The sequence below is a fragment of the Bidens hawaiensis genome, unplaced genomic scaffold, assembly GCF_021521415.1.
Source record: "Bidens hawaiensis isolate Kalapana, Puna unplaced genomic scaffold, B.hawaiensis_p1.1 tig00010569_1, whole genome shotgun sequence".
NCBI lineage: Eukaryota > Viridiplantae > Streptophyta > Magnoliopsida > Asterales > Asteraceae > Bidens > Bidens hawaiensis.
Window position 1 is genome coordinate 201194 of NW_027491807.1, and position 121896 is coordinate 323089.

General features: G+C 35.8%; 9 protein-coding genes and 2 pseudogenes across 11 annotated transcripts; 3 read left to right on the forward strand and 8 right to left on the reverse strand.

The window, feature by feature from the left end:
* Positions 1–25882: 25882 nt before the first annotated feature.
* LOC143535599 (dnaJ protein homolog) lies at positions 25883–29212 on the forward strand (annotated as a pseudogene). Its single transcript, XR_013135736.1, has 7 exons — positions 25883–25972; positions 26068–26266; positions 27582–27745; positions 27838–27985; positions 28072–28348; positions 28425–28623; positions 28716–29212. The product of XR_013135736.1 is annotated as a dnaJ protein homolog (transcript).
* A 3372-nt stretch (positions 29213–32584) lies between these two features.
* LOC143535550 (putative RING-H2 finger protein ATL71) lies at positions 32585–33283 on the reverse strand. The gene has a single exon (XM_077029773.1). The coding sequence runs from the start codon at positions 33206–33208 to the stop codon at positions 32645–32647; it is 564 nt and encodes a 187-aa protein (XP_076885888.1). The 5' UTR covers positions 33209–33283; the 3' UTR covers positions 32585–32644.
* Positions 33284–35659: 2376 nt separating this feature from the next.
* On the reverse strand, positions 35660–38244 carry LOC143535600 (dnaJ protein homolog). The gene is made up of 7 exons (XM_077029811.1): positions 38206–38244; positions 37953–38130; positions 37165–37336; positions 36925–37072; positions 36562–36838; positions 36278–36476; positions 35660–36185 (listed from the first exon to the last, which is right to left on the reverse strand). Exons 2-7 carry the CDS (start codon positions 38100–38102, stop codon positions 35863–35865), a joined length of 1269 nt encoding a protein of 422 aa, XP_076885926.1. The 5' UTR covers positions 38103–38130; positions 38206–38244; the 3' UTR covers positions 35660–35862.
* A 33715-nt stretch (positions 38245–71959) lies between these two features.
* LOC143535602 (uncharacterized protein At5g39865-like) lies at positions 71960–73324 on the forward strand. Its single transcript, XM_077029813.1, has one exon. The coding sequence runs from the start codon at positions 72229–72231 to the stop codon at positions 73207–73209; it is 981 nt and encodes a 326-aa protein (XP_076885928.1). The 5' UTR covers positions 71960–72228; the 3' UTR covers positions 73210–73324.
* Positions 73325–73373: 49 nt separating this feature from the next.
* LOC143535601 (uncharacterized) lies at positions 73374–76341 on the reverse strand. Its single transcript, XM_077029812.1, has 3 exons — positions 76209–76341; positions 75532–76140; positions 73374–74476 (listed from the first exon to the last, which is right to left on the reverse strand). The coding sequence occupies exons 2-3, from the start codon at positions 76126–76128 to the stop codon at positions 73430–73432; spliced, it is 1644 nt and encodes a 547-aa protein (XP_076885927.1). The 5' UTR covers positions 76129–76140; positions 76209–76341; the 3' UTR covers positions 73374–73429.
* A 12403-nt stretch (positions 76342–88744) lies between these two features.
* LOC143535551 (putative myosin-binding protein 5) lies at positions 88745–93211 on the reverse strand. Its single transcript, XM_077029774.1, has 3 exons — positions 92203–93211; positions 90347–91081; positions 88745–88952 (listed from the first exon to the last, which is right to left on the reverse strand). The coding sequence occupies exons 1-3, from the start codon at positions 93056–93058 to the stop codon at positions 88777–88779; spliced, it is 1767 nt and encodes a 588-aa protein (XP_076885889.1). The 5' UTR covers positions 93059–93211; the 3' UTR covers positions 88745–88776.
* Positions 93212–94642: 1431 nt separating this feature from the next.
* LOC143535603 (uncharacterized) lies at positions 94643–100925 on the reverse strand. Its single transcript, XM_077029814.1, has 9 exons — positions 100551–100925; positions 98843–98889; positions 98631–98734; positions 98309–98516; positions 97935–98237; positions 97787–97843; positions 97143–97697; positions 96641–97041; positions 94643–96551 (listed from the first exon to the last, which is right to left on the reverse strand). Exons 1-9 carry the CDS (start codon positions 100819–100821, stop codon positions 94910–94912), a joined length of 3588 nt encoding a protein of 1195 aa, XP_076885929.1. The 5' UTR covers positions 100822–100925; the 3' UTR covers positions 94643–94909.
* Positions 100926–104736: 3811 nt separating this feature from the next.
* On the reverse strand, positions 104737–108706 carry LOC143535552 (calcium-dependent protein kinase 1-like). The gene is made up of 7 exons (XM_077029775.1): positions 107933–108706; positions 106866–107009; positions 106609–106761; positions 105720–105835; positions 105479–105646; positions 105167–105388; positions 104737–104988 (listed from the first exon to the last, which is right to left on the reverse strand). Exons 1-7 carry the CDS (start codon positions 108690–108692, stop codon positions 104869–104871), a joined length of 1683 nt encoding a protein of 560 aa, XP_076885890.1. The 5' UTR covers positions 108693–108706; the 3' UTR covers positions 104737–104868.
* Positions 108707–110911: 2205 nt separating this feature from the next.
* Positions 110912–113904, reverse strand: LOC143535554 (calcium-dependent protein kinase SK5-like). Of its 2 annotated transcripts, XM_077029778.1 has the most exons (4): positions 113461–113904; positions 113049–113143; positions 111362–112378; positions 110912–111280 (listed from the first exon to the last, which is right to left on the reverse strand). In XM_077029778.1, the coding sequence occupies exons 1-3, from the start codon at positions 113585–113587 to the stop codon at positions 112304–112306; spliced, it is 297 nt and encodes a 98-aa protein (XP_076885893.1). In that variant the 5' UTR covers positions 113588–113904; the 3' UTR covers positions 110912–111280; positions 111362–112303. The 2 variants fall into 2 exon arrangements, 1 of the variants encoding a protein (XP_076885893.1); XR_013135728.1 differs by lacking the exon at positions 110912–111280 and having other exon boundaries at positions 111379–112378; positions 113214–113904.
* A 2405-nt stretch (positions 113905–116309) lies between these two features.
* LOC143535553 (uncharacterized) lies at positions 116310–117491 on the forward strand. Its single transcript, XM_077029777.1, has 2 exons — positions 116310–116647; positions 116744–117491. Exons 1-2 carry the CDS (start codon positions 116318–116320, stop codon positions 117278–117280), a joined length of 867 nt encoding a protein of 288 aa, XP_076885892.1. The 5' UTR covers positions 116310–116317; the 3' UTR covers positions 117281–117491.
* A 367-nt stretch (positions 117492–117858) lies between these two features.
* LOC143535584 (calcium-dependent protein kinase 1 pseudogene) lies at positions 117859–118474 on the reverse strand (annotated as a pseudogene).
* Between the last annotated feature and the right edge of the window lie 3422 nt (positions 118475–121896).

Below are 121896 nucleotides of genomic sequence, written 5' to 3' on the forward strand. Positions count from 1 at the left end.
GATCACTTCGCTCATGTCCACATTGGCGTAGCCACCCTTTCAATAGGTGGTCGGCTTATTCATGTGAAATTTTTTTTATTAGTATATATGTGTTAAAATTATAACCGACCCCTGTATAATTTTGACCCTGACATCTGTGTGATTTTGAGAATGACACAACGGCCCTGTTGGAATTTCGAGAACAACATTATGAAATTTGAGACCGGCCATAATAAATTTTTTTTTACATATTTACAACTTAAATTATATAAATGTATATAAATAATATACCAACTAAATTTGAGTTTAATAGGAAACAATTTAAATACAAGTTTAAGCTCAAGTGGTCAATTAATCTATGCTCAATTTTTAAGCACAAGTCTCAAACACCTAACTTAATCTACATTTAAGCTAATTAAAAAAAAGAGTATGATGGCGAAAGTAATGAGGTCACATAAATTTAATGGATTAAATGTTTTAATCTAAAAAAATGTTTCGGCTATACATTATTTTGGTCACTTACTTCATTTGCATTGGTGTATTGTTTATTCGTTAATTGAAGTTAGCTCTCGTATCATTATTACTCATTGAAACTGTATGCGTTGAAATTTGCTTTTCGGCGATAGAGTACGTGAAATCCAATTTGCGTAATCATATGGGTGATGAGAGTTTAAATGATAGTTTTATTTATTTCATTAAGAAAAAACCTGCTTATAAATGTCAAACTAGATGATGTTTTGGTTAGATTTCAGAAAATAAAGCCGGTATAGAACAAAACTAGATATTTGTTCAATAATTATGCATTTATAATGTAGTTTCTCGTACTTTTTTTTGTTATATAATGCTTTGTTTGATTATCATTTTTTCTATATATATGACCGACACAATTCGACCCGACCCGATGCTTTAACCTGACCAAAAGAAATTTATATAGTGATGGTTAACTATATACGGATAAAAAAATTTCCGACCCCTGTGAGAAAATTTCTTGTATCCGCCGCTGCATGTCCGTCTAGTCTAGCTCATCAATTTATTTTATTTTCCTCGTATTTATTCTTATATAGACTTGAAAGTTTGAAGGGGTTTTTAGGATCTCATAGAATATTATGAGTACTAGTTTGAGGCCCGCGTATTCCACAGGTAATTGTTGAAAATTTTAAACTTTAACCATTAAGTGAAATACAGTCAAAAATTGATCATATTGTTAATACAATTACAATTAAACTGAAATTACATAACTAAGATTATAGAAATATGTTACAAATAGGTAAAAACTTCCTTTTACACTACATTTGTGATTATTCTGAGTTAGAAGAATATTAGAAGATTTAAAGTTGCATAAAGTGAAGGTAGTGATTCTTATTTATAATCGTTGAAAGTAAGGCTGTCACTTTTATCCCAAACATAAAGTGAACCCCATTCATCCCAAACACACCTTTCTTTACACACACATAGCCTTGGAAAGTGTGCCCCGTTGCCGTAACAAGCCGACGTGCTGTTTTCTCGTGATTCGTGCATGAAACGAAGTGGAATTAAGCTAGCAATCACATAAGCGAGTAGATCAAGTCCTGCCTTATCGTATTATCAGTCTAAGCATCCAATCTAAGGTAGGATTTACGTTTAAGTTATTTGAATTATAGCTTAGACTATTAATCGAGGCTATGGCTTTTAACCTTGATCGTATTTTACAAACATTCATTCACAATCATGTTTTCATAAACGTTACTTCATGATGAAGTAATGTCAAACAAAAGATATATTTTGACGGGCATGTAGTAACTGGAAGGGGGATATCACTAGTAGTAAGTTTCTTGCCTAAGGAAAAGTAATTCGCATAAATCCCAATCAACCGAGGGACCCGTTTACTTACCTGGAGAAACTTACCAACGTGTTAGAACCTATTAGGCCAAAGCATGCTATATCAAATGTCACATAAAACCAAGTGTTTTCAATCACAATAAAAGATAAACGATTTCAAGGTTAAGCTTTCAATCATAGCTTAACATCATTCAAATCATTTATACAAACCTATTCGTGTATAGGTTAAGTATCATTCACAATCAATCAATCAGTCAAGGTTTTCCAACACCGACGGACAGGTGAATACGTTAACCTTTTTATCAGTCAAAACATATTTATACTCAATGAGACGAACGGGTGTTTGTCTTAACGAGTCAATCAATGTCTACATGAGATCGAGTAATCTCTAAAACTTTATAATACAAAGTAGAAAATAAAGTCAACTCAGACCGAATACACATGTGTCTGGATCCAAACATAACCGTTCAGCCTAATCATTCAAAGGCTACGTGGCCGTGGGCTAATGGTCATAACTAGTCTCCCGGTAAGAGCTACGTGGCTTGGGAACAATTGTGTGTGTAGGGCAGTGGTACATAGACCAGAAGTAGAAATGCTTCTGCTAAGCTTGTAGAGAAAACTATATTTGTATTATATTGTCATTCAAAATGTTTTATGGAGTCATACGTGTTCACCAACATATAGCTGACGTATTTTTCCAACCCATTGCAGGTAATTAAGCATAAGTAGCATTAATAAGGATTGGAGTCTTTATGAAGACAGAAGCGCGTACAAGATGGCTCCGTTTTTTATATATAATCCTTGTATTATGAAAACATATCTTTTGTAAACTAATACTCGGGTATTTAATTCCCGAGTAAATATTCAATGTAAATTAATATTATATTCAACCTAAAGTCTTCCGCTAAAATTAACCCATAAACTCTGATATATTTACAAAACAGGTACCAACTTGTGGTCACACGCCTAGGCCCTAAGTCGGGGTGTGACAGGTTGGTATCAGAGCCATCGGTTTCAGCGAATTAGGTATTTAAACACTAGTACCTAAGCTTTAACCATTATTATTATTATTAATATTACTCGTAGGGATAAGATAGGATTGGTAAAACTCCTATCCCTAATCTAACTAAAATGCAGATATCTTATACTAACTACTTTGGTCGTAGACACCGAGTAGCCATTCGATCAAAACCGACAATCAATTACGATCCATCCGATATGGAGAGTAGCAATAGTTGTTATACTAGCTTTTTCAATTGTCACACCCTCATTCTAGGCCTAGGGGTATGATCCATAGTTGGTACCATGTTTGTAATTAAATCAGAGTAGCAGGTTTTAGCGGAACTCTTTATAAAAACATAAGGATCGATATTATAAACATTTACATTACAAAAGACGAGACAAAAGTCTCATTAAGTATTTACTTGTTTATATATTTTACAAAACCATCATATTTTAATATTTACACAAAATTATCCGACCCATCGGATTCTTGAGCTTCTTCGTCTTGCAAGCTCTAATCTTGATTACATGCAAAATGTTATTAAAATACGTCAGCAACGAATGTTGGTGAATATGCTGACGCTAAAATATTTTCTTTACTTAATTACCCCTCGAGACCACGTAAGTCTCGGCCCATCTTGGCTTAGGAATAATCAAGTTAAAACAATCATTATAAACTCGAGTCTCTGCACTAGGTCACCTCAGCGAAACACCGCAGCGTTTATGACATAAATTAGGTACCATAAATATACACATGGCCATTCCCCACTCGGACGTAACTTAGGTCCGGCCCATCGTGGCTGGAGGTCGTGACCAAGCATGGTGCGATGTGCCCACCGCGTTCCACATATGTAAGGATCCAGACAAACGTATACCATAGCCTGAGGGCTGGCTTATACTCTTATTTATAATGTTTTTAGAGACACGTAGCCTCATGTAAAGTTTTACACATAACACGTTTGTTTGTTTGAAAACAAGTTTGTAAAAGTGGGGCGTATTCACCTTTTCAATAGGATCGGCTTCCAACACCGTCCGTAGATCTCTTCTTGCTATCTCGCACCTATAGTACGAGTATAACATTTATTAGTCGGATACACGATCCGGCTTAAGACCTTTAGTCTTATCATCTCTATGAACCTTTACTTCATTATTTCTTTTACTTTAAAACCTTTAGTTAAAAAAAGTAATCTTTATAAACCTTTAGTTTAAATTTAAAAATCCGACGTTTCTTATTCTTTAAGAAACGTATTTTCTTTATTATTTAAGTATACTCATTACACTTACATAATATATTTTATAACAAAGAATAATCATTTACATATATATATTCACATATCTATTTTCATCTTTCTTTTCTTTATTTTCTTTGTTATAATTTTCTCTCTTTTATAATCATCGAGTATAATTCCGACTTAGGGCATTAAGCCGTTATAATATTTTATTATTATTTTGGTCGGGCATTATACCTACCTTGCTTGGCTTAGTAATGCCCTTCACACTCGGGCAGCACTTCGACGCTACTCACTTCTCAACGTTCACTTGATCAACACTCCTTTCCACACTTGGCACGTTTCTCGAGACACCTTTGGCACGCACTTCGAGGAAATCGCCGGTTCGTCGGACAACACTTCCTTCTTGTTCGAGATGTCGGGAATTGGCATGGAAATCGAGGTATCGGGCACAGAAAACGAGGTTTCGGGACACGTTTATCGAGATGGGACGTTGGCATGAATTTCGAGGTAGTGAGAGAAAGCTAGAGAGAGAATATGTGTGTGAAATTTTGGTGTGAGAGGGCTGAGCTCGTGGCTGCCCTATTTATAGCCCAAATTGGATCCCATTGCGGTACGCGATGGGCTCCCTAACTCCCCCATCGCGTACCACGATATAGGGTTGATGAGTCATAGGGTAGGCCTGCTACGTGGCAGGCGCCGTCACACGTGGTGACATGTGGCAGTAGACGCTGCCACCGTGTGTCACGTGGCACACGTGTCACGTTGTGTCAGACACCCCATCACGGTATGCGATGGGTGTCTTTCTTGACCCTGTCGCGTAGTGCGATGGGTTAAAATGATAGATTTTACATTTTAGGCCCTTGAAGTTTGGTAAATGGCAGAATTAGTCCCTTGACTTTGAAAATTGACATTTTTGGCCCGAATTTTACGTGATGTTACATCCTCCCCACCTTGAAATAAATCTCGTCCTCGAGATTGCCTACGAGAAAAAGTGGGGGTATTTTCTTTTCATCTCGGACTCGAGTTCCCAAGTATACCCAGGTCCTCGTCGGGAATCCCATTTCACTTTCACGATCTTCAAGGTTCGTCTTTTAAGTTTATTTGTTTTCGAATCTTCTATTTGTATTGGTCTTTCAATGAATTTTAAGTTTTCGCTAATTTCAACATGTTTTAGGGGCATCGAAAGAGATTCGTCGGCTAGACACTTATGTAGATTCGAAACATGGAATACGTCGTGTATCCCTTGCATTTCCTCGGGTAGTCGCAAACGGTATGCGACAGTACCAATTCGTTTGAGTACCTCGAAGGGTCCAACGAATCGAGGACTTAGGGCCTTTCTTGCCGAAACAAACTACGCCTTTCCATGGCGAGACTTTCAAAAGTACTTTGTCACCGACTTTAAACTCTAATGGCTACGACGGACATCGGCATAACTCTTTTGGCGATCACGTGTCGTCTTAAGTCATTCGCGGATTTGAAGAACCTTGTCGGTAGTTTCTTGGACTATTTCGGTCCAGACAATTGATTGTCTCCAGTTTCAGACCAGCACACGGGCGTCCTACACTTTCGACCATATAACGCCTCAAATGGTGCGGCTTGAATGCTCGAGTGATAACTATTGTTATACGAAAATTCCATTAGGGGTAAGTGGTCGTCCCAACTTCCACCTAAGTCTATCACACAAGCTCGGAGCATATCATCCAATGTTTGAATTGTCCTTTCGCTTTGCCCATCGGTTTGTGGATGATAGGCAGTGCTAAGGTTTAGTTTTATACCGTGCTTGTTGGAAGCTTTTCCAAAAGTGAGACGTAAAGCGACTGTCTCGATCAGAGATTATAGATAGCTGTACTCCATGCAAAGCAACAATGATATTCACATAAATACGCGCTAGTCCATCCATTGAGTACGACTCATTTATAGGAATGAAGTGTGCGGATTTTGTTAGACGATCCACAATTACCCATATAGCATTATGTTGTCGAGTCGTTTTCGGGAGTTTGGTTATGAAATCCATGGTTACTAACTCCCACTTCCATATGGGAAGTTCGGGTTGCTGAAGCAGTCCCGAAGGCTTTTGGTGTTCAGCCTTGACTTTCAAACATGTTAGACATTTCGCAACGTGCGAAGCGATGTCCTTCTTCATTCTGTTCCACCAGTAGTTTGACTTAAGATTTTGATACATTTTGTCACTACCGGGGAGCATCGTATATTTGGACTTATGGGCTTCGTTCATTATCTTCTCACGCAAATTCCCAAAGATTGGCACCCAAATCCTATTTCCAAGTCTAAGGATGCTGTCGTCACCTTTGACCAGCGAGTCAATGGTGCCGTTACGTTTTTCGTCAGAGATTTGGTTTTCATTAATGGCTTGAATTTGAGCGGATTTGATTTGGTCATTAAGATCGATTTGAAGTTCTAGCCTTAACGCTCGGACTCTTTTTGGCTTTTCGTGCTCTTTACGACTTAAGGCATCAGCCACAACGTTGGCCTTACCTTCGTGATAGACAATTTCGCAGTCATAGTCGTTTAAAGTTTCCATCCAGCGTCGTTGGCGCATATTTAGCTCTTTTTGCTCAAAGATGTGTTTCAAGCTCTTGTGATCGGTGTACACGATGAATCTTACTCCATAGAGATAGTGCCTCCATATTTTTAGTGCAAAGATTATGGCACCTAACTCTAGATCGCGAGTTGTATAGTTCTTCTCGTGCACCTTGAGTTGACGAGAGGCGTAAGCGATAACTTTCTTTCGTTGCATTAGCACACATCCCAAGCTGGAATGAGATGCATCACTAAAGACAACGAACTTTTCGGTACCTTCTGGCAAGGCCAGTATAGGTGCTTGGGTAAGCTTTTGTTTAAGTATATCGAACGCCTCTTGTTGCTTTGCTCCCCATTCATACTTGACGTTTTTGCGAATTAAAGAAGTTAAGGGAACAACGATTTGATGTGCGAAAATATATATATAAATAAAATACAAGTCGCAACTAAGCTTTAAAAACCAAACAATCTATCCTAGTTCACACAAACGGCAAGTGTACCGGTCGCGTATAGCAAAGATTAGGAAAGTCCGGATATCGAACTCGAAGACACGTGAAAACGTTTATAATTACTAAACTCTAACCAAGACTCACCAATATATTTAATTAATTTATTTTAGAATTTATTTGACTACTTAACTTAACTGAATGAAAACTTTTGACAAAACTTTGAAAACTTTGGTTCAAATTCAATATATAAAGACGTCTACCTAGGAATGAATCATGCTGACAGAAATAACAAGACAATGGATTGAAAATATTCACGACACCGGTTATAAAAGATGACACAACTAAAACTTGTTTAAGAAAGTCAAATTACCTCTCAGTCTCTCTAACAAACTCCAACTTATTTTAATTGATTTTAAAGAATAAACCGGAAAAACAATTATTAACGTGTTCAAATGACGACTCTCCTCTCGGTCTCATCGACACACTATCCTAATGGAGACAAATACTATGTCACCAAGGATAGAGGAACAATTTAACTTAACCCAAATTAAACCAACTAATTGCACATAAACACTCAAACTCGACAAGACAAAAACCCGCTCTCGCGCGGTCTTAATTCTAACAAGTAAAAGCAACGAGACAATATTACTTCTTATCACCTCTCGGTCTCAAAGAAGGTGTATTTTAACTGATTTTAGATGATTTATATTACCCACTTATCCCTACGGTTGTACACCCCGCAAATAAACCCTAAACACCAAGTCAAGAGTCTAACAAGCAATCAATTAATCAAAACTAATTCAATTAACTAATGCAAGAGGATTATAAGTAATAAAACATAAAACACAGCCATCACACACAATCTAATTTATGGTTTAGTTAAACTTTACATCAATAATTCAAGTCTTGAACATTAACAATCCATTAAACAAGTCTAAACTACTCAACAATCATCTATCCTAGGCAGAACAAGCAAGTTTAGCTTAACATTGGTTTTGGACAGCCATGCATACTTAAGAAAAACATCATAAACATCATCATAAACATAATCAAACTTATTCAAGATTCAAACAAAATCAATCAAAAGTCAAACTATCAATCACTTGCAAAAGAATCCAAAGTAAAAGACTAATTCAACAAAGTTAGGGTTCTTGAACAATAACCAAAGATTAAAGATGATTACTTAGGGTTTATGGCTGAGATTTATGATGTATAAGACTCCTAGCAGCTGCACAAGATCCCCCTTGATGTTCTTCTTCCTCTCCAGCCGTCACAAACACCTCAGCCGTCAAGGATTCCCTTTTTTTTTCTTTCTTCTTTTCCTGCTGCTGTTGCGATCGGAAGTGGCTGCCCAAGTTAGGGTTTTGTTATTTTCGGGTTTCTTCCTTAGATAATGGCTGAAAACTCTTTTAATTATCTTCATATAATATTACTTAAGGCTTCTAACTTGTGGGCTTGGGTTGGGCCTTGAGTTATATCTTCAAAACTTGACCAACAAGTCCTCTAGAATCTTCCAAATTGACTCTTTTTTCACCATCTTTCATAAACTATCAAATAACATTTAAACTTTGTAAATTATTGCACTTAGCCCCCAATACTTTCATAAAATAAACAAATAAGCATAAAAACCATAATAAAATCATAAGGAAAGTAAGTGTGTTTCACTACACATCACGATTCGAGAGAAGTTTTCAATAAACCTTCGATAATAGCCGGCCAATCCCAAGAAACTTCGAATCTCGGTTGGCGATTTTGGGATCTCCCACTTAGAGATGGCTTCAATATTAGCGGGGTCCACTTGAATTCCATTGACATTGATAACATAACCAAGAAATTGCACCTCGTGCAACCAGAACTCGCATTTCGAGAACTTGGCGTACAACTTCTCGGTTCGAAGAATTTCAAGTAAAGTTCGTAAATGGACTTCGTGATCGGCCTTGGACTTAGAATAAATGAGTATGTCATCAATGAAAACGATCACAAATTTATCTAAGTAAGGCTTACAGATTCGGTTCATCATATCCATAAATGCAGCTGGCGCATTAGTAAGTCCGAATGGCATAACGGTGAATTCATAATGGCCATACCTTGTTCGAAAGGTTGTTTTCGGAATATCTTTGGATTGAACCTTAAGTTGGTGATAGCCGGAACGAAGATCGATTTTTGAAAAGAAGCAAGCACCTTGAAGTTGATCAAATAAGTCGTCGATTCGAGGAAGTGGATATCGATTCTTGATTGTAACTTTGTTGAGAGCTCGATGCACATACGCATGAATCCATCTTTCTTCTTGACGAATAGTATCGGCGCTCCCCACGGTGATGAACTTGATCGTATAAAGCCCTTCTCGAGAAGCTCATCAAGTTGTTTCTTCAATTCTTTCATCTCGGTTGGCGCGAGGCGATACGGTGCCTTAGCGATCGGAGTAGTACCAGGAATAAGATCGATTCTAAACTCTACTTCACGATCGGAAGGAATGACGGGAAGTTCGTCAAGAAATACATCAGCATAATTGGAAACAACAGGAACGTCTTTGAGTTCTTTGGGTTTAGATTCCTCAGTGACGTAGGCCATGAATGCTAAGCATCCTTGATTTAAATACTTGTTAGCCCTTATCATGGAGATTAGGGTAACTCGGCCCGCGTCTTTATCCCCTTTAATTCAAATAGTTCGTTTATCAGGGGCTTGAAGTTCGACGGTCTTGCTATTGCAAAGGATACGAGCATGGTTGTCGGATAACCAATCCATACCCAATACAATATCAAAATCAGCAAGAGTCATGGGTAGCAATGAAATAGGCAAAACGTAACCGGCTAATAAGATTTTTCCGTTTTCTAAAGCTTCGGTAATTTTAACAGTTTCGTCGTTAGCGGTCTCGACGTTTAGAGTTTTATTGAGTTTGATTAAAGGTTCGTTTAATAGACTACAAAACTTATAATCTATAAAACTTAAGTTGGCACCTGAATCAAACAAGACTCTAGCATAAGAGTTGTTAACAAGAAACGTATCGGTGATGGTTTCCGGCATGTCAGCCGCTTTCTTCGTGTCTAAAACAAAGACTCTTGCATTGCCCTTCTTGGGCTCGTTCTTTTGATCGCTAACACCCGCACCACCAGTCGCAGGCTTGTTCTTGGGACACTCGAAGCTAAGATGCCCCATCTCCTTACAATTGTAGCAGGTCATCTTCTTCTTCCAACAGTCGGCCGTGGCGTGGCCGGGTCTATTGCATGATTCACAGACTCGGGAAGCAAAGTTGCATCTACCTCTATGATACTTTTTGCAAATTTTGCATTGAGGGACGCCAAGATTGGAATTAGACCTTCGTTGATCAATTCCTTTACCCTTGAAGCGGGTATCTCCACCTTTTCTCGAGTCATGTTCTTATCTTCCTCCTTGTTGCGGATCATTCCGCCCATTAGATATCCAGCTAACTCCATCGTGGAGTCAGCGGTTTGTGGCAAGTGCGATCTCACCATGTCACGAATTTCGCGAGGTAGTCCCCAAATATAACGAGTAACTTTGCTGGATTCTGGAGTAACCAGCTGGGGAACTAATCGTCAATACTCGTGAAATTTCGTGTTGTACTCACGAAGGTTTGTTCCGATAACCTTGTGAGCCAAGAACTTTGTTTGAATTTGATCTGTCTCGTGCATCGGACAGAACTTCGACATCACTAACTCCTTAAACTCATTCCACGACAAACTATACATCACTTCTCTTCCTCTACTCATAATTTGCGTGTTCCACCACTCGAGTGCTTCGCCTTTGAACATCAAGGCGGAGTATTGAATCTTTTCTTCCTCCGTACATTTGCTCGTGATAACAATCGTCTCCATCTCTTAAAGCCACCTTACGGTATTGATGGCTCCCTTGTCACCGTGAAATTCTTTTGGTCCGTAGTACTTAAAGTCTTTAAAGGAACATCCTCCTATCTTTAGTTTCTTAAATTCTTTACGAACCCCTACATCAGCGTTTGATTCATGCACACTCTCTTCCTCACGTGAAGGTCGAGTATGGGGTTTAGAAACAGATTTACGGGAAGGATTTTCATATTGTGAGTGTTTTGTTTGAGAATGTCTTGTTTGAGATCTAGACATTGATTCTTATCTAACCGCATTTTTAACAATTTGTTGAATTTGTTTCAGATATTTGTCGGGATGGTTCATCTCGTTCTTTCTCGGGACCCTTTCCTTTCATTTCATGTTTCTCGGCTTCCTTTCGGGATGCCTCACGATTATCACTTTGTCTAGACATTCGTTTTCTTTTAATCTTTTCTTTTATCTAAAATTTAACACATGTCTTTTTTTATTATACAAGTATTATTTATTCCACAACCATATACATATAATAAATGATATGTATATTATTTTACAATCCACTTTATATATCGTCAAAACGATATATAAGGTCCTATCCTTATTCATATGTTACATACTTTCACACATATCATACAACTATTTTACACATATACACTTTTTCTTCAAAACACATCATCTTCATCATCCACTTAGTCCTTCATAAACTTCTTCACAACTTTGGTGAGCTTGTTGCATTTGCGAAGAAGTTTGTCTCCCATTTTCTTCTTCTTATTTCCATTAGCATCAATCTTCTTTCTCAACTCATCCGTTTCCTGCAAGGCTCGATCCAAATGCTCCTCCTGGGACTGTGGTATGTCCGTCAGATACCCATATCTTGGAGGTGGGTCGCGGTAACCCATCATTACAACGTCGTAATGGTTTTTGGGATCTGGGTATGGAGTTGCCGTTTCATCAGATTGGTAATTGAAGAAAGCATTGGCAGCCTCATTTTGTTCTTGAATTTCATTGACCTGTTCTTCAATAGATGGAATCTCGCCTTGGTATGGTGGGAAACTTGACGATGCCTGTCCCTTGAGTTCATGGAGAAACTTTATATATAGATCTACGGAGCCATAGCTTGGAGTTGAGTGTTGTTCCTCTTCCGGTGTAGTCACTTCATTTGGATTGTCATGATACTCCTCTTCAGGATCAGTTTCCTCTTCCGGTTCTTTTTCTGATTCTTCTTCTGGTTCCTCTTCTATTTCCTCTTGGGTCATTGCTGGCATATGAATCTTCTCATGTGGTGTTATTACCCTCATCTTGGGCTTGCGAGAGGGTCCTTCATTGTTGTGTTATGAGCTGGCGGAATCCATGGTTGAATTGCCGGTATGCCACCTTCGTTGATCGGAGTGGCATTGCATCTAGTCGGATGAAGAAGATTTTGGTTCCTCCTTTATTGGTAAGTTTGAGAGGAAAGCATACGAAGGATGCGGATTTGGTGGTACATATCCGGTCGGGAATTGTTGTGGTATCTCCAAAGTTTGATAAGTTGGGATCTCCGATAGGTAATATGTCGGAACTTCCGATGATTGGTACATAGGTAGACTTGACGGATGATAGCTTGAATGCCTTGGTGGTTGATATACTTCGTGTGGAGTGTTGTCAAGGTGGTAGATTGGACTTGGATTGGGATTTTGATTGTGTTCCTCGTTGGAGTTGAAAAATGACTCGAAGTAGTCTTTACTCATGATGCCTTGTGGAAATTTGTAATATTTCCTTGCTCTTCTTGCTTCCTTGTCATAATATTCCATTAACTTCTTATAAGACATCTTTGATAGGTGGTTTAGATTGAGGAGAGGGAAAGAAAATGTTACCAACCAATCTTATCCCTATTCAAATAAACAAGAAAATATTTCCTATGCTTGAATCGAAGCTTGGGTATTGTTTTATGATACCCAATTCGCTAAGATCGATGGCTCTGATACCAACCTGTCACACCCCCATTCTAGGCCTAGGGGTATGATCCATAGTTGGTACCATGTTTGTAATTAAAATCAGAGTAGCGGGTTTTAGCGGAAGTCTTTATAAAAACATAAGGATCGATATTATAAACATTTACATTACAAAAGACGAGACAAAAGTCTCGTTTAGTATTTACTTGTTTATATATTTTACAAAACCATCATATTTTAATATTTACACAAAATTATCCGAGCCATCGGATTCTTGAGCTTCTTCGTCTTGCAAGCTCTAATCTTGATTACCTGCAAAATGTTATTAAAATACGTCAGCAACGAATGCTGGTGAATATGCTGACGCAAAAATATTTTCTTTACTTAATTACCCCTCGAGACCACGTAAGTCTCGGCCCATCTTGGCTTAGGAATAATCAAGTTAAAACAATCATCATAAACTCGAGTCTCTGCACTAGGTCACCTCAGCGAAACACCGCAACGTTTATGACATAACTTAGGTACCATAAATATACATATGGCCATTCCCCACTCGGACGTAACTTAGGTCCGGCCCATCGTGGCTGGAGGTCGTGACCAAGCGTGGTGTGATGTTCCCACCGCTTTCCACATATGTAAGGATCCAGACAAACGTATACCATAGCCTGAGGGCTGGCTTATACTCTTATTTATAATGTTTTTAGAGACACGTAGCCTCATGTAAAGTTTTACACATAGCACGTTTGTTTGTTTGAAAACAAGTTTGTAAAAGTGGGGCGTATTCACCTTTTCAATAGGATCGGCTTCCAACACCGTTCGTAGATCTCTTCTTGCTATCTCGCACCTATAGTACGAGTATAACATTTATTAGTCGGATACACGATCCGGCTTAAGACCTTTAGTCTTATCATCTCTATGAACCTTTACTTCATTATTTCTTTTACTTTAAAACCTTTAGTTAAAAAAAGTAATCTTTATAAACCTTTAGTTTAAATTTAAAAATCCGACGTTTCTTATTCTTTAAGAAACGTATTTTCTTTATTATTTAAGTATACTCATTACACTTACATAATATATTTTATAACAAAGAATAATCATTTACATATATATATTCACATATATATTTTCATCTTTCTTTTCTTTATTTTCTTTGTTATAATTTTCTCTCTTTTATAATCATCGAGTATAATTCCGACTTAGGGCATTAAGCCGTTATAATATTTTATTATTATTTTGGTCGGGAATTATGCCTACCTTGCTTGGCTTAGTAATGCCCTTCACACTCGGGCAGCACTTCGACGCTACTCACTTCTCAACGTTCACTTGATCAACACTCCTTTCCACACTTGGCACGTTTCTCGAGACACCTTTGGCACGCACTTCGAGGAAATCGCCGGTTCGTCGGACAACACTTCCTTCTTGTTCGGGATGTCGGGAATTGGCACGAAAATCGAGGTATCGGGCACGGAAAACGAGGTTTCGGGACACGTTTATCGAGACGGGACGTTGGCACGAATTTAGAGATAGTGAGAGAAAGCTAGAGAGAGAATATGTGTGTGAAATTTTGGTGTGAGAGGGCTGAGCTCGTGGCTGCCCTATTTATAGCCCAAATTGGATCCCATCGCGGTACGCGATGGGCTCCCTAACTCCCCCATCGCGTACCACGATATAGGGTTGATGAGTCACAGGGTAGGCCTGCCACGTGGCAGGCGCCGTCACATGTGGTGACACGTGGCAGTAGACGCTGCCACCGTGTGCCACGTGTCACGCTGTGTCAGACACCCCATCGCGGTACGCGATGGGTGTCTTTCTTGACCCTGTCGCGTAGCGCGATGGTTTAAAATGACATATTTTACATTTTAGTCCCTGAAGTTTGGAAAATGGCAGAATTAGTCCCTTGACTTTGAAAATTAACATTTTTGGCCCGAATTTTACGTGATGTTACATCAATCGCAATCAACCAATGAATCCAGTGTTACCGTATGGGAGCCAACCCATGTATCTCCCAGGCAGTCAACAATGTCCAATCGAAATCTCTTACAATACCGAGGACAATGTTCCCCAGTATTACTCCTCCGACATTCCAACATACCATCCTTCCGAGGAACAGGAGGTGCAGAGTAAAATCAAGCAGGAAACCGAATCAGAATCATTAAGTTGGATGAATTGTCACTCGGATCAAAGGAGGTGGCAATTTGGATAACCACCATTGAACTATCAATACGAGACCCCACCAGCATCTACAGAACCCAGTCACAAATCAAAAATGAGGGTTAGCCTGCCATATAAGAAAAGATTTAACTCATCACCAATCAAAAATTCTTATGAATCAGATGAGGATCCTGAGGAAGAAGAAGAGGAAAACGAAAATCCTTACTTCCCTTCATACTTAGGATCAAGACCTTCGATTACACAACAAGCAAAAGAATTTCGAGAGGAGGCAAATCTCATCGAGGAATTTTATACCAACAATATTCCCGATGAAGAAATGCATGCATACGTTGCTAATCCGAATCTCTACCCAAGGGAAAATGCTTATCTCTTCCCAGCCGCGTCTGCACCAACGGGATATCCGAACCCGCTAAATTCGGTGATGGACGAGCTGAGGAATGAGAAAGTCGACAAAAAGAAAATAGGGAGAAAGATTGCCAAGAAAAGTGACAAGATGAAGAATCTTGTTACAAAATGGATTAAGGATTAGAAACCTTAATCGTGTACTATTGTAATTATTGTAATCCTTTCTGCATGTAATATAAATAATGTAATATAAGGTGTGTCTTTCCCTAAATTTTGTTTTATTCATGTAACAGCATGTATAAAGCAAACACCAATCAGAAATGCAAATAAATAATAAAGGAAAGACAATCGAAGAAATTTTACAAGAAAAAGCTATCGAGGAAAACATTCAAGCGATACCGAAGGACTACGTACTCGGTATTCGCGATCTAATTAAAGAAGCCGTAAACCCAATCTATGAAATTCTGAAAAATGATCCAAGCCGAACTGCTTCACAATCTAATAAAAGAGCAAGTCGAAGTGAAACGGTTAATTCAAAAAGAGAATCCAAGAAAGAATCTAAAAAAGAGCTGGAAAAGAAAGAAGACAAGAAAAAGGAAACTGAAAGAAAGAAAGAAAGAAGCGAGTGATGAAAGCTCGACTGCTGAAAATGACCTTCGTGAGAAAACTAAGAAACTCAAAATAAACGAAGGCTGTGATTTCAAAGTGTTTAAGGTTTACAACCCCAAGGAATTTCACGGGGATAAAGGTGTGATACATACCCTCCGATGGTTGGAGGAGATGGAATCGATAGTACTAATAAGCAAGTGTACGGAAAGAGAGAAAGTTCAGTATACCTCCCAGATGTTCAAGGGAGAGGCATTAGAATGGTGGGATACCCTAATTGGAGTTAAGGGTAGAGATAACCTATACAACTTGGATTGGGAAACATTTAAGGCTATGGTATTGAAGAAATTCTGTCCGATCAACGAAATGGATCAGATTCAAACCAAGCTGTGGAACCACAAGGTTGTGGGAACAAATCTTAAGGAATACAACACCAAGTTCTTTGAGTATTGTAGGATTGTCCCACATCTGGTCACTCCTGAAATCAATATGGTGACATGCTACATTTACGGACTACCAATCGAGATCCGTGATTTAGTACGTTCACACATGCCGTCTTCGACGGAATCGGCCATGGAGTTGGCCGGGTACTTGATGGATGGGATGTTGAGAAACCGAGATGAGAGAAAGAAGGATGATTGAAAGACGAGTGCGGGTGGAAAGATGAAAAATGCGGAGAAGAAAAGAGAAGGGGGATTTGTGTACAATCACCCTGTGTGCAAGTTTGGTCGAAGACACTTCGGGAAATGTCTTCGACCAAACAACTCGGTTACATGTAATTTCTGCAAGAGACCGGGTCATGTGGAAGCAACTTGCACAAGAAAAACAGTGGAATGTTTTATATGTGGTGAGAAGGGACACTATAGCAACGAGTGTTCGAACAAGAAACCAACGACGGTGACGGTTGGTGCAAGTGGCAGCGGTGCGAAGACCGATGCCAAGAAAGGAAATGCTCGTGTCTTTATGCTAGAAACCCAGAAAGCAGCCGAGATACCGGACGTGATCACCGGTACGTTTCCTATTAATAATGTTTATGCTAGAATACTATTTGACTCGGGTGCGAACCAAAACTTTATAGATTATAAATTTTGTAGTCTATTAAATGAGCCCTTAGTCAAACTAGATAAACATTATGAGGTAGAAACTGCTGATGGGAATGTGAGTAGAATAACCGAGGCTTTAGAGAATGCTACAATATCTTTAGCCAATCACGTTATATGATGTGTGAAAATCGTATATAATATTAAAAACCAAGTTTTACCGAATTCACCTACAAAACCACACAATCGGCAAGTGTACCGGACGCAATATAGCTAGCAAGTAAGAATGTATATCGAACCTAGGACACTATGGGTAAACTCTTATTATTAAACCTAAAAGATTACTAACCTCGACTTTCTTTTGATTTTTTATAATTTTTTTATATTAATTAAACTAATAAAACTCAAGTAATTAATAATTAAACTAAAAATAAAACTTTATAAAAATCGGGTTTTAAAACAAATATGAGAAACAACTACCTAGGTAATGGAATCTTACTAGTTAAATTAATAGTTAACAAACTTGACTTGGTTGAAAAACAATATCTTAAAAAATATGGCACTAGAGACCACTAAAATACGCTAGATCGCCTCCCGGCCTCACCGACGACACCCTAGAACTCTAATGACATGTGAAGCTTAATTGTTAAAGGTTTGGATCACCTCCCGGTCTCACCTTGCCTAATATATTATGGTACCCCCAAAACCCAAATCACCTCCCGGTCTCTTCGAATACAATATATATTAATATAAAGGGGGTATTTTTAATTAACTTGAACAAAACTTGTATCACAATAATCTTAAGGGACCTAGGATAACTCACTCCCGTGCAATTATTACCCAAACCCGCAAAACACAAAGATGACACAACACTAAATTACCCCCCGGTCTCTCTAGTGATAGAACAATAAAATCTAATAAACTTTATTAAATTACTCCTACGGTTATTTCGACCATAAACCACAAACAAGTTGAAAACACAGAGTAAACAACCTAATCATGCGTCTAACAATCACCAAAAATTATTAAACACAAGTGGAATAAATATTAAAGTAATAAACTAGATTTAATCACTCAACAATATTGTGAACAAACCAATTAAAAACTTTACCATAATATTAAATCAACCAAAGTCAAATAAATAGTTCGTCAAACCATTAATCTAACATAGTACTCAACCAAAACCTAGGTAGTGCAAAGTATTTAGTCACTCATAATAAAGTACGAAACAAACATAATATAAATTTTATTGTTGTTCATTGAAAAATAAATAAATAAAAGATAGACAGGAGCCTTACACAACAAAAAGTAATAATAATATGTCCTTAGGCTTCGTTGACTTCCTCGCACAGTAGCTCACAAATATATTGTATATATTATTATTTTTCTCGTCTGCCTTCTTGTCTTGAATTCCTTCACTTGAGCTCCACCAAAAACCCAAAAACCCTTTTGCTTCTGCTTTGACTTCATGTCCAAACTCTCCCAAAACGAAGCGGCCCCCTCTCTATTAATATATATCTATTCCTCGTAGGGTTCTTATATTCTTTTTATATCTTCCAAAATCCAAAAACCGACATTTTGTTTGTAGCAGCCCATGACCAGCATGTGTACTTTCTTTAAGCCCATTTAATATTATTATGAAGTCCATTACTTATTTTCAACATTCCTGTTACAAATTATATTTCAATAAATAAGTAATTAACTTTTAGCATTAAAACTAATTTAATTCTCAAAGACTTGTCTTTGATTTTCTTTTCTTTTCTTTTTTTAACCACGTAGAACTTTCATATAAACAATTAAGCAACTCATAAATGTATTTATTGCATTAATAATTCATTTAGCTGTGCAACATTTATAAACTTGATTCTTCAAACTTTAAAATTCAAATATGAGCTACTAGATGAGTATATTCAGTAAAATTAGCTCAAAACTAACTTAAAAGTGTAGGGAATATATATAATACTTGTATATAATTTAAACCATATCATTATACCTGTACAATTGTTGCCAATGACATTGGCAGGTTTTGATGTAGTATTAGGTATGGACTGGTTATCGTTTAACCAAGCCCGTATCTTATGTAACGATAGAGCCATCGACATTCGAACACCTAACAACAAAACCATTCGTATAACTGGAGACAAAGAAGGAGGAAAGGTAGGAATCATTTCCAAGATTAAAGCAAGTCATTGCATAGGTAAAGGATGCCTCGCATTCATGGCCTATGTAATCAAGGAACGCGAACCAAAGAAGATGGAAGAAGTGTCAATAGTGTCTGAATTCCAAGATGTATTTCCTAATGAGTTACCAGGAGCCCCGCCTGATAGAGAAGTAGAATTCAAGATCGACCTCATGCCAGGAACATCACCAATAGCCAAATCACCTTATCGTCTAGCGCCTACGGAAATGAAGGAATTGAAGAAATAGTTGGATGAGTTATTAGAAAAAGGATTCATACGTCCAAGTTCGTCACCATGGGGAGCTCCAATTTTGTTCGTAAAGAAGAAGGACGGGTCAATGAGAATGTGTATAGATTATAGAGAACTGAATAAGGTCACAATTAAGAACAAGTATCCATTACCAAGAATCGATGACTTGTTCGATCAACTCCAAGGGGCAAATTGTTTTTCAAAGATTGATCTTAGATCGGGTTACCATCAATTAAAAGTGCAAGAGGAGGATATTCCTAAGACAGCATTCAGAACCCGATACGGACATTATGAGTTCACCGTGATGCCTTTCGGACTCACTAATGCTCCAGCAGCTTTCATGGACATGATGAATCGAATTTGTAAGCCATATTTGGACAAGTTTGTTATCGTTTTCATTGATGACATTCTTGTTTACTCAAAATCCAAAGACGATCATCAAGTTCATCTTAAGATCATACTTGAAACCCTAAGAAACGAGAAATTATATGCCAAGTTCTCCAAGTGTGAATCTTGGTTATCCGAAGTACAATTTCTTGGTCATGTCATAAATGAGAAGGGTATTCAAGTAGACCCCGCAAAGATAGAGGCTATAACCAAATGGGAGAAACCCAAGACACCGACTCAAGTCCGAAGTTTTCTAGGCTTAGCCGGTTACTACCGAAGATTCATTCAAGACTTATCCCGAATAGTTGTTCCATTAACTTCACTTACAAGAAAGGCAATTAAGTTTGATGGGGACGAAGCATTTGAAACACTCAAGCAAAAGTTAACCAACGCACCTATTCTGGCCTTGCCAGATGGATTGGAAAACTTTATCATTTACTGTGATGCTTCGCACACGGGAATGGGAAGTGTTTTGATGCAAGGAAAGAAAGTGATTGCTTACGCTTCAAGACAATTGAAAGTTCATGAAAAGAACTACACCACGCATGATCTTTAATTAGGTGCTATAGTTTTCGCATTGAAGTTATGGCGACATTACTTGTATGGTGTAAGGTTCACAGTATACACTGATCACAAAATCTTGAAGCATATATTTGATCAAAAAGAGTTAAATATGAGACAAAGGCGTTGGATGGAAACACTTAATGATTATGACTGTGAGATCGTATATCATGAAGGAAAAGCCAACGTAGTGGCTGACGCCTTAAGTAGAAAAGAACATGAGAAGCCAAAGAGAGTTCGAGCTCTTAGATTAGAACTTAAAGTTGATTTTGGTAGTCAAATCAAAGAAGCTCAGAAGTTGGCACTGGAGGAAGGAAATATAAAATCCGAGAAAGAGAATGGTACAATCGATCGATTGACTAAAGGAAGTGATGAAATACTTAGACTCGGTACAAGGATTTGGGTACCGATGGTTGGAAGTCTAAGAGATAAGATTCTAGAAGAAGCTCATAAGTCAAAGTATATGATGCATCCGGGAAGTGACAAGATGTATCACAATCTAAAGGATGATAATTGGTGGATTGGTATGAAGAAAGATATTGCTTTGTATTTAGCCAAATGCCTAACGTGTTCTAAAGTGAAAGCCGAGCATCAAAAGCCGTTAGGATTGTTACAACAACCTGAGATACCAATTTGGAAATGGGATATGATAACTATGGATTTCATCATGAAGTTACCAAAAACTTCACGTCAAAATGATGCAATCTGGGTTATTGTAGATAGACTTACGAAGTCTGCTCATTTCATTCCAATTCAAGAAATGTTTAGTATGGATAAGTTAGCACAATTATATGTCGAAAACATTGTATCCTTGCATGGTGTGCCGCTATCCATCATATCCGATAGAGATAGTCGTTTTACTTCAAACTTTTGGTCAAGTTTTCAAAAGGCTATGGGGACTCGATTAAATCTAAGTACTGCTTACCATCCCCAAACTGACGGCCAAAGTGCACGCACGATTCAAACTTTAGAAGATATGCTTCGTGCCTGTGTTATCGACTTAGGAGGAAGTTGGGGGACCCATCTTGCCTTGATAGAATTCTCGTACAACAATAGCTATCATACGAGTATCCAAGCAGCACCATTTGAAGCATTGTATGGTCATAACTATAGGACGCCTGTATGTTGGTCAGAAACAGGTGATGCTCAGTTGTCAGGACCTGAGATTGTCCAAAGAACTACGGATCAAGTTATACAAATCCGTGAACGATTGAAAACGGTGAGAGATCGACAAAAGAGCTATGCGGATGTTCGCCGCAAGCCTTTGGAATTCAAAGAAGACGACAAAGTGTTATTGAAACTATAACCTTGGAAAGGTGTAGTAAAATTCAGAAAGAAAGGAAAATTAAGTCCAAGATTCGTTGGACCATTCAAGATACTCGAACAAATAGGACCGGTTGCTTACCACCTGGAATTACCTGATGAGATGAAAGGTATTCACGACGTGTTTCACATATCCAATCTACGTTTAGCTGACGAAACTCTTGCCATGCCCTTGAAAGATGTTAAAGTCAACGAGAAACTTAAGTTTGTAGAATAGCCGATACAAATAGAAGATAGCATGATTAAGTTTCTCAAACATAAACGACTCAAACTCGTAAAAGTCAAATGGGATTCAAGACGTGGACCCGAGTATACGTGGGAGCTCGAGTTAGAAATGAAGAAGAAATATCCCTATCTATTCCAATAAATCTCGAGGACGAGATTATTCAAAAGGTGGGGAGGATGTAACACCACGTCTCAAACCCTATAGGTTTTGGCCTAAAATACTAACTTTTGTACGTATAGGGGTTAAACTGTAAATTCTGGAAATATTCTTCCGTCGCGGTACACGACGGGGTACCAAATAACCCATCGCGTAGCGCGATGGGGTTGCTGAGTCAGTGGACACGTGTTGAATACCGTGTCGACACGTGGCGCAATATGACAAGCCACGTGTCACAACCGCATAAGGCGGCACAATATTGCGGCGCCGCGGTACGCGACGGGTCCCTAAGGAACCGGTTGCGTACTGCGACGGGGTCCTAAAAAGGCTATAAAAGGGGGGTGACGGGCATGAACCCCATTCATCCCAAACACACCTTTCTTTACACACACATAGCCTTGGAAAGTGTGCCCCGTTGCCGTAACAAGCCGACGTGCTGTTTTCTCGTGATTCGTGCATGAAACGAAGTGGAATTAAGCTAGCAATCACATAAGCGAGTAGATCAAGTCCTGCCTTATCGTATTATCAGTCTAAGCATCCAATCTAAGGTAGGATTTACGTTTAAGTTATTTGAATTATAGCTTAGACTATTAATCGAGGCTATGGCTTTTAACCTTGATCGTATTTTACAAACATTCATTCATAATCATGTTTTCATAAACGTTACTTCATGATGAAGTAATGTCAAACAAAAGATATATTTTGACTGGCATGTAGTAACTGGAAGGGGGATATCACTAGTAGTAAGTTTCTTGCCTAAGGAAAAGTAATTCGCATAAATCCCAATCAACCGAGGGACCCGTTTACTTACCTGGAGAAACTTACCAACGTGTTAGAACCTATTAGGCCAAAGCATGCTATATCAAACGTCACATAAAACCCAGTGTTTTCAATCACAATCATAGATAAACGATTTCAAGGTTAAGCTTTCAATCATAGCTTAACATCATTCAAATCATTTATACAAACCTATTCGTGTATAGGTTAAGTATCATTCACAATCAATCAATCAGTCAAGGTTTTCCAACACCGATGGACAGGTGAATACGTTAACTTTTTTATCAGTCAAAACATATTTATACTCAATGAGACGAACGTGTGTTTGTCTTAACGAGTCAATCAATGTCTACATGAGATCGAGTAATCTCTAAAACTTTATAATACAAAGTAGAAAATAAAATCAACTCAGACCGAATACACATGTGTCTGGATCCAAACATAACCGTTCAGCCTAATCATTCAAAGGCTACGTGGCCGTGGGCTAATGGTCATAACTAGTCTCCCGGTAAGAGCTACGTGGCTTGGGAACAATTGTGTGTGTAGGGCAGTGGTACATAGACCAGAAGTAGAAATACTTCTGCTGAGCTTGTAGAGAAAACTATATTTGTATTATATTGTCATTCAAAATGTTTTATGGAGTCATACGTGTTCACCAGCATATAGCTGACGTATTTTTCCAACCCATTGCAGGTAATTAAGCATAAGTAGCATTAACAAGGATTGGAGTCTTTATGAAGACAGAAGCGCGTACAAGATGGCTCCGTTTTTTATATATAATCCTTGTATTATGAAAACATATCTTTTGTAAACTAATACTCGGGTATTTAATTCCCGAGTAAATATTCAATGTAAATTAATATTATATTCAACCTAAAGTCTTCCGCTAAAATTAACCCATAAACTCTGATATATTTACAAAACAGGTACCAACTTGTGGTCACACGCCTAGGCCCTAAGTCGGGGTGTGACAGGTTGGTATCAGAGCCATCGGTTTCAGCGAATTAGGTATTTAAACACTAGTACCTAAGCTTTAACCATTATTATTATTATTAATATTACTCGTAGGGATAAGATAGGATTGGTAAAACTCCTACCCCTAATCTAACTAAAATGCAGATATCTTATACTAACTACTTTGGTCGTAGACACCGAGTAGCCATTCGATCAAAACCGACAATCAATTACATAGCCATTCTTCAAATTTGTAAACCCGGCCATTCCGGTTCCATTCTTTCTTCTTGGGTCGGTCACGTTTCTCATTCTCCCTATATTTACCCTTGCCTTTCTCACCATCATGATTCTTATTTTTGTAGAGCCGATGCTTTTCCTTCCTTCCGACATACAACGGTTTTAATTGACACACCGGCTAACTGTTTTGCCAAGGCTTCTTGTCCAGCAAGAATATTCTCAAACTCGGTTGGGTCGCCCACCCTTGAATAGCGGTAACGAAACTACGATACTCCGGCCTTAACCCGTGGATGAGTATCCGTTTCATACGAGCATCGTTAACCCGAGACTGTGGATCGAGTTCTCCAATCTCGCGACACAAATCCTTAACTTTACGAAAATATAGTGAAATTGAAAGATCACTTTGGGAAATCGTCATCAACTCACCTTCAACTAGTTGCAATCGAGCATCGTTCTTCTTCGTGAATAAGGTCTCCAGCGTATCCCACGCTTGCCTTGGGTATTCGAGATCTTGAATGTGATCAAGAACATCATCATCCACCGTTGTCTTGATAATAAACATTGCCCGACCTGCTTTAACTTGCCACTTCCCGATACTACCGTTAATATCGTTCGCGGGTTGTCTCGTCTCGGTACCGTTCTTTACCTGCCAAAGATCTTGACCTTGAAGATACGACTTGATGCATGTAGACCATTGTTTATAGTTGCTTTGGTTCAATTTCTTAATTCCTCATACCATCTGTAACTCGGTCATCTTTTCTTGATTTTAGTCGTGAGTTTGAACTATATACTTGCTTCGATCACCAACTTGTGTGCTTCTATTCGAACAAACAAGTTATATTATGATTGCTAGACTACTTTTGAACTTCATAATACAATTCCCAAACAAATACTAGAATGTCTCACTAGAAGACAAAACCAAATCTTGTTTTTCTATTTGTTGAATGGTGAGACCAACAAACTCAAGAAAGGATTAATGTTACTGCTACTTTCATGATGACGAATAGCACAAACCAACTAATTTTGTTTTTCTGGGCCTATTGGGAGTGGCGCACGAAACTCACACACACAAGACGAATTTTTGATAAAACGAGGGGTAATATCAAACCTTTTCTCACGCTTTCGCGGATGGCTCTCGATCAATCTTCAAGTAGCCTTCGGTTTACTCCTCGTAACGATTTTGAGCCGTTTTTTGACCACGATCGTTTCTTGGCTTCTTGTGCCTTTGATTGGAACTACCACCGCAATCAAGACTTGCCACCGGTCGGAAACACGAGCCTGGATCGTTAGACTCTGATACCACTTGTTAAACCTTAGACAAGTGAATCAAGAACACCAAACACGATACTGCATAAAACGTTTATGCGACTCTTTTCAATAATAAGAAACAAGAACAAAATACTTTTCTACTCTTCTCTACTCTCCTCTACCCTACACAAATAAAACCTTTGATGGATTTATATAACACCCACAATTCTAATCCTATTCAAACTAGGAATCACAATTAAACTAGACCTCTAATTTATTTAATAATAAGTAAAAGATAATTATGACACCAAACTATTCAACTTGGTCCCTGAACTTTGGATCTTCACCAAACCGCCCATTGAGATCTTCCGTACCACCTTATACTTTTCGTATTATCCATTCGGATCCTTCAAGTTGGTATTGATCCAAGTTTTACATAATATATATCATAAACAAACTTATATTATAAAAATACATACATATTGTCTAAACGTTGAAGGCTATTTTGCTTTCATATTAGACGAAACCAAAGAACATAAACGGTGGAGATTGCTTATTCAATAGGCAAGGAACCACACAGAGCATTCTAGAGCCTTCTCAACCATCATATATATATATCACCATCAACCAATCTCAACCGTCCAAATTCACCTTGTCAATTAATATCAATCTCAACATTCCAAAGCCTCTCTTTCACCCAACCAACCAAGTCAAGTCTTCCTTCCGTCTCGATCTACTTCTTCACCGGTACGATTCATAATAATAATATTATGCTTATTATTATTATGCAATTTATTAACACCTCCGGTATCGTTTTAATCCGGTTGCGTTTAATTGTATAGATTTGTATTGGAATAATATTATTGTTAATCGAAGAATTAGAACATAATAATGTTTGGAAGAGCGCCGAAGAAGAGTGATAACACGAAGTATTACGAGATCCTTGGGGTTCCTAAATCAGCTTCACAGGATGATTTGAAGAAGGCGTATCGGAAGGCTGCTATTAACAATCATCCTGATAAAGGCGGAGATCCTGAGAAGGTAATAAGCTGGCTAATTTTACATTAGGTTATTGTTTAGTGCTTTTGCTTTTATAATATCATATCATTAATTGAGTAGTTTAGTTTAGTAATTAGATGACAATTAGTACTGTTGAGCACCCTAGCTTTTGCCGGTTTTCGTATCTTCCGGTTAAATTCCACCGAACCGCTAAATGTAGCCCTAGTTTAACCAAATATAACGGTTGTAAATGAAGTCGTGTCACTAAGGAAGAACAAATTGTCGATATCAATTGGTTTTGAATAATGAAAATGCTATCTTCTATGGTTTTTTGTGGTTAAGATCCACTGGCCATGAAGTTTGGTGATCGTCGGTTGTGATTGGTGGAGAAAAGATGCCTGCTGGAGTCACTTGATGTTAGATACCCTAAGCCTAGGATTGCGACATGTGCAACGTAACGGACGGAGAGTGGATGTAACTTTTTTGGTTCGTTAGTCGTGTCCAGGGTTTTAGAGTTTTTAATATCAGAGGAGTCCAGCAGTCACATTTTATTCACCAATCAGGCTGCTGAACACCATTCTTCATCGTTGATTGATGTTGACCACATGAAGCCGTATGTGGTAGAGTTTCCATTACTAAGTGTTTTCGATGATAATTGTTTACCTTCATCATCAAGCAACGTTGATGACTTACGTAAAGTCTCCTAATTTAGAGAAGATTTGAATACGAAGGTTACACTAACTAACCCTACAATAAACCTATAATTTGGTTGTTGGTTGAATAATGTGGAGTAATTCAATTTAGTAACTGGATGAAAATTAGCTTCAATCGTTTCGTTGTTGATGATTAATGTAGAAGAAAGTGTTCTTGATTGATGATAAATTTGGATAGGCGAATGTTAAGTTTCAAAAAATTGCTGCTGTTTTATGATCTGAAGTTACGGACAACTTACTAGACAAGGATTTTTATTCGAACGGAATCAACTATTATAGCTAGTATACAATTGCTGTCATGTGTTCACTAATAAAAGTTTGATTACTTTGGCTATTGCTCTATTACTAATGATGTAGGCATCCTTGATTCTAATGACACGCTAAACACTAATTTTACCTCATTAGAAACATGATTCTTTATACTTGTGAGTTGTAACAAATATGTGCAAGATCTATATTCTAGAATTCCAAGGTATTCTCTCTACCTTTGTAAAGTCAATGTTTTTTAATGTAGATATACATATAGTTGTTAGTGATGGTTCTTTGTAGTTCGTTATTCTTTGCCAATAAATTGTGAACATGACTTGTTTTTCATTGAACACAATCTTCAAATTTATAGTTTCGACATGTTATTGATGTTTCAGTTTAAGGAGCTTGCACAAGCATATGAGGTACTGAGTGATCCAGAGAAACGTGAGATATACGATCAGTATGGTGAGGATGCCTTGAAGGAAGGAAGGGGGTGGCGGTCATGACCCCTTTGACATCTTCCAGTCATTCTTTGGTGGGGGTGGCAGTCCTTTTGGTGGTAAGCATATTCTTTTTTTTAATAACTTCTGCTATTGAAGTTACCACAGTTGTGTTTACTGTTGATTTAACGTTATATCCTTTTGTAACCAGGTGGCGGTGGCGGTAGCAGCAGGGGACGAAGGCAACGAAGGGGTGAAGATGTTGTTCATCCTCTCAAGGTTTCCCTTGAGGATCTCTACAATGGAACTTCCAAGAAGCTATCTCTTTCACGGAATGTTATCTGCTCCAAGTGTAAAGGGTGAGTGAGTACTCACATTCTTCTATATGTATCTAGTAAAAGATTTCATTTCTTTGTTTCGCCTACTCAAAGTTTCATATTTGCAGCAAGGGTTCAAAGTCAGGCGCTTCAATGAAATGTTCTGGCTGTCAAGGTTCTGGAATGAAAGTTTCCATCAGACAACTTGGACCATCAATGATCCAGCAAATGCAGCATCCTTGTAACGAATGCAAGGGTACCGGAGAAACCATTAATGACAAGGATCGATGTACACAGTGCAAGGGTGAGAAAGTTGTCCAGGAGAAGAAGGTTTTGGAAGTACATGTGGAGAAGGGCATGCAGAATGGACAGAAGATCACGTTCCCTGGAGAGGCTGATGAAGCGGTAAATTCTTATCATATTTTTTTTCTATTTGTATCCGTTTACAACAGTGTTTAACTTGGTTTGTGCAATTATGCAGCCCGACACTGTTACCGGTGATATTGTGTTTGTGTTGCAACAAAAGGAGCACCCTAAGTTTAAGCGAAAGGGCGAAGACTTATTTGTTGAGCACACGTTGAGCTTGACCGAGGCCCTATGCGGGTTCCAGTTTATCTTGACCCATTTGGATAACAGACAGCTTCTCATCAAATCTCAACCTGGAGAGGTTGTGAAGCCAGGTATTTTATTCGGTTTTGTTAGTTTGTTATTCCAAACTGTTTATGTTTAAGAAATGGTGATATGATTGGTTGAAGTGAATTGCATTTTGTAGATTCATTCAAGGCGATAAATGATGAAGGGATGCCGATGTACCAGAGGCCGTTTATGAAGGGGAAGCTGTATATTCACTTCACTGTGGAGTTCCCTGATTCATTATCACCAGAGCAGTGTAAGGCGTTGGAGGCGGTGCTGCCACCTAAGCCTTCGATGCAGATGACAGATATGGAACTGGATGAATGTGAGGAGACGACTCTTCATGATGTTAACATTGAAGAGGAGATGAGAAGGAAGCAGCAACAATCGGCTCAAGAAGCTTATGATGAAGACGAAGACATGCACGGTGGAGCACAAAGGGTACAGTGTGCACAACAGTAATTGAGTCATGGTTAAGGTTAAGGTTAAGGTTAAGGTTTGGCTTGATCTGGTCTGGGCATTATGATAGGTTTTGGCAGGACAATAATGTTTTAACTGTAATACTTTATATTGTTAAATTTGTGTCTGTTTTGAGAACCTTATAAGGTGTATGAAAGATCGACTGAATTTCAGAACTCTGTTGTGAGAACCTTTAAGAAGCTTTGTGTTAGCCCTCTAGATATCTTTAGTCAGGTCAAACCAGTTATTATGTGATCAGATCGTGTCTTATCTTTGGACTTTATGTGGTGCCCAACGTTGCATCGCGGTCGGCTAGTCCATCCCTGTTTATAATCATTGTCCGCTGCTTTTGTCCGGTATTGGATTCATCAGAAGAGCGGCTACAACGCCAACTGCTGTTGCATTTTATATGCAAGCATGTTTTGACATGCACACCTTATCCAGTCGATATCGTACCCGATGAAGTCCTGGACTAGCCCTGCAAACTCAAGCGCTCAATGAAAAGACAATGCATCTTCACTTCGTAGATTAAGAATGGTGGCGTTTAAAAAAGAATATTATCTCATCTCGTTTTTAAACAATCCAAAATTGAAACCGGGTATTTTTATCATTTTATGAGTATAACATATAGTCAGTACTATTAAGAGAGAAGAAAGGCAAGGAAAAGAAAATTTTTATTTCTTATCTTTTCTTTTGGTATCTTTTTTTTCTCTTCAACTTATTTTTTTCTTCCTAATTTTTTCAATTTGAAAAGATACAAATTCTTTTATTTTACTCATCATTTTCTCTTCCCTCCCCTCATTTTCTTTTTGTTAGATAAAACTCGGGAACACATCTTTTAAATTTTTCTTCCTTTTTCTTTCTTAAATGAAACTCGGGAACACAACATATTTTTTCCATCCCTCCTTTTCCTTCACTTTCCTCATTTAAATGAAACTCGAAAACACAGTGTTAGCCGTATCCAAAACTTGACTTTTTTGTATGGATAACTATTAATTTAAGGATAGGCTTATCGATCGATGTATTCTTATATTTAAAAAAGCATGTTATAAATATTTATAATATTAATACTAAATTAATAATAATAGCTTAATAGTTTTTAATTTAATATATATAGTGGAGACTATTAAGTGAAAAAAAAATGATGTAGGTACCACTATGCATATAAATAACTAGGTTAGGTACCCCTGTTATACACGGGTTGGATAAATTATATAGGATTTGGATCAAATACAAATGAAATTAACGTGCTAAACGTGAAAATCAAGTAGAGTAATTATATATACAAGTAGAATAATTATGTAATTACATCATAGAGTAATTATCGTAGAGTAATTACATAATTACTCTATTTGTATATATAATTACTCTACTCGATTATCACGTTTAGCACGTTAATTTCATTTGTACGTTAACATTCCCCAATTATATTATAAAAAGTCTATGAATTTAAAGATGCACTTAAAACATCTAATAAATTACAATGAAGACAAATAGAATTACATGACAAAACTCTCTAAAAATCTCTTTATATACAACGTTCGTCGTCTTTTTTTAAAACTTGACCATCTTCATAAAAAATGAGTCCTTTGAGTCCTCTTGTTTTAACTCTAGACAACGCAACATATAACTGGCCATAGACGAAAACTGGTTGTCTAAAAAATAAACCAACCCTAGAAAGTGATTGGCTTTGGCTTTTATTGATTCATTGCAAAACAAACAGCAACCGGAACTGCCTCCTTTGAAATCTGAACAAAAATTTTTTATCTATAGGTATAAGATTTGTTCTTGAAATATAAGTGCGGTCACCAATATTGGTTCCAGTTATGACAACTTCAATAACACGATTATAAAGTCTTTACATGTAGTCTTGTTCCATTACATAGACCATTTTTTTGGTAAACATTTCTAAGTAGCATGATCGGTACTCCAACTTTTAGTACTAACTTGTGATTTGACATTCTAGAAATTTTTAATCCGTTTAAAACATCAAGTGGGTACATATATTCTTGAAGCGTGTCACGGACATTTCATCTGGACATATACTATCAGAGCTAAGGTATTCTTTCTCTTCTCCTGGAAACATGGACAACAAACGATCGTTAACTTCCTCAACGACCTCATTTGTTGGTGAGTAAGGCTCCTTCACTAAAGAAATCTGGATTTTTATAGTCTCTGAGGATACAAGAAAATACAAAGTTAATTAATTGTGTAATAGGATCACTTGTATCCTTAATAAGAAGATCATCGGGAATATCAAAAGTCGTGTCACCATCATTTTGACCACCAAGTTTTCCCTCTCCTAGATCCAAAAGCCAATTATCGAACTCTTTTGTTTGTTGTACTTTAGATTTGTCATTTCCAACGGTTAATCTCATGTTTTTTTGTTAGTTTAAGTAGTTTGCATATACCCCAAAGGTAGGATGAACACAAAGATGCATTAACAATGTCTGCCTCGTGCCGCCTTGAACAATAGAAAGAGTTTGTCTAAAATCACCACAAAAAACGACAACTTTTCCACCATATGGCCTTTCACAATTCATGTTACCATTTTGACCCAACATGTCTCTCAAGGTTCTGCCCGAAGCTTCAAACGCATGTTTATGAGTCATAGGTGCCTCGTCCCATATAAATAACTTTGTTTTCTTTAATAAATGGGCAACATTAGTGTTTTTTAATGCCACAAGATGAAACCTCAGTAAGATTTACAGAAATCCCAAACCTTGAATGTGTTGTTTTTCCTCCCGACAATAATAAAGATGCAATGCCGCTTGAAGTAACATTCAAAACTATTTCTCCTTTGGATCTTATTGAAGCATATATAAAGTGTCTTCCACAAAAAGGTTTTACCAGTTCCACCATATCCGTAAACAAAGAATACAACATTAGTTTTGTACATATTGTAAACGGTTATATGGTTACTATACACTAAAATTAACAATATCTAAAATTGTAATATTTAAACGATTTATGCAGGTAACTATAATGTGTAAATTTAATATTGATGTGATGATTGATAAGGCTAATAAGAAATGTTTTAAATCTTAATTAAAATTGTATTTTAAATAATAAATTTAATTAGAAATTACATGAGTGTGCCACTTGTCAAAATATTAGGTCAACTAAGGGATTTGTAGTTTAACCAACATTTTTGTTTGTTATAATAGTAGAAGTAAATGTTAAGAGCTAATAGTAATTGTTTTAATAAATTTAAGGGGGTGTACATTCAGTAAAAATGGTGTAGTAAGAGTACGTCTTGCAACACCCAATATTTACCAATTCTTTTAATTTATAAAAAAACCATCATGAATAGTGGCAAATATTGGATCTCAATCTTTGTATATTTAACTAAATTTATAATATATAATAATAAAATACCGACAGATAGGCCGCAAAAGGATACCTAATTAACATGATGCAACTTGCCCACTGGCCACTAGTTATACAAAGTGGGAGCGTTAGCTTTGCTAGTTGCTACATAAAAATTATAAATATATAAAAAAACAACGTACAGTATGTGTACACGTGTAGTACACAATCTAAAATTTAAACCAATAACCTTTGCATCTCATGTTAACTTTCACTTAAAACACGTACAAAACAAATTTGTCAAGTCAACTCCGTAGATACCGGCACAGGCGAATTCCGACACACCGGACATGTTGCATGCACCTTTAACCACATATCTATACACCCCACATGAAACCAATGCCCACATTCGGGTAACAAACGTAGAATATCGGTTAACTCATACTCCCCTAAACAAATCGGACAACCCGAGTCACAATTATTAATATTAACATGTGTCACACATGTATCATGACCTTTGTTAACTTTATTATACTTCATGGCTTCAGAATAAACAAAAGTTGGGAAATTTGATAAAACATTGTCTTGTAGACCGGTTGAGAGTGTTACCGAGTGGGAATCGTCGGTGTCTGAGTCGGCGGTGGTGGTGTGTTGTGATGATCTAGAGTGTTTGTATCGGTTACACATGTAGGAAGTGTAGGTGAGGATTATTATGAAGAGGAGGACGATGAGAGCGAATCCTACGTCGTAGGTGATGCGTCGGTCGGGGTTTACGGGTTCTCCTCCGGTGGAGAAGGGTGGCTCACTGGCGTGGATTGTGGTTTTGATCATGTTGAGTGGATGAGGAGAAAGTGGGGAAGCCATGAGAGTTGGAAAGCCATGACAAGGTCTTTATATGGGCCTTTAATAATTTTAGAAAAATATTTATATAATATGTATATACGACTATACAAGGTCGTCCTTTATATAACCGGTGTTATGTTGAGAATTATGGATAGATATGTAAATAACGGCTTAAGTTTAAAAATAAAATAAAAGAATTAAAGATAGTTTAGTTCTCTCTTCATATCTTTCTTTGTTTGTTAATCTCTTCTCTACTATTTTTTTTGTTTGTATTGTATTAGTGTACATAAAATAATTTGAAAATAATGTATTGTTTTTCTTGATAAAATCTTAGCTTAGATTGTTTAATTACTCCATAAACACTACTTTAGAAAATGACCCAATAGGCCAATAGTGTAACTAATTAAATATTACAACACACTAGAACATTTGGTTTATTGGCATTTTAAAAACCATTTTGAAAAGCCGTAATTTGAGGCTTTTAAAAAACTGTTTTTTGACACTTTTAAAAAGACTAAAATAAAAATGATTTTTGTAAACGCCAAACACCTTTTAACTTAATGGCTTTTTGAAAAAGCCAATGTCAATAAAGTGTTTTCAAACTCAATCCCAAACATAATATAACTCATTACAAATCAGATGTCTTTTACTAATTGAAAAATCTGTCAACTAATTCGATGGAATTCAGCGTGAAATTCGATTGTAAGTAAAGCTATGTTTGGTAGTAGTGAGTAGTGACCAATTAATCTATATCTTTGTGGACTGCGGTTCATATTCATATCTCATATAGACTTATGACTCATTTTCTGCTTAAGAATAACAATTCAAATTTAAAATCATTACATTTGTATTGTTGCATAAGTTAGGTTTGGCTAAACATACTCTCTCCTTAAAGTTTTAATCGCACCTCTGAAAATACAAATAGACGGTTTATTTTTATGTTTTTTAGACTTTTAGTATAAACAAAAGTATATTATTAATGTAACAAGAAGTGCAATTAGAAAAGAGAAACCAGAAAAGGATAAGGCATGTATATAATATCACAACTAAATTGTGTTGAGCATCGATTAAACAATATATATTTTTTATTTTATTAAATTTTTTTAGTTTTTAAAAAGTATTTTGTGTGTACTTGATTAGCCTCCATGTGTTTTGTGGTCTGGAAGGGGCCTTTCAGAAGTTCGTTTTGTTAGAATTTTCCCCTTTGGTGAGGTTGGTGGGCCACCTATAACTATAAATAGTAAAGTCAATTCAATTCTTCAGCAAATTAGTTTACAAAATAAATATAAAAAAACTCCAACTTAAACTCGATAACGACTCTTTTGTTACTTAATATTAAGCTTCTTAGGGTGAGCAGGGCGGTTTACTTGGATGGCCGAGTAGCATCAGCGAGTAGGCGGGGTACACTGCATCCCTTAGATCAAGTAGTATGAGCGGGTTGGGGAACTTGCTACTAGTAGTTAAGATAGTTTTGGTTAATTTGAGATGGCACTATGCCACTATCCTATTGGTTAACTGTTGGGTGAGTAGTCAAGGGCGTAGGCAACTGAAGGAAGACGGATTCGGCCGAACCTTTACAAAAAAAAAGTTTAGTCTTACAGATTTCAAGATCAAGCCCGTAAAATACTTTACACCGAATCCTTAAAAACCTTGACAACAAACTTTAACCCATGTTTCAATAAAATAATAACTTATTAAGCCCATAACATTTATTTCTTTAAACATAAGCCCATAAGGCCATAACCATTTAAGATAACCGATAACCATTTAATTAAAAAAGATACTCCGTTAATTTTACAATTGACGGCTGAAACAAAGAACCACGTTAATTTTACGTGGCTGATTATTAAAGTTAGTTCTTGTTTTACCCATCGCGTCTTTGTATGACCTTTTTTGAGATTGGGGAATGGAGTGTATGAAGTATGAACATATGAACAATATTATCCAGCATTTATGTCACATGTTCATATTTTTAGTTCATCAAAACAAGTGTGTTTTGCAGTAACCTTATAATAAAATACAACAGGCAACGTTTACATCACAACATCAATGAGATGAGAGACATGACTTGTTGATATTTATATCGTTTTCAACCTTTACGTTGTTCTTTAGATTTTACAATTTAAATTATGTGTGTGTCATTCAACTCATATTAAACAGGACTGAAAGCGATATTTGTATTTGTACAAGTCAAACATATATTTTTATCTTTACTCATCTGGCTAGTTATTAAACTCAAGCCAACTTCTGGTTTGGTAAGTTAGCTCACTTCTGGTTTGGAACGTTTGGTTATGTTATATTTCTTTTGAACAGCAAAGAATCTCACGTGTTAGGCCTATCATTTCGGGGCTATGTCCAAGGTCGATTTCTCAACCGCGGGATTAAACCCTGATTCGTCTCTTCACCTAGATTTCCTTTTGCATATATGAACAAAATGTTCATCTAAACATTAAAAAAGACTTTAGAATCCGAGGACACAACATTCACCACATACATATAGCTCATCAAAAGCTCTCAACACAAAGTAATATTGTAATAATGACCAAACGTCTTTAAAAACAAGTAAAATAACCGCTACATTTATAGCTTTCAAAATATCATATTTGAATGGGAAAAAAAAGAACAGAACTGACATTTATCAGATAATCAAACCTTAAACCTTAGCCAAGAATGAGTTACTGTTGTGCACATTGTACCCTCTGTGCACCTCCATGCATATCTTCATCTTCATCATACGCTTCTTGAGCCGCCTGTTGCTGCTTCCTCCTCATCTCCTCTTCAATGTTAACATCATGAAGAGTTGTCTCCTCACATTCATCCAATTCCATATCTGTCATCTGCATTGAAGGCTTAGGAGGCAGCACCGCCTCCAACGCCTTACACTGCTCTGGTGACAATGACTCAGGGAACTCCACAGTGAAGTGAATATACAGCTTCCCCTTCATAAACGGCCTCTGGAACATCGGCATCCCTTCATCATTTATCGCCTTGAATGAATCTACAAAATGCAATTCACTTCAACCAATCATATCACCATTTCTTAAACATAAACAGTTTGGAATAACAAACTAACAAAACCGAATAAAATACCTGGCTTCACAACCTCTCCAGGTTGAGATTTGATGAGAAGCTGTCTGTTATCCAAATGGGTCAAGATAAACTGGAACCCACATAGGGCCTCGGTCAAGCTCAATGTGTGCTCAACAAATATATCATCACCCTTTCGCTTAAACTTCGGGTGCTCCTTTTGTTGCAAGACAAACACAATGTCACCAGTAACCGTGTCGGGCTGCATAACACAAAGTCACAAACCAAGTCAAACACCATTACATAATAATAAATGAATACAAATATAAAGATTAAAAGAAGGTTACCGCTTCATCAGCCTCTCCAGGGAATGTGATCTTCTGTCCATTCTGCATGCCCTTCTCCACATGAACTTCCAGAACCTTCTTCTCCTGGACAACTTTCTCACCCTTGCACTGTGAGCATCGGTCCTTATCATTAATGGTTTCTCCAGTACCCCTGCATTCGTTACAAGGATGCTGCATTTGCTGGATCATAGATGGTCCGAGATGCCTGATCGAAACTTTCATTCCAGAACCTTGACAGCCAGCACATTTCATTGAAGCGCCTGACTTTGAACCCTTGCTGCAAATATAAACCATCACTATGTCAAATAACGAAACAGTACTGATTGCCGAATGCATATAGAAAAAAAGTGAGTAATCACTCACCCTTTACACTTGGAGCATATAACATTGCGTGAAAGAGATAGTTTCTTGGAAGTTCCATTGTAGAGATCCTCAAGAGAAACCTTGAGAGGATGAACAACATCTTCTCCCCTTCGTTGCCTTCGTCCCCTGCTGCTACCACCACCGCCACCTGGATACAAAAGAATTTCAAGTTAAACTACAGTAAACACAACTGTAGTAACTTGTAAATGTAAAGCAAAAGTAGATGAAGAATACACTTACCACCAAAAGGACTGCCACCCCCACCAAAGAATGACTGGAAGATGTCAAAGGGGTCATGACCACCACCTCCACCGCCCATTCCTTCCTTCAAGGCATCCTCACCATACTGATCATATATCTCACGCTTCTCTGGGTCACTCAATACCTCATATGCTTGAGCAAGCTCTTTAAACTAATAGAAAGAAGCAATTTCAAGGATATAAATAACAGCAAGTGTCAAACTCAATAAATGAAATTTGCAAGAATAGTGGAGCTGTGAGGCTTTATGTGGGTTCCAAGTCCAAGCTCGACTTGGCTCAATCTTGTCTCGTTTTGACTTACAAAAGCTCAAGAACAGGCTTGGCTCGTTTTTTCATTTATAAACTAACTAACATACATTTGTATATGCATTTAAGAAAAAACAAACAATCTACCTTAAAAGAGCGAATGCTCGGCTATTCCGTGTAAATATAATACATAAAAGTCCAAAATAGTTATAACTTAAAAATACAAAAAGGCTCGACAAGCCTAACATACAACGTTCAACTTTCGAGCAGCTAGGCCAATAGCATTATAACTAATCATGAACTAACATCAGATTCGTGTCATATGTCAACATGCATGGCATCAATCAGATCAAATTCACCTACCAACAGGAACTAATATTCATTAAGTGACGGAATTAAACTACACATCAAACTATTTCAATTATTCTCTAATATACTCAGGCTTAACAATTCAACTCGTATACAACAAATTAATCAATCAAAACCATTAAAACAAATTAGGCCAATTAGCCTAATTATTACCTTCTCAGGATCTCCACCTTTATCAGGATGATTCTTAATAGCAGCCTTCCGGTAAGCCTTCTTCAAGTCATCCTGTGATGCGGTTTTTGGAACCCCAAGGATCTCGTAATACTTTGTGTTATCACTCTTCTTCGGTGCTCTTCCAAACATTATTATTAATTATTATTCCAATACAAATCTATACACTCAAAACGCAATCGGATAAAAACCAGATCAAATTCATGAGGTGAATAATAATAATATGGAAACGTACCTGCGAAGAAAGAGATCGGAGAACGCAAGACTTGACTGGTGAAAGGAAAGAGGTGTTTGGAATTTGGGGTGTGAAGGTGTGGTATTGGTATAGTAAGTATACTTTGAGGAGGTTGAGATGGACGGTCCAGATTGGTTTCATCTGTCGATATTAAAGAAGCCTCTAGAAGGCTTGGGCATGTTGTTTTTTTTTTTTTATCAAACTCCCGTTTTGTTGTAGTTTTATAAATTACTTTTTATTTTTGTTTTTAATTAACTAATAATAATCAAGATAAAGATACACTATAGAATCTCTTTAACATATATTCTCACGTCATCTCTACCGGCCTTTTAAACGACTCAATCCTTCACCTATTCTTCGTTTATATATGTTCATAAACATATAATTTTTATAAATAACTAGTTTATATATTATCAACAAACATGAATACAAGCACATTGATTTTCTTAGCGAACAAATACGAACAAGAAAAGTGTGTTTGTTTAATTGTCTATATTCTTTTGTTTGTTCGGTTAAAAACGAGCGAATATGAATATACTCCGTTAATGCTCGTTTGTAGGCAATGTTGCAAAATCCCGATTAAGCTATGATTAATCGCTAGTCTTCACCCCACTGATTAATCGCTAGTCCTCACCCCCGTGATTAATTTTGGGTCAGTCTACCAATTAATCAAGCGATGGTCAAATCCGGCCAATGTCACAATTAATCAGACTTAGTTGGCGTTTTCTGGCGAGATTCCAGACATAATCATCGGTTTCGACAAAATTCCGGCCAAAATGTATATGTGTATATATATAAAACTAAAAAAGACATATATAAATGTATGTGTGTGTGTAACTAAAAGTTATACATTAATGTTTGATCAAATTAATCCTGATTAATCACTAGTCCCAACTCGATCGTCAGACTAACAACTAGCTATCTCTACAACACTGTTTACAAGTCTAACTTTTGCTCATCTATGTTCGGGCTTTACCCATCTCACACAATCCATGTTTAAACGTGTTCTACTCAAAAAGACATCTTGTTCTACATGAATAAGAACATACCAAAAATGAGTATCGATGATGCTCTTGTAGCATTGAGTGGCGTCATCATTCCCTCATTCACCATTTTGGGTAAAGGATGAGTGAAAAACGGAGTGGGTTGGTACATTTGTTTTTTATTATTTTTTGCCCCTTCTTTTATAACTTGGAAAACAAGTTAAAAAGTTTATGAAACTTGTAAAATTTAGATAAAGAAAACTAAAGTTTGGCTAGAGAGAAGGTGGGTTAAAGAAAGTTTGGTTAAGGATTAAAAAAATGGCTTGGTTGAAATAACGTGACAAGGGATGTAAATTCAATTATTGATGTTAGTAGATGGTTCAATAGATAAGAATAAATAAAGTTTGGTTAAGACATAAAGTAGATCATAGATAGGCCAACTTAAGATTTAATATGGTTATTATTATGTGTATTGGTGTATCGGGTATTTGGGTTGGCCTTTAATGATCGTTAAAAAAGATCGATTGTATTCCTTCCTCTTGACATTATTTGCAATCAAGTTAGGATTATTGAACCTAGTTCTTTATATTGAGTTAGACTCCATATGCTTTTGAAAATCTAGTTTGATGGCATGTTAAGAGTAACAGGAGCCAATTAATTTGATATCTAAAACCACACGCTATAAACTCTTTTCATAACACAACCTAGTTTGTAAAATAAGTTTTTAATAGTTAAATTTTGTTAGAATTACATGTGTAATTTTGTTAGAACTACATTTGTAGTTATAATTTTTTTTATATATGTGTTTTCTACTTTTATAGTAATGACCTTTTTGTTTGTTATTACTTGTAGAATACACACATATGTGTGTGTGAGAGAGTGCGTGAGCGAGAATGAGAGAGTGTGGCGCCACTTCCCCAACCCCCCCCCCCCCCCTCAAGGTCACATAAACAAACCCCATACACAAACTTCAGCAACAAAATTCCCCCCACAACGCTCCATCCTTCGCCTCCTTGTCCATCATGTGCCACATCACTTGGACGAGCATCCACAAACCTTGCGTTGCATTGTGGATGCTCTTAAAGTTTATTTGTCAAAATAGCTTACTTTTCACATTCATTGGATTCTTTATCATTATCGTTAGTTGATTTTTATTGTATGCTTCTTTACATATACACGTATACAACATACATACGGGTTTAGTTTTCTGGTCGAAGGGAAAAGACACAACAATGATTTGGTAAGCGAGATTCTAACCAAATGCAAGAATTTTTGGGGTAGAAAACGAATAATCTTAAAGGTTTTAGTTTTTTCTTATTGTAAAAGAGATGTAGCATAGGTATATGATTATTGAGTTATCTAACTCCATTTATTGTAGTGAAACCTTGCATTAGTGTGTCGAGATTTTAAGGTCTTTTTAATGTAAGATGGTACATCCGTTTTCTTATGACTGAAGATTCATTAAAGGAAACTAAAGAAGAAAATGTTACGGTGTGAAGAAAATGTTCATAGGATGGAAATTACTCGTAGCCTACATATATATATATATATATATATATATATATATATATATATATGTATATATTCTTCTTCTTTTTGCACGGCAAACTAACTTGTTTCTAAATTCTCTATAAACCACCTAAACTTGCACAATGAAGTATTTGAGCATTTCATCTCTAAGATAGATAAAAAAAATTATAAGTTACAAACATACCATCTCCTACAATTATATGCAGTGTTAACTTGTCCGCTACTTTCATTTATTGTGTTCAATACTATTTATACAATTTCGAGAGATGGTATATCATTTGATTTACACAAATACTATCAATATAAACAAACCATTTGCTAATTTGATTAACTTTTTCATCTTACATTACTCTAGTTACTAGTTAGTAGAGCATGATGATGTAATTAATTTCACAAAAACAAAAATGTTATCTAGTTCAAGTTGAACACTTCCAACTTTATCTCTTATACTTATACCAACAATTTGTCCTCTACATAGTTTGGTATACATCTTTCATAATGGTCAATGCGTATATATGCTACACATATATATGTATCAAATACGAATTTTTAAAGGTTTTTGATTAATCCCAAAGGCCAAGAGACCTTATCTTCGCATATAAAACAATCACCAAGTTGACATTAACTTCCTATTCCTCACACATAATAATAATAATATCATGACCAGCACCACCACGGTCACCGGAGATTCGTATGACACCACCGGAAAACCCGACAGCAACCTCACCTACGTCCTTGGACTCACCTTTGCCATAATGATCCTCTTATTCACTCTCTCGTATGCTTCTTACAAGTGCAAACGTAGCACTAGCACACGCTCCATACCACCACGGACAGTAATGACCACCGGCTTGTGACGGTGGCTAGAGGAGTTGATGATCATACCATCATCATCATAACATCATCATCATCATACCATCATCATCATAACATCATCATCATCATACCATCATCATCATAGTCACACCCCAACCTACGGCGGAAATTTCGGGGCGTGAACTGATTGTCACAGCTCTCAAGGTACTATCATGCAATATTAAAAGTGTCGATATCTATTAAATAAATTTCCAAATAACAATTATCCATACAAAATTCAAATACACAAATACATATATCAATCAATTACAATATGTCTCATTAAGTTTTTCTCCTAGCATAAATCCTTAAGTGATCTTGTACTTCACATCAAACGAATACCTGCATATGCGTTGAAAATAATATAGTTTTGTCAACACAAGGTTGAGTGAGCAACACACCAGTTCAAAGTATAAATAAAAATATGTATTTGCAACAAGTCATATGAGAATAACAAAATAACCAAATGAGTAAGTATAACTGAGATGTCGAGAAGCACAAAGCTATAACAACTGGCGTATGATCATACTAGACTGAGATAATGTTGGACCTCTCCGAATGCGAAAGCATACAAAGCAAATAAGCACATAAACAAGTAAGGTATAGGTTGTTAACACATAAGACAAAGTTGTAGTTTTAAGTATAAGTATGTATGAGAAAATATATTTACGCATATGTCCCCAAAACGTTGAAAGCGGTAAAATAGGGGAATGTGATACTCACCTCGATAGACGAACAAAGGATGATTAAGAAAATGAGAAGACGGAAAAAGTCACACGCGAACGATAAATCCTAAAAGAAACAAGAGTAACGGATACGCTTAAGTAAAGATTTAAGATCGATTACAACAACTCGATAATCATTAATAAGTAAATATTATAATACTATAATATTATATATAGATTTATAAAATAAAGTAATTATTCTAATTTATAAAGAAAATAACGTAATAAATATTACTTTTAACTTTTATAGTTTACTTAATTTTATATAAAAATATTAGATTTAAGTTAATATATATATTTATATATAGTCTTTAAAGTATAATATACTTATTTATATTTACATATACGTGTATAAGCCTTTATGTGTATACGAGAACGAAAACGAGAGTTAAACGAGTGTTACAAAATCGGTTTTTAGTGAAATAATTACTATTTAGTTATTATTATTGTAAATATAAGGATTAAATGGTTTATATAAAATAAAACAAGGAAATTCCCAAAAAAACGGGGAGCAGGGAGTCGAACCCGCGACCTCTGCCCCCAAAGTAACATGTGTTAACCAGCTGGCCCCAATGGCGACGTGCAAATTAGGTCCAGCTCGTTTAGTTATAAACACACAAGAGGTCTTGACCATACTGATTAAGAACCCTAGAAATTCAAATTGGTCAATCTGATTACAATTAACCAAGTCAAGTTTAGGGCTATTGATCTACCCTATATCTCGATCTAAACCACACAAACAATTACCTCTTAATGCGACCAGAAGAGGGTAAACGAAAGCAGACATGCCCGCGGTAAAAGATGAATGAACAAGCAATTAAATGGTGATACTGATGCAATTATTTATAGGGTTAACATTAGTTAGGGTTAAGCGATCGTATATACGCAGTTAATTGGATTATAACATCTATTTTCGTGTCCAACAAGATTACAATAGTCTCGGCTAAGATAAAAAGGAAAAACGAATCAAAGAGATACGATTAACATATATGGATTGTCGGTTAAGGCCGAAATTGGTAATAACACGCAATTTCCTATATCAATTACATCATACAAACGAAAATTAAGGTCCAAGTTATGGATTTGTGAATTCGGGTCCAAGAAAAACAAAATGGATACGAGTTTGGGTAGATGGGTTTGGTGATGGGTTAATGGGTTGGATTAATATAAGTAAATTGCATATTTAGTCCTTGTAAATTATAAGTGGATGCAAGGTTGGGTTAAAGCTAGTTAAGGGGTGAAAAGTGTATATTAATCAAAGTTAAAATGGATATTAAAGTATAATTAATAATATAATATTTTAATGATTAGTTTACCAAAAACTCAAATAAGTCGAGTAATGGATATAATATGTTAGATGAAAAACCCGAGTTGTTACAATCATACCATCATCATGAGTTTTTAGGTTCTTTTCTTTGTTATTATAAGTCATTGTTTGTGTAGATTGGTATTGTAGTTGATATTGTTTCTTACGTTTGCATTTTTAAATAAATTTGCATTATTTCCTACGTACTCATGTAAGATCAAAATGTACATGAACCTCCCCCTCATCATCATATCATCCACCACAATTATTATTATAATTTGTTAGACTAATTTCATTCACATACAAATTAGTCCAACAAACCCAATTTTTATTATAAAACTAATATCTCTATTTTCAACCAATTTAAGCCAACAAAACTAAACTTCATTAATGTATGTTAAATAAAAATAAGTTTTAAATATTTTTATTAATAATTGTTCACTTTTTTTAAAAAAAATGTGTTTATAATAGGTTAAAATAAATTCTTTAATTAAAAATAAACAATATATATGTGATATAAAAATCATTTAAAAAAGCATTTATATTAACATCATCATCATTCTACACCGCGGTAAACGCTTACCGGGGCGGTTAACACGCTCCTCTTGCAGTGGTTGACAGACTTTTACAGCTTTTTGGGATTTCGAGTAACCTTCATAAAGCACCGTTAAGATCGAACCGCGGCGTTTAGAAGACCACAGAAACCACTATATAAACACCCGAAAATCTATAGGCTCCATACAACAAAAAATTGTTAATCCCCCACCCGCCCATACATTACCGTAATACTTTGGAAAATAATAATAATGGAGCCCGAAAATAGCATCTACACAGCCATGAAAATTTCGGTCTGAAATAAACAAGAAAGTTGTGGCTGTGTGAATGCTATTTTGGGGTCCATTATTATTAGTATAGAAAACGGTCTCATCGATCTACGATTTAAGTCCGCTCATCAATATATTACCCTGCAAACTAATAACGATGGAGCCCGAAAATAGCATCTACACAGCCACGATAAATTCGGTCTGAACTGTGTGAATGCTATTTTGTATCCCATTATTGTTAATATAGAATACAGTCTCGTCGGTCAATTTAACGTGGTTGGTCGAGCGGATATTGGTGGCTGTGTAGATGCTATTTTGTAGTCTTTATTAAAATCAATATAAAAGGAGGGGGATGAACGTGCCTAGAGGACCCCCTTCATGAATCCCAACAGTCCCGAAAATCCCAAAAGGTTTAAGGGATTTTCGAATTCGGTCAGCTAGGAGTAATGACTGGTGTGCGTCATTACTATTAATCGTGAACAAAAGGTTGCATGCGGATTTTGACAATTAAAGCAATTGTTTTAATGTTCTTGTTGTGTAGATGCTATTTTAAAAATCTTAGGACTAGTTTGTAATTAGTCGCTCGTTCGTTCTAATGTAATCGTAACTTGTGTAAGACTATTATTATATTTCACATTTTAAAGATTACATTATCATTGTATATTACGTAAAAGACGAAACGTTTGAAACAAGGACATATTTATCGCCATCTAATATTAGTATACTTTGTATATATATATGTTATATCGGAAATGAGATGATATTATTGTAAGAGCTCGAGAATTCCAATTAAGATTGTATCCGTAACCCGACCCATTTTGATTTTCTTAGAGAATTTAATCAATGAAAAACCGCGTTTATCGAGTAAATTAACTATTTATTTAATTAATTATATAAAACATATTTATAAACTTTTAAATCTTGGCATTTTTGACCAAAACATAAACTACTACCCCAATTTACGTCCATCTCTATATTCAAATGACCAAACTGCTATATTATGCCTTTTGATCCATAAACCCTTACCCGTTTACCCGTATCCATTTGACAACCCGCGACCCGTTTTGTTAGCTTGGACCTTAATTCTCGCCTCAATTTTGGAATCAAATCATTCATCATAACATACATTCCTAATTCGGCCATACCGACAATCGAATTTTGAAAACCATGATCGATATTATGCTTATTGCGTATATGAATAACCCTAAACTTAATTGAACGAACATAGATTTAACGAACATAGATTGAACGATTTAAATTCCTTCTGGTCTTAGTTTATGGTAATTAGTTCATTCCTTCTGGTCGCTCTAACCTATACTACAATAATCCTAAAGTTAATTGAACGAACATAGATTGGATTGAAAGATTTTAATGGTTAGGGTTATAAGATCAATTAAGTGATAATCGACTTCTGGGTTTTTTAATTTATGTTGTTATGAATTAATCAACATTTGACCATGGCTCAGCGGGTTGTGAGGTGTGCGTCTATGTACTTAGCCGGCCAGGGACGCAGGTTCGAGCCCTGGCCAACCCAGTTTTGGGTAATTTTATTTCTTTTTCAATGTTTTAATCTTTTAATAATGAAATAAATATATCATAACTAAAATTAAATATAAATGATATTTTCATCCAACCGACATCCATAAGTTATGTTTTTTTGTCTATAAATCTCATTTATATGTGTACACAACACCAAATATGTTAGAAGTGTTTGGTTTCTTGTGATAGGGGGTTCGGGGTTTTATACACTATTTTCCACGTGACCTATATACACAATTTTAATAATTATATGTTAAAATAAATATAAAATGAGGGGATGAAATAGAATTACAAAATAACACATACACGACAAGTATCTGGCACAATGATATCATCTTATCAAATACAATTATTATGTCATAACATTGCAATCCGTACGTCTCTGCGTGTTTTATAAAAGAAATCACCCAACGTATATCCCACTTGTAAGATGGTAGCATTCCATGTGAGATCACTTCATGCTTGTATTTTTGAGGTGGCACCGAATTCATTAAAAGCATCGGTCCATCTTCGTGAAGTAGTAGGTAGTTTGAGATGGTCCGTGCATGGTGTTCCCCGCTCCAAGGTAGAATGGAGTTTAATGTGCCTGTAATCGGCACTGATGGGATATATGAAGGTGGACTAATTAAGAGTTCCACCTTGCCACGGCTACCCCTACGACTACATGTCACCACAAAATAGCGTCTACACAACCACTATATGGTTTTAATCATATTGGCTTGAATAATTTAAACAGGGTCGATGATTTTTGAATAAATTGTAGGTCGAGAGGGAAATATCGTTGGTAAGAAACATTTTTTAGGGGTGTATGGTAGACTAAAGTGTTTGTGTAAATGGTTGATGGTAGTCGTTTTTATAGCCAAAAGTGAGGCGCCGCGTTAAGGGCTTCAGGAGACGGTAAGTGTTAAAGATAGCATTATACGACGCGGTTATGACTTAACGTCGCGGTTATAACCGACATTAATTTTGCATGCTTTGCAGACTTTTTGACTATTGCTTCAGTCGTCACAGTTGTTACAGGCTTTTCAGCCTTGTCAGGCCATATACGCCGCGGTAATGCCTCAACGCAGAGGTAAGACCGACTTTAATTTTGCATGCTTTGCAGAGAGGTTGAATTCACTTCACACACTTTGTAGATTTCCATGTTATCCATATATGCCGAGGTTAGATCTTAACACAGAGGTAAAGGCCGATAGATACCATCTATAAACCAATTAATAAACTACAAGGTAAGTGCAAAACTAGTCAATCCCATACATCACCACACCCATACAACACAATTTAATTCCTTATCCTAGACATAATACCATGCCAAAAATAATACATAATATGGTTTCGTTGCTCAATATAGCTCGGTTGGTCCAGCGAATATTGGTGGCTGTGTAGATGTTATTTTGGAGCCTTTCTTCAAACACGGACATGATAAACATCTTTATGGGTCATTGTATTTGTAATTTAAAGATTAAATTATGATTATAATACATTACATGATGATCGGTTTCGATTAAGTAAATGTAATTGATAGTCCTGAGAGTGAGATTAAAGGCATGTTAATACCTTACTGTACCACTGGATAGATTAATTTAAAGATTAAATTATGATTAAATTTACTTGTTTACTGTAACACCTTTTCATTTAGTTGTTTACTATAACATCTTTATTATATTTTGTAATTTAAAGATTAAATTATAATTATAACACATTACATGATGATCGGTTTCGAATACATAACTGTAAGTTTAAATTATTAATATATTACGTTTAAAAAATTTTCTAAAATTGTTGTTGACATCTACAAAAGGTTCTTCTATCCTTTCGGGTGGTTCTTTAGAATGTCGTGTGGAAACCGTCTATTGGAACACTAGTAGATGATGACGCCTGGCACGACCGAGGAGGAGAAGTATGACAAACAGGTCTGTCGGAACGCAAGTAGCTGACGGCAAACAAGACCGAGGAGGACAAGTACGACAGACAGGTTTTCCTCCGTTTACTTGTCTCTCGGTACACTAGTAGATGCCTGCTGGAACCACCGAGGAGGAGAAGTGCGTCAGACAGGTCCCCTCCGTTGACCTGCATGTCGGAACAGTGGTAGATGTTGCTCTGGCACGACCTCGGAGGAGAAGTATGATAGACAAGTCTCATCCGTTGGTAGCATTACTAGTTGAGATCTACATCGACCTCTATTTGGGTGCTACATTAGGCCACAACAACCCTCACCACCACATGTAACTACAAAATAGCGTCTACACGGCTAACATCTGCCTTTAATAGTAACCGACTTCATGAGTTAAACATGAAGGTGTAATGAACAATTTTTGTGTGCTGACATAAACGTATAGAGGAAACATGGAGGAGGGTTTTATGATAAACATGGAGTACGGTGTGTTTTATGTTTAAGTTTTGTGTTAGAAAAAATAGTAAATCGGATGGTGTGTTTGTAGACAAAAATGTTTAGTGTTTGAAAAAATGGTAAAACCTAGTTGGGTTTTTGTAGACAAAAATTTTGGTTCACAAAACGCCGCGTTAACACCATAATGATGCGTATATATGCGTCGTAAGTTTGCACAATCTCAGATTATTTGTCATTCCAGTACTTTTTATTAAATAAATATAATTTTATAATTGTTTTTTATTAATAATAGTTGTTTTAATTATTTAAAGTGTTTAGAAATATAAAAAAAATTCTTTATTTAAAAATAAACAATATATATTTAATATAAAAATATTTATATTCACCAAAAACACTTAAAATAAAGTTGACTATTCTATTACAATTGTTGCCTATCGGTTGTGACCTACCGACATTATCATTCAACGCCCCGGTTGTGACATAACGCAACGGTTCTCACCGACATTATTTGCGCAGGCTTTTCAGGATTTACAGGTTTTTCAGGCTTTTTCAGGTGTTAAACGCCGCGGTAATCCCTCAACGTAGCAGTAAGCCCGACTTTATTCCGACACTTTGTAGATTTCCATGTTACCCATATACGCCGAGGTGAGTTTTTAACGCAGAGGTAAAGGCCGTTAGAAACCATTTATAAAAATCTATAAAATAAAGAAATTATTTTAATTCCTTATCCTAGACATAATACCATGCCAAAAATAATACATATCTGTATTGTTTAAATTTTAAATAAAGAAGTTATTTTTTATATTGTTAAACACTCTTAAAAAAACACAACAATTATTAATAAAAAACAATTAAACATTATATAACTGAAGATTGGTTTATGTTGGTACATAGATGTCAGTAGTTCATATGTCTAATGTCTGTAATCGAGTCTGTAATATTGTTTGTGTATTTGTTTGTTAAAGCGAAGTTGTTGACAAGTTCGCTTAGGCGAATTTGTTAACCAAGCGAAGTTGTTGACAAGTTCGCCTAGGCGAACTTGTTGAACGAGCGAAGTTATGGACAACTTCGCCTGAGGCGAAGTTGTCGTGTATTTATATAGGCTACGGTCTACTGTTTACGAGTTGATCGAGTTGGTTAATTTACGTGTAATTCAGTAAGTCTATTGACGTGAGGTCGAGAGTCTGTAAGTATCTCGGTTCGAGTTATTAATATAACGTGTGCTTGTTCGTATCGTGTTCGTGTGTTTGTGAGCTTATATTCTACGTCCGTAACGATCTACACAGGGATTCCGCACCTGTGTATATCGGGATATCTCGTGTGATCCGTCCAGGGAACCTACAATTGGTATCAGAGCATTTGCTCGATTGTGTGGTTCGGGATATTCACGCGGGTGTAGAATTCGTCTCATTTCGGGTATTCACGGGACGAGTTTTTGGTGTTTTTGCTCATTCTAGCTTCCTACCAGTGTGTTCAAGCCTTTAAACCGTCAAAATCGTCGTTAAAATCCGATTTTCAGATCTGCAGAAAGTTTAAGTTCGTCAGGCGAAGTTGCTGTTCATCAGGCGAAGTTGCCGTCAGGATACGTAGGGTTTCAGCGAAGATATAAGGAGAAGCGAAGTTATTCACAACTTCGCCTACCTCCTCAACTTCGCCTAACTCAGCGAAGTTCTCATCAAGTTCGCCTAGCTCAGCGAAGTTCTAATCAAGTTCGCCTACTCTCTAAGTTCGCTTACCCTAAGCGAAGTTATTCTTAACTTCGCCCAGTCACGCGAATTTAAGAAGGATCCAGCGAAGTTATTACTTAAGCGAAGTTATCCTTAACTTCGCCTACAGTACTGTTCAGAGGAAATTATTTTAACTTCGCCTATTCAGAATTTTTTCGGGTTTCTTAGTCTTCAAGAAGAATGTCGTCGATCAACATTTCGGAGCTTGTAAAGATGGAAGTTGAAGCGGGGTCAGCTACAAAGGCCCCAAGGTTGCTGAAGGGAACCGATTTTGTCGCGTGGAAGGATCGGTTCATACAATATGTTAAGTACCAGGATGCGAAAATGTGGGTATGCATCCAAGATGGATATATTCCACCAATCATGGAGTATGAGGGTCGAGACCAAATCAAGAAATACAGTAAAATGGAAGAGGAGGAGAAGAAGATGTATGAAGCCGAAAGCAAGGCTCGTGCTGCAATCACAATGGCTCTTCCACAGGAGATCCTCCATACATTCAGAAAGTATACATCAGCTAGAGAGCTTTGGGAAGCTCTTGAGAGCAGATTTGAAGGAAATGTAGGTATTCGGGCTTCAAAGATAAAGTTGCTCAAGACTCAATTTTCAGTCTTTAAGTACTTAAAGAACGAATCTCTGGATGACATTATCACTCGATATTATCATCTAATGACTGAATTGAGTAACTACTCCATTTCATACCGAGAAGAAGAGATTGTGGAAAAACTTCTCGATGCTCTCCCACCAAAATGGGAGATGTATATTGTACTAATGAGGGAGGACAAGGACTTCCCTACTTATGATCTTGAAACCGCTGTAAACAAGCTCAGAACTTTTGAGCTTAATATGGTAAGAAAAGAAACATCTATGGATCAGGTTCAAGATCCGGGCATGTACGGTGCTAAAGTAAACTCCAATACAAGTTCAAAGACTGATTCTGCCGCCTACTACTCGAAGGGTGAGTCGGGTGCCAATTCTTCACAGGAGGGGCATGTGTCAGTAAACTCAAATGGGGATGTTTGCTTTGTTGCGGGTGGATCAAGTGGTACTCAACAGACAGCAAGCAAGAGTAGTGGATCTTCAAGTTCCTCAAGCAATAATTACTCTAAGATGCCAATGAGCGTCAAATCTGCTGAAGAGCAGTTTGGCCTCTATGCTTCATTTATTGCTTCATATGAAAACTATATTCAAGGAAAGGTGGTTGATCCAGCGATGCTAGATGAAGACTATGACCAGATCGATGCTGATGATCTGGAGGAAATGGATTTACAATGGCAGATGGCCATGATAGTGAGGAGAGTGAAGAAGTTTATGAGAAAGACGGGGAGAAAGTTTGTTGGTGGCAGGCCAGGGTTCGACAAGTCTAAGGTGAGGTGCTATAACTGTCAACAAAACGGGCACTTTGCCAAAGATTGCAGAAACGAGCGAGTTGAACGTGGTCAGGGCCGGTCTGCACAGCACACTGGGAGTACTAAAGAAGTCAATGCCATGATGTCCAGAGAAGCAGGTGAATACAACTGGAACCTGCATTCGAATGAAACTAGTGAACAGGCAAATATGACTAAGGTTGAGAATGAAGAACGTGAGAAGACTACCGGAGAAGAGAAAGCTACAGGTAAGGAAAAAGCTTTCATGGCAGATAACGAGGATCAACTCTCCGATGTAAGTTCTAAATCTATTTGTACTAAATGTGAGAATTTGTCTGAGCAACTTGCTACCATAACTGATCAGTATGTTCGTTTAGATGCTGAATTTAAAACTCTTAAAGAAGATCATCACTTTATGAAAGCAAGAGAAAACAGTTACAAAGTTAAAATAAAAGCGTGTGAAAAAGATGTTAAAAGCTTAAAAACAAAACTTGCTGAAAAAATTGAAGTAATTGATCTAAGTTATGAGGTTTTAGAAGAAAAGACTAAACTGATTGCTGAACGAGAAAAGCAGATTGCTGACCACCAGGTGAAAGTGGTGGAACTGAACCGAAAACTTGAACAGTTCAGAAATTCCTCAGCTATTCTTGATCACCTTGTTAGTGATCAAGGAACCTCTACAAAGAGGGGAGGAATTGGTTATCACGAGGTTCCACCACCTTATAACCACAATTACACTTTTAACCCTAGTGTTCAGAAATCTGTTGATTTTGAAGTTCCTCAGACAGTTCCAATCAAGGTTACGAGTAAAGAACCAAGTGTTAGTAGTGGCGAAACGAGTTCGCTTGTTTCAAGTGAGAAAATTTCTGTTACGAGTCCAGTCTCATCGGATTCGGATAAGTTGTCCGAATCAGGTAAGACAAAAGAAAAGGTAGTGTTACCCACTGGTGGAGAAAAAGGTAAAACTTCTAAAAAGAATACTCCACTCAACCCGTACGTCCCACCTTATGTGAAATGAATGGCCGGTAACACAGCCTCTACATCCAAAACAACCTTTGAAAAGAAAATAGAGTATAGGTGTTGTTTTAGGTGTAATAAGTTAGGACATCTTGTTGCAGATTGCCCTCTGACGCCGAAATTCAGAGGTGTGAGGCCTATTAAAACTGAGCATAAGTCTAATGGTAATTTTAATACTGCTAAAAATGAAAACCCTTCAAAGTTTCGAAATGTAACTAATCCAGGTTTTCACAGAAACAAACCTCAGTTTAACAATGCTAATAACCAAACCACAAGATGTAAGGCCCCGTTACCGGTAACCCTACTTTCATGTTGGATTTACTCATAAACACAGCTCTAAATATCAGAGTTAATTAAAACATTTACGCGGAATGTAAAACTTTCATAAAACATTACATAATTCATAATTTGTCTCAAAACATTCATTGTCTTTCCCATTAAAGCATTAAAGTTAAAACATCATAAGTCTTCAGATGCCCGACTCTTGTTCAGTGCCATGTGTCTCCTCAAGCAAGCTGCCTCATCCTACTCACCTGTGTGCATACTAAAAGTCAGCTACGCTGAGTGAGTTCTAGATAATCACATAATCATACCATTCACATAACATTATATTCTTTCAGTCATACTTTCATACCTTCATACTTTCTTACTTTCTTACTTTCTTACTTTCATACTTTCTTACTTTCTTACTTTCATACTTTCTTACTTTCTTTTGTATTAACTTACCTTCATATCTTACGTTATAAAGAGCATTACGCCCTACATTCCTCGAGTATTATTAGGGCTCGGTACACTCTTTCCTCGAGTATTATTAGGGCTCGGTACCCTCTTTCCTCGAGTATTATTAGGGCTCGGTACCCTCTTTCCTCGAGTATTATTAGGGCTCGGTACCCTCCTTCCTCGAGTATTATTAGGGCTCGGTACCCTCTTTCCTCGAATATTAGTAGGGTTCGGTTCCCTAGTTCTCGAATATTAGTAGGGTTCGATTCCCTCTTCGTTACCATACAACCATACATCATACCTCGAGTATTATTAGGGCTCGGTACCCTTTCCGTAACCATACAACCATACATTATCATTTCTTTCTTTTATTATCTTTATCACGTTCATACACATAAACATACATAACATACTTACCTTATACATAGCGTTACAACCTGACAGTACGTGCAATATCCGAAGATCGTTCACGTTCCATCAAGCAATCATTCATACTTTCATATTATTCACACAAGGCATACACTTATCTCTTAGGATAAGCGTATTAACAAACATATCGAGTATGCACACAGCCCCGAAAACATAACACATAAATGGGGCTAGAAACTCACCTGAACACGGTTACGTTCTCCGTTGATCGTAATCCCTTTCTTCAGTTGTGCACGGCTGACTGTATAACAAGTATACATATCAATTTAACTATCACTACTTATAACATCTTTCTAGTCTTAATTACTACCCACAACGAACGGGGGTCCGGGGGCAGCGCCCCTGGCAGCGGGGTCTAGGGGCGGCAGCCCCTAGCAGGGTCCAAGGGGCAGAGCCCCTGGCTGGGGTCGAGCTGCCAGGTCAGCTTGAAAAAATTTTATTTCCATTAACTGTCTTAACACATTTTCCATTAGGTTTTTAATTTATTTTCTAAACGAACTTCACTTTAGGCGAAGTTAAACCTCGGGCGAACTTGGCTTCAGGCGAAGTTAAACCTTAGGCGAACTTGGCTTCAGGCGAAGTTATCCTTAGGCGAACTTGGCTTCAGGCGAAGTTATCCTTAGGCGAAGTTACGCTTGAAGGCGAAGTTACGCTTGAAGGCGAAGTTCATCAGGCGAACTTAATCTTGCAGGCGAAGTTATCGCGCTGCAGATCTGTTTGCCCATAAATCCTTCGTTTCTTAGCCAAATAACTCGATTTTGGTACCCACGGAATCGTATGATCGGCGCCTACAAATCCCAACCATCAAATCGGCCTAAAATCGACGTTTTAGGGGTCCGATTTGGGCAGTTTGGGTTTCGGGTCCGGTTAACCCATCCAATCCTAACCATTTTCAGTAATATTAGCTTTGTTGCATTTGTTCTTACCTTACCAACTCAGATCTATCAACAAAATCTCGGGTCTCGGCTTCGAATCTTGATCGGTTAGAATGTGTGTGTTTTGAGTGTGTGAAGAAGTAGATGTAAATGAAGATATTTTTGGGATTTTGGGGGTATTTATATCCCTGAAATCCCATTCTTATTTAACCCATCTCAATTAATCCACGTCCAAGACCCGCTCCCTACCCGATACTAATTAATTACGCGAAATCACTAAACATAACTTCCTTTATTCATCATTAAAATTTTTAGGATGTTACACAAGATATAATACTTTCAATGTTCATAGGTTTGGAAGGCCTCACACTCAATTTCCAAGGAGATTTCCTAATAGGACTGACAGGAATTATCCAGATGCTAACTTTGGAAAGCAGAAGTACGGGATGTATAGATCTAAGACCAATTGGTCTTGGGTCCCTAGATTCTAATCCTTTGCTTTATTGTGCAGGAACAGTTGAACAGGGCTGCCCACAGTCTTTGGATTGTAGATAGCGGTTGTTCCCGGCACATGACGGGTAACAAATATTTGTTGCACGACTTAAAACCTGTTCAAGGAGCGAGAGTTAGTTTTGCTGGTGAAAGTGGAGGAAGAATTACTGGAAAAGGAACGGTGTCAAATGGAAAAATAACTCTTGAAAATGTGAACTTTGTAGAAGAGTTGAAGCACAATCTGCTGAGTGTGTCGCAGATTTGTGATAAGGAGTATACTGTTCATTTCACGAAGAATGAGGCAATCGTGTTGAAGCCTGGTTTTCAGATACCAGACGAGTGGATAGTAATGAAAGCTCCACGTGATACAAATACTTATGTGATGGATATGAGGTCTACTGAAATGGCCACGGGAGAATCATGTTTAATGACGAAAGCAAGCGAATCAGAATCCGAACTATGGCACAGGAGAATGGGGCACATTCATCTTCGGAAGATGAACCACATTGTCAGGAATGGCTTGTGATAGGCGTTCCCTTGAAAAGTTTTAACTTTGAAGACAAATGTATTGCATGCAAGAAGGGAAAGCAACACAAGAAATCTCATCTCACCAAGAAGGTCAACTCTATTGCTAGTACTCTAGAACTGCTTCACATGGATCTCTTCGGTCCCGTGAATGTAAAAAGTCTAGGAGGTACTTCTTACTGCTTGGTGATCACTGATGACTACTCGCGATATTCGTGGGTATATTTTCTGAAATCGAAAGATGAAACGGCTCAAATGGTGAAGAATTTGATTACCAAAGTTGAGAACGTCATGAGTAAAACTGTTAAGTTCATCAGAAGTGACAATGGGACGGAGTTCAAAAATTTTGAAATGGAGATATTCTGTCTTCAGAAAGGAATTGAACATCAATACAGCGCTCCGTATACTCCGCAACAGAATGGAGTGGCTGAAAGGAAGAACCGAACTTTAATTGAAGGAGCCAGAACTATGCTGGCAGATTCGAAGCTTCCTGTGATGTTCTAGGCTGAAGCAGTTGCTACAGCCTGCTATGTTCTGAATAGAGTGTTAACCGTTAAGAGACTTGGTAAAACATGTTACGAGCTTATGCATGGAAGGAAACCCAACTTGAGTGGTCTTGAACCATTCGGGTCCCCTTGTTCGATCTTGAAGACAAACTCTAAATTTGGCGAAGTAGCCGATAAAGGAATCTTAGTCGGTTATGTTGTTGGTACACCCAACAGACGTGTCTTCAATACTTCGACTTGCAAGGTGGAGGTGGTGTGTAACACTGACATCACAAGTTACCAACCGCCAAAACCTAGCAATTACCTGCTGAGCTTTTCGACTATGTTAAGCTTTTTAAGTTGTTTAACGTTCCGGATTTGGAGATTTCTGAAGAAGAAGAAAGAGCTGCGACGAAGATGATACTCGATGAGGAAGAAAATCTATTGCAAAGACAGCTGATTGATAAATGTCAACCTTCCTCATCAAACACTGTTGGTACCCCTGCTGCCTCTGCTGAAGAAGAATTTATCAATCCTTTTCACTCTCAGCATGAAACAACCATTGATGAGATCTCTTCTAATTTGGAAGATAATTTGCATGTCGGCTGTGTTCCGACCACGAGAATTCATAAAGATCACCCTTTGGATAATGTGATTGGTGAGGTGTCCTCAGGTGTACAAACGAGAAGTAGCTTGAATGAACATACATGTGTTTATACAAGCATTAAGGAGACGGGAATAATCAATGAATGCCTGTATACCTGCTTTATAAGCCAGATTGAACCGAAGAATTATCAAATGGCTTTAAAGGACAGCTCGTGGGTCGAAGCCATGCAAGAAGAGTTGGCTCAATTCGAGAAGATGGAAGTTTGGACTTTGGTTGAAAAACCAAAGAATGTGCATGCGATAGGCACAAAATGGGTGTTTAAGTGCAAGAGAGATGATAAGGGGATAATTATAAGAAACAAGGCGAGGCTGGTCGTTAAAGGTTTTAATCAACAAGAGGGGATTGATTATAACGAAGTGTTCGCTCCTGTCGTCAGGTTGGAAGCCATAAGATTGTTTTTGGCGTTTGCTGCTCATGAAAAGATGAAGGTGTTTCAGCTAGATGTGAAGAGTGCGTTTTTGAATGGGAAAGTTGATGAGGTTGTGTATGTTGAGCAACCTCTGGGTTTTCCTGACCCAGACTATCCAGATCACGTGTACAGGTTGAGCAAGGCGTTGTATGGATTACATCAGGCACCTCGTGCCTGGAATGCAACTTTATCGGATTACTTGCTCGAGAATGGTTTTGAAAGAGGGAAAATTGATAGCACGTTGTTTTTCAAAAGAGATGGAAGCGACTTCCTGCTAGTACAAGTCTACGTGGATGACATTATATTTGCTGCATCAAAAGTCTCCATGTGTCAGGAGTTTGAAGCCGTCATGAAGAAAAGGTTTGAAATGAGTGCTATGGGTGAACTAACTTTCTTTCTAGGATTGCAGGTTGATCAGAAGAAGGACGGGATGTTCATTCATCAGACGAAGTATGTTCATGATGTGCTCAAGCGCTTCAAGATGGAGGACAGTTCTCCATATGATACTCCAATCAGCGTCAATCACAAATTGGGTGCTGAAGTAGACGGTGATGCAGATGTGGACCCAACTCAATATCGGGCAATATTAGGTTCTTTAATGTACTTAACTGCATCTAGGCCTGATATAATGTTTGCTGTTTGTCTTTGTGCACGTTTTCAGGCAAATCCAAAAGAATCTCATTTGAAAGGTGCAAAGAGGATACTGCGGTATCTCAAGGGCAAGCCGAAGCTAGGGTTGTGGTACCCGAGAGGAGGAGACTTGGAGCTGGTCGCTTACACAGATTCTGATTATGGAGGGTGCAATCAGAGTCGGAAGTCAACAACTGGAGGATGTCAGTTTCTTGGTGGCAGATTGGTGTCGTGGCAATGCAAGAAGCAGACTTCAGTCGCAATTTCAACCTGTGAGGCAGAATACATGGCAGCATCCAACTGCTGCTCTCAGGTTCTTTGGATTCAGCAACAGTTGCGCGACTATGGTCTGAATTTCTTACTTACTCCTATTTGCATTGATAACACAGCTGCTATCTCAGTAACTAACAATCCCGTGAAACATAGTAAAACTAAACACATTGACATACGTCATCATTTCATACGGGATTGTGCTGAGAAGAAACTGATAATTCTTGAAAAGGTGGATACGCTTGATAATTTCGCTGATTTATACACTAAAGCGTTTGACAAATCCAGATTTCAAAACCTTATTGAACTGAATGGGATGATCAATCCCGAGTAACCATGCTTTCCTTGTGTATATAAAAAAAAAGAAAAAAAAAAAAAACGTCACTAATCGCTTAAAAATATATCGGTTACATCAGTTTGAAGGACTTGTCTTCGGATATGTTTTGGTCCTCATTTTCTACTTGTAGATTTTGAGGATAGCCATTAACCAGATTACTGATAGTGACCAGGGGCGGTTTATGATGAGTTTTTCATTCTTTCGCTTAAAATTAGTCGATCATACTTAGTTAGAAGGACACATACTAGTATGTGGTCGGTCCAGCTGATTCATTGGATCTTCGGGATAGCCGTTTACCTGAAGACTTTGTTTTGGTCGGGGCGATTAATGTTAAAATTTTGAAAGAAATGGGAAATGAAATTATTTTTCAAGTCTGTTACTTTGTAAGAAGTTTGTTAGCTATGTTAAACGGAAAATTGATCCAACCATGGAAAATGATAGATATACTGATTCTGTGTGCTTAACTAGTGAAGTTATTAGGCTTAAAAGGCTTTAGGACAGTCATTGTGTGTCATGGTAACTTTTTATGGTGCGTAAAAGTATATGTGATACAAACTAAATTTACTTGATTTTACGTGGAAACTCCTTCAGAGTTTTGCATGTCTTCATATATATCTTTCCGAATGATAGGCAGAAAAGCGATTACCCATTCATACACGAGCCCATGTGTGTCCTGATTCCCGTGAAGATAGCGTCTCAAGATACTGCAGTGATCCAGATACGGGACTTGCAGTTAATTTCTACTTTGAAGTCTATGTTAAAAAAAAAATCTATATTTTTGGAGTTATTGAAACATATTAGAGATGAAAATATCAAGACTTCACAATCATTGAGTAAGAGAGGAGAACGGGAAGCAGATCACGAGTATTTACAACTTAATCAGACACTATGGGTCGAAGTCAATTCGGGGTGACTTGGGGAAAGCCAAATACGCTTTGAGGATAGATAGGAGGCATCAATATTTCTGAGTTGTTGCCCACTTAAATTTTGAGGCTTAATTGAACCTAACTCGTATCACAGAAACGATGAAAACCACTTTAAGTTATACCTGCTTACAACCTGTCTCTATATGTCATAATACAGCTAAACACGGATCTATGTGACAGTCACGTAGTTAGTATGATTCCTGTTCGGATCTTTTCTAAAACGTAGCAGTCCCTATCGAGACTGAAATTTGATCCCTTATACTTTAAATTTTTTACGTTTTTGTACTTAGATAGTTTTATGACTTTTTAACTGGTTACTTAGAATTGATCATGTTATTTATTTCTTAAAGGAAAATTTATAACTTAATTGATAACTGTTAACATTTTAAGGGTTAAATTTTGAAATTTTAGGCGATGTTGTTGAACAGGCGAAGTTGTGGATAACTTCGCCTAGGCGAAGTTATCCGTAACTTCGCCTGTATAACCCAGACCCTATATAAGGATGTTCAATCGACATACTGTTCATCACTTTTCTAAAATTCAGCGAACTTATATCCACAGCGAACATCTTTTCCGGCGAACTTGTTATTTCTACCGATTACGTGTTATTTATTCCCGATTTTCACACCGATTCAAGGTTCGAAATACCATTATATCACATACTCAATGTTCATTCAAGCGTCTAAATGTTTGTTTCGACTGGTTTCGAACCCTTGGACCATCGGTTTTGAAACCGAGTTTCATAACTTGTGTTTTAACGTGTTAATAAACGGAACGGAGCAACGACCGAGACGATGATCCCAATGCATCGAAAGATGCAGGTGGTGAGCTGCCAAGAACTTCTCAAGCTCTTGGTACTTCCACAGCTGAGGGGGAGTCTACCGACGCGACTGGTGGTGATGATGTGGTGTTAGTTGAGGATGACGTGATTGATGCGCTGAAGGAGCTTGACGATGATATGTTCAGCGATGATGTGTTGTTTGATGAAGATGTGCTGCCGAGTGATATGATTGAAAAGATCGGTGAGCAGATTGTGATTGAAGATGGGATAGAAGAGGGGGAGATAGTAGAAGAAGGAGTTGAACACGAGATCCCTGATGTTGAGAAAGCCGACATGGGTGCTGAGATGGATGAGACTGAGTGGGAGGAGCAGCCTAGGTGGAAGGAAGGCTGTGCTCATTGGTTTATTAAGACCAAGAAGCCTGCTGTTCCAGCCATGTTCAAGAAGAGTTATAACATCAAAGGCTATGCTGAGTCGAAGAAGGGAATTATCTGTTGGATATATGATGAACAGATAAAGTTGTTTGTGGTGAAGCGTTATGATGGGATTCAATACTTCAAAAGAATGTTGAGATCTCTCAATACGTTGCCGGAATGTGAGGTGAAGGATTTGGCCAGGTTGGGCCTGATAAATAGAAGTGAAGACAACATGGCAAGAGTGATTGGGAAGATCGTTTGGAAGGAAAGCGTAAAAGAGAAGAAGTTTGAATTATTAAAGCCACAGAAGGGAAAGCTCGTGGAGGATACAGAAAGGGGAATGAGAGCAGATGGCAAGCCATGGATGGTGATGAAGTACAAACCGATCCGATGCATCAAGGAGGTTCCAATGAAGACTATGCCTCAAGATGTGTTGATGAATCTAAAATGGTGGTACGTTGATTGCCAGACTGCTGAAGCCGTGATGGAAGACGAAGACGAACAAGAAGTGCTGAGGGTGTATGATCCGATGCATCTTGTTAACTTATCGAAAGCTGATCTGCAAGTGTTGAATGAAAAGAAGATATTCTATATTCCTGCTTGGAAGGATGAAGCAAGGAAATATCAGCGAGTAGTCACGGTGTGTGTTAGAGAAGGAGTGCACGCGTAAAGATACAGGATTACGAGACAAGAGCTGAAAGATCAAGATATGAAGCTACTGCCAAGGGGGAGTCTGTTGGTACATAGATGTCAGTAGTTCATATGTCTAATGTCTGTAATCGAGTCTGTAATATTGTTTGTGTATTTGTTTGTTAAAGCGAAGTTGTTGACAAGTTCGCTTAGGCGAACTTGTTAACCAAGCGAAGTTGTTGACAAGTTCGCCTAGGCGAACTTGTTGAACGAGCGAAGTTAAGGACAACTTCGCCTGAGGCGAAGTTGTCGTGTATTTATATAGGCTACGGTCTACTGTTTACGAGTTGATCGAGTTGGTTAATTTACGTGTAATTCAGTAAGTCTATTGACGTGAGGTCGAGAGTCTTTAAGTATCTCGGTTCGAGTTATTAATATAACGTGTGCTTGTTCGTATCGTGTTCGTGTGTTTGTGAGCTTATATTCTACGTCCGTAACGATCTACACAGGGATTCCGCACCTGTGTATATCGGGATATCTCGTGTGATCCGAGGGTTGGTTTGTGAATAGGGGTGGTAAACATAAGTCAATAAAATGTGAACATAATACTACAATCAAATACAACGCCATCTATAAAGTTGGTTTGCCATGTGATGACGGTATCTAACACAAGCCTCTTCAACGTCATCTTCTATCAGCAGAGATTTGTTTCTAACAAGATTTTCCATCATCATGCAAACAAGAACCCCGACAGTAGAAACATTACCGTTATCCTGAGGAACATCTATCTCAACCAAACCAACAGACATTTCATACTTCATGTGGTGAGTAGACCTAGTCCAATAGTGAATAGCATCAAGAAACCACGTGAAAAACAAAGTTATCATCTCAATGTAGTACGCAACATAACGTCTTTTTTCATTCCTCCACCTCGTGTCGGTCCAGTATTGGATAATTACCATGATCCGCAAATCAATACGAACGAGGAGCCAGTCCGATTGTTGAATCCATAATGGGAGATAAACGTAATCAACCTCCCAAAATGGAGGGTATGGTTCTTTTTCACCGGCCATCTCCCTAGCGGCTAACGAGTTCACATCTTTCATATGAACGTAGAAATCAGGAGGCAACACCGTCCAACGTTGTTCTTCGCTTGGATATTTTAATAGCCTTGACTGTCTAACACGCATCATTCTAAGTGTCCACGCTTCAACATGCTGTACAATTTCGTGATATAAAAATAATACGTAACAATAATACATGGTCTATATAATTTGTTGTAATATAATTTAATTTTAAATAGTCACTCACAAGAGATGACAAACACCCGTTGGACTCGAAACCTAGCAGGGCACCCCAAAAGTTACGATCTAAAGGTTTGGTGATGAAACGAGTATGGAAAAACGGTGCATCCCCGTTGTTATAAAAATCAACGACATCCTTCGACCAGTTCCTAGACTCTTCAACTTCAACCGCAAATATCTTTGTTTGTTGGGGGCGTTCGACAGAATCTTCTTCTTCTGGACCTCCCTAATGAGTACATGACGACATGCCAGAAACGTCTACGATAGACGACCTCCTTACACGCCTCCAATTTTTGTCCGTGATTTTTGCAGATTTTGGAGCCGGTTGAGAACAGAAAAACCCATCGTTATTTTTCTCCATACTTTGCGGTTTTTTTGGTGTGTTGGATGTAAAGGGCATGTTGGTATATATGTTACACACAAAAGTCGGGGTGCACAAAGTATGTTAACAAACTATACGTCGCGTTAGGAACATACCGTGGGGTTAAACGTACATCAGACAGGTTTTCAGTACTGGAAGATTCCTGACATGTCGGAGACCAGTGGACCAAATATACGCAGCGTTATGTTCTATACATACCGGTTAATTATATTTTATATTTTAATGTAAATCAGCATCTCAACATATAAAAATATATGCGACTCGGAAAATTGGTAGTCCCTAAGGAAAAAATGTGGTATGTTGATTTCGATGTTCGAGCAGTGGCCGTTGTCATCAAATTTGTGTTGATGCTAATTTGAAGTTGTTAATTATCATTTACTTGTTTATCATAACACTTTTATTAAATATTGTAATTTAAATATTTTAAATATTAGATTTAAAAATCATAACACGTTAAACAAGGAACACAATAATATTTTCTTATCAAACGCAATTCTTTCGTACATATTTTGAAAGTGAAGTCACGACAACCATCATCGTCTTCACTATCATCAACTCTCAGTCATAAAGGTACAGTACCTTAAAAACACACTTAATTAACAACACAATACAAATATTACATTCAAAAATAGCATTTACACAACATAATATTACATTTATAGATGTTGTTGACATATACGAAAATGTTCTTTTAAAGGAATTCACTCATCTTTATGGCGCTTCTCGAGTGGTTCTTTTATATGTTCATTGGAACCCGTCTGTAGAAATGCCCAAACTCTTCCCTCCATCATTTAATGGCGGCCACAATGCCTGTAAACGGCGATGTTGAGATTTATGACGATGGAAACCTAACATTCCAATTGGGCAACGACAACCCCACCCCTGCCTGTCACTCCAAAATAACATCTACACAACCAACAATAAGTTTTAATAGTAACCGACCACATGAAACATTGTGAAAGGCTTTATTGAAAACATTAATGAGGGTGTGGTTGAACGAATGGAAATTCGGAGAGGCTTTTGTAGACAAAATTTGGAGGTTGTATACGTCACGTTAGGTACGAAACCCAGCGGTTTAGGACGACAGGTTACTACATGTTGCCAGATTTTATATGTACTTTGTTATCTTAAAACGCCGCTTTGAGGACTATACGAGCCTTTGTTTCAAAAAAAATCCATTATAAATTATGCCTGAAACCTCACTAAGCCTCTATCCATCCAATACATAGATAATTATTATGATGACCCCAACTCTAATTTCAATGAATAAGAGGAAAATATGTGTCAACCGAAAGAGAGAATGTTGGCCGTGTAGATGTTATTTTGGTCTATTTATTATTCTTTGGGATAGAAGCTTTCATTAAGATCAACAGTGGGGTGTTGGCATTAAGTTGTTGGAAGAACAACAAGAAAACAAGAACAGAGAGAGTGCATTGCCAGGACCCCGTAATTGACGTGCCATTAGATTTTCAAGCAAAGAAGGTGGCAGACAAGGCTGCGTAGATGCTATTTTAAACTACAATATGTGTTAATATCTTGTTGTACTAGTTTTGTCAATTGTAATCGTTTGTAACTTTTAAGCAACGATTATGATGTTTTTTCCATGCCGTTATGAAATATAAAATTTTAACAATACTATTTTCTAATGTAATCGTTTAGAAATTTAAATCAAATGATCTTTCCGAGCCCGTTCTATTCAATATTGGAGTAAGCGTTATACGCCGCGTTAATAGCTTACCATTGCCGATAACACGCTCCTGCCGCAGCCTTTTCAGATTTTGTCGATTTCGAGTTACCCTCATACGTCACGTCAAGGCCGTAACGTGCCGGATAAGGGACTCAGAGACCATCTATATAACAACCGATAATCTACGGCTCAAAACCACAATAAATCGTTAGGCCTCAACACCACTCCACCCATTCAACAATATATTACCCTGCAAAATAATAACAATGTAGCCCGAAAATAGCTTCTACGCAGCCACAGGAATTTCGGCGTGAAATAAACGATCAAATTGTGGATGTGTGGATGCTATTTTGGAGTACATTATTATTAATATATAATACGGTCTCGTCAGTCAACTTTACGGCGGGTGTCCAGCAGATATCGGTAGCTGTGTAGATGCTATTTTGGAGTCTTTATTAATATTAAAGATATTAATATACGCAAAGGTATATTAGGCAATCAATATGCAGCGGTTACAAATATTTAGGGTTCGAATAAAAAGAAAGAGTTTCCAAAGAATGGTAAGAACCAATAGATTTTTGAAAAGTGGCATGATAACCTATGGTGAAAGAACAATTCTAAGAAACTATGTTGGTTATAGTGGTGAAAGAGTAATTATAGGAAACTATGACGGTTTTTGGTATTTTTAAATCTCAACCATTGATTAACATGATCCAATGGTGATGCAGCGGTGTAAACAAAGACGAAGATCGAATCACGTTGATTCTAAGAATATCCGTGAAGAACTTCCTAAAACTCTCAAAAAAGACGTAGATCGTAAATAAGATAAATAATTGAACCTGTTGATTCACACAAATACCAGGATCAATTCTTCCAACTATCGTTGATTCACGAAGAATACCGACAATCAGGTCCTTCACACACTAACACACACTGTGATAGATAGGAAATGATTTTTTTATATATTCCAAACCTTATTTTCTTACATGACAAAATCTCAAGTATTTAAAATAAACTATAAACCATTGGGCTTCTAATGATTAAACCAAAAGACATAAAATATTAATTATAAACTCTTGTTATTCCATAACCTATGTCTTCATTATTTGGTAAATGTTTGATCTCCCCACATCATTCTCTCCACATTTGAAAAACTCGCCCTCGAGTTTTTGTCTTTGAACCGTAGCCACTTGGGTCAAAGGGAGGGACCATCCATCCGATTCCAATTTATAGTTATGATGACCTGTTCAAATAGTTCAACTTTACTAATCATCTTGTCCGACTCTAGGCTTGTACCACATGGGTCAAAGGGAGCATCGATACACTTTCTTTTTTCTACAAGCTCATGTGATCTTGATAATATTTCTTTGCTTGCATATTTAATAATTGGCCCCATTATATCTTGTGCATTTTTAAGATATAATTGATTGACTTCTAACCTTAGAGTGTTGTCTGTGAAACTTGCATACAAATCTTCATAAATGACATTGCTAACCATATTAATATTAGCATTTGACAAAAATCTATTCCATTGGTTTTTTTCTTCTTGAGTAATATCCACGCCACCTGAATAAATTGTAGACCACTCATGTTTTCTTTTTAAACTTTCAAGAACATCACCGGTTTCCCAAACATACCATTCCTCGTCCTCGTATTCATCAAACACGGGCCAAGAAACATAGATATTGTCCCCCTCACAAGCCATATTGAGCCAGGATTCGGCTTTGATACCAAATAAATTTGATTTTTCTCTTCATTTTCCCTAGAACTTTGGATGGGATTTGGGGGTTACTTGAAGTTCATCACGGGTATTCTTAGAATCAACGTGTTTGACTTCCAATTTAACATTTTACCGCTGCATCAAATGGCTATGATTTATTCATAGTCTTCCTAGGAAACTACTTCTTTTTAATATAACCCTCCCCTATATATATATATGATAAGGATCATAAGAGAACTTTTTTTAAATTGAGAACTATGAGAACCATTTTTAACCACAAAAAACCCAAAAATAAAAAAAAATCATAAAATAAAAAAAACACAAAAAACAAAAAAGTAAAAAAACCAAAATTCTTATTTTATCATCCCGGTTTCATAAAAAAACTTGGTTTAGCTAAATTATATACACATATGTATAATATATACATATATGTACATTTACATGTTTTTTTGTACACATATGTATAATTTAAGATAAATGATATTGTACATATGTGTATATTACGTAACTAAAGATTATATAAAATTATACATATGTGTATAATACAACCTTTTTTTTGTTTTTTTAATTTTTTTAATGAAATCGGAATGAAATATAAGAATTTTGGTTTTTTTACCTTTTTAAAATTTTTATTATTTTTTGTTTTATAAGTTTTTAAAATATTTTTTTAAAGGTGTTTTTAGTGGTCTAAAATGGTTCTCAAAATTCTCAATTTGCAAAGGGTCTTCTTAGGATCCTTACCCATATATATATACTAGTTTTTATCCCCGTATTACGGAGGTTGTTTTATATTGTTTGTTCTAATATTTATTTATTTTTTGAATTTATATTTTTTTTATTGTATGAAAGTTAATAATATACTTATGGTTTGATAATAAATTGTTTCACAAATAATGAGATGTTAAAACCCAGTTTAAAAACTATATGGTTTTGATGACACCCAAAACCCATTTACTTTTTATACTATAAAATTATTTTTTTAATTATAAATAATATTTATGAAAATTAATAATATACTTATGGTTTGATGAGACCAAAGACCTGTTTATTTTTTACTATAAAATTGGTTTTTAAATTTAAATAATATATATATATATATATATATATATATATATATATATATCTTTTTTAAAATAAATAAGATATTAATTTTAACATATCCTATTTTATAGGATTTTTACATCAATAATTTGGTGAGAATAATTTTTAATTTAATGAGATGTTATAACCCGTTTAAGGTATATCTGGGTTTGGTAAGACCCATACCCATGAATTAGGGTCAAATGCATGAGAAGCCAGCATTTAAAAATTAAGCAAATCTGGTGACTCCTAAAAAAGGGGAAGCGACCACATCGCGACACATAGAATTTTTATGTTTTCGTTTATATATATTATAGATAGATATATCCTCGGGGATATTGGCCTCAATCGGGTCTCAGTCAACGGGTTTAGGTCCAACATAGTTGGCCACTTGGGTTGGTCCCGTCATCCATTATTAAATGAAACATTGAAACTTGACCCGTCTTGTTAAAGGTTACTTTCCTAATTCTTTGAGAATATCACTCTAAGAGCATTCTCATCCAACCCCTCATTTTATGTGAGGGGCGTTTTTATAATTTAGAGAGTGATTCAGGGTGTTGTGAGTAAAGAGTTTTTATATTTTAGAAAAAATAGTGATTTTTCTGTATATTTGAAAAGTTACTGTTCATCCTCTATAATTTTTTAATATATTTTGAAAGTGGTTATGAGTGAAGGAAAGAGAAAAGGTAATGATAAAAGGTTTAAAAAGTATTATTTAATTGAAATAGAGAGAGAAAATGTAATGAGTTTTAGTGTAATTTTTGGTTTAGGGATAGGGTGTGGGATGAGAATGCTCTTACACTTATGGTTTAGCCAGGAGTTTATAAAAACACAAACTTATAATATAAATCGTTGATAAAACTTAAAACGCCCTGCTTGCGGTGTGCGCATATAATGTATATATGTGTGAACCCTTGGGTGGCAAAAGTAAAATTGCACTAATTTTAACGTTATTTTACTAATCTCGTGAAAATAACGTTAAAAGTGGCGGAAGGTTAATCAGGCATCATGTGGTGGCGTTGATAGCCGAAAGACAGGGCACATGCACCAATCAGCCAGTGTCCCGATGATTGAGTGCTATGTGCCTTATGTCCAAGGCTTGATGCAAAACTACTATCGAGCCGGGGGTCTCACCGGAAGCAGCCTCTCTATCCCTGTGGGATAGAGGTAAGGCTGTCTACATCTTACCCTCCTCAGACCCTACCATAGCATTGATGTTGGTAGAATATACCGAGTACGATGATGATGATGATGTTGATAAAACTTAACGTTATGATTTATCTTCGACACACATAAATAAATAATCTAGAATGTAGAAGTCTAGAACATTTAATGACTAACTCTTTGTATATAAAAAAGTAAGGTAACCTCTCTTATAAGCAAAATGCACATTTTCTGCTGATTTTGATATTATTGAATTTCAATCATTTGATCGTACTTTTGTTTCTAGTGTTTTCCACTTTTTCTATTGAGGCTATGTTATTTCTATCAAAGATAATTCATATATACTTCAAAATATAATGTAATTATTATTCATTCATTTATAACTTGTATATGAGTAATTGAGTGAAATAATTAAACATAGAAATTCTACGTATTTTTTAAAGGTACTTATGATATTAACCTTTTTATTGGATAAATATGATCTAATGTGACTTTTAATAAATATTGTCATTTTATTTATTTGAGTTAAATGAAATGCTTAAGAAACTATATTTTCATTACTAGTTATTTACGTATTTACATGTTACAACCATATGCTGCACGTAACGTGAGCAGTTGACTTTGACTTTGTATATACAAAGACCTACTAGCCACACATTTGCATCATCAACTTGGCAACATGTTTAATACAAGTTTTCATATGAAAACTTCACAACTCTCCAACTCTTCCTATACACAAAATCATTATCACAATGGACGCCGTAGCACCACCATACACAACCCCGAGCGCCACCAAGAATCTCGAACAAAGCCATAACTACTTATTCCTAGTCGGATTCTTCTTCACGGTGATCCTCCTAATAATCATCACCTACGCCACTTGTCGGTGCAAGGACTCTCAACCACGTCCACAAGTCACGATCACCTATAACTATAGGTACGACAATAACAACCTCGTACGATTCTCTCAGGGTGTTGATGATGATGCACTTGTAACTTTTCCTACGTTTGTTTATTCTGAGATAACAACTCCTCATAAACTTGACGCTGCCACAGATGTCAAGGGCACGGTTTGTTCAATATGTTTGGAGGATTATAAACCAACGGATTTCGTTCGGTTGATTCCGGAATGTGACCATTTGTTTCATGTTAAGTGTATAGATACGTGGTTGAAGGCTCATCCGCCTTGTCCAATGTGTCGGAAGTTTGCCTGTATCAATTTAACCACGTTGACTTAGTAATTATTTATTATTATTATTAACAAATTGGACGTGTTTGTTGTAAGTATATATGTAAATCTCATTATTAGAATATTCACTTAGATTCTGTACAGGTTCTTATATTGATATTTTATAAGTGTACAATGTACATTGTTATTTATTAGTTATATAATACAGAAATTAATTATCCATTGAGTATATATCAAATGCAATTTTCATGATATTTTTATCCGAGGTTACATCATGTCGTGATCTGTTTGTGTATCTCATACGTGTAACTTTTTGCTTATTTGCTTGAAGATGTCATGGTGATCAATATTTATTTCATATAATTAGTTGTAATTTTGTAATTTGTAAAGATGCTCTTAATCTTATATAAATATTTTTAACAACTAAATGTTACACACTACATGGTTGAACCTGATATTTATGAATAAAAGTCCGTGTAATAAAAAGTTATATTTGTGCAGTACAATGGTATAAGACATCCTAGATAAATATATAAGTAGTTTGTAACTATAGTTGGGACAAAGATGTGGTTAAAGTTTAAGATTTGTTTAGAAAGGGATAAGTGTAACGATCGATACTGAGTGTTTGAATGGTAACGACAACGAGTTTGACTTTTTGGTATATGTATAGTTTTTATTTTATGTTTTTAAAACGACTAATTCACACATTCTCTTATTATCATTATGTCCACCATGAGACTTGAACCCTCACCACTTAGAGATAAACGTTGTTTTCCAACATCTTGGTATCAAATTTGTTTTGATTTAAACTTTTATGTATGCAACTATTTTTTTAAATTTTTTTGCCTTGTTAGTTCTACCTATATTTCCTTGTTTTTGGGCAACCATTTTGTTGGCTTTAGACGGATTAAGTTTATTCCATTCACCCTCATTGTAATGCATTTCTTAATTACTAATTAGAAAACTGGAATATACGGTATACCTTTTCACAAAACCTAAAAGATATCGACGAATAAATAAAGAAATATCATTGGTCAATTAATTAGCTGTAGTTTGTTTTTCATTAATAACCTTTTATTTTTATTTTTTTAAGAACAATTCATACATCCAACTAAACTACTTCTAATCTAACTCAGCAATCCACAAAGAGCCTCAAACCCTTTAATTTCTAAAGTATGAGGCACCTTACTAACAATCTCTTAATAGTTAATAGACTATACTGTCTTATTCGGCAAGACATTATTAACTGTAATTAGTGTTTTCTTTTATTCGTCTTTAGACACGTAAACATCTATAAATTTGAAACCGTTTAAATAATAGTAATAAAAAAAAACGCTTTTGATTAATTTTTCTTGCAAAGACAACGTTTGGTTAATGATTATTTGATTAAGAGATTATTCAAGTATTAACATATAAACACAAGTGGGATAAAAATAACATACCGTGATAGGATGTTCTCCCTTCTTGCCATCGTTTGGACCCCATTTTAAGTTGACATTTTCCTCAAATTTCATGTTTTTATTCAATTTTGTTTTGATTCTAAAAAACACTAAATTAATTCATATAATTTCATTTCCAACTCATAAATTTTAGAGGTTCACTTTTATTAGAAATGTAGTCTAGTTCATTTATTTTAAAAAAAAAATATGGTTCGGTTCGTTTATTTTTGTTAAAAAAAAGTTGTTCAGTTTGTTTATTTTTGTTAAAAAAGTGGTTCGGTTCATTTATTTTGGCTAGAAAATTTTAATTGAAAAATAAATTTTTACTACATAAACAGTCTACGCCACTATTTTTACCACATCATCGTATACCTCATCATCCACGTCATAAATAACTAACAAAATCTAAACCCGTTAGTGAAAAACTCGTTGGCGGTCAACAATTCGAAATTTGGGACTGTTGTGCTTTATTTTTAAAGTTTGGCTTAGTGTCGGCCAATAAAACAAAATTTTAAACTATTAAAATTCAATATCTCTTAATCAATTTGGTTTTGATTCTAAAAGGCACTTAAATAATTGATATAATTTCATTTCCATTTCGTAATTTTAGTGTTTTTTTGTGTGACGTCGCAGGTTCGAATCCACTCGTGTGTCATATTCCCGTTCCCGAATTTAAGTTTTGGTGAACTATCATTATGTAGATTAGACCTCACGACATCGATCCCCCCTCCCTCTCACCGAAACTTTCCAAGTATTTAGCCAAGCGTTTGTCGTTAAAAAAAAGGCCTTGTCTATTCATACACCCCTATTGCTATTCGTACACCCTTTTTATGTATAATTTCTCTTTTTCATACACCCTCTCTAAAACTAGTGAGGGTGTATGAATTGCAGCTCCCAAAAAAAATCAACCATATTATTAAAAAAAATAAAAAAGAAATGCTGAGAAATTGTAGGCCAAAAGAAAGTGAAAAAGTCACTCCGGCTCGACCGTTGCCTACCACCACCAATCAACATCTAAATTAAACAAATAGTTCCATCCGACGGTCCAAAACCATCGTGACTCCACCTTACAGTGGACCTCATCTCACCTGATCACTAAAAAATTTAAATACACACCCTCCTAAACTTTATAGCCGTTAAACCCAAAATCAACCTAACACTCTTCACTTCAAGAAATTGAATACTGTTAACCAATATATACATATAATTTTTGTATGTATAGGTCAAGAAGAACAATAATAACAAAATGAGTAGTGTGAAGGGGAAATTTATGAAGAAACTGAAGACGATTAAAACGATCGGGCACTTGCAACCCGATCGAATCCTCCATGTTAATGCTGCGGTCGGGTTAATCGATAACTTCTTTGCGAAATCGAGCAATAAAATTAAAACCCATTTGGTTTCTGAAGAGGAAGTATGTCAAGAACATGAAGTTATCGATGTATCCGAGCTCATGAAGGATCTCGAAGATGAAGGTGGATCCGATGCAGGTTTTGTTGAAGCGGAGAAAGAAAATGTTCGACCGTCGGCTGGCTCGGGTGTTGACGAGGACCCGAAGATTGAGATGTTGTCATTTCGGCCTCCGGATTTGGATTCCGACACGCTATTTGATCCGAATCTTTTGGCGGCGTTTAAGCAGGCGGTTATGGAAGTTAAAGCTCAAGAAGAAGAGAGGAAAAATAGGGTGTTGCGGGATATCGGTGAACGGCCGTTAAAATCGATTAAATTGGAAGAAATTGATAACCCGCTTTCGGAATTTGAACGGATTTGTCCGCCGGGTGGGAGCGAGTCGGTGATTCTGTATACAACGGGACTCAGAAGTATCCGAAAGACGTTTGAAGATTGCTCGAGTATTCGGTTTCTACTCGAGAGTTTCAAGGTATTGTATTACGAACGGGATCTATCGATGCATTTGGATTTTAGAGATGAACTGTTTAAGATACTAGGCGGGAAGACGGTGCCACCGAGGTTGTTTATTAAGGGGAGGTATATTGGAGGAGCAGAGGAAGTGTTAAGGTTGCATGAACAAGGGAGATTCCGGCCGCTTTTGGCTGGAATTCCGTTAAATATGCCGGAAGGGCCGTGCGAAGGGTGTGCCGGGGTTCGGTTTGTGGTGTGTTTTAGTTGCAGTGGTTGTCGGAAGGTGGATTCCGGTGACGGGTTGTTGCGGGATAAGTGTAAGAAGTGTAATGAGAATGGTTTGATCATATGTCCCTTTTGCTGTTGATAAATTTTTGATCCCATGTACTGAATTTGTTTTCATTGTCATATTCTTTTATTTAAATACACAATTGGACCGATAAATAATCGTATGATGAGTTGTTCCAAGAGTTAGCAGACTCGTAATTCGGTTGGACAGTTAAATATTATTCAAACAACCTTATATTAGTATATATCAGACATTTACATTTGAAACATGGCCGAATGCTAGGCTACAAAAACAACCATTAAGTCATACCGGGGCTAATAGCCAATGCTGCTTGAACCGAACCGCAGCTCGTGTGGTGAAACTCGATTTGCAGCCTATGATGAACGACAGTAGTCGACGAAGCCATCAACCCTTTCTTCAAATCAGCCTGCAATTCCCTTATCGGGATCGCTGACAAAAAGCTCTTGATATACTCCTTACACGACTCTTTCCCTTTGCACACGACCTCACTGGCATTACTTACAACTGCCAACGACGTCTCGCTACTTTGGCTTACGTTGACCTTCTCATCACCGGCCTTCTCATTCGACTTTTTAGCATCTTTCTCATCAACAGCCTTCTCATTCAACTTTTTAGTATCATCAACCGGAAGCTTCTCAATTACAGACTCTTTGTCAAACTTCAACATGTAAGCCTGATTACACCCCTCATACAACCGTTCACCCAACGTGTCAATAATATAATACGCATCCCGTTCAACTTTCAACACGAAAAAATGGTCATTCCAGCTTACAATGTAGACCAACGGGTTCGTGTTTTCAGTATAACTCGACCCAATGTTACTGATTTCGTCCCATATGCTATCAAACGACATAGCACCATCAAGAAATTGTAGATCAATCTCTTTGATCTCTTCAGGTTGAAAGAATCCAATGAATGATTTTTCAGGAACTACATCAAGATTCCGGATCTTGGCTTCGATGACCGTTTCTAGGTCAAAATGTTTATCTGGAAACCGTTCCCGATAAACTTCATTTTCACAAAGATTTCTCCATTCTAATGACCCTTCTCGAATTAAGCTATCGAGTTGTGACTTGATTGGCAGCTCATTCGAGTTGTTTTGGAACCAATCAGCTATAACCGCAACTAACGCGGTGCACGCACTCTCACCTGCGGCTCGTTCACTTCTTTGGTCAATTGAAGCAAAGAAAACTTGGGTCTCAAGCTTCATGTGCCCTTCTCTGCTTATCACTTCCTTCTTCTCCCACCTACCTACTGCAAAATTGTCGTCTCCAAATTCAGAGATTGAAGCTCGGTTTGTATTCGTGTCCACATCACTTTTACGCTGCAGCCACGTTTATAACCAAAAGTCAAATAAAGTGGCAAATGTATAAAGGATCAGGATCATTTCAAAACTCGCAAATTATTTAAGAAATTTAAGAACTCTTAGGCTATGTATAGTGGAGGGGCTACAAATGGGGGCGAATTGTGACACGTGGCGCCCAGTCAGCAAAGGGGGCGAATTTGTTTTTGGGGTGTAATGGTATAGGGGCTACAAGTTGGGCCCACAGTATCTTTTTTTATTATTTTCTTTTTATAATTAAACTAATCAAATAAAAACCAATTTCTTCAAATAATTAAATAAAAATGCATTAAAATTAAAAAGAAATACAAAATAATACATAACTAAAAAAATTACATAACTAAAAATATAAAAAAACATATAGCTCGGTTGGCGTACATGTTTAGGTTCGGGTCGGGAAAATGAAACGGATAGCTCGGTTGGTTTAGGTTTATCGCGTTCCATTGTAAGTTCATGTTCAGTTGGTTTTGCGAACCATGGTGTTGACCGAAAGGAGGGAATGGGTGGTTCGGTTGGCTCGGGTTGTTTCTAGGAGTCATTTTGCATATACATATATATACACACACAACATATATACATATACATATACATATATACACACACACAACATATATACATATACATATATATATATCACACACACAACATATATACATATACATATATATACACACACAACATATAATATAATAATATTATTTTCTTCACCCAGGCGACAATAACACCCCGCCCCCACCCCATTTCGCCTACTTATCGCCGGGGGGGGGGGGGTGTTCGCGCCCAATGTCGCCCCAAATCCAAGCCCCACTACATATGGCCTTAGCATCCAATCATTTTATTTATTTAATAATATATTTAAAACTATTTTAGGTAGTTTTGTCATTTATCATATGTAATCACAAAATTGCATATAATAAATGACAAGCCACCCTCAAAACAGTTGTTCTTAAATTTTTTTAAAGTTCTAAAGAGATACAAAACCTATTTTTGTTACTTCATTAAAAATAAAGTTATATAAAGACTTGAAAAAAAAATACCTCATCAGAAGAACTCAACATTCTGCGATCAAAATCTATATCATCCCCGCCTTCTTCACTAGAATCTTTTTTCAAAAGCGGTTCGCCTCTAACTTTCGGGGATCTAAAACTCAACTTTCTTTTCCTCCATGGAAATATGCTTCGTTTTGGGATTTGTGTTTCTACAGGATCAATGATGGAATCTTTGGAATACTCGATTTCTTCTTTATAATTCCGATAATATAACCAATCTTCATCTTCACTAGAGCTTGAATTGAAGTGAGATAACCCTCCAGCATAATTTGCATAAGCCAGAGTCCCATAACTGAAAGATTTTCTAACAATGGAATCTTCATCTTTGACTTCCTCCGAGTCAAGTTCATCTGTTTCAAGTGATTCAATGTCAAACGGGTAGTCAGCATCATAACCTCTGACTGAGCCTTTTCCATCACTACCAGTACCCTCCTCTTCACGACATGCTTTTTTAGCCCCGTTGACTGATATACCCCTGAAGATTTTCACTTTCTGAAGGCCAGGCTTAACGCTTGCGGGCTCATCTTGCATGACAGATCGTTGTGCTTGTTCTGTAGTATCACGTTCTATCCTCAGCTCTTGCATGCTCAGAGATATCTGCATATTTAATAAATTTAATGACAACTCAATTATCAAAACTCAAAAGATATATATAAGCGACATACACAAAGTATCGGTTCACATTCTGCAACGCCACTAGGAGCTGAAAGACGAATGCTTATATCGGTCTCGTTTTGCTCAGAAGATGAAGCAAATTCTGCAAGGTTTAACGATCCAGTTGCAACAGCACAATATCTTTTTTTTGGTTCCTGATTATACATAAAAACCAAATGGGCTTTGGCCCAATGTCAGTGGTTCTATATGACCCAGCCCATTATGGTCTCTTTACAGGTATTTATGTATTAGTCTGGTATTTGTATAAAGAAAATATCTTTAATACAAAAAGAGACAAAAGGAAGCTTCTTTCTGTAGAGAAATATGATTAAGTAAGTTGTTTGTGGCAGGTTGCTTACTATATCCTTGAGGTAAGGTATTCCTATATTCCAAGTCAACTTTTGCAGGTAGAGTATAATATTAGGAACTCTAAACACCCCTTCATCTAATCTAATCACCTAAAGATAGGCTTCTAAAGCAGTCATCATTCATGTTAATAGCGACTCTGTATGAACGGCACGTTAGACTATCGCTTTAAATTCGTAAAATACTAAAAAGGCTACCTTCTTTAATTGACAAAAGCTCGTGGAGTAACTTTTTTATTCATTAATCTAATCAAACCACTAAAAGCAGAATACGAGTATTAATCCCGGTCTAAAGCATGTTGGATATCATTAATCATCAAGTGTTCATACCAATTATCATACCAAATACTAATAATATTATATATATCAAATTATCAAGATCAAAGATGGTTCGAGAACTCTAATTATTATATGATCACGATCATGATCATGATGACTAGCAGCCGTTTAACAAGGCCAGGGCCGTCTTTGAGAATCGTGAAAAAAATTTTCTCAGAAGGCAAAAAAAAAACCTTGGCCCTTAAATTAGTCGAGTAATTCGGTTTAAACATTAAGAATACATATTTTTCCCCATATATATATATATATATATATAATTTAATAAAAAATAAAAAATTCGGACCTATCTAGGTGTCGGGCCAGGGCGGTCGACCATCCGATCCTGCCTCATGGCCGGATATGACGAGGCCTTTTTGCGGATAAAACTAAGAAACTAAGAATATGCTGATATGCAGTCTAATGATCCTCTAAGACTCTAATCAGATATATTTATCTGTTAAATATGTTTATAACTTTAAACCCGAAAAACATTGAAATAATATTAATGGTTGAGATTAACATATATGAAAAACCTTCAATAAAGTCCCAAAATTTTAATAAAGTTTCTTGATTAAGTGATCACAAAATTAAAAATGATATACTTTTATAACAAAAAATTAAAACTTTTTGGTTGAGGACTTACGTTGAACACCTGGAATGCAACATCCCACTGATGAAACTGAAACCCATCATCTTTGAACCCCAAGAAATCACAAACAGCAATAAACTCTTCGTTCCATTCAACAATCCCATCATCTTTCAACGACCCATGTTTCGTAACATTCCTCCTGACACTCCTCCGTTTGAAACTCAACCGATTGTTGGACTTATTACACCCTTTCCACTTGACTTCAACGGCCAAATTGTTAGACCCAGTTTGAGAATAATCATAGCCTTGAAGGTGTTGAATAATAATCTTGACTTGAAATTGCTTGGATGAATGCGGTGGCCATGGCCTCCACTTCATCATACCCACAACCATTATGTGTTTGGTAATTAGAATTGAATTGAATACGAGAGAGATTGAGGATTGTTATTAATAATATTATTATAGGTGGTATATGATTGGAAGAAGGCAGGAAGGGGGCCGGCAGTACCGAATCGTAAACACAAATTTAAACAACGACGTCTTCTATTTCATATATATATATATATATATATATATATATATAATATAATATAATGTTTGGATGTTTTATAAAAAATATTAACCGTGTTTAACTAAAAGAAGGAATTTAAACGAATAATTAAACAAATAAATCCAAATTGGGTTAACCGTGTTTAACTAATCTCTCCTACTAATAAATGAGTGGGTTTTTCACCAAAACTCTTTAAATTGTCACATGGCATTTTCTAATTTTTCCTTAAATTTTATATGTTTCAATAATAATTTTTGAGAAATCGTAGGTCTTTAAAATCAACCCTACTTTAACCATTTTCTTATAATCGTATATTTTTATAACCAAAAATTTTCACTGTCACACAAATCATTGTTTCTTTAGGCTTAACCCTAGGCTTTAGCAATATCCGATCATGGATGATCAACCTAACTTCTATCTTCTTCAACGATTAAAGTATTAATCTGAATTCATATGTTATCGTTAATCGTGTTCTATACAACCCTAATTTTGAATTACAGATTCCATCATACTAAAAGTGCAATAGCAATCATCATCTTCAAGTTTGAAGGTATTAGCAATATCCGATTCGACTAAATAGAATCAATTTACATATTCGAATTATACCTATTTTTTTAAATATCCATTTTCACTCAATTCCGATCTTAATTTTTTTTAACCATTAAGATCCTAAGATTGGTTTTATTGTTGATCACTTGATTAATCAGGGTGAAATATTCAAAACGACTATAATGCTTTCTTTAGATTGTTTTTAAAAGTTTCAAGGGTTTTGGATGATCGTAATAGTATGACAATTCGTTTAATTTGTATTCATATAATTGAAATTTGGATGTTGATTTTCAGGGATAGATGGATGGTGATTGGATTGGCTGCAGCCACGGTGCTTTGAGCTCGGAAGCTTCACAACATCTTCAGGTTTGCATTTAGTTTTAGTTACTTTTTAGTTAAGCTTCACAACATCTTCAGCTTTTGAATTTCCACTTCGCTTAAAGCATTCTATTCTCTTTAATTTTTATATATTGAATGTTCATATTGTCATACGGCTTAGAGTTTGAATGCATTGTATGCAATGATTAAGCAAGTGTTGTACAAAAGTGATTGCCACAAGTTTTGTGTTTAGTTTTTGCAAAAAATAAAAGCATCTAGATACGTACAAAAGTGATCGTTATTTGTATAGATGAACGTGTGCAGTGTCTTCAGTTAGATCCATGTCAAAGACTCCCAATGGTGTGAGTCTTTCATTATCGCAGCACTGTATTTTTAATTTCAAATTTCAATCCTCAAGTCTTTTGACTTTTGATGTGTTCTTAATCAAAACATTTTATTTATTTATTTTTGCCAAAATGTCTTTCATAGGTGCAATTTTTAGTATAATCGTGTATATGCTTCTCAGAAAAGTTACTATGGCCTAGGTACAGACCGAACAACATTTAAAGCATAATGCATAAAGATAAAAAAATCAACTGGAGATTTTGGCTTTAAAATATTCTTTGGCTTTATATGCTTACAATTGTCGGTGCCTTTTTTATTTGATTTCATCAAATTTTGTTATTGATCTTTTGTAATTATACTCACTTTGTCTGACTTCTGTTAGTACTCTTATACATGGTGTTTTAACTTAAATATTATAACAATATATTTTATCAGTTTAAATTCAATATTTCTTTTCTCAGTTAAGGTTTTTTATTTTGACTTATTTTTTTCTCTCTTAATCTAAGTTAAGGTAGTAAGGTACTTATAATTGTTAATGTGCAAGATTTTACGTAATGTAAGTGTTTAGTTATGCATAATTGTATTTTATTATTTGAGCGAACAACATGGGATGTGAAAATTGTATGATTTTTTCATGTTAATTGGTACTCAGTTTGTTTTATGTTATATGTTTTGGTCAATTTTGTTGGTGCTGAAGTTTTTGGCTATGTGTCGCTTCTTTGTAGCATGTCATTTTCGTTAATTCTCATTAACTGTCAATTAGTTTTATATATCTTTTTCATGTTATATGTTACAGGACTTGGCACTCAAGTTGCACAAATATAGATTGGTTCTATCTCTGATGTAATGGTAATTGGAAGCTTACATCAAATTGGTTCTATCTCCGATGTCAACGGTAATTGGAAGCTTACATCAAATTTTGTTAAAGTTGCCAAAATTAGAGTTGTCAAATTCCTGATTTGCTGTTAATGCCATTTTTATGATAATAATTTATATATTGTTGTCTGTTTACTTTTGGTAAAGATTCTATAATAAAATTAAGTTATTTCTTAGTCCAGAAGTTGTACTTTTCTTAATTCCAACAAAAACTATTCATATTCCAACCCCGTGTATAACACGGGTTCTAACCTAGTTAGACAATATGTAGTCGTAAGCCACATCATCAGTCATTATGCGCCACGTAGCGTCCAATCAGAGTTATGGCTTTTTAAAAAAACATAGTGTAGTCATAAAAACTCACCCCTAGGTTTATGCGTCACGTGACGTCCAGTCACTTTTACACTTTTTTTTAAAAAAAAATTATTAAAAATAATCAAATAATAATAATAATAATAATTTATTAAACTCCCCCAATATCTTTATTAACATTCCAACCGATTCTCGGCCTCCATTTCCTTGCTTTAAAACATCACTCTACCAAACTCATCAATGGCTATTCACTCAACACCACCCACAAATCTTCAATCTTTCTCTTCATCCTCCAAAACCCACTTCCTGTGGAAGAGAAGAAAGATTCCGATGAGGGTCCGGAGCGGCCATTGATTCCGATGAGGGTGGAGGAGAAAGATTCCGATGAGAGTGGAGAAGAAAAGATTCATGGAACAAAGGATTTTTTTTAAAATTCCGTACCATTCTAGCATTATACACAAAACGCTAAAAAAATTGCCCCAAAACGCCGGGGTGAGAGGGGTGGCGGTGTACCCCCAACGTTATCCACCAAAACGTCGTGGATAAAGCTCCACCACGCTTGGTCTTATAGTTAAAGAATTAAAGCTAAACTAATAACTCTATTAAATATTATAATTTAAAAGAATTTAAACAATTCAAACAAATAAGTAAACGTATATATAAAAGAAAGAAGAATATAAAACAAATCACTAAATTGATAACTCTATTAAAATTTAGTTTAGGGTTGAAAATGTAAATTGTCTAAATAAAAAATGGGAATCTCTGAGGTAGATGACGGTTGATAAAGGACATCGTTCACCAAGGCTTCGGTCGCCAGCTCCTTTGTCGTCAGGTCACCAACTTCCTTAAGCTTCCAATCCTGCTATTATTATGATCTTTTATTATTATGAAAATTTTTCTATTTTTACCACTTTCTAGTTATATCATGTAGAAGCGTAAATCGTTAACAGAAAAAGAACTATTAAAGTTCAAAAGTCATGTGATAATTCTGCTAAAGTTCATAATTAGAAGCGTAAATTAGAATAAAAAAAGGCCAGTGTCAAATTGTGATTTGAACCAATAATGAATCATTACTATTCATCTATGTCACACCCGTTACATGTGGCTGATAGTTGGTACTACTTTTGTAATTTATTATAAGAGTTTAATCAAGTTCACATTTATATGTATAAATTAATTATTTAATAAATTATAATTTAAAATATATTCTGGATATCCATATTTTCAGATAATTCGAGTTCATAATATTAGATAATTCAGTATGGTTTCAGATTTCTCTGTTTTTAGAGCACCCCTACTCAGGCCCGGCTCTGAGAATGCGAAAAAATTTTCGGGCCAAGGCGAATTTTTTTTTGGGTCTTTAGTAGAAGAAATATTTTTTTGGGTTTAAACAATTTAATTCTAAATGGGCTTACTTTATTATGATTTGAGTTGTGTAAAAAGTTTTTGTATAAAATAAGCTCAAAAATGTCTCAAATAATATTAGAACCCACAACCTTTGGGTTAGATGTTATACCCATTATCACTAGACCAAGCTAGTGGTCATGTAATTGTGTTGAAACATTGAATATACATATATTTTTTTCATAAAAGTAAATATAATTTAAAAAAAAATCGGGCCTAGCCGGGTGTCGGGCCTGTGGCCGTCGACTACCCCGCCATACCCCACAGACGGCCTTGCCCCTACTCTCCACGACTATGGCCTCCATCATCGTCTCCTCACAAACATTTTCTTTCCCAACCATTTTCTTCTTCTAGTCCAAACACGCTTATTATATGTCTCGCAACTTCGCAAACCAAATCCGGATACACATTTCTTGATCGCACACCATCACAATCAGTGAAGTCAGTCTATTATTATCTCATGGACAAGACGCATTGCACTAGTGGTGTAGAATGGCAGAGGACCACCGGTGGTGGAAATAGATGATATGAAATATAAAAAGTTCAAACACAAAGAGGGTTAAAGGCTTTTTTGACATCTAAGTCAAGTTTTATGAACTCTTTGTTTAATAAAGTTTCCAAAAAATATATGTTTTTGGTTTTCTTTAATATGTTGGAATTTGAAAACGTTGATTATGATTTTTAAAAGACTTTAGTGCAGTTGGTAGTCGGGGGACTCTGAAAGACTTACCATTCACATACAACCTACTTTACACGGGTTTGAGTTCTATAACATTTATGTTCTCTCCTGTTTATAGCGTACTCTTGTTGGAGTGGTACCAAGACTTCAGATTATTCCCAAATTCTTGTTGTATGCGATGTTCGAACCATGACACATTCCCTTGCCTCCCACTTAAAAAAAGAATTTAAAAACACTTATAATAATTCTATAAATTATACAGGACCTTATTATTACAACATAAAATAGTTTACTTTTGAAAAATTATTTTCAGTGGTTAGTTTTCTAATATTATAGATTTTCAAAATAAAAGGGAGAAATTTCTATAATAGCCCACTTATAGAAAGCGATTCCAAATTTGTCTCACCTAATTAAAGTTTCCAGCTTTGGTCCTTGCATATCTCATCGTCGAACGACGCGTTAGGGAATACCGCCGATGAGTTACTAAACCAATCAGATAACGATGCGTGCGGTGGAATACACATGGTTGACGATGCGTTAAATGTTAATTTATGGTTTACGATGCGTTACGTGTTAATTTATGGTTGACGATACGTTGAGTATTAATACTTAACGCATCGTCAACCATAAATTAACACTTAACACCTCTTTGATCATGTGTTTGGGGACCTAACACATATTTAATTATGTGTTAGCTAACTCGTCAAAGGAACTACCTAATACATCGTCGACGATGCATGAGAAGAGTGACAAATTTGGAAAAACGATTTTGATGAGACATATTTGGAATCTTTCATCAGTAATTGGCTATTTTGAGAATTTTCTAAATAAAAAAATATGATTTTGAATTATTTATAAATACTTTCTTTTCTTTTAAAGAAGATTTACTTTCATATTTATCAAAAGCTATCATTACAAGTATTGGTGGGGTTTACATGTCCTAAACCTTTTAGTTCTCCTGCTATAAATGTATTTTAGGTCTTTTTTGTAACAATTTATAATATGATAATATATAAAAATTATTAAAGACTCTTCCATAAATTACTAGCAAATAGCATCATTATATTCTTTTATATTAATCAAAAGTCAGAATAAATATACAACCATAAAAAAATTGATACACATGTATGCCAACATTCATGAATGTAAATGCTTTAAGAACTCCAAAATAAATTTAGTACTTGGTGATGAGTTTCTTCTTCAACTTGAGAATTTGATTTCCATGTAAGCATACCATAGCCATAGAATTGGATTTAACATCAAACCAATACAATTTTCCATACCATATGTTGGCCCTAATATCTTACCTAAGTTAAGAGTGACCTAAATTGTTGGTGGTTTAGGTTAAAATTTAAATTGTATCCTTATTTAAATAATTAGTGACCGCAATTTTAAATACTTAGGGTTGTTTGGGTCATGAAACATGTTTTCCCATTTAACTAATCGGATGTTGACTCATTCATTGGTGGTGCAGTCTTCATCACATCATACATGCAAGACATATGTTATGGTTTGTAAGACCATCTCCATTGGATGGTTTTGGCTTGGTTCAAACCAAGAAACCAATGGAGGACTTGGTTTAAACCAAAAACCATATTCTAAGTTTGGTTTTTCAAACCAACAAAAACCATCATTTGTGGGCCATCACACTATATTTTTCACCCCATATTTATATCTATAAACATTAAATATTATACTTATATATTTTTTATACTTATTTAAAATTTATGTATTTTTTGTGTTTGGCCCTGTTTGTTTTTGCCTCTTTTCTTTGAATAGAGGAAAAAGTCTGATTCGGTTAGACGTATTCAGACGTGGGGTTGTTTGTTTTTTTTCTGGCATTAAGAGGTTCAGCGTCTTAATAGCATCTGAACCAATAAGAGCTTTTAGTGGGTCTGAAAACCTCTTAACCCAAAAAAAACATACGTTTGTCTCCGGCCTCCATTAACTTCTAACCCGGAGACTAGACTCCATCTCCGACAACTAGAGGTTCGTCTCTAGCCTCCAGCTCTTAATGATTCAGATTTCAGACATTTGAACCACCTCTTAACATTCAGATGTGGTATTCAGATTTAGACTTAAATCTCTAAAAAAACAAACGGGGCCTTTGTCTAATTTTTACGTAACGACAAGTTTAACGGCTATTTTTTTAACGATTTTATCATCTATTTTACAACGGTTAAATTATGTATTTTTTTTGTTTATCTATTTGTTATATTTTAGTTTATTTATTTTTTACTAAAATTTTATTATATTGCTATTTATTAAATAAAAATTAAATATTTTATAGTATTGTGAAATTCTTATTTAAAATAAATGTGAAAGTAAGTGATTATGTGGAAATGTAAAGATGGTTTGAAAATGTGTATTGTTGGAGTAAAAAATGTGGTTTTTAAGAAAGCTGACGTGGCAGTGATGTGACTGGTTTAAACCATAAACTGTTGGAGATGGTCTAAATACAATGGTCCAAAAGAGTAGCCTAACCCTTAAATTTTAAATACTTGTTTCCAACTTTAATTAAGATAATAATATTTTAAACTAGGGCTTGTTTGGTGTTGTAATTACAAAAGGACATAACAAATTTGTTATATGGGTCAACAGGGGCATGTGAATAAGGTTGCGATAACTATTGGCCATCTAAGTTATGTAGTGTACATACATATTATATGGTTGTCATTTTAATATTTGCTGTTGTTATTACTACTATTACTATTCTTATTATTATTATGTGTGTATTTTTCCATTGAAAAGCCTTGGATCCTAAGTAAGCCTTGGCTCACTAATCACCATTACCTAAGCTCGAATTATATGATGGGAAATACGTATTTATTTTCATATGCATGAAAATATTCGTCTTATAAAATCATAAAATCGTTCATAAGGTTTGATCAGATATTTTCATCTATACATATGAAAGAATAAGTACTGATTCCGGTTGGAATATACGCATATTAAAACTCCGACCTTACAAGGAAAGTGCTAAATTTAAAGAAAATATTATATTTAATGTGAATAAAACAAAGGTGTGAAATAGAATATGGGGTGGTTGATGTACATGTCAAAGAAAATTGGAGTAGGAGGCAAAAGAAAAACAATAAAATTAGTCTGGTTTTGATATTTACAACTCATCAAAATTGAAACTATTGAAAAGGATAAATGCACTTTTTCAATAGTATTAATAGTGACTTTTTTGTTTATATTCCAATTATTAATTATTAAATTATATTCATACACTTGATTTCTTCATGGGATAGAATTAAAATTTAGTTATTTAACCCTTTAACTGTGATTATATAAAATAAACTATAAAATTATTTTTCTATATAATAAAAATTAATTTGTTATCATTTAACTAATTATTTTTTATATTATGTGTTATTTAAATGATCGGTCACATCACTATATTAGGTCTCGGCAATTATATATTATATTGTTATGATTATAATAATTATTATTATTATTTTAAATGAGTACTAAGAAACAAACTTAGTCAGTGTCGCATCTCACTCATAAAGTAAGGCTCGAAAGGGTTAGAACCTAATAAATTTTCCTCTATCTCGTAACACAGAGATGTTTTTAGTGAGATTTGTGGCTACAAAAATCCTTATTTTCATTTACAACAAAAAAAAATTACAAATGACATAAAAGTATATATTAGAGAAACATAAATGAAAAATACGACCAACAGGCAACGGCAGTGAAGTACTTAACACTAGGTGACGATATAACAATAATTTTACTATTTTAAAATAGCAAAGAAAGAAGAATACATAAAAGGGTAATGAAACACTTAGAAGTTAAATAGTGCTTACATATCCTAGTATTCATATGATGTATATTCTGGTAAAAATTCTAGAGTGGCGTCAAAGAACACCTAAAAAATAGTTGCCAAATAAGATTTATATGCTTCCAATAAATTTTATCAGTTTTTGAATAGGTACATCCGTACATATTTAACAAATCCTATCTAATTTGCTTGTCCAATGTTAATTTGGATTTGTCTTTGCTCATCTCCCCTCCACTATGAGAGTTTGCTCACTTCGTCATATATGCACATGACTGAACCATCTTAATCTCAACTTTTATCGAAATTCATTCGACCCCCAAATTTACTTATCTATGCACATTGCAATTCCATTTAATTTTGTTAGGAACCTCTTGTCACACAACTTTTGTGACTGCTCTGCACTTACACCGAGTAAGTACTTGAACTTGGTTGGGTGTGAGACAACTTGATATTCAACAATTCAACCGAGTTGTGCGTAAGACTTTACGCTCTAACACATCAGTCCTCTTTTCTAGTCCAGAAACCCAAATTTGCACCCCTGGTGCGCGCGTAGAACTTGTGGTAAAACATGTCACAAAGAATTCAAATGGATGTAAGGGCTCCACCTTATAAACCATTCATTATTTTGTTCCCAATCCGATGTGGGACAAACATTTACCACTTCCACCACTTCCTTCATTCACACACTTAAAACTTCCAACAATATATTAGCTTGATAATTGGGGAGATGTCATTGCATTGCCAAGCGCCAACAGAAGAAAAGAGGGGGGGGGGGGGGGGGGTTGTTGCATGTGGAGTCATTCTTTTTACCAACCAATCAATATGTCTCTTTTACATTAAAAAAAACTTTAAAAAATAATCATTTCTTTGGTTAAACTACCACATGTGTTTGAGAAAAAAAAGGTTAATGAATATCCTACGTGACAGTATTTTTTGTGTGTGCCCGTTCACTACATAAGATCCCATGCTTCGGTTATATGTTATAATAATTCAATACCATTAGTTTGACAATAAGGACTAACAACACTACACACATTCTTGTTTATAAGGGTCAATTTAACATTATAACCGTTTGCTCAAAACCTTGGGCCTTCTTTTGAAATCAATACAAGATAGATTTTGCTTTGTCAACTCAGTCCATATATTTGGAAAGTCAACTTAACATTGTCATCATGAACCACCCAAAATGCAATACCCAAAGTTGGCAAATGTCAATGCATGTGATGTGAGATAGTCTACTCTTGGCTGGCTATTATGCATGATCATATGGTATATATCATGCCTCATGTCTTACTTTTGTGGCTCACTTCACTCCATTTTCATTCTTTAATTCTTAAGGCTTAGAGCATTCATATTAGGTTCTCTATCTCCATCTTTAAAATTTAACTGAAAAACATATTTTTTTTAATTTATACATCATTTTCTAATAATCTATCCCAACCCATTCTCCATTACCATCTCTATATTCTTTTGTCTTATTATTATTTTTCTATATAAATTGATTTCTAATATATATTTATAGAAGGATGATTGGAAATGGAGTGTTGTGTCAAAACTCTAAATTTGAAGGCTTCCTATATCATTTAACTAAAATTTAGAGATGGGGTTTGGAGATAGAGAATGGGTTAGAGTGATTATTTAAACGTTTTTTCTAAATTTTAGAAATGAAGATGGATATGAAGAATCCATTGAGAATGCTCTTAGATTTTAGACAAATATTCATCTCCACAAAGTCCAACAGTGTGAGGGTGGATCTATTAATAACATATGTGTATTATATTTTTATTTTATTTTCATCAAAACTGATTGTTAAGATTCTTTTATGTAAATCTTTATAATAGTTTTGGTATTATAAATTTTAAACATGACAAAATGATCTATTCATATTATTGCCTATTAAATAACTTTTTACTACTTTTAAATTCACAACATGGTCTATTCATACAAGGGTTATTGTTTTCAATAATTCATACTTTCACTTGTTAGTTATGATTAATTCTAACTCAGAAATATTTTGAACGTATTTCCCCCAGCGATCTCACACTGACTTAAAGCTAATCCCGCATAATCAGCCACTAAAATTTGCAGTAAGAAGACACGTTTTTGACGTATAAGCAATCTATGTCATCAAAAACTAGTTAGCTTTCGGTTAGTGTGAGATCGCTGGAGAAAAATGTGTTTATTTGGACTATTTGTAAACATTTCCTGAGTTTAAGTTATTCCCGCTCAATAGGTGAAAATTGAAATTATTAAAATCCAATAACCGATTCATATAATTAATCTATAAATTTTATAATAAATTTATAAATCCACTTGAAATTAGTTTTCATAAACTTAATTTACAAAATTCTTTGATAAATGGGCCTAGTATAAATATAACAAACTCGTTTTCTACACAAACAAATTATGACAATTTCACCACTTTTAGGGTTAATCTAAAGTTTTGTGTCTAAAATTTGAATCACTTCATTTAAAAGTGAACTTAAGTTAACTTTGAAATTTTCTTAAATGTTCTGCTATCTCCGTTAGAAGTTTTGTTCCTTCATCACCCTTTTCGAGTGCCATTGCTGTGTGCTTCAAGAATCCACTCTCGGCTTCAATAGCTGCCAACTTCTCTCTCAATTGATTCACCTCTCGCCTAAGTGTAGCGTTGTCTCCATCACCTGTCAATCAATGTACGTGTCAACCATAACCAATACATATTTTAACAGGGAAAATCACCAGAATAGCCATGTTAACAGAAAAAATTATTAAAATAACCATGTAGCCATAAATAAAATTACTACTTAACCAGAGTTGTCATTTTGACACATGCGTGCAAAAATTAGCACGAGAGAAGGAAAATTATTGTAATTCAAAAAAGTCAAGGCTATTTTCGTAGTTTTTTTAGTCAGGACGTCTATTTTGATGATTTTAAGTTGGTATTAAATATTAATCATATTTATAACAAGTAAAATGAAATAAATAACTCAAATGGGTGTTACACTTAGGCCATGTGTAGTGTGCGAGAAAAGGGGCGAAAAGTGGGGGATTTGGGGCGCGAACACCGCCCCCTAGGCGAATTGTGGGGTGAAATGTGGGGGGGCGACATTAACTTGTCCGGCGAATTGTTCTTCTTGGTGGGGCCAACATGTATGTATATGTATATGTATATGTATATGTATATGTATATGTATATGTATATGTATATGTATATGTATATGTATATGTATATATGTTGTGTGTGTATATGTATATGTATATGTATATATGTTGTGTGTGTATGTATATGTATATATGTTGTGTGTGTGTATATATGTATATGCAAAAGAATCCTAGAAACAACCCAAACCACCCATTCCCTCCTCTTGGTCAACACCATGGTTCGCAAAACCAACCGAGCGTGAACTTACAATGGAACCTGATGAACCTAAACCAACCGAGATAACTGTTTCAATTTCTCGACCCGAACCTAAACATGTACGCCAACCGAGCTATATGTTTTTTTTATATTTTTAGTTATGTATTTTTTTAGTTATTTTTTTTGTATTTCTTTTTAATTTTAATGCATTTTTATTTAATTATTTAAATAAATTGGTTTTTATTTGATTAGTTTAATTATAAAAATAAAATATTAAAAAAAGATACTGTGGGCCAAACTTGTAGCCCCTACACCATTACACCCTAAAAACAAATTCGCCCTCTTTGCTGGCTGGGCGCCACGTGTCACAATTCGCCCCAATTGTAGCCCATCCACTGCACATAGCCTTATGTCCCTTTATTATATTAATAACGAAAATCACTAAAATAGCCATGTTGACAGAAAAAATTATCAAAATAACCATGTAGCATGGAATTTGTTAAATTACTACTTAACCAAAGTTTGTCATTTTGGCACAGGAGGTCGAAAATTAGCACGAGAGAAGGAAAATAATTGTAATTCAAAAAAGTCAAGGCTATTTTCGTAGTTTTTTTAGTCAAGATGTCTATTTCGATTATTTTTATGTTGGTATTAATCATACTTATAACAAGTAAAATGAAAAAAAAAAAAAAACTCAAATGAGTGTTACATATGTACCTTTAATATCATCTTGGTTATAATCTTGTGAAGATGAATGAATATGATCTTCAATATCTTTCAACATCCCAAAAAGTTGACATCTTTCGGTCTCAAAATCGACCGACGATTCACCACGATACTCCATTTTGTCATCAACATTGTGATCATCCGCAACGCTCCAACTCTCATACTTGTCACCAAACAATCGAGGTTGCAAATTGTCATAATATTCATCATACTCATCACTATCATGTTTCTTGATCTCCCCATACCGCGCTCTATAAACATCAAGTTCGGCTTCCAAAACCTTCGCATCTTCTTCTTTTTTCAAAAGCAAATCCTTAAGGATTTGAATAGCTTCTTCATCATACTCAGCTTGTTCATCCATCATTCTCTGATACTGCAATGCTTCCATATGAACACCAGCCTTTTCGGCTTGTAACCGAGTGATCATAGCCATTGCATTGTTGGCTGCAACGGTTGCTGCGCTACGTTCTTCATCAAGTTCCATATATAATGTGACAAGTGTTTTTCTGTTGTCACTAACTTGTTTCTTGAGTTGTTGAATAAGCGAATATTCGTCGTCTTCGTTGGTTTCTAAAGCCGAATCAGTTTTATCTTTATCTGATGAAACTGCTTTCTTGGGAGGTTTAACAGCCCATCTAGGACTTGCAACTACTTCTGTTAATGGGATCCCAAAGAACTTATTTGATTTAAAGGTTTTGCTTAAATCTTCTATCATTTCTTCAGAATCTGCAAGAACAATGGCATTAATGTTCCGGATTTTTTTAACGGCAAACTAACTTACTCCTAAATTATTGTTCCAGAGTAATGTTACATTTCTTTTCTCTCGGTTAATGTACAAAACCACTTTAGTAAGGCCTGTAAATTAAGTAATTTATAATTTTTTAACATTTAACACAACCCAAACTACATCTGGATAATGGGTAAGCGAACAACAAGCCGCGCCGCTATCCCCTTTTGGATCACAAAGCCTGTAAATGAACCGAACAAACACGGACAAGGACATATTCATGTTCGTTCATTTAACTTTTAGCGAACAAGGACACTTAATCGAACAATTATTTTGTGTTTGTGTTCGTTTATTTAAAAAAAAAATGAACATTATTCTGTTTGTTTATGTTCATTTTTTTAACTTCTAAACGAACAGCTCACGATCATAAATGACCATAACTGAACAAAGATAAACAAACAAAAATGAACATGTATAAACAAATATAAATGAACAAAAACGAAAATAATGAACACAAATGAACAAATATAAAACCATTAACTAGATAACTCTTCAAGATAATATTTAATTATTGTCTATTAATATGTAAATGGACATAAATGAACAAAATTAAATAAAAACATAAATGAACGAACAAAACTGTGTTTATGTTATTTGGTTTAATTAAACAAACACAAATATTTTGTTCATAATCATTCGGTTATAACATAGACAATTTCTTGCAGAACAATTCACGAACAATTCACCAAACATTCGGTTCTGCAGACATCCACTTTACTATAGAGCGTATCAACTGAGTATGGATAAAACGTTCAAACATGTGTCATGTGACACATTAGAAAACACATGTCCATTAATAACAACAAACGTTACATGGTAAGAAAGGAAAATTATTGTAAATTTTTTTAAATATTATTAAAAAAATAAATAAAACTTAACTTAAGAAAGGAAAAATATTGTAAAAACTTTTTAAATATTGTAAAATAAATAAGCAATATTTAATTTAAGAAAGGAAAAATCACCTATTGGCCCCTTGACCAAAACATTACTTTGTATTTTACATAAATAACATGCTTCACTTTCTATTTTAATTTTACATAGTAAGTAAAGGTAAACTCACTTTTCATATTCATGCTATACTCCTCGGGCAAGTCCGGTTCATTATCATTTGCAAACTTGAATTCCAAATACCGATTTTGCGAAAACGCTCTAGGCGAACACATAGGCGCCAACGAAGAAAACGCTCTAGGCGAAGAGGTGGGGAACAATAAAGAAAACGCTCTAGGAGAAGAACCCGGCATCAATCCAGAAGACGCTCTAGGCGACGCCATGGGCCCTAACGTAGAAAATGCCCGAGGCGTAGAAGACATGAACAAAGCCGAAGCTCTAGGAGAACTCCCTGGCATCAACGAAGACGCACGAAGGCTCGACAAACTTGTAGAATACTCTTTAGTAGGTTGTTTCGGCTTCAAAGACTCGCCACAACACGAACACAAATTCGGGTCATACGCTCTTGGCCTCTCGGGTTTATTATTAACATTTTTAACCTTGTTCTCGGGCGGTTTGCGATCATCCGCCTCTCGTTCTTTATTATTATTATTATCCGAATCTGAGTTATTTTCAATAGCGAACGAAAGAAGACAAGATTCGCACATTGTTCTAATATCTGAAAGCTTTCTATGGACATGACAATAAGCTAAGGATGATATGTCTTTTTTATGCGAGTCACATATCGAGTCATTGTAATATAAATTCGGGTTTTTTCCACATAAGGCGTGGTCGACGCGTGTGCATAGCACGCACGGGGGGTCTAGTTCGAATGTGTTGGCGAATTTGTTAGAGATAAACGTGAAGAATCCGTCGAGGTAAAGCGAGACGATTAGCATCCATTCAAGAACAGCCCATAGAAGGAAATGTGGGAATATGCCTAGCTCTTCTTCTACAAACATTCTAAATGTTCGTTTTGATGAGGCCATTTATGGAGTTTAATGATTCGAATAAATGGATTGCAGCAATGTTAAATGAAGTAAAGTAAAAGGAATGTGACACAAGTTGTAATTAAGCTTTATGATCCATTTTTTTCTGTCTATAATTGTAGGAGTCATAGCTGAATTAATGGAATGTCATCCATTGGATTTTTATATTAAAAAAAAAAAAAAAATCTTTTTGCACCAATAAACTTTAAACTGGTCAGTGGTCATTTTTCTTTGTTTAAACTTTTTGTAAAAGTACAATTAATTAAAGTAAAAAAGTTCGAATCATAAAATAACAATAATAATAACAATACTATAAATAAAAATAATAAATATGTTTTATTTATTTATTTGTTGTTTATTTTATCTAGTATATTACATATTCAGCAAAATATTTACTTATTTTTTAGTTGGGATGGGTTAGTTTTTACTTTCAATTTTAAGACGTGTAAGAAAAATATATGATGTATTTGATACAACTTTGATGCATTAACAACTTTATCATTTACCATTTTGTCCATATTGCGATATTAATAAAATATTTAATGAACATAATATGTAATAGCATAATATTTAATATCTATTAATTAGTTTATTTAATATTTATGTAAATTTCTTTTTATTCAATTTTCTTTTAATTATGCGTTTGGTATTTAAAAATACGTATTGGTCGGGTGGTGCAACATGCCGCGTCAGGACATGTCACATAAAAGGGGTTATTTAAGTTCGAGTTAAAACAAGTTCGGGACAAAATATTTTCAGATTAAAACGGGTTTGGGTAGACTTATTCGTCAATTGTTAATGCATTTATAGTGATATAAAAAATCTCTTCACGTAGGCGTGTCGATCATGATAAAACTCGACAAACCCCGCAACATAGTAGAGTTTTAGTTGCACATGTCGATCATGTTAAAATCCGACAAACCCCGCAGCATACCAAGGGCTCAATTGGTAGTTCTTTAAGTTATTAGTTTTGTTTTGGTGGGAGAATTTCTAGAAGTGTATGTTCAATTCAAGTGTCATATTCAAAAGGGAGCAAGCTTCTTGTTAAAAGTTCACACACATGATAGTTGATACTTAACTTTTTGTATTGTGTCTGTTATATTATTCAAATTACAACAGTTGTATCCAATGTATTTGTTCTTATCAAGGGTAGTATGACTGGTCCACTACTATGAATTGACCAAAGTAACCATAAAAGGACCTACTATGGAGAAAAGTGGTTTAAAAGCCCCCTTGTAGCCCACATGTTATCATGAGTGACATATTTGATCATATGCAGTTATACACACCACAATTTGAGTTTATGGTACCAACACAACACCAAAGCTTTCATCAATATGATCATTGCATGGCCCATTGTTCCCCACTCTTTTATCTTTATTCTAATTGATGCCAAAGCATATACTTATACTCCACTTCTATTTTATAAAAACTTATAAAGAGTTCTACTAGTAGTGAGCACTTGACACAATATTGTTATAAACATGACACAAAAACAGTTATATAATTGCATATTGAATCATTATAAAATGAGCACCCAACGGCCAACTGATAACTTGCACGAAGCGGTTGATCAATGTATATGAAACCACGGTCAAATGACGCCAAAGAGAGCATCCATATATAAAAATAAAAAACAGAAATACAAGCTATATTAGCATTATGAATCTAGAGTTGAAAGGTTTGGTCTTTACCTTGGATGTTTTTACATGGATACACAATTAAAAACGAAAACATTATACCGATCAGCCTCGTAAAAACACTTCCTCCAAAAATGAGATACAAGAACAATCTACCTGCCCTGCCACAAGTTGAAACAAGCCATAACAAGTGATGTTTACACATGTATATTCACTTCCTCCTGACCTGTCTTTTAACTTTAACAATCCTTCTACTAGACTTGTCATCTCCACCGCTACCTAAGGAGAAACTTCCTCCTGCATTAAACTGTGGTGCCTGAAACGGATTCGGAGAAGGTGCTTGTGCTTGTGCTTGTGGTTGTTTGTTTGTCTGCGCACCAAACATGAAACCCGGTGGCTGAACCGTTGATGGTGTAGTCGGAGTGGCTGAACCAAACATGAAAGGCGGTGGTGTGCTACTGGAAGCTTGACCAAATGCAGGAACTGGTGAAACAGGTGTTTGGTTGGTGTCATCAGCCATAGTGTCTTCCATGCTCATATTATCATTGTTATTAGTAGGTGAAGCTCCAAAAACAGGAGTTGAGTTTCCAAAAGCTGGAGCCGGGTTTGAAGAAAATGAGAACATGGAAGATCCTGTTGAAGGGGCTGTCACTGCATTAGCATTAGATGATCCAAACATGAAAGGTGAACTGCTGGCAGAAGGCGTAGATGTAGAAGATGCCCCAAACGAAAAAGGTGTAGTTCCAAAGACGTTTGTAGTGGAGCTAACAGATTTGGTCTCTGATGTGGCAACAGTAGAAGTAACTCCAAAACTAGGAGCTGAAGTGAAACCAGAACCAAACATGTTCGTAGAGTTACCAGATTTGGTGTCTGATGTGTCAACAGTAGAGCCAATTCCAAAACTAGGTGTTGAACTAAAACCTGAACCAAACATGTTTGTAGCGGGATTACCAACTTTGGTCTCTGATGAGGCAGCAATAGTAGAGCTAAGTCCAAAACTAGGCGTTGAACTGGAGCCAGAACCAAACATGTTAGTGGAACTAGCAGACTTGGTCTCTGATGAAGCAACAGTAGAGTTAAGACCAAAACTAGGTGATGAACCGAATCCAGAACCAAATATGTTGGCGGTGGGGTTACCGGTTGAACCACCGGGCTTGATCTCTGATGGAATGGCGGCAGAAGTAAGACCAAAACTCGGAGCAGAAGAACTAAAAAGAGAACTTGCTGAAGTGGATGATGGCACATCGCTGGTCCCTGAACCAAACTTGAATGGAGCCGCCTGTGTAACTGAAGTAGATGCTTCCTGTGTACTAGCCTGAAATCCATTGGTGGTTAACGTAGCTGATGATGAACTAAGCCCAAATGTGCTACGGCCATTGCTCGATGCGGCGAATGTACTGGCAAAAGTTGAAGTTGGAACCGTTGAGGCGGAAGACAAAGAAGCAGTTGCAGACCCGGAACTAAATATGGATGTAGGAAAAGAACTGCTGGTGGCTGAAGAGGTGGCAGTAGCGGTGGTGGTGGTGGTAGAGGGTGAGAAAACAGTAGTGACAGAAGAAATGACTGGTGATGAACTACTACTGAAAATCTTGTTTGTGTCGGTTCCAGAAGGTTGAACAGATGAGAAAGCAAAAACTGATGGACTTGAAGCAGAAGTCCCGTTAATAACACCTGAACTATTTGCTGAGGCACCAAATGAAAAAATACCACCGGTTGATGCAGTTGTGAGTTTGGCAGAGGATGGTGATCCTGAATTAGAAAACAAACTTACGGACTTCTGACTGTTGACATTATCATCTTTATTGGAAGCTGAAAATGACGCTTGATTTTTATTCATGGTTGAATCAATCAAGCTGCAAAGCACCAGAAAAAGAACAAATGTGCATAAGGTTCACCTTATAAGCGATAAATAACGTACTTTGCAGAAAAACAACTTAATTACCTGGTTGAGCCAAGTGGTCTTGCATCAGGACTAGCGTATGCTTTAACCCCATAAGGTCCAGCACTATTGCTAGTACTTGTTCCAAAAGTTGGGAACACTGTAGGTTTATTTTGAGATGTAACTGTATCAACTATAGAAGATGGTTGAGAAACTGGCGAGGTTGAAGTAGGGAAGTTAACACCCGTATTCTGGGTATTAGAAACAGAACCATCAGAAGATACTACCCCTTTTTTAAACTCAGGTGTAACTGAAATTGGGTCAACTCCAGGTGATGCAGTTTGACCGACTTTAGTAGAAACATCTTTAGTTGCTAACACAGATGTCCCGAGTTTCTTATTATCATCCAGTGAGATAGATACATGCCCATTAGAATGGTTGTCATCGTCTAGCTCCAAAGAATCCTTCACAAAACAAAAAAAGGTATAATAACACTGCTTTTTTTTCTAACTTGCAAGTTGCAAGTGGTAAAATATTTAATGGAAAGATCACAAGTTTAACCTACCTCATGGGCACTCATCGAAAAAGCTCGTTTACTTGTAGTACCAGCTTTTGTAACAATTGGTGCATTACCACTTACTGGCGCTGTAAAACTTCCATTAACATTTCTTGAACCATTTTCTTCAACAGTTACTTTGCTTTGAAAAGTTGACTCACGAGCATCTGAAAACAACAACCGCTGTTTACCCTCTGATTTCTGTTTATCTTGAGAGCTTGATAACCCTTTTGGTGAGTCGATTTTCTCAGTAATTCCAGCTAGCTTGGAACCTGATGGTTTTTCCTTCGGGCTCATTCTATCGAGATGCTCAAAAATTTTTAACGCCATTTGACTAGACTCTGTAGGAACAGAACCATAATTGTGGTTTCGTTTACCAATCTCTCCAGTTTCCTCAACAGCCTTTAAGGCTTTTGGTTCGGGTTCATTCCTTAAAAGCTTTTGACTTGAACCAAGTTTAGAGAGAGAACTCTGGTGTGATGGTAAATTAGCCTTTTGTCTAATTCTACGCATAGGACCACCAGACCCAATGTCATCAAGCGCAGAACTCCAACGTTTTGCAGCCTGAAGTAAACACTTAAAAAGTCAATGAAAATTCAAAAGTTACTTAAAAGCATGTTATTAAAACAATAGTACATCAAGTAAACAGATACCATTCTGCTTGATCCAATTGACCCTTCATGTTCCCAAGCAGATGGTGAAGCCACACCCTGAAATCAAGCAAAATTAATAAAAGGTCAGTAGGACATTATAACACAACTACACAAGGTCAAAGAAGATTAGGGTTTAGGTTCATCTAACCTTTTGACTTAAAGTTGAAGGACCTCTATAATACGGTGTGCGTGGCATATTGTATAAAGCGGATCTGCCTCGAGATCTAAAGGTTGTCGAACCATTTTCAAAAGCCTTGGTAGCAACTGCAGTCTTTGGTGTATGTGATGCGGTAGGTGTTTTGGGAAAAGTGGTTGTGTTATTAAGCAACACTAACTCGTGTCTTGGTACATGGCTGTTTGACCTTAGGGTTATTGGTGATAGTTTTGTAGGCCTAGTCCCCATATAGGCCTTTGCCAGCTCAGCAGGTGAAGCCACATCATCTTCAAAGGCCTGTGATGATCCAATTACAGATGAATTTCAAAACTAAAACAAATAACCACAAGCAAAATAATACAACTTACTCTTGCAATGACAACAGGTGTAGAAATTGCAGCATCAAAGTTCACAGTCTCCCTCTCTACTACATGTTTGATCAATGTCCCACTTGTAAATGCATCAGTTTTCGATGCATGATATGATGTGCTGGGAAACTTCGCTTCATCCGCTTCAACACCATTCGACTCCGTCGTTTTTGAATGCAGCAATGCTGTCAAACGCTCAATTTCAGATCTGCACAAGAATGCAATTCTCGTAAGCTCACTTCAATTATTTTCTACTCTTGTTAGCATGTTAGACCCTAGAACAGATCATGTTTTGTAACTGGCCCAAAAACAAAAAACCAACCTAGTAAAAGTCTTTTGTTTAAGCATATTCTCAAGATCTGATATCTCAGGTGCACCTTCATTGGTGCTAGGTTCAATTACTACAGTAGAATTCTTTGATGCAGACTGCCAAAAACACAAATCAAGATTATGATGATGAAAAGGGTATCTATTAACAACAAAGCAAAAGTAACTTTTGGGGGAAAAATGTGATATGGAAAATAATAAACTTACATTTACAGCGGCTTCCTGAGACACATTCCTTGGGTCTTCATTAGTCCCTGATCACAGTAAAGCCTTAGTAAGGAACATAGAAAGAATTAAAAAACCATAAATATATTTTAAAAAACAGGTAGCAGCAAGGTAAAAATAAAAACTTGATTGGTTGTCCATAATAAATATAACTAACACTATAATTAAAATTTGTCTAATCTTATTGGCTGATACATACTTTATGATTCGTAGTAATACATAATTTAAAAACTTTTGCAATGTGAATGAAATTAATGTCAGCTTTTTGAACAATAACCCTGCTATGTTTCAGTTAAAATTTTAAGCAACAATGAAGTCCATATAACTTAGATTTTATATCCCCCAACGATGTTGTAACCTCTACTGTGGGTTATGAACTTATTGGCTTAGCCATTACCAAATCAATGGCAATGATATCAACATTTTATTTCTAGTCAACACAAGACAGTCACATTCATAAACAGTCCTGTAAGCTAGATACTTAATTACAGGCTCTTAACAAAAGTGAAACAAAAAAAAAGGTTTTTCATGACGATAGTCAAGCATGGTTTGGCTAGAATACATACATAATTACAGATGCCTTTTCTTATAACCAAACTTACTGAAAACCTATATTTCTATGTCAACTTAATTTACCCGTCTGTCGCTTTTGACTCAATGGCAAGCTTACAAAGCTGAACATAATGAACACAAAAGACAACCAGACAATCATCATTTATGCTGTGAGATATAATACATAAGTGAAACAAAATCTACGCAATATGATGTATGATTGTATGGGACACATTCCATTATCACATCTACAGAAACCTACAAAGTACATACCCCTGGTGATTTTAAAGAACATTCACAAACATAACAACAAACTTAGTATTAACAGAAAAATTTTTCCCAATTCTCATCTATGAAACAAATCCCCTCTTAAATCTAACCAACTGAAGATTTCATCTAATAGCAGCTCCTCAACTATAGCAAAACTACGCCCACTCAAATCAAATCTAAACGTATACCCCTACAGTTAAAACAGCACTTTCTTTCTAAAACCAAAACAAACATAAGCCAATGTAAACATACAATAACAAAACAATCCACCATGATGATAGAATTACTATAAAGTGGCACCAAAAATATGCTCTTTTACAAGGTAACAAATACAGTCAGATGAACCCTAAGCATATCAACATAAACAACCAATAAACCATACAAGACCACATCTAATTCCAACAACAGTCGCACACAAAAATCAATTAACCAAATTCCTCCACATAATAAATTAACCCTATTAATCGAAAAAAGCTTTTAACCTGGCACACGTTGTGAAAATTTCATCAATTCAATAGCAAAACTAGGCCCACTCAAATGTAAATGTATACCCTATATGATTAAAAACACACCTTTTCTTAAAACCTAACCAAATATAAGCCATTGTAATAAACAATAACAAATCAATCCACCATAATATTATAACTATTATCAACTGGCACTAAAAATAAGCCCTTTCACAATATATTAACAAATACAGTCAAATAAACCCTAACTTCTTAAGCAAATAAACATAATCAGCATTCAGCAATCAACATAAACAGCCACATCTAATCCAGCACAATCATACACAAAATCAATTAACTTAATTCCACATCCAAATTCAATTAACCCTAACCTAAATACCTAATCGAGAAAAGCTTTTAACCTGTCAAACGTTGTGCAGGTTGAGAATTAAGCCGCTTACGAAACACGCCAAACAACCTATCAGCACCAGCGTATAACAGCCTAGACGCAGGGTCCACAAGCTTCGCTAATAGGCTAGAATTATTATTATTATTGTTATTATTATTATTATTGTTTCTGATTGCGGTTGGAGGCCGATCGTACGGCGTGGCGTGAGAACTACGGCGGCTAGGTTTCTTCCGGAACTTGCCGCCGGCCCCGCCGCTCTGGTAGGTGCTTACGCCGTCGGCCATTGGAGCTGTGGACAGAGGATTTGCGTAGAGAGAGAGAAAGAGAAAGAGAAAGAGAAAGAGAGAGGTAGTGGGAAATTAGGGTTTTTATCTCAGCGTTATGAAAATTGATCCATTATTATTATTATTATTATTATTATTATTAATTTATCACATTTTAAATAATGGTGAAAATAATATATATCGAAATCAGGAGCGTGAGAGAGAGAAAATTTTGAAGCGGATATTATGGTTTTAACTTGTTAAAGACCCTTTGAAATATGTTTAATTACGTAACACACCCTTTTAGATGTTTACGCTACGATAACCTCTTAAAATTGTAATAAGGCGGATTTATGAAGAAAATTGTTCTCGTATGAGATCTTGTAGATTGGTATTATGGTGGTTCGTCTTTGTATGTTTTATGTTTATTGATCTAATTATCTATTCCTTAACGGAACAACTTGACATGTGTTATTTGTGCATTAATGGTTTTACGTTTTGCATATCTCAAACCCACATTGTATAAATTAGGATCATGAATTATACTCCTGTATATGTGCTTGAACACAAAAATAGGTATGCACACATAAGGAATAAGCTAATGATAACATATTTGAAAATTTGAAAAATGTCATTGTGACTTAAGTATACATGCCTCAATACTGTTAATCATATACATTCAATTATAGTTATCAATATTGCATGAATTGGAATCATGAATTATAATTATGTATGCACTTAAACACAAAATTTGGCATACATGCGTAAGGAATAAGTTAATAATTATGTATTTATATGTGAAGAAACACGGATCTACTCCCCACTAATGGGTCCTAGATCCAATGAGTCAATAGGGTAGGATCCGGTTAACTGTCAGCACGATATGAACCCAATTGCCTAAAGTCTAGTGACGAAATCCTGGAAAATAGACACCGTGAGCTCGTTACGGGAAGGACAAAAGGGGGGGGGGGTCTTCCCATAACCACCCTCCAGCGTGAGAATAAGTACAGTTATGAAGAAGATAATGCACTTAAGTAAATTGAGAGAGTACAGTGGGAGTGAATGAATACTTCATGATGATTGAGAGGGTATTTATAGCCGAAGGGTGTGGGAAGGTAATTGGGCCAGCTGTCCTTTTCAGAAGATGCTCTCATAACCACCTGGACACGTGTCCTCTCTTGATATGTTTAGCTTATACGTTGCATGTGCATGTATAACGACCTAGACACGTGTTTTTCTGATATTGGTTCAGGAGAAATATTAACCACGTGCATGTTTGTAACGGCCTTGCCAGGTGTCACTGGCTGATTGGCCGAGACCTGTTGGTTCACCAAACCCCGACTCAGCGGCCGACGTCTAACCGGCACGAATACGCTATCCTAGATGGAAACGACTTCCCCGCGGAGCATTTTCTCTTTCGTCCTCGGACGTTCGGACCTTGCGGAACTTCGTTTCACTTCGTTCGTTCCATTAGAGACGCGAAGTTCGTACCTTCTCCCCATTTTGGGCTTTGCTCTAACTGAAGCTATTGCATCGTTTGCCCCAATGATGGCCTTTCTGATCTCATCCGTATTCCGATCAAAGAATCAAAGAAAGAAGGTTGGCGTTCTGGGGCCTTTAGAAAAAAAAGAAAAAAGAAAAAAAAACAAAAGATCTCAAAATCTTTAAAGTACCCTTAGCGTAGGCCGAAAGAAAGTCAATATGAGATTTGCGTTTTTCCAACGAAACAGTGAAAGATGCTGTCTCGCCCGCCCGCCGACCCATGAATTCTTCAGAGCGGGCCGGCAGGCCGGGCGTACGGGAACCGTTCTACGAACCCTTGTTGATTCTGAACTTCGTTCGCGAAGGCACCGGACTTTTGACGGGCCAGCCCAAAAAGAAAGCCGGGCGCTTGGGAAGCTATGCAAAACCTGAAAAAAGGAATCTGCTTTCCATCTTTGAGCTCAGAGGTTACGATCGTCTCCTCATTAGGCTATTTTAAAAAAGTATAGCTGACTCATCAGCTGAGTGGTTCGCTGTAAAAAGAGAGAAAGGGGCGGCTATCTAGCGGGAGTCGTTTCGGTTGTATGCCACGAGGTCCCTATGGACAAGGGGACAAGTGAATCATCGCTTTTGGGCGTCGAAAAAACCAACGATTCTCCTCTCAAAGTAATAGAGAGATCCTTTTCTTTTTCCGGTATGTAGCTCCGCGAACAAGGAGCGCATCATCAGAGCAGGGCGAAAACGAACATAGGATCATGGCCCTTCGCGAAGCGCTCTCTCAGATGTTTCCACTCCTGCCCCCGCAAGCGAAGAGGTTTCAAGATACCAGTCGACCGAGCGAAAGTGAACAGCTCCGAGCAAATCTTCTAGAGAGCGTACCCTTTGTTTCTACTCTTTCTCTCTTCTAAAAATCACTGTAAACCTTCTGGAAGGTATTTGATTGCTGACAGCTGTCTCGGGGCATTGCCTCGTGGTCGTTTATGCGGAAGGGTACTCCTTTCTCGCGGATGACTTTTGAGGGTGCCAAGATGCTTCCGCATGTGTCGTGATGGTGTTTCTTCCTTAAATGGTTTGTGCGGTTGGTTCTCATGCCCCACGGGTGCCTTACGAGGGACTTCTGGTTGACCCGCGGGCATTACTTAAGGGTATTTGGGTCTTTTTGGTACCCTACCTCTATAATATGTTTTACACTTGTACTTGTAACGTAGATATAGCATGCTCATATTATTAATCACAAACATTCAAATTTAGTTTTCATAAACGATCACATGCTAAGTAATCCTAAGTTTTAAAGTTTCGTGTTTTTTTACACAGATTGTTTATAAAATTCTCACATTATCATTTGTAATGAAGTGAGTGTACTATTTGTTAGGTGTTTCAATTAGAATAACAATAATTTGGTTGATATAAGTACGATAAAACATGATGATTTGTAATTATTTCATGTACAATGAGAAAATGGGTTGCAAACATTAATCAGACAAAAAGCTAAGCAGTTAATAGTATAGGGAGTAATATGTAACTTTTAAAATTCAGGATTTTCCTCCCATTACTCAGTGGCGGGGAAGATTTATTGTTAAAATTTTCAACAAAAATATATTCTCTTTTAAATATATATTTTTATAAGAAAAACATAAATACTTAAATCACAGTTTTTTGTTTGTAAAGATTTGTAATTGTTCGTAGTATTTTCTATTTTATTACCGTTATTGTTAGAGCATTTGTAACTTTTGTTGGTAGTAAAAAATATTATAGAGTTTCTTTGTATATGTTTGATGTTGGATTTAGAATTCCTTTTAAGGTTAGGGGATGTGTAACTGTGTAAGTTTTAAACCATGCACGTGACAGGAATTTTGTAGGATCTTCTTATGGTCTCGGTTCGATGCACGTGACCGGAATTTTGTGGCATCTTCTTGTGGTCTCGGTTCGATTCCAATAAAGTGTGTTTCACTAATAGGGAAGACTACCATTATTCTAGGACTTAAACTTGGGGTAAGATGAGTTGTATGCGGGTGGTAAGTCTTTTAGTGTCCCTCGACAACCAGTTGCACTAAAGTCGTTAAAAAGAACTAAAAATTTATTGTTTAACTCAGATTATAGATAATAAATGGTCAAATATTTGATTTTAGAGAGCCATCAGCTTAGAAGAAACCATATATATTTTCAAATTAATAATCATCTTTTGTTAAAAAATAAATAAATAAAACTTCTTTGCCCGTTTATAATTTTTGTATTAACGATACTTATTAAAATACTAAAATATGATATTTTATCAAATATCTTAAATTTATATAAAGTTAAGTATAAAACAATCAAAAGAACTTAACGAGATATTCCAAAAAGATCTTTTTATTAATAGTAAAAAAATTCAATCATGAAACATAATATGACTAAACTGGCCTTGTCCAACTTAATATCTTAACATGTTAGGAAGATCATTTGTGTATTGTGTACAAATAAAATCAAAATCAAGACATGTAATGTAAGTAAACCGCAAGTACTGGTTTCTAAAATCTGGTATAATATTTTCAAGAAATAATCATTAAAAAATAACAAGAATATTTAAAAAAAAATAAGTTTTTATGTTCACTGTTTTAATGGTCCTCGTAACGTAAGGCTGAAGGTAGACTCGAGGCTCTTCTTAGCACCGGCGTTGGCAGGCCCTTGCATCATGGCCACAAACTCGTTGTAGTCTATGCGTCCATCCTATTATACCATGTAAATAAATCGTGAGCAAGTACTCGTTTAACATTCTTACACACACATATACGCGTAGTAATAAGATAAGTGGTTAAATGATAATCGAAAATAAAAAAGTCTGACTATTTTATTAAAATAAGTGGTTAACGAGGCTATTTTTGGATTCTCCGAATAAGAAACTTACATTATCTTGGTCAATGTCTTGAATCAACTCTTCAAAGGGAACGTCTATGCCAAACTCCTCACTAGCTTGTTGAAGTTCATCGGCAGTAATATAACCACTTCCGTCCTTATCAAAGTAAGAAAACGCCACAAACAAATGATTTTCTTTTTCTATTTTATTCATATGCAACGTTGCAGCCACGAACTCTCCATAATCAATCGTTCCACTATTATCCACATCAGCCTGAGTCAAAATTTAAGCAAGTTTGACCATGAAAGTCAATATTTTTCCTATTAATATATGCAAAAATAAACCATTGAATTTAGGTCTTACTGCTTGCATTAAATCATATATTTCCGACTCCCTAAGGTTAGCGCCAACTCTTTTTAATCCCTCCTTAAGTTCATCAAAAGTAATGTGACCGCTGTTGTCGGTATCTATCATCTGAAACATTTGTTTCAGCCCGGCTATTTCTTCTTCTGATAGGCTCTCTGCTATGACCTGCATCAAGTTTGTGCATTTAATAAACACTATATACAACGAAGGCGTGTGTTGACTTTTGAAGTCAACTTACTCTAACCGCCATTTTCTTGAGCTTATTCATGGCTAAAAATTGTTTCATTCTACTCAAAACTGCAGAGTCCAGAGGCTTGTCTGGAGCCACACCGTCAACTTGAACCCAAGGATGACCTGAAAAAAATTATAAATTTAAAACGATAACTTCTATAACGAGGATGCGTATAACACTATAACTAATCTATTAAATATGGTTACAGAAACTAGGATGAATATCATTACATAACTCTTAAATTATTTAAGAACTTGAAGGAACCCTTGAAAACTAACGTTTTTTTTTAAAAAATTGTATGTTTATGTTATTTGAGTGTAGTTTTATTATTTTGTATATTAATATTTACGATTACAATTTTAAAAATTAGTTTTGTTACATATTAATATTTACGATTACAATTTTTTTTACACACATGTAAACTTGTGATTAATATATGTAAACAAAAATTTATATATAAAATATGTAAAACTACTCTTAAATAATGTTAATATATAAAAAAAAAATTAAAATGTTTGGTTGTTAAGAGTTCCTCAGAGTTCTTAAGTTTTTTAGAGTTCTTAAATGATACCAACCCAACTAATAATAATAATAACAATAATAATAATAATAATAATAATAATAATAATAGTGGCCAAAATTAGTTAAGTACGGAGTACTTGTATTATAAGTCCACATGTTCAATTCCTGAAACGGACAATTAAGTAGGAGACCCGATAATCCAACTACTCAATAACCAATATGTTGACTCGTTCAGTGAGTCAAAAGTTGACTAATTTGAATGATACATTATGAGCCTAGTTTATGAAACAACTAAATATTATTTGCACTTAAATTGATGCATAATTATTAAATATGTAATAAATTTTCATAAGTAATGATTCGTAGGACTCACATAAAACTTCATGTGCAGATAAACGCCTTTTGGGGTCTCGATCGAGCATTTTTCTCACTAGATCTTTTGCGCCATCAGAAATGATTGGCCACGGGTCAGATGAAAAATCAAGATCACCATGCAAGACTTGTTCAAATATTCCTTGTTCGGTTTCTATAATCAAAAAGACAAATCTTTTAACAATCAACTGTAACTTTATACTGCCACTATCATATAAAGATTGCAAATTATAAAACTTCACATAATTAACTCCTCACCGGCCCAAAACGGAGGAACACCAGATAGTAAAATGTAAACAATCACCCCGGCACTCCAAACATCCACTTCGGGACCATAATTCTTTTTCAAGACTTCCGGTGCTACATAATATGGACTTCCAACCACAGCATGAAATGTTTCACCTGCAAAAAAATAAAATATTTCAAAAAAATGGTCCTAAAGTAAAATGTAGTACATACTAGAGTAAACATAGTCCTCGTGGTTTACCGTAAATAACCCTTTTAGTCCAATAGTTTATTTTTCTCTTTTGAGTAAATTGCGGTTTTTGTCCATGTGGTTTGTCCAAATCTACGGTTTTAGTCAAATAGTTTTAAATTTGCGATTTCCGTCCCTGTCATGTGCCCCTCACGTGAGGGGCACTTTTGTCATTTTCTCTCCCCAAATAAACCCCAGTCCTAATTCGCAAGCCCCCTCACGTGAGGCGATGGGGTGTATTTTGGGGAAAAAAAGGACAAAACTGCCCCTCACGTGAGGGGCACGCTAACGGGTTTAACGACCAGACTTAACGGAGTTAATGAATCGGGTTTAATTACAAGTGAAATGAAACCACAGGGACGGAAATCGCAAATTTAAAATTATTGGACTAAAACCGCAGATTTGGACAAACCACAGGGATGAAAACCGCAATTCACTCTTCGCTTTTTACTCCATTAGTTTTATTTTCGTTTCAAGCAACTCCATGTTTTTAACTCTAAATAAAAGGGCGTTTTAGTCTTTTTACATATAAGAACTATCTATTATGTAATTAATAAGACAGTTTGATACTTAAACGATTATTTATGGCATTTTAATACTTTTACATAACCAATCCTAGTATTAAATTATCTTATTAATTACAGAAAAAATTATTATGTACAAAAAAGACTAAAATGCCCTTCTACTTGACAGAGTGAAAAACATACAGTTGATTGAAAGGAAAATGGAACTGATGAACTAAAAAAGCCAAGAATAAACTACTAAACTAAAAGAGTTAATTTTTACAAACCACGGGGACAAAAATAGCAATTTACTCTACGAACTATAATAACTGTAATACAAAGTATACCTGGCTTAAAGAAAACCGACAATCCAAAATCAATAGTTTTAAGAACCGCATCCTCTCTCTTATTCATAAACAAAAAGTTCTCAGGCTTTAAATCCCGATGCATAACACCCATAGAATGACAAGCCTCCACAACCCCGACAATAGTTCTCGTAAGCTCAGCCGCTTTCCATTCCGTATAATGTCCATGCGCAAGAATCCTATCAAAAAGCTCTCCACCCGCACACAACTCCATAACAAGATGAACCGCTACATTATCTTCATACGCCCCTTTAATCGAAATAACATTCGGATGCTCGGATAAATGATGCATTATTTGAACTTCCCGCCTCACATCTTCCACGTCATCATCGGTCAATAACTTCCGTTTTTCAATTGTTTTACACGCGTATAGTTCACCCGTGGTTTTATCTATACAAAGAAACGTTGTACCAAATTGCCCTTGTCCTAACTTCTTCCCGAGTGTGAATAAATGTTTCAAATTTCCGGTTTTTCTTTGCAAGACGGACTTGGTTCGGAGCCCTGCAGTCGTGACCGGTTTCACTTTCTTGGGTTTTACTAATTCTTGATCTTGGTTTTGTTTCTTTTCGGGTTTTGGGATCTTTATTTGCTCTGGTGGTTTGTGTGGTGGTTGTTCTTTAGGTACTTCTCCGTTAGGGGTCGGTGGAGGTTCTTCCGGTGATCGGGTCGTCCAAATTGCGTCCGAAACCGATTGTAAAAACCTGTTTTTTGAAAAGTTCGGTCCAGCACAAACATTCCCCATCTAGATCGATCCCGATTTCACTGCACTTGTTCAACGAAACAAAGATCAACTGATCATCAAAAACAACCCAAACTAAATAGTAATACAAACTAACCAAGCCAAGCACTGGCGAAGTTTCATTGAGGCCCGGGGTGGGCCCGGCCCCCATGTTTTTTTTTTGCGCAGTAGTGTAAATTTACCCGTTTTCGGCCGAAAGTTTTTATACGTAGTGTAAGTTTAGCCTTTTTCGGCCGAAAATTTGAGCCCGCCCGCCCCCCCCCCCCCCCCTCGTTTGTGAAATTTTGTATATATTTTGAGCTCCCCCCCCCCCGGTGCCTCAGTCCAAGCTTCGCCATTTAAGCCGAGCCTTATCGAGCTAAAGCCAAGCTCGAACCTCAAACAAAGCTCATTTAGCTATCGAGCCCGAACTCAAGTATTCTTAAGTTTTTACTCTTTTAGAAGCCGGGCTTTAGCTCGTTTAAGGTATCACACATGAGTTCAAACAGAGCCTAGGCTAGTTTAAGGTTTTCTTAGAATTTATAAAAAATAATTAAATAAAATGTCTATAAATTAATTAATAAATAATAATAATAATAAACCAACTGAGCCCAAGCCTGGCTCGAGCTTTAGAAACAAAGAGCTAAAAACGAGGCAAACTCGAGCATAAAACTAAATAAGTGAAACCCATTACAATTCTGAACAGATGATGACAATTAGCAAGATTCAAGAAACTAAAACATATAAGTTATAACAGCGATCAATTGAGCAATTTGGTGTTTGTTAATATACCCAAATAAGACACACCCAACCCAAATCTATTCAGATCAATCGTAAATCGTACGTTGTTGATATTAAAGTCAAAGCAATACAAAATCAACCAAACAAATCAAGAATACTAACCAGGTATTTAGCTTCTTCTAGTTATTATTATTATTTTTAATTGGAGTTTAAGGAAGTGGAAGAAAGAAAGAAAGACCCGAATGTTGAAATGTTGAATTATGGTTATTATTCGTTTTGATTTACGCGGAGACTAATATGTTGAATCGAATCTTCTTCTTCTCTTCGCGGATTTGTCTGTCTATCTGTCGATCCCAAAAATTACGTCTGATTGGATTGATTTGATTATTATTAGTATTGTTGCTTGAATTTTGTAGGTAACGGGTCAATTTACATGTTTATTTCTTATATATAGATATAGATCTTTCCTTCTATAACTTCAACTTTAATTTCATACTTTATTTACTTCCTAAAACGTGATTATTGGTTTGCATTTAATTAAATTGTTAAAAAGACAATGACGGATTAATATTCGGACACAGATGTTTAAACGAATGAATTTTCATTACTAGTATTTGTTTTTTATGCACGGCGATTTTTTTGTTGTGTAAGGTTAATTTACTCTATAATTTGGAAAGTTTCGTTGTCCCACTCTGACGAGACTATGTTATTTTAACGGGGTTACGTTGGCTTTAGAGTTTTGTTTGGGAGTTCTCCCAGGAAACCATACCACCGGCTGCCAATTGACAGACGTTATGCCGTCACGAGCATAACTCTTTGGCGTAACACACGGTCGAACTAAAACTCAGATAGGCTCGGGATTCGAACTGACAACCTCGCAAGACTTAGCTCAAATCCTTCATTGCCAATGATATACTCAAAGTGTCACAAGTGTAGATCGAACTTGGGTCTCCATTGGAGAACCCAGGTTTCCTACCACTAAGTCACAAGTGGGGGATTACTCATGTTTATTTATTAACAACATAAGAATGTTTTGTGTTTGTTAATATTTTAAATACGCATAAATGAGTGAACATAAGCAGACTTAAGTGAATTAACATTAACGAACAATGAAACTAACATGTTTTTGGTCATTTGATCAGTTCCATAATTGATTGCCCGGTACGTGGTTCTATATTTGATTTGTGGGTGGTTTGCTTCATAGGTAGATGTTTGATGTGCTAATTAGTATTGTTAATAAACAACAAATAAATTTAAATAAATATGTAAAAGAACACAATAGGGGTTGTAAATGAACAGAAAGTTCAACGAACCATTTGGTGGGAAATTAATTTACATGCATTCATTTATTTAAAGGAATGAACTTGGACAGGGGTTTTGTTCGTGCATGTTTGGTAATATGTTCATTTATGTTCATTAGTTAAATGTTTGTTTTTATAATTTTATAATATTTTATTTGTAATAACCAACCTAACATTTAAATTTATAATTTTATTGTTTATGTTCAGTTAGTTACGTTAATTCTTGTTTTATAAAGTCTCGTTTTAACTAACAAGTCTAACTTGTAATTCATTAACGGTATGAAAATAAAACCACCAATTGGGGGATGCTAATGTTAATGGTTAGTATTATCTCAAGTTCTTGACTTCGTATCTAATTAAGGTGATTATGTCTAATGTTTTGGATCAAGAATGTTGGTTTTTTTTTCCTTTTTTTGTTTCTTAATATAATATATGTTTGTTTGTGTTCGTGAACCGTTCATGAACAAATCCAATTTTTAATGAACGAACGTGAACAAAATTTTACCTTCGATAGCGTTCGTGAACAGTTCTTGAACAAGTTTAATGTTAACCAGACAAAGATGAACACGGCTTCGCTCGGTTCGGTTCGTTTACAACCCTAAATACACATAAACGGTCGAGCATTCATGGATGCAAATGAACAAACAAGACTTTTGTTCATGTTTGTTCGTTTATTAAAATAAATAGTACTTCTTTTGTTCATGTTCGTCCATCTATTAAATCAACGAACATAAATGAACTTTTTGCCAAATGGTTCACAAACGGTTCACTGAATGTTTGATTCATTACATGCCTAGACTTAGATTGCTTGAATTACTACCGAAGATTTACTAATGTAGTTACTACCGTGTTAATGAGGTTAGCATTCAAGTTTATATTGATGTTAATAGTGAACAAGAGTTCTACTGAATCTAGTTTCAGCTTAATCAAGTTTGTGGTAAAGAGCCAAGTTACCACCGAGCAAGAGTAATTAATACCGAACATGCAATTGATACTAAACACTTACCACTAACAAGGTGAAGTAAAAAAGCATATTGATGACGACCATGTTAATGAGATTTAGTAATTATCTCATAACATTGTAAAAAAATGAAGAAACAAGACTATTCAAATAGGTATATTTAATTTAAAGGTATAGTTTCATAATTATATTTAAGGACTTGGAGTCTACAAATACTAATTTCTACAATGGAGCTTAGGTGTGTCCTATGAAACCAAAAAGTTGTCATGAGTTTCTAAACAACATTACGGCTTGGACTCTTATATTGTTGATTATTACAAGTCTAGAATATGATCGAGTTCTTAGATAAAATGTTCATTATGCGAAGATGAATGGTTAAGAGTAAAAGAAAATTTAATTGTTGTATTATCATGAGATTTTTATATCCTTATCAGTTTTATAATCACAAACACACCATCCCAGGTGTCTCTACATATGGTGTCATGGTTTGAGAATGAGTGATCTTGTTCTCTACATATGGTGTCTCTACATATTTCATACTCACAAGCATGTTGAAACTCATGGAAACTAGTGGTATGAGTGCTTCCATCTTTATCATAGTATAAGAAAACCACAAACAAATGATTTTCTTATTATAAATCATTCGCATTCAACGTTCTAGCAACGAATTCTCGATAATCAGTTGTTATGTTACCGTCCCCATGTGCCTGAGACAACATTTAAGCAAGGTAGACCGTGAGATTTAATATTTTGTCCAGTTTTTATATGCCATAATACTTGGAAAAATCACGAAATTGGACGAGTTTAACAAACAAATTTACCAAAATAAACATTGGACTTAAATGAACTTTCTCATAAGCAATGGCTCTGTCCACACATAGTGTAGCACACCTATGAGGTGGATGAATGAGATCACAACTCGTCTCCTCCTAAAAATTACTGATGGTGACTAATACAAAACTTTACTCGTCCACCTTATAACGTAAATTATGTCCATCTAACTAGATAAACCAACAAAAATATGTAATGTTATAATTTTAAAAATACTAATTTATATTTTTACACTGTTTAATTTCTTTTAAACTCTACTCTTAATTTATATATATATATTTATTTAGTAACCGAATATTTGTTTACTATTTTAAGTTAAGAAAAAATTTATAAATAACTTTATTTAGTACAAAATCGATTTTATTATGAAAAAATATAGGTGAAGATAGGTGATGGCGTAAGAATGTATGGATTTGTAAGAATGTTTGTAGGTTTACACACAAAAAATGTGGTTTTAAATGATGATTGTATATTTGACACGACAGTTGTTGGTTCATGTTTATGGATGTTTCAAGCTAGCTTTATCATCAAAGATTATCTACTAACCATTTTCTTTAGCTTATCCAAGGCTGAAAACTGCATCACACAGCTATCTGAGTCAAGAGGTTTGTTCGGGGCCTGACTATCAAACCAATGATGACCTGAAGAAAAATTAAAATTAAACAGAGTTAAATTTTTTTCATGAAGAAGCATATGATTTATAATACTAACATAAAACTTCATGTGTTGTTAGACGTTTTTTGGGGTCTCGAACAAGCATTCTTCTCACTAGATCCTTCGCGCCATCAGAAATGTTGGGCCAAGGATAAGATGAAAAATCAAGAACCCCATGGAGGATCTGTTCAAATATTCCTTGTGTTGTTTCAATAATAAGAATAAAAGCCTTTTTAGTAACTAATTGTAAAATTTTATATTAAAGTTGCAAAATATATATAACTTCACATATTTAACTACTCACCAGCCCAAAACGGAGGAACACCGCTTAGTAAAATGTAAATGATAACCCCGACACTCCAAACATCCACTTCAGGACCATAATTCCTTTTCAAGACTTCTGGTGCAACATAATACGGGCTTCCTGTCATGTCATGAAATGATTCACCTATAAAAAAAATACTCGCGTCTATCAATCAAAACTTTATATAATTTGAAAGTAAGAGACATTCTATGCCTAACCAATTTTAAGTAAAGAATACGAGAACTAAATAAACACATTAACATGTTATTTTAAGTTTTAATAGTGACACATAAAATGGTTATGTAATTCTGTAACAACCTCATGTTTTCTCTTCAATTAATTATCATGTGCACTTAAAATTAGTTATGTATTGAGTATGCTTCCATATAAAGTAATTTAATGTATACTTGGCTTAAAGAAAACCGAAAATCCAAAGTCAATAACTTTAAGGGGGGTGTTCGTTACGTCGGAATTCAACGGATTTGGGGGGAATTGGAATTTAGATTCCTTTCCGCCTTTTGTTCGGTTGGTAAATAAGAAAGAAGGGAATTGGATTAGATTCCAGCTGGAATTTAGATTCCTTTCCGCCTTTTCATCGTTCTCTTCCACCTCTCCTGCTGTATGTTCTCTGTACCATTATCTCATGTTTCCGCTTAATTTCTCTTGATCTGTACACTTCGATAATTTCTCTGAAGTGCTTAATTACAAATTGCATGTTTCTTAAAAATATGTACCAGTAGCTCATGTTTGTAGACTATTTAAATTATTATTAAAATTGTAATAATTATTAAAAAGAAACAATAATTATTATTACCAGTAACTCATGTTTGTAGACCATTTACCATTTTAAACAATAATAATAATTTAAAATTTTAGATATATTGTTTCTTAAAATTAAAATTGTAAGTAATCGATCTGTACAATTCATATGAGCGTGCTTAATTTCTCTATTATCAGATTTAGTTACATAGGCTTAATTTTGATAACTAAATGCAGGTTTAGTAGGTAGCAGCATATGTATAGTTAATTGATTGAGTGTGTGTTTGGTTATGTTGATGTGAATGAGTTTTGTAGAGATGGATTCATGTTTTCATACTTTTTAATAGTTAACTGACTGAGTGTGTGAATTTTGTAGAGATTTAATTTAAATCCATTGTGCGTTCGACTGTTTGTAATGTTTAAATAGGAAATGGCCCGACTTAGTTTAACAACTCGCAAACATAAGCAACGGAGGAGATTGATTTTGACATGGTGGAACCAACTTATTAAAACTGTTTCGTTGTTTATACTATCCCTTTACATGGTGATAGTCAAATACAAAAGGGATAAACCACGTATTGGATACTCTTCATCAAAAATAGATCGCTATTCAATATTGTATAAGGTTGTTTTTAAGAGTGACAGGATGGCTATATCCCAAATTAGGATGAATCGAGCGTGTTTCATTAAGTTGTGTGACATGCTTAACGAATTTGGAGGGTTAAAACCAAATAAGAATATGGACATTGATGAACAAGTAGCCATCTTCCTTCACATTATAGCTCATAATGTTAAAAATCGGGTCGCCATATTTCGTTTTCATCGTTCGGGAGATACAATTAGTGGATGTGTTTCTCGAGTTTGCAATGCGGTGATTAGATTGCATACACACTTGCTTAAGAAACCAGAACCTGTTTCCGAGGATTCTACTGATCAAAGGTGGAAATGGTTTAAGGTATTATGTAATCTTTATAACTTATTATGGTATACTTACATTAGGAAATAGAAATGTATAATAACACTTTCTATTGTATTTTTGGGTTTTAGAATTGTTTAGGAGCTTTAGATGGAACATACATAAAATGCTTAGTACCTAATGCGGAGAAGCCTAAATACAGAACAAGAAAGGGAGAGATTGCTACGAACGTGTTAGGTGTTTGTTCACAAGATATGCAATTTATATTTGTGTTACCGGGTTGGGAAGGATCGGCGGCCGATGGTAGAGTCCTACGAGATGCTCTTTATAGGCCACATGGATTGAAAGTTACAAGGCCGGGTATGTGTGTATGTAATCATTAGGTGTATACAGAAAAAGTTAGTAACTGAAGTTGTTGGGTGTTTATTGATTATAATTGTATTTTTAGGTTATTATTTGGTAGACGCGGGTTACACAAATGGAGAAGGTTTTCTCGCCCCTTATAGAGGTCAAAGATATCATTTAAACAATTGGCGTGATGGATACCAACCCACTACCTCAAAAGAATTGTTTAACATGAAACATTCATCTGCAAGAAATGTTATTGAAAGATGCTTTGGTATTTTGAAGGCAAAGTGGGGAATCTTGAGAGACCACTCATATTATCCTATTAACCAAAAGAATAGGATCATAATGGCATGTTGTCTCCTCCATAATTTTATAAAAAGGTAAATGCCAATAGATTCAATTGAGACCACACATATGGATGATGAAGGAATGGGAGATCTTGGAGATGGAGATGGAGATGGAGATGAGGATAATATAACTCACATCAAGACTTCAAATGAGTGGACAACATTTAGAAACAATCTAGCCCAAAGCATGTTTGACTTTTGGAGTGCTACCAATTAATCAAGAATGTCTTTTGAAGACATCGATTATTAAACTAGTTGTTTATGCTATTTTTTATTGGTTATGCTACTTTATGTTCTACTATTTGCATTTCTTCATATGTATCGTGTTTTTTTTGGTAATTGGGATGTACTTGATGTCATGCTTAATGCAAAATATAGTTTGGGTTTGGTCTATATTTTTAAATTTCACAGATTGATGAACAAGTATAGGAATTTTTTAATATAGACGCTGCTTTTTTACCCATTTTTAGTTTTTTTTCCAACAGGAATGACGAGCAATAATAGAACATATCATGGGTGGAGTAGTGATGAAGATGCAAAGCTTGTTGAGGCTTTGATAAACATGGTTAACATGGGGGGATTTAGATCTGATAATGGCTTTAGAAGTGGATATTTACAACATCTTGAAGCATCCTTGAAAGAATCACTTCCTGGATCGGGCATTTTGGGTAAACCCCATATTGAATCAAGGATTAAAACGATGAAGAGAGATTGGCAAGTCGTTTATGATATGCTAAAAACTAGTGGATTTGGTTACAACAAAGAACTTAATTGTGTAACCACTAATGCTCCCGGTGTATGGGAGTCCTATATTGAGGTACATGCTAGTTTTTATGCTATTAACGTTTTTATATTTGGCTAATCGAAAAGGTATTAATGTTTTTATTTTTATTTTACTCTTATCATGTGAAAGAGTCATAGAAATGCGAGTAAATGGCAAAACAAAAGGCTTCCTCACTATGAAGAATTGTGTGTGATATTTGGAAAAGATCAAGCTGAAGGGAACAAAGCCAAAAGTGCGGTTGAGATGGAACAAGAGGTCAACGTGGAAGAACAAGAAAGCCGAGGGGATGATGATCTTGATGAGCATAACCATAATGATGGTAGCAATTCAAGTTTTCAAGTTGAAGAGACTTCAAGTGGTTGTACCAAGAAGAGGATACGCATGAAGCAATCTCATGATTTCCTTGACGCGGTTAATTTATTTGCTGACCGTCTTAAGGAAACCTCTTCCGCATTGAGTGCCAAAATGAGTGAAGATATAAAATTTGAACTTGACTTGAAAAAGAAAACTATGATGCTGCCTTCAGAGCTTTCAAAAATGACATCTTTGACTCAATTGGACAGGTTTAGGGCAGTTGAAAAAATAAAAGGTGACAACGTGATGACCTTTTGGAGTTTGGATGAAGAAGAACGAGAGGCTTGGGTGAGGTTTTTGTTGTCTGGGTAAGTTTGATGAACAAATGAAGAAAATTGGTTGAAGAATTTATCGTCGTGTTTAAACTTGTAGTCGTTTGTCAGATTAACTTCCTGTAGTGTGTTGAAAAATGTTAATCGTATGTTTTGTACTTCTATTTCGCACTTTGGATGATATGTCTGATGGTTTTTAATTTTACTAAACTTATTTTGGTTGATTCATTTTTAATTTAGAAGTGTTACATCACCAGGTATGTCATTGGTTCATTATATAAGTGTTGCATGCACAAGTAGTTGTTGGTGATTGCAGGTTCTTTGTCAATCTTTAGCATTTGCATTGCATGACATGTTTCTTCTGTTTCTGTATTGGTAGAGTAGAGGGTGGGGTAGGGTAGGGGGTGGGTGGGTGGGGGTGGAGGTACGGGTGTGGATGATATTACTAAAATAGTTTTTTTTAATATTTGAGTTTTAGAATTATATATATTTTTTATTTTAAGGACAATTTTGTCTATGTAGGTATTTTACATTCCAATTCCATTGACAAATATATGAAAAGAACATATTTGGAATTTCAAAAGAATCCATTACATTCCAATTCCAATTCCAATTCCGTCAAATTCCACGAACCGAACGGCCCCTAAGATGAGCATTCTCCCTCTTATACACAAGCAAAAAATTCTCGGGCTTTAAATCTCGATGCATAACACCCAAAAAATGAAAAGCCTCCACAACCCCAACAATAGTTCTAGTAAGTTCAGCCACCTTTCTTTCGGTATAATTCTATTACGGAGATCACCACCCGTACACAATTCCATAACAAGATGAACCGCTATAGCATCTTCATACTGTCCTTTAATTGAAATAACATTAGGATGCTCAACTAAATGATGCATTATTTGAATTTCCCGTCTCACACATTCCACATCATTATTGGTCAATAACTTCGTTTTCGCAATCGATTTACATGCGTATAAATCACCACTACCTTTGTCTTTACAAAGAAACACTTCACCGTACCTCCCTTGACCTATTTTTTCGCCTAAAGTGAATAAATCTTTCAAGTTCCAGCTTTTTTTTGCAAGACAGAATTGGTACGAAGCCTAGCACTCGTAACCTTTTTGGTTTCCTTGTGCTTGGTTGATTCTTGTTCTTGTTTCTCGGTTCTGGGATTTTTATTTGTACATGTGGTTTGTGTTGGACAAACAATGGTGGTTGTTCTTGCTTCTTTTTAGGTTCTACGATCTTCATTTCTTCAAGTGGCTTGTGTTGGATAGACAATAGCGGTTGTTCTTGTTTCTTTCCGGGTTCTAGGATCTTCATTTCTTCAAGTGGTTTGTGTTGGATAGACAATAGCGGTTGTTCTTGTTTCTTTCCGGGTTCTGGGATCTTTATTTGTTCAGGCGGTTTATGTTGGACGGACAATGGTGGTGGTTGTTCTTTAGCTTCTTCTCATTTTTGTGAAAAGTTTAATCCAACACAAGTATTCCCCATCTAGCCCCGCAATCAGTTTCACTACACTTGCTCGCTAAAACAAAGATCTATTAGCCAAAAAAAGCTAATAAAAAAACACCCTATTCACCAAACAATGAATGACAACAATAATGTAAGAATTTTGATATTTAATTATACGAACATGATAAGTGATAAATAACCAATCTATTCATAGAAAAAATGACATCTCATAGTTTCTTACGATATCAATATTTGTTCATATCAGAGCCAAATGAACCAAACAAATTAACGGTACTAACTAGGTAGCCATGACAAATAAAATATAAATGATGCTGGGATATTCCAACAGTTTTGTCTTGCGGGTGATAAGGTAGATAGATTCCAGAGAGTAAAATGGTTTCAACTAATCAATGGTTTCAATAATATACATCAACTAACTAACAAAGTTAGTTAAATCAGTTACATTCAAGACCATACAGTACATAACAATTACAAAAACAATCCTTTAACTACCACACATTATTAATTCATAACACTACATGGGTCGAGATACTGTACAATAATGTCTTAACATACGATAGGTACGCGAGACGCTCAAAGGCAAACTACTAAAACGCTCAAAAACACTTAGCCAAAAACCTGAAACGCTCAAAAACTGTTTACGTGAAAAAAAAGTAAAAATTGATCGATTAACGATCCAAAACTGTTTTTTCGGTGAACCAATGATTAGTTGGATATGTATTGACGATTATGAGATTTTGGGATGTGATTTCATGGATCGATTTCGTGAGAAAAAGGGATTCATGTACCTATTATACGTTAAGGTATTGTATTGGATCTTTTCCCAACACTACATTCCCTTATAATTTTCTTAAAATTTATGTAAGATCATAATAAAAATGCTGAATAATGTATTATTTATATCGTATGTAAAACTAAACGTAAAAATATTTATATAATAAAGATAATTAAATATAAGCATGTATTATAAATAAAACAATTAGAAAAACTCACAACAATAATTACAAAAGAATTTGCAACAATAAATGAATCTACCCATAAAAAAATAAAGAGTAAAATTAAAATAATTTATTGACTTTGGAAACTTTAGATATATTTATCAAATAAGATCAGGAGTGAAAAAATTGTCGTTTTTGTAAAACCCATTTTAGTTGACACGTTATAAACTAGAGGGTGTTTGGGATTGCTTATTTGTATCTCCTTATATAACTTATAACTTATAAGTCATAAGGTGTTTTGAAAGGTTAAACTTTGTGAGTTGATAAGTCATTAGTTACAATTTTATAACTAACTTATGACTTATATAAGTTGCAAGGAGGTTAAATAAGGAATCTCAAACACCCCTTAAAAGTTGCTCTCTCATTGCAACTTCACTTTTTAACGAGTTTTTGTTTAGCTGTAACTACTTTTCTAATAATTTCATACATAGCAAAGGACTATTTACACGTCATTTTTTAATGAGATGACATATATCCTACCAATAGTTGACTGTTTGGAGAGAGGTGTATTGTTATTCCGATAAAATTTGATGCGGGATGTAGACGTGATTCAAAACTGACGTTGAATGACATTCAACAATTATATGACGTGCATGAACCGAATGGGAGTGACAAATTGCCCTACGACGTGGCACAATCAGTTCATGGAGGTGATCATCCACCCTTGGCGATGATGGTGGAAGCTGCGCATCATTTGATCTATGGATTTCACATACATTCTTTGGTGTTGAGGGTTCCAACAATAATATTAATATTTTAAACAAGTCGGCAATTTTCGTTATGATAGATGGGGCTACATCAAAGTTTGAACTTGAAGTTATAGTAGAGTATAAGCATGTTTATTATCTCTTTGGGTGAAATATATCTTAATTTTTTTTTTGTATTTGTCAAACCGTTCGCATTTCAACCAAGAAGAAAAACACAAGTTCAAAGTGGATTAAGAGTAATAGTAAAGGATGTTGAACGAACATTTGGTGTCATAAAGCAATATTGACATATCACGCAAAATCTAGCTAGACAACGGTCGGGAAAAAAAAGTAACACAAGGTCACATGATTTGTCAATACAATGAAGACTATACCTAACTAACTTTTGAAAAATTTATTAACCACCAACAAGTCAATCATCGGGAATTACACATAACAATCATCGCTCGGTTTTAGTTGAACTTATTTACGAGCTTCATCATATGAGCTCTCACTTGTATAACACCATTTGAATAAGTGAATTAAAAGGGTGGTAATGGTGTGCTAAGCCGGCTGCGAGGAGGTGTCATCCCCACCCGGTATAACACATTTGAGGCATGTATATGGCACATGTCGTTAGAAACCATATTCATATGTATATTTTATAGAGTTTGAATAGGTTGAAGGTGTGTGAATATCTAACGCCTTATAAAATTTAAGTCTTTTTTATTTTCAATAACCATTTTATTTTATCCGTGTAAATGTTTTGAAATAAGAAAACAATTTTACTGTTATCATTTTTAGGGAACCAGTAAAACTAGAAACATATTTGAAGAAACGTGGATCGACTTACTAGTATACGATCAACTTTCCTCGGGTATGAGTGTGCTATATCACCGATGGTTTTCCGGAATATGAGTTCTTCCACCTACAAAATGAGCAGCACCGTGAACTTACCCCTCAGAAAGGGACAGAGGGGTCCTCTTTGGGGTAACCCTCCGGTGTGAGAATAAGATATTGTAGGAGAAGATGATAAGAATGTGAAAGTGAGTAAGGACTTAGAATATATTTTCTTGCTTACCTCCCCTTGTGGAGGTGGTGTGGTATTATAGTGTTAGGGTTTCCAATGATTGGGCTCAGACCCAATTAGGGCCTTTTTGGCCTCCTCCTATTGCTTGGCGCCACGTGTCCTTAGGACACATGGTGCTTTTTCATTGATTATTCTCTGACCAAGGTATTTCACCTGACCCATGTGCAATCACGTGGTAGCACATGGGTTTTGCTGAGTTGTCCACCCTTCATTGGCAGTTGTCAACATCAGCATATTCTTTATTCCTTAAAGGATACCTTCTGGAAGGTTGTCTGATGAGCACAATCATTGTTGTCCTTATCCTGATTTGGATAAGGACGTGGTTGATTATGTGCATGTGTGATATGCGCCTATCCTGGGGACGCGCGAGGTCTTCTATTTATTCTCACGCGCAGATGTTTCA

Coding starts and splice junctions, on each gene's coding strand:
- LOC143535550 (XM_077029773.1), bottom strand. CDS start 33,208: ATGGCTTCCCCACTTTCTCCTCATCCACTCAACATGATCAAAACCACA.
- LOC143535600 (XM_077029811.1), bottom strand. CDS start 38,102: ATGTTTGGAAGAGCACCGAAGAAGAGTGATAACACAAAGTATTACGAG. Junction 37,073..37,164: donor GGGTGGCAGTCCTTTTGGTG/GTAAGTGTATTC, acceptor TTTTGTATCCAG/GTGGCGGTGGTGGTAGCAGC. Junction 36,186..36,277: donor TGGAGAGGTTGTGAAGCCAG/GTATTTTATTCG, acceptor TGCATTTTGTAG/ATTCATTCAAGGCGATAAAT.
- LOC143535602 (XM_077029813.1), top strand. CDS start 72,229: ATGAGTAGTGTGAAGGGGAAATTTATGAAGAAACTGAAGACGATTAAA.
- LOC143535601 (XM_077029812.1), bottom strand. CDS start 76,128: ATGCAAGAGCTGAGGATAGAACGTGATACTACAGAACAAGCACAACGA. Junction 74,477..75,531: donor TGTTGAGTTCTTCTGATGAG/GTATTTTTTTTT, acceptor ACGTGGCTGCAG/CGTAAAAGTGATGTGGACAC.
- LOC143535551 (XM_077029774.1), bottom strand. CDS start 93,058: ATGGCCTCATCAAAACGAACATTTAGAATGTTTGTAGAAGAAGAGCTA. Junction 91,082..92,202: donor GTATAGCATGAATATGAAAA/GTGAGTTTACCT, acceptor TTGTTCTTGCAG/ATTCTGAAGAAATGATAGAA. Junction 88,953..90,346: donor TAACCAAGATGATATTAAAG/GTACATATGTAA, acceptor ATTGATTGACAG/GTGATGGAGACAACGCTACA.
- LOC143535603 (XM_077029814.1), bottom strand. CDS start 100,821: ATGGCCGACGGCGTAAGCACCTACCAGAGCGGCGGGGCCGGCGGCAAG. Junction 97,042..97,142: donor TTTCGATGAGTGCCCATGAG/GTAGGTTAAACT, acceptor TGTTTTGTGAAG/GATTCTTTGGAGCTAGACGA. Junction 96,552..96,640: donor AGACCACTTGGCTCAACCAG/GTAATTAAGTTG, acceptor GGTGCTTTGCAG/CTTGATTGATTCAACCATGA.
- LOC143535552 (XM_077029775.1), bottom strand. CDS start 108,692: ATGGGGAATGTTTGTGCTGGACCGAACTTTTCAAAAAACAGGTTTTTA. Junction 106,762..106,865: donor TGTTCCTCCGTTTTGGGCCG/GTGAGGAGTTAA, acceptor TTTTGATTATAG/AAACCGAACAAGGAATATTT. Junction 105,389..105,478: donor TATATGATTTAATGCAAGCA/GTAAGACCTAAA, acceptor ATTTTGACTCAG/GCTGATGTGGATAATAGTGG.
- LOC143535554 (XM_077029778.1), bottom strand. CDS start 113,587: ATGACAGGAAGCCCGTATTATGTTGCACCAGAAGTCTTGAAAAGGAAT. Junction 113,144..113,460: donor TGTTCCTCCGTTTTGGGCTG/GTGAGTAGTTAA, acceptor ATTTTTCTTCAG/GTCATCATTGGTTTGATAGT. Junction 112,379..113,048: donor TGGATAAGCTAAAGAAAATG/GTTAGTAGATAA, acceptor ATGTTGTCTCAG/GCACATGGGGACGGTAACAT.
- LOC143535553 (XM_077029777.1), top strand. CDS start 116,318: ATGACGAGCAATAATAGAACATATCATGGGTGGAGTAGTGATGAAGAT. Junction 116,648..116,743: donor TATGGGAGTCCTATATTGAG/GTACATGCTAGT, acceptor ATCATGTGAAAG/AGTCATAGAAATGCGAGTAA.